The sequence below is a fragment of the Tursiops truncatus genome, chromosome 1 (genome assembly GCF_011762595.2).
Source record: "Tursiops truncatus isolate mTurTru1 chromosome 1, mTurTru1.mat.Y, whole genome shotgun sequence".
In the NCBI taxonomy this organism is placed as follows: Eukaryota; Metazoa; Chordata; class Mammalia; order Artiodactyla; family Delphinidae; genus Tursiops; species Tursiops truncatus.
The window spans coordinates 138,753,264-138,880,520 of NC_047034.1; the positions used below are offsets into that span (position 1 = coordinate 138,753,264).

Here is a 127,257-nt window from a genome sequence, read left to right on the forward strand (position 1 = left end):
GTCAGTAACCTCGAAGGTCTGTGACAGGTCATAATTTGTCATTTTACTGAGGCCCAAATTTGAATTCTTTGCTGCAAGACCAGTAAGTGGGGCAAAAGCCTGTCAGTGGGCCCGTCCAGCTGACTGCCCAGTGGACGCTTCTCAGCTCAACTTTCCGGTTTTCTCCTTCTTGTGGGAGGCAGGGTGACCTGGGGTTGAACGCACACAGGGTTAGAGACAGTCCCAGCTCTGCCACTTGAAGCTGTGTGACTTTGAGTAAGTAGCTTCCTGTCTCTGAACTTGTTTCCTGATTATGTAATACAAGGATAATAATACCTACCTCCAAGGGCTGTTGAGAGGACTAAATGAGATAGTAGTAATTGACGGGACTCTCAGGATAATCAAGGAACTGGGTGGTGCAATGTGGCCTCTGGGAGGAGAAGTGGGAGACGGGTGCAGAGGAGGGAGGGAGGCTTTCTTCTCCCCATATACTCTTTTGTAATCTCTTGTTTTGTTTTGTTTTAATCATGTGTAGGGGGTTCCTTTTCAAATACATTAATAGAATTTCAAAAAGTGAGATAATACATATAAAGTACTTAGCACAGTCTTGACATTTAATCCTCCATAAATGTTAGCTTTTATAGTTATTATACATGTTAGTACAAAGCAGTTTTTATGAACTCTGTTTCTTTGTGGAAAATGACTCCCTCCCCACCAAAGGTGAAAACCTTGATGGAGCTGAAGAGGAAGAGGCTAAAACTAGGGATGCTTCTTAGCCAGAAAACAGGAGTTTCACGGGGCAAATGCCTACCTTTGATTGGGCTTCTTGCTGAAGCAGGCGAGGCTGACACCTGGGCACCTGGAGGATCACGGCAGCTTCGCTGGAGGGGGAGGCTGGCCTTGAATGTGTGTCAAGCCATCCGTCCACAGGCCTGGGCTTGGCACCTGTCTCTGCGCCTGGTGGGCAGAGTGACCTTGGGCAAATCAAGGAACCTCTCTGAGCCATCAGATTTTCATTTGACAAATGAGGGCAATGAGACTGGTCTGCCTTGCAGGGCCGTTGGGAGGGTTTTGAGAGAATTATGTGGTACCTACCATCATCACCTCTTCATCTTTATCATTGTGAGGCATTTGGCCTTCCCCCCGGGCACAGTGGGGGCCAGTAAAAGGCTTTCCCCCTGGTGCGGTAAGGTTGGATTTTAAGCATTCTTAGAGAGGTTGCTCTGGAGGTCAGTGTGGAGAGGGGACTGGAGGGGGAGAGCGAGGAGGGGACTGAAAAGGATTCTGCTTGTGACCCTCACACCCACCCCATTTGACCCCTCTGAGCAGCACCCCCAGCCATGAACTGGACTCGCCCCGCAGAAGGAGAGTTCTGGAGCATAACTAAGAGAGCTTTTCCTTATCCGCTTGCCCGGACGGTATTTATGCTAATCCTATTCCCAGCAAAAGCATCTCACTAATAAAAGCGGCGCCTTGGCTCTGGGCTCCACTCCATCTGTCAGTCTCGCTCAAGAGGAGCTCTTCCTGGGTAACAAGGGCCCTACCGCTGGGCTGCGCGAGCCCTCGTGGGCCAGCCTGGAGGTGCCGTTCATTGAGCACATATGTACGGAGCCCTGATGGAGGCCAAGCCCTGGGCCAGGCGCAGGGGACCCGGTGGAGAGAAAACAGACAAGGTCGCTGCTCCCATGAAGCATGCGCTCTGATGGGAGAGGCGAAAACACAAATGAATAAATAAGTGACTAAGGTAAGTTCAGATGGGGTTAAATCCCATGAAGAAAAAAATGTGTCAGAGAGTGACCTAACAAGAGGGTGGCCAGGGGAGACCTCACTGAGGAGGTGAGTCACCCGGGCCTGTCAGAGTGCGCCAGGCAGAGGGAACAGCGGATGCAAACGCCCCAAGGAAGGGCCACGGTCAGCGAGTTTGAGGGACAGAGACCAGAGCACTGGAGCCAGGGTCGGAGACAAGATGGAGACCCCTGGTGTCACGTGGGACCCTTGTAGGCTGCAGTAGGGACTTTGTGTGACGGGAGCCACTGGAGGGCTTTGAGTGGCATGACCTACAGTTTGTTTTAGACGTTCATGCTGGCTGCTGGGTGGAGAATCCATTACAGGAGGGACAAGAGTGCCCCCAGGAGACCAGGTAAGAGGCTCTGGCACTGGAGATGGGGGAAGAGTTAGGATCGGGGTTACCTTTTGGAGGCAACAATGTGAAAAAGATACAGAGTGTGGCGTACATAGCAGTGTCTAGCATGCAGCAGGAGCTCACTCCATGACGACTGGGGTTTTGATTATTTTGATTTTCCTCTGCCACACAGCCTCTCCAAAATAATACGCTTTAAAAATCCTGATGTTTGGTTAGCTCAAGTACTGGCCCCAAGGCCCCCATGACAATGCTCTGGGCATTTTCCCTGGTGGGCTGGCCTCAAATCATGTCCCTGAAAGCCACATGGGCTGCTTTCCTCTGAAGTGAACCTCCCAGGGGCCATACGATCATTTTCTGGCTCTGAAGCAATCCAACCTTTAGTGCTTCCTCAGGGAGACTTGCTTTCTGCATCAGGCAGGAGGGGATGCGACTCTGGAACGTAGAGAGATTTATTGACCCAGCACAAACGTCAGAAGCAAGAGAAATCCACAGCTGAGGGAGGGTTTGGCCCCAGGCCTGCAAGGGGAGATCCCAAGCAGGACCCAGGCCAGGATCTCCCCTGGTCTTCCAATCACACTCATCCAGTGCATGTGGACTGAGTTCCTGCTCTGTAGCAGACTATGCTGAGGGCCCAGAAAGGAACCAGACACAGTCCCTGCCCTGGAGCTCACATTAAGGTGGAGGGGGAAACAAATAGTGCCTGATGGTGGTCAATATTAGTAGGTGCTCAGTATTTGTTAATTAACAGTTACCCACGCAGTAAGCCCCTGATACTGTACCTATAATTTTTTTTTAATTTTGTTTATTTATTTTTGCCTGCGTTGGGTCTTCGTTGCTGTGCGCGGGCTTTCTCTAGTTGAAGCGAGCAGGGGCTACTCTTCATTGAGGTGCATGGGCTTCTCATTGCGGTGGCTTCTCTTGTTGTGGAGCATGGGCTCTAGGCACACGGGCTTCAGTAGTTGCAGCACATGGGCTCAGTAGTTGTGGCTCGCGGGCTCTAGAGCGCAGGCTCAGTAGTTGTGGCACACGGGCTTAGTTGCTCCATGGCATGTGGGATCTTCCCCGATCAGGGCTCAAACCCGTGTCCCCTGCATTGGCAGGCGGATTCTTAACCACTGTACCACCAGGGAAGTCCCCTGTACCTATTATTTTACTTCGGTATTTCCTCATCTCAAAATCTTTAAAGTTCTCCAAGTAGAAACTCCCAGCCCAGAATCCAGGCCCTTCATAGATTGGCCCCCACCTCATTCGCCAGTCTCACTCCATGCCATTCTTCCTCTTCATGCACTTTGCCTCCTGCCACATGACACTTATTATTGTTCCCTGTTCTCTGATCTTTCTCTGGCTTAAGCTACCTTTCCTCGTACCTGGAATACCACTTCTCCCATTCACTACCTGGTAAACTCCTATACACCCATCAAAGCCCAGCTCCAAAATTAGCATCTTGGCAAAGCCTTTTTGATTGGCTCCAGACCAGGCCCCTCCACAGGCACAGTTAGCTCCCTCCCCACGATGCTCCCACAGTCCTCCACTCATCTCTCTAGTACATCAGATTGCTACAGGTCAATGACTCAGTCCCCGCATTGGACTGTGAGCTGTGATAAAGAGCCCTTATCCGGTTCACCTCTGTGGCCTGGGGCCCATCACAGGGCCTGGCGTAGAGGAGGGAGATAGTCCGTAAGCATTTTTGTTGGGTGATAAGCCCATCAGTGTGGCCATGGTTATAGGTGGATGAGAGGAACAAGCATGAGGCCAAAGAGGCCAGCAGACGCCTGCTAGGGCAGGGCCTTGAATGCCAGGCCTTGGGGTGGATTTCAGCCACCGGAGAAAAAGCTGAGGAAAAACAGGAAAACCAAATCCCACTTAGAGAGATGAAAGAGCAAGGAAGGAGAACTACTTGGGATTATGATAGGGGATATAAATATTAATTATGTTTACACAATGTTGTCAAAGGCTGTTAGCTCTGGGTCCATTTTCCAACATAAATAAGAGACGATAACCCTTGCCATTAAGAACTTAAGGTCTATTAATAGACAACAAAACACCTGTACACCTATAAACATAAAAAATCATCCCTTTCTTGGCCTCTGACTCCATCTCATGAAACATTCCCTCATTCAGAAGCAGAAATCAAGTCATGGAGAGTTGAAATAGCTTTGCCTAAAGTTGTTAGTTGAACAGCAACAAGCCAATGACTATTTTACTCAAAGGCAGTCATGAAGTGCTTTGGAGGAAAAAAGTCTCACCAGTCATAGAATTTATTTTTCACACAGCATCATTGTTTATATGTTTTCTGCATTAAAAAGAAATACAATACAGGAGTTGATATTCACTGTGAAAAAAGTCAGATTGGATTACAAGCCAAAGTATAAAGTCCATACTCATATCAAATAAATAATAAATAGGGGAGAATTCCAAATAATATAAGTAGATACTCCACCCTCCCCCAGGAGGTGGAGTTTAATTCCCACCACCTTTGAGTAGAGTCTGGACTCAGTGACTTGCCTCTAAAGAATAGAGTATGGAAAGGGAAAAATAGAAAACTTCACAGGGGAGAGACCTGGCAAACTCCACCTCAACCAAGCAGTCGAGGTTAACATCACCAGTGATAAAGTCTGAGGATATCATGTACCCCCGGAAGTGACGTGACGAGAAGGGCACCTCACCTCTGTGGTATTCTTCCCCCAAACGCATAACCCCAGTTTAGTCATGAGGAAATCATCAGACAAAACCAAATTTAGGAACATTCTACAAAATACCTGGCCGGCCCTGCTCAAAACTGTCAAGGTCATGGGAAACAAGGAGAGACTGAGACACTGTCATGGAGTAGGGGAGACTGGAGCAGCATCATGACTAAACGCAACTCAAGCTTGGACTGACTCCTGGAACAGAGACAGGACATGAGGGGAAAAACTGGCGACATCCGAATGAAGTCTGGAGTTTAGTTAACAGTAATGTATCAATAGTGGATTTTTAATGTTGACGAATGCACTACATTAATGTATGATGTTAACAAGAGGGGAAACTGGGTGAGAGCAGATAGGAGCTCCCTGTGCTATCTTTGCAACCTTTTGTAAGTCTAAAATTATCCCCGAATAAAAATTTTTTTAAAAAAATCTGTAAGGAGAGAGCAAGTCCACCCCCCGCCCCCGCACCCAGACCAGCCCCACTCCATTCAAAGCCTCTCCCTAATTAGGGTATATAGCTGTATACATCTTTTTCTTTTTTCTCTTTTTTTTCAATATATTCCTATAGAAATAGTTTTTTTCCCTTTACATAGACGCATCATACTGTACATATTATTCTGTAACTTCCCTTTGTCACGTAACAATATGTCTCAGTGGTGTCTCCATGTCGGTACTTACAGACTTGTGCTGTCATAATACAGTAGCCACTGGCCACAAGTGGATACTGAGTGCTTGAACATGTACAGATCTTCCTTGACTAACGATGGGGTTGCTTCCTGATAAAAATACACCTAACCTACCGAACATCAGAGCTTAGCCTGGCCTACCTTAAACGTGCTTAGAACACTGACATGAGCCTACAGCTGGGCAAAAACACCTCACACAGAGCCTATTTTATAATGAAGTATTGAAGAGCTCATGTAATTTATTGAATACTATACTGAAAGTGAAAAACAGAACGGTTGTCTGGGTACTGAATGATTGTAAGTGTATTGGTTGTTCACCCTCGTGGTCGTGTGGCTGACTGGGAGCTGCGGCTGCTGCCCAGCATCGCAAGAGAGGACCCACCGCACATAACCAGCCTGGGAAAAGATCAAAATTCAAGCTTCGGAGTATGTATCGCTTTCATACCATCTTAAAGTCGTGAAATCTTAAGTCAGCCAGTTGTAAGTAGGAGACCATCTGCAGGTAGCCCAAACTGAGATGTGCTCTAAGTGTAAAATGCACATCAGATCTCAAAGACTTGGTACCAAAAAAAGAATGTAAACTATCTCATTAATAATTTTTATTTTGATTACATGTTGAAGTGATGATATTTTGGGTGTATAGGGCTCAAAATCTATTATTGATTTCATCTGTTCCTTTTTACATTTTTAAAGTGGCTCCTGGAAAATTTTAAATTACCTATGTGGCTCACATTATATTTCTATTGTACAATGTTGTTACATAGATCTAAACTCATTCTTTTTATGTGCTGTATAGTATTCCAAAATCTGCATGTACCACAATTTATTTAACCATTCTTCTTTTTTTTTGTTGAATTTTTGAATTTTATTCTATTTATTTTTTTATACAGCAGGTTCTTATTAGTCACCTATTTTATACACATCAGTGTATACATGTCAATCCCAATCTCCCAGTTCATCACATCACCACCACCACCCCCGCCGCTTTCCCCCCTTGGTGTCCATACATTTTTTCTCTACTTCTGTGTCTCAATTTCTGCTCTGCAAACCAGTTCATCTGTACCATTTTCTAGGTTCCACGTATATGCGTTAATATATGATATTTGTTTTTCTCTTTCTGACCTACTTCACTCTGTATGACAGTCTCTAGATCCATCCACGTCTCTACAAATGACCCAATTTCATTCCTTTTTATGGCTGAGTAATATTCCATTGTATATATGTACCACATCTTCTTTATCCATTTGTCTGTCGATGGGCATTTAGGTTGCTTCCATGACCTGGCTATTGTAAATAGTGCTGCAGTGAACATTGAGGTGCATGTGTCTTTTGAATTATGGTTTTCTCTGGATATATGCCCAGTAGTGGGATTGCTGGGTCATATGGTAATTCTATTTTTTGTTTTTTTTTTAAATTTTTTTGGCTGTGTTGGGTCTTCGTTTCTGCGCAAGGGCTTTCTCTAGTTGTGGCGAGCGGGGGCCACCCTTCATCGCGGTGCGCAGGCCTCTCACTGTCATGGCCTCTCATCGTGGAGCACAGGCTCCAGACGCGCAAGCTCAGTAGCTATGGCTCACGGGCCTAGTTGCTCCGCGGCATGTGGAATCCTCCCAGACCAGAGCTCGAACCCATGTCCCCTGCATTGGCAGGCAGATTCTCAACCACTGCGCCACCAGGGAAGCCCCTATTTTTAGTTTTTTAAGGAACCTCCATACTGTTCTCCATAGTGGCTGTATCGATTTACATTCCCACCAACAGTGTGTGAGGGTTCCCTTTCCTCCACACCCTCTCCAGCATTTGTTGTTTGTAGATTTTCTGATGATGCCCATTCTAACTGGTGTGAGGTGATACCTCATTGTAGTTTTGATTTGCATTTCTCTAATAATTAGTGGTGTTGAGCAGTTTTTCACGTGCCTCTTGGCAATCTGTATGTCTTCTTTGGAGAAATGTCTATTTAGGTCTTCTGCCCATTTTTTGATTGGGTTGTTTGTGTTTTTAATATTGAGGTGCATGAGCTGTTTATATATTTTAGAGATTAATCCTTTGTCCTTTGATTCATTTGCAAATATTTTCTCCCATTCTGAGGGTTGTCTTTTTGTCTTGTTTATGGTTTCCTTTGCTGTGCAAAAGCTTTTAAGTTTCATTAGGTCCCATTTGTTTATTTTTGTTTTTATTTCCATTACTCTAGGAGGTGGATCAAAAAAGATCTTGCTGTGATTTATATCAAAGAGTGTTCCTCCTTAGTTTTCCTTTAAGAGTTTTATAGTGTCTGATCTTACATTTAGGTCTCTAATCCATTTTGAGGTTATTTTTGTGTATGGTATTAGGGAGTGTTCTAATTTCATTCTTTTACATGTAGGTGTCCAGTTTTCCCAGCACCACTTATTGAAGAGACTGTATTTTCCCCATTGTATATCCTTGCCTCCTTTGTCATAGATTAGTTGACCAAAGGTGTGTAGGTTTATCTCTGGGCTTTCTATCTTGCTCCCTTGATCTATATTTCTGTTTTTGTGCCAGTACCATATTGTCTTGATTACTGTAGCTTTGTAGTATAGTCTGAAGTCAGGGAGTCTGATTCTTCCAGCTCCATTTTTTCCCTCAAGACTGCTTTGGCTACTCGGGGTCTTTTGTGTCTCCACACAAATTTTAAGATTTTTTGTGCTAGTTCTGTAAAACATGCCATTGGTAATTTGATAGGGATTGCATTGAATGTGTAGATTGCTTTGGGTAGTATAGTCATTTTCACAATATTGATTCTTCCAATCCAAGAACATGGTATATCTCTCCATCTGTTGGTATCATCTTTAATTTCTTTCATCAGTGTCTTACAGTTTTCTGCATACAAGTCTTTTGTCTCTCTCGGTAGGTTTATTCCTAGGTATTTTAGTCTTTTTGTTCCAATGGTAAATGGGAGTGTTTCCTTAATTTTGCTTTCAGATTTTTCATCATTAGTATATAAGAATGCAGGAGATTTCTGTGCATTAGTTTTGTATTGTACAACTTTACCAAATTCATTGATTAGCTCTAGTAGTTTTCTGGTGGCATCTTTAGGATTCTCTATGTATCGTATCGTGTCATCTGCAAACAGTGAGTTTTACTTCTTGTTTTCCAGTTTGATTCCTTTTATTTCTTTTTCTTCTCTGATTGTCATGGCTAGGACTTCCAAAAATATGTTGAATAATAGTGGAGAGACTGGACATCCTTGTCATTTTCCTGATCTTAGAGGAAATGCTTTCAGTTTTTCACCAATGAGAATGATGTTTGCTGTGGGTTTGTCATATATGGCCTTTATTATATTGTGGTAGGTTCCCTCTATGCCTACTTTCTGGAGAGTTTTTATCATAAATGGGTGTTGAATTTTGTCAAAAGTTTTTCTGCATCTATTGAGATGATCATATGGTTTTTATTCTTCAATTTGTTAATATGGTGTATCACATTGATTGATTTGCATATATTGAAGAATCCTTGCATCCCTGCGATAAATCCCACTTGATCATGGTGTATGATCCTTTTAATGTGTTGTTGGATTCTGTTTGCTAGTATTTTGTTGAGGATTTTTGCATCTATATTCATCAGTGATATTGGTCTGTAATTTTCTTTTTTTGTAGTATCTTTGTCTGGTTTTGGTATCAGGGTGATGGTGCCCTCGTAGAATGAGTTTGGGAGTGTTCCTTCCTCTGCAATTTTTTGGAAGAGTTTGAGAAGGATGGGTGTTAGCTCTTCTCTAAATGTTTGATAGAATTCACCTGTGAAGCCATCTGGTCCTGGACTTTTGTTTGTTGGAAGATTTTTAATCACAGTCTCAATTTCAGTGCTTGTGATTGGTCTGTTCATATTTTCTGTTTCTTCCTGGTTCAACCTTGGAAGGTTATACTTTTCTAAGAATTTGTCCATTTCTTCCAGGTTGTCCATTTTATTGGCATAGAGTTGCTTGTAGTAGTCTCTTAGGATGCTTTGTATTTCTGCGGTGTCCATTGTAACTTCTTTTTCATTTCTAATTTTATTGAGTTGAGTCCTCTCCCTCTTTTTCTTGATGAGTCTGGCTAATGGTTTGTCAATTTTGTTTATCTTCTCAAAGAACCAGCTTTTAGTTTTATTGATTCTTGCTATTGTTTTCTTTGTTTCTATTTCATTTATTTCTGCTCTGATCTTTATGATTTCTTTCCTTCTGCTAACTTTGGGTTTTCTTTGTTCTTCTTTCTCTAGTTCCTTTAGGTGTAAGGTTAGATTGTTTATTTGAGAATTTTCTTGTTTCTTGAGGTAGGCTTGTATAGCTATAAACTTCCCTCTTAGAACTGCTTTTGCCACATCCCATAGGTTTGGATCGCCATGTTTTCATTGTCATTTTTCTCTAGGTATTTTTTGATTTCCTCTTTGATTTCTTCAGTGATCTCTTGGTTATTTAGTAACATGTTGTTTTGCCTCCACGTGTTTGTGTTTTTTAAGTTTTTTTCCCTGTAATTGATTTCTAATCTCATACCATTGTGGTCAGAAATGATGCTTGATATGATTTCAATTTTCTTAAATTTATCAAGGCTTGATTTGTGACCCAAGATGTGATCTATCCTGGAGAATGTTCCATGCACACTTGAGAAGAAAGTGTAATCTGCTGTTTTTGGATGGCATGTCCTATAGATATCTATTAAATCTATCTGGTCTATTGTGTCATTTAAAGCTTCTGTTTCCTTATTAATTTTCTGTTTGGATGATCTGTCCATTGGTGTAATTGAGGTGTTAAAGTCCCCCACTATTATTGTGCTGCTGTCGATTTCCTCTTTTAGAGCTGTTAGCAGTTGTCTTATGTATTGAGGTGCTCCTATGTTGGGTGCATATATATTTATAATTGTTATATCTTCTTCTTGGATTGATCCCTTGATCATTATGTAGTGTCCTTCCTTGTCTCTTGTAACATTCTTTATTTTAAAGTCTATTTTGTCTGATATGAGTATTGCTACTCCAGCTTTCTTTTGATTTCCATTTGCATGGAATATCTTTTTCCATCCCCTCACTTTCAATCTGTATGTGTCCCTAGGTCTGAAGTGGGTCTCTTGTGGACAGCATATATATAAGTCTTGTTTTTGTATCCATTCAGCAAGCCTATGTCTTTTGGTTGGAGCATTTAATCCATTCACATTTAAGGTAATTATCGATATGTATGTCCCTATTACCATTTTCTTAATTGTTTGTTAATTGTTTCTTAATTTTTCTTAATTGTTTCTTAATTGTTTTTGTAGCTCCTTTTCTTGTCTTGTGTTTCCCACTTAGAGAAGTTCCTTTAGCATTTGTTGTAGAGCTGGTTTGATGGTGCTGAATTCTCTTAGCTTTTTCTTGTCTGTAAAACTTTTGATTCCTCCATCGAATCTGAATGAGATCCTTGCTGGGTAGAGTAATCTTGGTTGTAGGTTCTTCCCTTTCATCACACTAAGTATATCATGCCACTCCCTTCTGGCTTGTAGAGTTTCTTCTGAGAAATCAGCTCTTAACCTTATGGGAGTTCCCTTGTATGTTATTTGTCGTTTTTCCCTTGTTGCTTTCAATAATTTTTCTTTGTCTTTAATTTTTGTCAATTTGATTACTATGTGTCTCAGCATGTTTCTCCTTGGGTTTATCCTGTATGGGACTCTCTGAGCTTCCTGAACTTGGGTGGCTATTTCCTTTTCCATGTTAGTGATGTTTTCGACTATAATCTCTTCAAATATTTTCTTGGGTCCTTTCTCTCTCTCTTCTCCTTCTCGGACCCCTATAATGTGAATGTTGTTGCATTTAATGTTGTCCCAGAGGTCTCTTAGGCTGTCTTCATTTCTTTTCATTCTTTTTTCTTCATTCTGTTCTGCAGCAGTGAATTCCACCATTCTGTCTTCCAGGTCACTTATCCGTTCTTCTGCCTCAGTTATTCTGTTATTGATTCCTTCTAGTGTATTTTTCATTTCAGTTATTGTATTGTTCGTCTCTGTTTGTTTGTTCTTTAATTCTTCTAGGTGTCTGTTTTTTAATTCTTCTAGATCTTTGTTAAACATTTTTTGCATCTTCTCGCTCTTTGCCTCCATTCTTTTTCCGAGGTCCTGGATCGTCTTCACTAACGTTATTCTAAATTCTTTTTCTGGAAGGTTGCCTATCTCCACTTCATTTAGTTGTTTTTCTGGGGTTTTGTCTTGTTCCTTCATCTGGTACATAGCCCTCTGCCTTTTCATCTTGTCTATCTTTCTGTGAATGTGGTTTTTGTTCCACAGGCTGCAGGATTGTAGTTCTTCTTGCTTCTGCTGTCTGCCCTCTGGTGGATGAGGCTATCTAAGAGGCTTGTGCAAGTTTCCTGATGGGAGGGACTGGTGGTGGGTAGAGCTGGCTGTTGCTCTGGTGGGCAGAGCTCAGTAAAACTTTAATCCGCTTGTCTGCTGATGGGGCGGGCTCGGTCTCCTCCCTGTTTGTTGTTTGGCCTGAGGTGACCCAACACTGGAGCCTACCCAGGCTCTTTGGTGGGGCTAATGATGGAGGGCTGGGAGGGCTCACGCCAAGGATTACTTCCCAGAACTTCTGCTGTCAGTGTCCTTGTCGTCACTGTGAGACAGAGCCACCCCCAACTCTGCAGGAGACCCTCCAACACTAGCAGGTAGGTCTGGTTCAGTCTCTATGGGGTCACTGCTCCTTCCCCTGGGTCCTGATGCACACCTACTCTGTGTGTGCCCTCCAAGAGTGGAATCTCTGTTTCCCCTAGTCCTGTTGAAGTCCTGCAATCAAATCCTGCTAGCCTTCAAAGTCTGATTCTCTCGGAATTCCTCTTCCCATTGCCGGACCCCCAGGTTGGGAAGCCTGATGTGGGGCTCAGAACCTTCACTCCAGTGGGTAGACTTCTGTGGTATCAGTGTTCTCCAGTTTGTGTCACCCACCCAGCAGTTATGGGATTTGATTTTATTGTGATTGCACCCCTCCTACCATCTCATTGTGGCTTCTCCTTTGTCTTTGGATGTGGGGTATCTTTTCTGGTAAGTTCCAGTGTCTTCCTGTTGATGATTGTTCAACAGTTAGTTCTAACCTTTCTTTTTCTAATGTATATTTAGCTTGCTCCAAAAATTTTGTTATCACAAACCATGTTGCAATTAAAATCTTTGTACTTGCCTACTCTGTGCACATGTAAAACTATTTCTCTAGAGCAGGGGCTGGCAAGCTAAGGCCCATGGACCAAATGCAGTCCACTGCCTGCTTTTGCAAATAAAGTTTTATTGGAATACAGCCATTCCCATTCATTTACATACTGTCTATGGCTGCTTTAGCACAACAAGTGCAGAGTTGAGTAGTTGTGACAAGGACCATATGGCCCACAGAGTCTAAAATCTTTATTATCTGTCCTTTTTTAAAAAAGTCTGCTGACGCCTGCTCTAAGAGTTGTTACCAACAACTAGAAGAGACGTGTTGCAGGCCCAGTTCCCTAGGGAGGAGTCTCTGAGATGGAGATTAGCATACAGGGAGTTATTAGGGGTTGCTCTTGGGTGGTGGAAGGGAAAGGAGCAAGATTAGGCAGAGACCAATAGTAAGACCAGTAGTAGTAAGACCTGGTGCAGTAGTTTTGCCACCGCAGTAGTAAGACCTCAGCTGGTGCCACAGAGCTGTGAAGCCCTGGTCCTTCAGAGCTGTGCTGAGTTGGGGCAGCGGAAATAGGCCTTTATAACCCTTAATCAACCTGCCCTGGGGGAGGGGTCTGACCTGGGGTGAGGTAACTCTCTTCAGCTGAGGGAATCCCCCGCTAGCTGCTAGCTGAAGGGGAATGGGTGCATCGGTCATAGGGTTGGGGGTCTGGGCAGCATAGAACGGCATCTTCTAGAGCCCACACCTGTGCATCCAGCCCCACTTCTTCATTTAAGTTCTGGGAGCATCTCTTCCAGGATTCTGGTGGGCCTTTTTTCCTGGGGGAAACTTACAGAGGAAAGTTAGTGGAACAAACTGCAACCCTCACCACTGTGACTGGTCTTGAGACCACAACTGACATCATCTTCCACTTCTGTTATCCATTCTAGATTCCCCTTACCCTTGGTTAGCACCTCTTCTGGTCTCAGTGACCTACATGGTGGCATGATATAGACCCTCCACCCTGAGACGTCTGAGCCTGTGGTCACCTTATCCGTCTCAGGCCATGGACCCTGCACTTGTCTATTTCCTGTAAGTATTGGGCAAGGGAGTACCAAAAAGATTCCAAATGGATCGACTGAGTACCAAAGATATACCTCCCTGCTCTCCAGTGCTTAACAACAGCCTTACCTCCTCTGGATTTTCAGGGTTAATTATGCCTGAAAGAATGGTGACTCTACTTTTTGCCTGCTGGTCCCTTGACACCAGGAGCTCAAAATGCCCAGGTGTCAGACACGGCGAAAAGTTCAAGAGTCATCTTGATGTTTCCCCTGGCTGAAGAGTTGCCTCTTTGGGAACCAGGGCCTCTAAACCTGCAGAACCCAGAGCTGTGGGGACAGGAAGCATAGATGTTTCCTGGGAGTGATGGTAAGCAAGAGACCACTCCTGCTTTCATCCCTTAGTTTCTGGACCCATGTATTCTATAATACCTATTGGAGACAAAGCACTGTGTAATGGTCCTTGATTTAGAATATATGCTGCTTCTAGGAGGACGACATCCTGTCCTCACAGGGTATTGTTTCTGAGCTGGTACCTCAGCTGTGCCTTCTACAGATAGTTCCAAGCTGGCAGCTTAAGGATAGTGCAGAATGTGAAGGGATGAGCTGCCTCCATGGCCGTGGGCCCACTGCTGCAGAGTCATGCGGGATCCTATGCCAGTAGATTAAACACTCTGTAACCCTTGGAGAGTTACACAGGATGAAGCCCTACAAGCAAAGCAATACCGAGGATATATGTCTATTTCAGTGAAGATGAATCACAGCTCTTTCCAGGGTAGAAGGGGTTTAATATAATCAACTTGTCAAGTGGCTTCTTGTTTTCCTCAAGGGAAGGAAACATATCTGAGATTCAGAGTTGGGTTTTGTAACTGGCAGGTTGAACACTTAGCATCGGCAATAGCTACATGAGTCTTGGTGAGAGGGAACCCATGCTAATGGGCCCATACTTGCCCTTTCTCCATGCCATCATGGTTACTCTGTTTATAGGCACCTCTTTTGCCAGCACTGGGGTGGTCTTAGAGGCTGGCTGATATCGACTGCACATACGTGGTTTTTTAATGCTTCTTCCATGGTATACACTGTCTGGTGGGTGTTAACATGGAATAGAATGACCTTCACGCTTGGTGCCCGTTTCCATAGGTCCATCCACATGCTCTACCCCAGGTCTCCTTGTCCCCGGTTTTCCAGTCTTATCCTTCCAGATCCCTAACCAAACAGCCAAGCCATTCACTGCTGCCCATGAGATCCAGTAATAGTCTAACCTTGGGTCCCTTTTCTTTCTCCAAAAAGTGGACGACTACACGTTCTATTCAAAGCTCTGCCCACTGAAACTATTTTCTCCTCCCCTGTCTTTCAAGGACACCCCTGTGTGGGGCCTGCAGTGCAGCAATGGTCTATTTTTGGCTTGCTCACATGTACTGAGCCGACTCACTCATGAACAAATTTTGGCTTTTTTTCTCCTGCAGCTGGATATAAGGAGCTCCCCAGACAATCACAGGTGAGCTGAGGAAGACACACTGGTGCAAATGTGGTGGGTGACATAGGTGTCTGGGCCACATTTTCATGCAGCTACCTTCTGCCCTGTGGCCCTGCTGTGCCCAATCCCACTTGTGCCAGGTCTATCTCATGACGAATTGCTGCCGGCCTTGTCTGACCTTATGACTTGGTGGATCTGAAGGAATCCAGCTCACGATGAGCAGCTTCGGCTGCGTGGTCAACTTGATGATGCGTGGTCAGACGATCTGTCTCTACCAAAACCCTGCAGCGAACCAGGCCCCGTGGCATGTGGGACCTTAGTTCCCCAACCAGGGATTGAACCTGCGTCCTCTGCATTGGAAGGCGGACTCTTAACCACTGGACCACCAGGGAAGTCCCTGGGAGCTGTGTTTTGAAAAGTGTGTCATTCCTGGCTACAGATGACATGGCCCTGCTCCAGAACCCCAGGGGTCTAGACTGTGACCCTCCTACTAGGCCTTGTCATAAACTCCATAGGCATCTTTTCCCACTACAGATACCTCAGATACCATGGGTTCTGCCAGATCATATGGTCCACACAGCAGGGCTACTTGTCTTACAGCCTAGACCTGCTGCTGAGAGCTTTCCCACTCTGGGTCCCCATCAAAATGGGCAACCTCTGTGTTATCCAGTATATGGGATGAAGCAGTATTCCCAGGTATAGAAGGAATATGCTGCCTCCAAAACCCAAAGAGGCCTACCAGGCATTGTGCTTCCTTCATAATGGGGGAGTAGATGCAATACTGTCTTTTACTTTGGAAGGAATGTGCCTGGCCTATCCCAAATGACAGGTCCCTAAAGATTTCACTGATATGTCAGGCCCCTGAAACTTCATAGGGTTTTTTCCCACTGTCTGAAATGCATGTGTCTCACTAAGGCTTCTGATATACTCGCTGTTTTTTTCTCGTCTGGTCCAATTAGCTGATGTCTTTACACAGTAGACATGTGTGATGTTCTGCAAGATACCTAGGCAGTGCAGGTCTTTCCAGACTAGGTTGTGAGACAGCGGGAGAGTTAACAGTCTTGGAGCAAGACTAAATGTATACTTTTGTCTGTTCCAAGTGAATACGAACTCTGATCTTCCTTTCTGATAGGGAAGGAAAAGAAAAACATTCACTACATCATTGGCTACATACTATGTACCTGAGAACATGTTAATGTACTCTAGGAAAGATGCCACAACCGCAATTAGAACTACCACTTGGTTGATCTTGCTGTGGTCCACTGTTGTCTTTCAGGATCCATCTGATTTTTGTAGGGGCCAGACCAGTGAATTAAATAGAGAGTTAAAGGGAACACTATCCCTGCATCCTTTAGGTCTTTAAAGATGGCATTAATCTTTGCCATTCCCTGATTACCAGTGAGGTTGAGCATCTTCTAATATGTTAATTGGCCTATTTCCACTTTTTGAATTCATAATTCATAATTGTCTGCCTTTTAAAAAATGGTTTATCTGTCTCCTTCACTAGACTGTGAGCTTCCTGGGGCCAGAGACTGTTTTATTTATCCCTTTGACCCTTGGGCTTGGCACATGAGAACTCAGTAAATATGCCCTGAATCCAAGAATTTTTCTTATTTTTTTTTTTGGCCATGCTGTGTGGCTTGTGGAATCTTAGTTTCCCGACCAGGGATTGAACCCATGCCCTCGGCAATGAAAGCACCGAGTCCTAACCACTGGACCACCAGGGAATTCCCTAAATCAAAGATTTTAACAAGATGAAAAAGTAGCATTTGATTGGACATCCTGGTCTTCTTGGATCTTGAGACCAACCTCCTTAGCTTATGGGTAAGCCTATTCCTGGCAGCAATTGTATCATTTTGGTTGATTTAAAAGAAAATACAAAGTCATCCAATCAAATCATCTCTCTTCTGAAACCAAGGCAGTGTCACTAAACTAATCGAAGCTCCAAAGTCTTGTTTTCTGGATGGACTCCCTTCGATAGCAATAATGGGCAGTAACAAGCTAAGCCCTTGGCCCATCTGGCTGTGATAAACGCATCCAAAACACATTACAAATCTCAGAGTGAGGCTCTGAGGCCTAAGGCTGTAGCAAAAGAAAACCAAGGTTGACAAGCACAAGTTTAAAAACCTGATATTCTATAAATGAACGAAGGCCAGCTGCCTGTTCCTTCACCACTGAACACAGTAAATGCATTATCTCAGCTTTTTCATTTTTCTGCCATTTTTCAAACTTGGGACTCTCTAATGATATCTGTTTGGTCAACTCTAAACTTCATTTGTCAAAAAAAAAAATCTCTCATTTACTGAATCTCAAGTGTTTCTTTCCTTTGCCTTAAATGGTTGTGTTTTTTTTTCATTAAATATTTTCCTTAAATATCTGTTTATACAGGAACATTTTTATCATTTTAAAACACACATCTTATTAGGTCCCTCACCTCCTCAGAAACTTCTCATGGCTTCCCATGATCTGAAGGCCAAAGTCCAAACTCTTTCACAAGCCCTCCAGGCTTTTTTTCATCCCATTTCTCTCCATTCCTAAGACCCTTATGCTTCGACCATCCATTTTATTTGCCTTTACTGAAACAAGCCATGCACTTCACCCCTCTGTGCTTTTGCACACATACTGACCCCTGTGCTGACCTCATAACTGCCCTTCGAGATGTGGTTCAAACGTTAACTGTGTGAAGACTTTCCTTCCCTTAGAATGGTGTTAATCACTGCTTTCTCCACTTCCTCAACATTTTAAATATCTACAGTAAACACTTAATAGGCTATACTGTAATTATTTTCCTACCTGTCTGTCTCCCCACCAAACTAAGAGTTCCTGAAGGGTAGAAATTGTATCTCATTTACTGCAGTTTCCCCAGGGCCAGTCTAGTCCCTGGAACACAGGAGCTGGGCAACATTTTTTTGTTGAGTGAATGAAAATAGACAAGCTCCCTACTCCAAAGACCAGGACCTCCAATTTAACGACCACAAGAAAAGGATCAATAAGCTGCTGGAGCAGATTCTAATGGTATTTAGTCTCCCAAATTTCCCCTAGCAACTGAACACATTTAGAAACCGTATTCATGCCTAGGCTTACAGGCAACTCAGAGGTCCCAGGAACTTCTCTCACCTCATTTCACGAGCTGACCCTTTCATTTTTAAGAGGCTGGAACTCAGAGGTGCTTCTTAGTGGGTGGGCAAGCTTGCATGGATGTCTGCAAGCCTCCTTCCCTTCAGCAAGCACTCAGAATAGCTCCATTAGTGTTCATGGAAATTCTGCACATGCATCAAGGAGAAAACAGCCACAAATAACATAGTCTGCTTTCCAAATCTCCAAAGCACATCTCTGTAATCATTGTAGTTTCCAACTATCACCACTGAAGGCTTTCAGCCAGAGAGCAATTTATCTTCAACTTACTCCAGGTTCCTAAGTTAACAGAACCTTTTGGTTGTTTAAAAATGAAGCTTCCCACTTCCGGTCTCTCTCCCTGCTCCAGCTTCTCTTCTACACAGCCCCTTAACCAGAAAACTAACTGCATAGTTCCTGCATGGAATCAGTCCAAACGCCTTCGCCTAGTGCTCAAAAGGCCCTTCAAATTTGATCCTGGTCATCCAGGGTCTGAAACTTGGGGGACAGGGATGGGCTGAAGATACAAACTGGAGTTGTCATCAGCATGTAAAAGATGCCTGAAACCATGAGAGTGGATGAAATCAACCTGGGAGGCTATATACAGGCAAATAGACCTGTTTTTTTTTTTTTTCTAACATCTTTATTGGAGTATAATTGCTTTACAATGTTGTGTTAGTTTCTGCTGTATAACAAAGTATAACAAAGTATAACAAATTGTTTGTATAACAAACAATTAATTAATTTTTGGCTGCTATATGTATATGTAAATCCCCACATCCCCTCCCTCTTGCGTCTCCCTCCCACCCTCCCTATCCCACCCCTCTAGGTGGTCACAAAGCACTGAGCTGATCTCCCTGTGCTATGCAGCTGCTTCCCACTAGCTATCTATTTTACATTTGGTAGTTTATATATGTCCATGCCACTTTCTCACTTCGTCCCAGCTTACTCTTCCCCCTCCCCATGTCCTCTTTATTCCTGTTCTGCCCCTAGGTTCTTCAGAACCTTTTTTTTTAGATTCCATATATATGTGTTAGCATACGGTATTTGTTTTTCTCTTTCTGACTTACTTCACTCCGTATGACAGACTCTAGGTCCATCCACCTCACTACAAATAACTCAATTTCATTTCTTTTTATGGCTGAGTAATATTCCATTGTATATATGAGCCACATCTTCTTTATCCATTCATCTGTCGATGGACACTTAGGTTGCTTCCATGTCCTGGCTATTGTAAATAGAGCTGCAATGAACATTGTGGTACATGACTCTTCTTGAATTATGGTTTTCTCAGGGTATATGCCCAGTAGTGGGATTGCTGGGTCATATGGTAGTTCTATCTTTAATTTTTTAAGGAACCTCCATACTGTTTTCCACAGTGGTTGTATCAACGTACATTCCCACCAACAGTGTAGGAGGGTTCCCTTTTCACCACACCCTTTCCAGCATTTATTGTTTCTAGCTTTTTTTTTTTTTTTTGAGGTACCCTGCATACCTCTGCGTACCTCTGCGTACCCTGCGTACCCTGCGTACCTCTCACTGTCGTGGCCTCTCCCGTTGTGGAGCACAGGCTCCGGACGCGCAGGCTCAGCAGCCATGGCTCACGGGCCCAGCCGCTCCGCGGCATGTGGGATCTTCCCGGACCGGGGCACGAACCCACGTCCCCTGCATTGGCAGGCGGACGCTCAACCACTGCACCACCAGGGAAGCCCCTCTAGCTTTTTTGATAATGGTTATCCTGACTGGCGTGAGGTGATACCTCAATGCAGTTTTTTTTTTTTTAAACATCTTTATTGGAGTATAACTGCTTTACAATGGTATGTTAGTTTCTGCTTTATAACAAAGTGAATCAGCTATATATATATATATATATATATATATATATATATACATATATCTCCTCCCTCTCGCGTCTTCCTCCCTCCCACCCTCCCTATCCCACCCCTCTAGGTGGTCACAAAGCACAGAGCTGATCTCCCTGTGCTATACAGCTGCTTCCCGCTAGCTTTTCTATTTTACGTTTGGTAGTGTATATATGTCCATGCCACTCTCACTTTGTCCCAGCTTACCCTTCCCCCTCCCCGTATCCTCAAGTCCATTCTCTAGTAGGTCTGCATCTTTATTCCTGTCTTGCCCCTAGGTTCTTCTGACCATTTTTTTTTTTTTTTTTTTTAGATTCCATATACATGTGTTAGCATACGGTATTTGTTTTTCTCTTTCTGACTTACTTCACTCTGTATGACAGTCTCTAGGTCCATCCACCTCACTACAAAAAGAAATGGATTAAAGACCTAAATGTAAGGCCAGACACCATAAAACTCTCAGAGGAAAACATAGGCAGAACATTCTATGACATAAATCACAGCAAGATCCTTTTTGACCCACCTCCTAGAGAAATGGAAATAAAAACAAAAATAAACAAATGGGACCTAGTGAAACCTCATTGCAGTTTTGATTTGCATTTCTCTAATGATTAGCGATGTTGAGCATAGACCTGGGTTTTGAATCTTAGATCTTCTATTCACTATCCGTGTGACCTTGAGTAAGTTACTAAACCACTGTTGAGCCTCAATTTTCTCACCTTTAATTGGGTATTTTTACAAATGTCTAGCACAGTGCTGAGCAATCATTATTCCAGCTCCCGTAGTCACTAGCAGTGGGAAACTGAACAAGATACTTCTGCTTGGTGAGCCTCAGGGTCTCATCTGTAGCTCCTGCCAGGTATCCACAAGGCCTCATGGAATGGGTACTCAGCAAATGGTTGCTGAATAAAAGAAATCTAAAAAACTGAAACAATACCTACTAATACAACAAGATGATTCAACAGGATTTTTGAAAAACTATATAAAGATCAATGTAAATGCTAACAAATTATCTTAGAAAAAGTATCTAGCACCTAGAAAGTAGACAATGTTAGTTCCTTTCTTTCTGTCCTTGCTTCTTTTTTTAAATTTCTCTAAAATAAATCTCTGATAAGCTTAATCCATTAAAAGAACAAAAATAGGGCTTCCCTGGTGGCGCAGTGGTTGGGAGTCTGCCTGCTGATGCAGGGGACACGGGTTCGTGCCCTGGTCCAGGAAGATCCCATGTGCCGCGGAGCGGCTGGGCCCGTGAGCCATGGCCGCTGAGCCTGCGCGTCCAGAGCCTGCGCGTCCAGAGCCTGTGCTCCGCAACGGTAGAGGCCACAGCAGTGAGAGGCCCGCGTACTGCAAAAAAAAAAAAAAAAATAAAAAAAAAAAATAAAAAAAAAAAAAAGAACAAAAATATAAACATAAATACACACAAAATCATACAAGTATATTCAACATCATTACATTGGCAGATTTCATCTTGATACACTTTGTTCTTCCCCAACTCCTATCTCCTCTCATGCCATCTTCTGACTCCCCTCTCCTCCCTAAGGCAGCCAATGGAAATGACCTGATATATATCGTTTCATACATTTCTCTGTGTTCATATAATCCTGTACAAAGACATACATTCATATATAGGATTTTTTTGTTTCCTTTTTATAAAACTGGGTTCTTATTAAAGACATTTCTCTATAAATCTCTTATTTTTTCACTTAACAATACATCTTAGTCAACCCTTCAGGTCAATGGATACAGCAGTCATTCATTCTTTTTTTAAAATTAATTAATTAATTAATTTTTGGCTGCGTTGGGTCTTCGTTGCTGCGCGCAGTCTTTCTCTAGTTGTGGCGAGCAGGGGCTACTCTTTGTTGCAGTGCGCGGGCTTATTGCAGTGGCTTCTCTTGTTGCAGAGCATGGGCTCTAGGCACGCGGGCTTCAGTAGTTGTGGCACGTAGGCCCAGTTGCTCCGCGGCGTGTGGGATTTTCCTCGGACCAGGGATCGAATCCGTGTCCCCTGCATTGGCAGGTGGATTCTTATCCACTGCGCCACCAGGGAAGTCCCATTCTTTTTAATGACTAGTCATTGTCAGTCTTCCCCACACACAAATAATGCTGCACAAAACATCCTTGTATGTATTACTTTAGGAAAACTTTCTGCTGGGTCAATGTACATATATGTTTAAATATTTGTAAATATCGGCAGATTATTTTCCAAGAAGGGTGTGGTGATTCATATTCCCAACATCAGTGTATAAAAGTGACCATTTCCCCACATCTTCACCAGAAGTTGGCATTTTATTTTTTTAACATCTTTATTAGAGTATAATTGCTTTACAATGTTGTGTTAGTTTTTGCTGCATAACCAAGTGAATCAGCTATGTGTATACATATATCCCCATATCTCCTCCCTCTTGTGTCTCCCTCCCACCCTCCCTATCCCACCCCTGTAGGTGGCCACAAAGCACCGAGCTGATCTCCCTGTGCTATGCAGCTGCTTCCCACTAGCTATCTATTTTACATTTGGTAGTACATATACTATGACATATATACTATGTCAGTGCTACTGTCTTTGTCCCAGCTTACCCTTCCCCCTCCCTGTGTCCTAATTTAAAATGTTTTCCAGTTTTATCGGTGAAAAATGGCATTGTATTATTGCTTTATTTTGCATTTTCTTGAATATTTTTGAGGTTAAGCATCATTTCTTTTTCTTTTTTTTAATATTTATTTGGTTGCACCGGGTCTTAGTTGCGGCAGGCAGGCTCCTTAGTTGCGGCTCACTGGCTCCTTAGTTGTGGCATGTGAACTCTTAGTTGCAGCATGCATGTGGGACGTAGTTCCCTGACCAGGGCTTAAACCCAGGCCCCCTGCATTGGGAGAGCGGAGTCTTATCCACTGCACCACCAGAGAAGTCCCTAAGCATCATTTCTTGTTTATTGGTCATTTGGGGTAAAGATCTGTGATGTATGCAACTTACTGTCAAAAGAGTGTCAGAAAAAAGCTGAGTGTGTGTGTGAGTGTGAGAGAGAGGGTGTCCTTCCTTTTTAATCCATCTCTTCTTTTTCTGGATTTTAAATCTCTCCCCTTTTTTTTTTTTTTGGCCACGCTGCGAGGCTTGCAGGATCTTAGTTCCCCGACCAGGGATCGAACCCGGGCCGCCAGCAGTGGAAGCACAGAGTCCTAACCACTGGACTGCCAGGGAATTCCCTAAATCTCTCCCTTTCTACTGGCGCCTTCTTTTCAGATTACAAACATGCTCCAGTCTCCCCTAACCTAAAAAACCTTTGGGTCTTGCTATCTCCCTCAGATTCCTGTCCAATCATTCTTTATTTTCACCAACTATACTCTTTCTCAACCCAAAACACTTTTCAGTGAACAAGCCATACCTTTGGTTTTAGGGACAAAAAAGCCCCAGTTTATTATTACTTTTTTAAAAAAGCAAATATCACTTACAAAATTGTTCAAGCAAGTCTATATACGGGTATTTCATTTGAAAATACATATGTATATAATTTTTCTCCTACAGTAATTCATTTCAAGAGCAATTTCATTATGTATCTTCTACAGAGCCCTAAACCGAGAGAGCCAACATATTCAAATAAACCCCAAGGTGTGGGGATGCTTCAGGACAGTTCCTCATTAGAAGCCTCAGCATGGGGGCTCTGGAGACCAACGCAGGTCTTCCAGGGAGAGCTGCAACGTTCAGATAAGTGAGTTCTGGAAAGAAGGGGTAGTTGGCGGGCTCCGGCAGGCTCACCCCTGGGGTAGAGCAAAGAGTACAGACAGGGGAGTTCTGAGAGGCACTGGAGCTATCTAAACTCAGGGGGACGGAACTGAGTGAGCAGCTGTGGTAATTGAGTTTCAGTTACCTGCAGGGTGGCAAAATAAAGTAGTAACTTCATCTGCCTGACACGGAGGAAGTTTAGAGGTGTCCCTGGCATATTCACAGTGGAATCCGTCACCCTTTCACTGTGTTGGGTGATGGCAACCGTACTGCGCTTCCTAGCGACAGCAAGCGCGCATCCTGTTAGGCAGCACCCGCGCACTCCAGCTAATGAAGCATTTCCTGCAGGTCTGTCTCCCAGGGCTCTCTGTATCCTCTGTCTGAAGGAATGGCACCATGGGAAAATTCAGCACCGCCAGCATCAGCCATCGCCCAAACTCAAAAGAGTCTTTGAATGGCAGAGAAAGGCCCATTTTCCTTTCTGCCCAGCCCAGGGTTGGAACCATGCTCAGGTCATTTTTTGTGGGTCTGTACAAACGTGCCGACTGGCAGCGTGCCGTTCTTCACCTGAGCCCGGATTTCAGCTCGATGCTTTAATGTGAAGACCAGGGCTCTCACTGTCCGCCGGTATGGCCCATTAATGAGGCGGGAGCAGAGATGAAACGTTTCCCGTTCAATATTTTCAACCAGTAGGTGATCCATCTGAAAAAACAGCAAAATTATCAAATTAGGGCCTTGCATTGCATAAGGATTAAAAGCAAGGGAGGCTGGAGCACTTTGCTCAGAGGCCTCCATTAATCAACTGAAATTCAAAGACATCTACTTCCTGTCACAAAAGAAACAGGAAGAGCAAATTAATTCCACCCTGGCAATTAAGGAACAAGGCCATGTGCTTTGTGACAGGGACCTCATTCACAACCCCTGCCGGGTGGTAATATTTGCCATTATAACAGGAAACTGGCTTGAACCAAGCAATGGGTTCTGGGCCCTGGGCCCTGTACTTTACCAACCAGGAAACGAAGACCAAGGATAATAAATCAGTATAACAGTTTACACTTTTTTGTTTGTTTTTTAAGTGACTTTTAACCCCTTATAGCATTTTAAAAACAATGGGTCTGGATCCTAATATGTGTGTAAAGCAGTTTATAAATCACTTTTCACATTTACTGCTCACAACTCCTACTATCTCATTTTATAGATGAGGAAACAGATTCAAAGGTAAAGGAATGCTCCAGATCTTACAACTATTAAGAGGCAGAGTTGGGACTCTAACTCGGAGCCCCCGACTCCAAAACCCATGTTTCTTCCCTTTCACCATACTCACTGCCCCCTTAACCTTCAGAGAGACCAGCTGAGTCTGGAGAGACCTCTGCAGGGTCAGCTAAGCAGAAAGGGGCCTAGAGGATAGGACCTGTGGCAATTCTGGGGTGGTCTGGCTCAGGCCCAAGCCCTCCTGAAGTCACAGGCCTAATGAAAGCAGGACAGGTCTGAGACTTTTGCCCACACGATCTGGATCCAGGCCAGACCGGGTTGCTGGTCAGAGACCCCCTCACTTCGTTCCTTTCCAGGTGCGTCGCTCACTATTCGCCTCCCTGGTCCTGACCCTGGCCCAGCCTGAACAACCTCAGCTGCTTTTACACACCTCTACGCCTCTGCGCAGGTACACGTTTCCTCAGCAAGGTGCAATTTCCCTAGGAAACTCATTCCTATTTGTGTGTCAAAGCTTAGCTAAAAAACAAAAAGCAAAAAAGCAAATCCTAGTTTAAAGGACTGAAAGTTCCCCTTGGGGCTGCCACAGTGTCCCGAGCTTCCCTTAGTCATTTTCATAACATATTATAATGATCTATTTTTTTGAGTTTGTCTTCCCTGAGAGTGAGTTCCTTGAAAACAGGAAACAAATTTCTCTCATTTGCTTTTTTCCCTTCAACTCTTTCCCTCCCCACCCTACCACACATTCAAATACTTACTCAGCACTATGTGCCTGGGCTGAGGAAAGAGCAGTGAACAAGGTCAACACAGCTCTTGACTCCACAGAGAGCACGGGTTGGCTGGAGACAGATAGAAGCAGGGACTGCAAGTGTACCGAGGGCTGGGAAAGAGGATATGAGCGAGTTCTGGGGCACAGAGCTACAGCAAAGGGACCCGACCCTGGAGGGCAGCTCCTGGCCTCAGGAGGGAACGGCATTTGACGTGAGAGCTGGAGAATGAGAAGGATCAGGCCAGGTGAGGTGGGCACTTGCTTGGTGATGAATTCAGTGAGCTGTACATATATCTTTTGTGTGCTTTTCCATATATGTACTATACTTATATTTTATTTTATTATTTTATTTTTATTTTTTTTTTTGCGGTACGCGGGCCTCTCACTGTTGTGGCCTCTCCCGTTGCGGAGCACAGGCTCCGGACGCGCAGGCTCAGCGGCCATGGCTCACGGGCCCAGCCGCTCCGCGACAGGTGGGATCCTCCTGGACCGGGGCACGAACCCGTGTCCCCTGCATCGGCAGGCAGACTCTCAACCACTGCGCCACCGGGGAAGCCCTATACATATATTTTAAAAAGGAAAAGTTTAAGGAAAAAATGCACCAAAATAAAAAAAGGATCACCGGACATTTGATAAGTGTCCTAACGAAAGAGAGAGACCAGCAGACCAAAATGAATATAATAAAGAAACCTGGAAGAAATGAGGACCACGCAGGGAACAGAACAGGACTGAGAGAGAGAGAGAAAGAGAAAGGGAGAGAGAGAATGAATATCCAGGTCCAGACATCTGCCTAGGTGTAACAGACAAAAGGTGTTCAGGGAAGTTTGGGGTCCTGATGACTGACTGATTATCTCCAAGGCTGGTGCTGGAGTGAGTGGACGTGGTGCCATGGCTCTCCAGAACCCAGACTCCTTGAGCTTTTCATGGCCTCCTGGGTGGGCACTGAACTAGCCCCCAGCCTGAGGCAGCCCAGGTACCAGACTACTTTACAAGGCTATAAGGGTGGCTGGCCATCTGCCCAGCATTTGTCCAGCAACATTTGCAAAAGAGGCTCCTCACCCCAATGAGGGTTCCTCGTCCCAGTGTGAGGATGGTTAGTCACTGACTGTTTAGAGATTCACTTAATACGACAGGCAAGAAAAAAGGTTTTTTTAAAAATTTTTTTTCTTTTTTTGAGGGGAGTGGTTGTTAGGGGAAGAAGGGTATGTGTACATTTGCAAAAATAAGTCATGGCCATTCCATCAAACTGTAGTATATATAAAAAAGAACCTTGAGAGTGCCTTGAAATTCACAGAACTGGATACTTATTCATACTTCATTCAGCAAATAGTTATTGAGTCGCTACTCTGAGTATGGTCTGATCTAGGTATTAGAGATACCCAAGCAGAAAACACCTGACCCCCTACCCTCTAAGAAGTCACAGCCTAGAAAGGAGAGGCATGTACACAGAAAACCAAGGGGCAGCAGGATAGGTGCTATACCAGCAATGTGATGGGAATAAGAAGCAAGTAGCTAGCAATTCTCATGCATGCTTCTTGTTAAATGAAGGTCAATCGGAATGAAGAAATGAAGAAAAACATTTGTAATATTAAAATGTAAATCATAAGGGAAAATGATTCATCATGCATCCTTGTGTATAACATGTTCATTGAACGAAGTGAAGAATGCCTACCTTATAACTGCCTTTGGATAATCCAAACCTACCCAAGTTGAGAGTCCTTCCCAATGGATTCTAATCTAGGTAATGGGTAATTTAGGTAAGCCCTTTTGGGTGAAAGGACCAGAGTCTTACTGAGACTTTGAGAAAAAGGGGTTTTACTATGAGATACATGTGTATGAATGGAAACAAGAATGCTGTAAGAAACCTAGGGATTTATTTACGGACCATATCCTTTCCCTGTGTCTCTCATGATTTGCCTGGTCTCTTTTTCAAATGTTTTTCCTCCTCTCCATTTGCCTTACTTATCAATTCTAACTGCCTTATTCTCTCCCCCTATTCTACACATCTCTACCCATAGCTTCTGCTTCCTCATAACTCCTCCAATATCTCTTCTGTTTCAAAACTCCCACTGTTGCTTCTTGGTATTTCCCAGTTCAGTTTCCCAGAGACAGAGAATCTGATTTGCCTTCCTTATCTATTTGTACCTGTGCGTTGAGTATGTGTTATTCAGTTGTCCAATCCTGGACAAACTGGCAATTGCTGGGTGAAGATATAAAACACATCCACCCAGAGCTGTCTTTTGTCAAGGATTCTGGACTCAGAAGAAATGCTGCCATAATCAATTAGTGATGTCTGCCACATCTGTTAAGCTCTTTAAAAACAAGGGAAGAAGCTCTTCTTCATGTGTATACCTTAAGTGCAGAACTTCCCACACTGTATTTTGACTATTCATTTGCCTACTTCCCTCAGAGACTGTGAGCCCCTCCAGGGCTGGTACCATTTTGGATCCACTTCTAAATTCCCCATGCCTAGTAGCATAGGTACTGGCACATATTAAGTGCTCAGTAAATATCTGTGAAATGAATTTCCTCTTTCCCCATGTATACCTCCCTCCTTTTCTGCTCTTTTAGTAACATCCTATACATAGCATATGAAATATGTTTCTATTTTATATGTATTTTCTAGTTAGCAAAATCCAACCACTCTTACAAAGGCTAGTTCAAGTGCTTTTTCATGAAAGCTTCCCAGATTTCCCCATCAGATTTCATTGTTCTGTCCTTTGTGTGTTTATACCACTTGCTAGTAACACTATTTCAGACATATTTCATCCTGCCTCGTATTTAGTCAGTCATTTACAGGCTCTTAGTCAGGAGACAGTAAGCTTTCTTAGGATAAGGACTGCAACTCATTCATGTTTTCATTCTCCTCTGGCACTAGTAGTAGTAGAACTAAACATTTGGTGAACTGAATACCCACTAGAAGCAAACTTTGTATGAGTTTTCCAATAGCATGATTGGATTTGTACATATATACCCACACTCCTTTTTGACCACTTGAATACATTTATTAAAGAGCTGGTCAAAGCCAGAGGTACAGTCTGAGGCCATTAAACAAAGAAAAAACTAACAGTCCCATATGGGGATGTACCCCTGACCTGGATCTCATTAGCACCATCTGACAACCAACTGGGCCAACCAGCCAGTGTTTCATAACTCTTAACGATAACAGGCTCACTTTGAGAATCAGATTCATTTTTTTTAAATGACATAATAGGAAAATGATCACAGGCCGTGAGGTAGGAAGGAGAGTGGATAATGAGGAAGGGGAAGTAAGAGAATGACACCACAGGGGACGTTCATATGAGGAAAGATCTAAAAGACAGGGAAGAACAAAGAAGATCTGGAAGGGAGAAAGTAAAGGGGAATGGAGTGTGGGTCTCAACAATGGAGATTTTATTCATCTATTCCTTTATTCCAAGAACAAGGAAACAATCCATGAATCTGGAAAGCAAGATGTGTAGAGTAATAAAGAGATGTACTTTTGGGCTGTGTGTGTATATTCTTTATCTGTGGCTTTCACTACTAAAGGATAAGACCAAACAAATAACATAGAAACATTATTTTCTATAAAAATGTAATGAGTGGATTTGAAAAAACACATGCTAAGATCAAATTGCAAAAGCTTTTTAGTTATTGGGCCAATAACTTATCCAATGGTTTACTACTGCCTGATATAGTACATTTATGGAGATCTGATGTCTGATTTGAATGCACTCAACATTGGTTACTGTCAAAGACCAGATACTGGATTAGATGGTTCCCTAATATGAAAATATTTCGGATGATGATGGGTGCTAAGAGTTAACTTTATGTAAAAAGTGTTTGTATTTGTATTTTCTGACATACCAAACTGATAAAAAAATACTATAAAATGTTGTTTATGCAGGGAAAACAGATTGATTTTCTTCGGCCAAGGAAGATGGCTAAGATGCACACTTTTAATTTTTAAAATTTACTCTTTGGGAACAAAACCATTCAACTATGCTTAATCTGATATTTTTTCCAATTACACTGGAAAGCACTAACGAATGTATCACTTTTTAAACTTTGCTTTGTAACACTTGAGTGCTTACCACTTGATGTGCCAGTTAAAGGATAATTAATGGATAAACTAAAAGGATAATTATTATTGAGTTTAATATAGCAGGCAAACTGCTCATTAATCCTTACAAGCATAGCTTCATTATTATCATTTACTTAAAAAGATACCACAGGGAACTGGTATTTACCACCACATTAACTACATATTATATACCCACACTCTATGTTTCTGCAATAATTTTGGTTTATTTTAAAAATAAACTTCTTTTAAAACATCAAATAGCGAGTCTTGTTGGCTAATCGATACTCCAGAAAATTAGACTTACAACCTTCATATTTTTTTTCTCTCTTCCAAGGGCTTAATATTCATATTAATATTTCCTTGGGAAAAGTTAAGCAAACACAGTATATTAATTCACTGAACCATCAAATAGACATTAAAAATTATAAATATAAGAACAGAAATATATAGAAAAGTATATACAAAATGACACTAGCTGATATTGATCAAGATTAAAAATACAACATAAATGTGGATAATTGTCAATTTTCTGCAACGTTATTTAAATAATCAATAAAAATATCTTATGGAACAGTTGGTACATAATTGGCTCTTAATAAGTCTGGGATAATCATAACTTGCCCAGTATTCATTGAAAGAGCTACAGGGACTTCCCTGGTGGCACAGTGGTTAAGAATCCGCCTGCCGATGCAGGGGACACGGGTTCGAGCCCTGGTCCGGGAAGATCCCACATGCCACGGAGCAACTAAGCCCGTGTGCCACAACTACTGAGCCGGCGCTCTAAAGCCTGCGAGCCACAACTACTGAGCCCACGTGCCACAACTACTGAAGCCTGCGTGCCTAGAGCCCATGCTCCGCAACAAGAGAAGCCACCACAATGAGAAGCCCACGCACCGAAACGAAGAGTAGCTCCTGCTCACTGCAACTAGAGAAAGCCCGTGCACAGCCAAAAATATAAATAAATAAATAAATTTATTTAAAAAAAAAAAAACAAAGAGCTACAATAATTTACCAAACAGGAAATGCACCAAAATTAACAAGTTAACAAGACTATGTCTGGATGGTAGGTTCAATGGTGATCTTATTTTTCCTTTCCATATTTTTTCATTTTCTATCATAAGTTTGTATTAAAAAACCCCAAACTTTATTTTTTAAAAGTAAATAATATACCACAAGCCGATTTGCCTTTCTTTTGTGGATACATAACAGATAGAAAGGTTAAAATATTTTTTCAGAGAATGCAGTGACAGATCAGGTATTTAAATCAGACTTCTGAATTGCTTCTTTTGTTAATAATATTAAGTTATTCTTTAAGGATACATTATTAGGGATACCCTAAGAGGAAAAAATATGGATGTTATATGTCTGATTTTTACAGAATATTAATTGACCTATAAGATTTATTTGATGATGATTAATACTATTGCTAATGAGCAAAAATTCTTCCAGCATGTGTACCTCAAACCACTAACACCATTCTAACTGTTGGTCATGAAGATGATAGGGATTGTGCAATTGACTATATACATTAGAACTAAAGGTATGAGTGCTGACCGAAAATGGAGTACAGTCTTTTCAAAAGACAGCTATGTATTTTGCCATTGATATTCCGTAACAGAGTCCATCTCAGAATTTTTGCTTCAGTGGAAAGGGAAAGAATTTTATTTATTTATTTTTATTGAAGTAGAGTTGATTTACAATGCTGTGTTAGCTTCTGGTGTACAGAAAACGGATTCAATTTTATATATGCTTTTTCATATTCTTTTCCATTATGGTTTATTACAGGATATTGAATATAGTTCCCTGTGCTATACGGTAGGACCTTGTTGTTTATTTATTTTGTATATAGTAGTTTTTATCTGCTAATCCCAAACTTCTAATTATCCCTCCCCTAACCCCTTTCCCCTTTGGTAACCATAAGTTTGTTTTCTGTGTCTGTGGGTCTGTTTCTGTTTTGTAAATAAGTTCATTTGTGTCATATTTTGATTCCATATATAAGTGATATCATATGGTATTTGTTAGGGTAAGAATTTTAAATGGGAAGGAACCAACATTCATTAAGTGACTTCTAACCACCAGGCACTGTCCTATTCTTTTGTATATATGGTTCATTTAATCTTTCCAATAATCTTAGGTAGTAGGAATTATAATCTTCATTTCACAGATAAAAAATCAAGTCTCTGAAATGTTAAGAGATTTGCCTAAGGTGTCACAACCAGCACATACTAGAGCCAGGGTTTTAATTCATGTCTTGCTAATTCCAAAGCCTGTACTCTTTATACAATACTGTCCCCCAGAACGTTTACAAATCCAGAATCTTTAAAAAAAAAAAAAGTTAGAATAAAGCCATAGCACTTAAGACTATGAAAGTTCATTATGAAAATATGAAGGTCATTTAACCCAGAGTACCTAGTCATCACATTCCAACCAGGACATTACCTCCAATTCCAAGGCTTCTGAGAGTAATTTCTGGGCGTTTTTCCTAAATGTCTCGGTTTTGGAATCACTTCGGACTTCTATAGAAGGTCTATCCTTGTGTTTTTCAATGAAAGTTCTCCATTCAGTGTAAACTTCTCTGGCAAGACAAGCCACTTCTGAATCTGAGTGTTGACGCATCTTGTTCACAGTGTGACCTGGAACAAGAGAACAGAAACCAAAGAAAAGGTTGTTCTGTATTCTTCTGAAAGGTACAGAACTGGAAGGACTAATGTGTGGCACTTAGCAAGTCATTCACACACCTAAGGATGTAAAGGCTCTTGTGCAAATGAAGACCTGTTTCTAAAAGGCTGAGATAACAAGATAATCACTGGCGGAGAATCACTGGGCTAGCCAATGAAATAAGTCATAAAACAGAAGCACGATCGATAGATACTTAAAATGGAACACCTAAGGTACCAACTCCTTAATCCAAAAATTGCAATAAAAGAAAACGAATTAAGCATTTATCTTGTCTTTTCAGTACATATTATATTTCAGGACAACCAAACAGTCCTAAGTTATTGACAGAATATTCTTTATTCAGCTAATAAATGTGATAAAATTGACAGAATTTAAAAAAATTTTGTGGCCCATGATGAAATAATTCATTCAGGTGACAATCAACAGTGGATGAAATCAGTCAATGAAAAGTTGATGGGGAAATGTACAATGGAAAGATGAGGTGTCATCATCTCCACTGATCAATCTTAGCATCCCTAAGAGTGGCACTATCAGATAGAGGTAGCACTTCACAGCCCTACCTATGAAGTAGTCTTACACCCTCCTCCCAAGGAAAAGATGAACCATAACCCTAGTAACTAGTCATTCAAAGCTAACCTCCAGTTTATAGAAAATATGAGAGACAGAGGAATAAGTTAAATTACAGCGTAAGAAACAAATCCAGAATGTGGGACATTCTACAGGACAACATTCAATCATCAATGGCACTTTTAAAAAAATGGGAGTAAGGTTATGGATTGCTAAAGATTAAAAGAGTCTTTTGAGTCCAAACTATCAAATGTGATGTGTGATCCAAATCCTGACTGGAATAAACCAATTAAAATATATTTTGATATAAACAAGAAATACAAATATACACTGGTTATTCAATTATATCAAAGAATTATTGTTGATTTTGTTGAGCACGATGATGGCATTGTAGCCATGTAAGAAAAGATCCATATGTTTTAGAGATGCATACTGAAGTATGTAGAGCTGAAATGACAAAAGGTCTGAGATTCTGCTTTAAAATACTTCAGTAACAGCACAAAAACACAAAAAAGGGAAAGATAAAGTGAATGCGACCAAACCTTAATAGTTACTGAATGTAGGTGAAAGGCCTATGGGGGTTTGTACTATTCTCTTTATTTTTGTGAATGTTTGAGATTTTCATAATAAAAATGGAAAAAGAGGAAAGGGTCAAAAAATATCATATGCAAAAGTACTTAGATAAAAATAAACACATAGAAAAGCCAAAGAAATCAAGTAAACATTTAGAATTAAAGTTCAAAAAGTATTAGAATATAAGGTAGGTATACTTTTAAAAACAGTCAATAGCTTTTTTATGTCAGCAATAAACAGTCAGTATAATAGGGGGAAAATCATGCTTAAACTAGTAAAAACCATAAACCACTTAGCAACTCATTAACAAGAGGGGGTTGCATGCCCATGTGCTGTTTGTGTATGTGCCTATCTCCTTAATAGCTCTGGAACCACTCTTAAACTCCATCCCGTCACCATTGACCTTGCCTTAGGGCATGTCGCCTCCAGATGACTCCAGCAGCCTGACTGGCCTCTTAATGCCACCTTCCACACTGCAGCCAGAGTGGTCTTTATTTAACTTTATTCGTTTCTCTTTCAGGGATATTTTTTAAAACATTAATCTGACCATTACACTCCACCACTTAAACCTTTCAATCCTATATCCAAATTCTTATCTAGTCACACAAGTACCTTCACTATCTGCCACCTTCCCATCTACCTTCTAGCTTCATTTCCAGCTATTACCCCACTGTCATCGATACTCTAGCTACTTGCAGCTCCTAAGACACTTCAATATTTTTCTCACCTCTTTACTTTTGAACATATACTCCAATGAGCATTTTGTCTGCCTGGAATATTCCTTCTTCTCTCTTCATCTGGTTAACTTACATTCTGCCTTTAAGACTCAGTTCAGGAGTCCCCTTCTCCAGGAAGTCTTCCTTAATATAATAACCCCCGGTCTTGGCTGGTACCTCTCCTCTGTGCTTCCTTAGCACCTCATGCTCCTGTTCATCACAATAACTATTATAATTAGTTGTAATTATCTGATCAGTTATCTTTCTTGCCCACCAAAGAGAGCTCCTTGAGGGCAAGAGCTGTGACACGTTTATCTTTGGATCTCCAGCAGAAAACAGGGGCAGGAGAGGGGATCGGGATAGTGGGTGTTTGGTAAATGTTGGGGAATGAGAAACCCAGATGAGGAAATACATATGTTTTGACTAAAATATATAACAGAAAATTTGAATGAAAGGGGAAAATATACCATATTATATGATGGAAAGACCAGTACAGAGATGTCAATATAGAAATTAATTTGTAGATTTAATGTAATTACAATAAAAAATCTTAGAAGGCTGCTTTTATTAGAATACATCCAAATAGCTTTAGACTTATTTTAGAAAAACAAATGAGTAATAGCATAAAATACTCTTATGTATTATGAGGTATAACTAGCCTTATATGCTATTGGAACATATTATAAAGCAACTAAAATTATATGGACTGGCACCAAAACAACAGATGGATAGATCTGTGGAATAAAAAGTGAAGCTCAGGGGACTTCCCTGGTGGTGCAGTGATTAAGAATCCACCTGCCAATGCAGGGGACACAGGTTCAAGCCCTGGTCCAGGAAGATCCCACATGCTGCAGAGCAACCAAGCCCATGCACCACAATTACTGAGCCGATGTGCCACAACTACTGAAGCCTGCACGCCTAGAGCCTGTGCTCTACCAACAAGAGAAGCCACCGCAATGAGAAGCCTGCGCACTGCAACAAAGAGCAGTCCCTGATTGCCACAACTAGAGAAAGCCCGTGCGCAGCAACGAAGACCCAACGCAGCCATAATTAATTAATTAAGCTCAGGAACAAACCCTATTGTATATAAAAATTAATATATAATAAAAGAGGCATCAATGAACAAAAGGAAATGGAAAAGAATTCAATTTTGGGAAAATGGTCAAAATATTTAGAAAATTTCTCAGATCACACCAACTGCATAGCTCAACACTTGCTTGATTTATTTACTCCTCACATGTCGACTGAAGGCCTACTCTTTGTACTAGGTACGCTAGGTACTAGTCATGCAGGGCTGAACAAGAAACTGTCCCTGCTTTAAAGGTTCTGTGAAGAGCATCCTGGAAGTAACTTTGAAGGGAAGACAAGATTCTTTAACTTCTCTCTCTATCCCATTATCTCCCAGGAATTTTTATCTAGTCTTTCTGCTGACCAGGGAAAGAAGTACATCAATACTCATCACAAGGAAGAAGGTGAAGGGGAGGAATGCAGAGCCCTCATTAGAAATATCTCAAGGTGCTTCCTAGTTAGCGATGCTTAGTGAGGTGCTTCTGAAACACATGCCACTTAAAGCTGAAGTCACTACTCAACACTTTCCTTTTCTGGCTGGAGTTCTCCATATCCTTGAGATTATTCACTCAGAAAACAATATTTTGTGCTGTTGGTCACTGTTGTGGATGGTAAAAACACAAAGGTAAATGAGACACTGCAGGACCTCAAAGACCTAAATTCAGGGCATTTTAATACTTTTACAGAGCACCTACTTAATGCCTGGTGCTGAGGATACAGACATGAATGAGACATCGTCCCTGGAATTTAACCTACACTCGCCCTGCCAAAGTGTGCAAAGAAGATTTATGTATAAAAATATTCATTACAGTACTGTGTACAGCAGCAAAAAGTTAAAAACAACCTACAAGCTCACCATTAAGGGTCCAATCTGTTAAATGAATTATAGTCCATTCAAACAATGAATACTTGGCAGCCATTAAAGACTGCAATAGCGGGCTTCCCTGGTGGCGCAGTGGTTGAGAGTCCGCCTGCCGCTGCAGGGTACACGGGTTCGTGCCCTGGTCCGGGAAGATCCCACATGCCACAGAGTGGCTGGGCCCGTGAACCATGGCTGCTGAGCCTGCGCGTCCGGAGCCTCTGCTCCGCAACGGGAGAGGCCACGGCGGTGAGAGGCCCGCATACCACAAAAAAAAAAAAAAAAAAATACAGGAAAAAAAGACTGCAATAGCTCTACGTGTAGTAACATGGAAAGATGATTACTTTACTCAGATTCTCAGAAGAGCATGCACAGTATAAGCCAATATTTATTTTTAAAATTACATTTGTGTGTATATATATATATAAACAAACACATATATTTGTTTATACACAGAGAAAAAGAGTCTAAAAGAATTTATAATGAAATTATTAACAAGGGTCTCCTCTGAGCAGTGGGACTGTATGTATCTATGCAGTTCAGCTCATAATCTCATGGGCTGGCTCAACCTGTAAGCAATCCTAACAGCACGGGATATGCTATACTAGAAGTGCATTCAGGTTTCTTTGGAATAGAGATCCTTCCCTTCATGTGTTCCCCACCTTATCCTTTTCTCTCCCCAAGACAGGCACTGTTGATCCACCTTTATATACAAGAAATGAAGATGCACAAGTCCCACAGAGAGTCCTTCTTCTTGTCAAATCCAATGGACCTTTTCCATCGTGACATTACTTGATACCTCTGTGGCATCTGTCACTGCTGCCTTTTTCCTTCTGAAATATTCTCTTCCATTGCTTTTTGAGATATCACCTGTTACTGATTCTCCTCTTCCTTCTCCATCTCTTCTGCTGGCTGTACATGCCTTGCCCAACCTTTAATTACCTGTGAACCCCAGCTGGGACATTGTCCTTGGCCTCTTCTCTTCTTTCTTCACCTGTTTTCCCTGAGTAATCTTACCCACTCCTGTGGTCCAACTACCATCTGCAAGCAGATGACTCCCAAATACATATCTCTAGCCTAAAGGCTCTCACTGAGCACAATACCCAAATATCCAGTCCCCTACTGGACATCTCTACCTGCTTATTTTGCAAGCACCTCTAGCTCAACATTTCTAAAATGGAAAATGGAACTCATTATTATCCCCCTCAGTCCCTCCTCCTGTATTTCTTGTCACACATGGCACTAGCATTCACCCGTTATTTTAGGCTCCTTAACATTTTTTTTTAAGATTTTTTTTTGATGTGGACCATTTTTAAAGTCTTTATTGACTTTGTTACAATATTGCTTCTGTTTCATGTTTTGGTTTTTTGGCCCCAAGTCATGTGGGATCTTAGCTCCCCCACCAGGGATCAAAGAGGTGGGGGAGCTAATGCACCCCCTGCATTGGAAGACGAAGCCTTAACCACTGGACCACCAGGGAAGTCCCTAGGCTCCTTAACATTTCTTGCACCTTTTCCTTTTCCTCACGTCCCTCTTTATTCTCCCTGCTGCCCTGATTCAGGTCCTCATCACCTCTCCACACGTCTACTGCAATGACTTACTAATCAATCTTTGTCCCCAGAGTGGCCTTCTCCAATTCATCCTCTATATTAAAGTCAAATTAACCTTTTAAAAACACAATTTAATCACATCATTCCCTTACCAGAAGCCCTTCAATGGTTCTCTCCTCTGTCCTCAAGTTAATTTCTAAGTATAGATTCAAGCCCTCGATGACCTGGAACCTCTTTGGCCATACCTCTCACCATATCTCTCTCTTTCCTTCCTCTCCTCAGTCCCAGCCCTCCTACCCCTTTGGCCTCCAGTTGCTAAGTTCTAGCCATAGAAAGCAGTTTGCGTGTCCTTGATAGGGTCAGGCTGTCTGGCCTTCTTACATTTCTGTACTTAGCTCACACTGCTCCCTCTGCCTAGAAGGTTTAAATGCCACTTTTTCCTCTAAACTTGATGTAAACATCTTGGGTGCAGAGCCCCATACCTTACTCCTTACTCCAAGATAGATTCCCAGCTCCCAGCATAGTGCCTTACCACAAAACAATCAAGAAATGTTTGCGGAACTGAATCAAACAGTTATATTACAAAGAAAAAAAAGTTTACATTTGGCTTTCAAATTGGCTTTGTACTAACATTTCAATATGGATGCAGTAGATTGGGAAAATCACACAATTGCAAACAAAATAATGGAACTATACTGTAAAGAACTGAATGAAAAGTTTCTAATTCTTACCCATTACTAAGAACCCTTCCTGCTTACTACTTGCCCAGGGCTTCATGGCTAGTGAGCATGGAAGCCAGGACCTGAGCACAGCAGCCTGACCCCAGAGCCTGCATACTTAATGCCCCAACACCCTGTCCTTCTCTGTTATTAGGGACTGGCACACAGAGAGTGTCCAATAAAGTTCTGTTAAGATAATGTTGTTCACCTTCTTGATATTCCTAAATCAGAAGAGCCAAAGGGCAGAAGTCTTCGACTCTCAGGCCAGGGCAAAGGAATCACTGCTCTTGGCCTGCAGGGGGCAGTACACCTCACAGATACTCCCACAGGAGCCCCACCTGGACTGGTCAGGAGGCTCTCCCAGCACCAGGGAAACCACCCCAAGAAGGGCAGGGGGCTATGAGGAGACCTGGGGGATGCAAGCTTTGCAAGCAAGAGGGTGACAGAAGGAAGAGTAACAGCAGGGAAGGCACTGAGTCTGGGGCAGGAAAAGAGGAGAGAGGAGGCCTAGGGAACCCTCTTCTATAAAAAACAAGACAGAATGACAAACTTTAAATGAAGAAGGGAGTTTCATGATAACAATAATGACAGTTAGCCACTGCACTGAATGCTTTACATTTAAGTCAATGAATTCTCAGAACAACCCTACGAGGTGCTATAATGATTCCCCGTCTAACAGGTAAAGAACTAAGGAACTAAGAGGTTAAGAAACTTGTGCAGGACATGGCAAGTAAGAAGCAGGGACAAGTTTCAAATGCAGGCAGTTTGGCTGCAGAGCTCAAGTATTAACCCTATACTGTTGCCTCCAGTGATCATACAGTCCTACCTCCTCCTGATCCAGATGGAAAAAATGAGGCTCCATGACCTTTCCCCAAGGTCACAAGTTGGTCAGTAGCTACATCGAGGAAGTTAATGATCTGCAAAAAGTCATTATTTGCTCCATGAAGTTTATGTTAAAGCAAGCAGTGCCTCTGGCTGGTCTTATGATCTAGGTCAAGTCCCTTGGGTTTAAGAGTTCGGGGCTTCTGCATCCCAGCACATTAAGACAAATTCCCTGCAGGAAGCGGTCTTTTGCTCATTTAACAAACATTATCAAATACTTAGTAAGTACCAGGCCCCTGCTAGACTTTGGGATAGAATGTTGAACAAGACACAGCCCTTTACTCAAGGAGCTCCAGGTAGGTCTAAGCACAGGAGAAGACACCTAAACAAAAACAGTGCACCAAAGTGTTACAGGTCCTAAGATAGTATCGAAGGGGGAAACCAAGGGCCAAAAGGACAGAGGAGTCAATTTGGCTGGCAAACGGGCCAGGGAATATCATGAAAGAGGCAATTTTCGTCCAGAGTCTTGACAAGCAGTAGAATGAATAAGAGCATAGAACCTGAAAGAGCACAGAGTAGTTGGAGGGCTGTGGTAGGCAAAATAACAGTCCCCAAAGACATCCATGCCCTAATCCTCAGAACCTCTGAATATGTTACCTTACATGGAAAAAGGGACTTTGCAGATGTGATTCAGGTTAAGGACCCCGAGATGGAGAGATGAGCCTGGATTACCTAGGAGAGCCCAATCTAATCACATGAGTCCTTAAAGGCAGAAGAGACAGAAGAGTGGGTCAGAGAGATGAGGTGTGAAAAGAATTCGACCCACCATTGCCAGCTCTGGAGATGGAGGAAGAGAATCACAAGCCACAGAATGCAGGTGGCTTCTAGAAACTGGAAAAGGCAAGGAAACAGATTCTCCCCTAGAGTCTCCAGAAAGGAATGTAGCCCTGCCAACACCTTAATTTTGGCTCACTGAGACCTGTACTGAACTTCTAACCTATAGAAATGTAAGATAATAAATCTGTGCTTTTTAAACCACTAATTTTCTGGCGATTTGTTATGGCACTATTCATAGATAATGAACACAGGAGCTTATCAGCAGTTCAGGATTGCTGAATCTATGGGACAACTTAAGAACAGAAGGCCATTTGAAAGTTCCTTGCCACTAACTTATCCCATGAACTTGGGCAAGTCAAATCACATACCCATTCATTCACTCACTCACTAACTCATTTATTCATTCAACAAACATTTTTTGCTTCACCAAGACGATTATGTTTCATCTGGGTCTTAAAGGACAAGTAAGAGCTTGCCGTGGACAAAGGTGCATCTTTGGGTTTCAGGAGGTGGCATGACATGGCATAAGTCCACCTTAGCTTTGTCGCTTATTATTTGGTTTCCCGACCTGGGGCAAGTTACTTTAAACTCTCTAAGCCTCAGTGTTCTCAATTGTAAAGTGAGGAAATCAGTGTTCTCATTTGTAAAATGAAGAAATAATAATATTTACCTTATAGAATTGTTATATGGATCAAATGAAGTCGTAGATGTGAAAGCACTTTGTAAGTACAAGGTTTTTTGTTGTTAATCAATTATAAATGAAAATCAGATCAATATGATGGACTTAAAACTTCTCCCAGAATATTTATACCTACAGTATTGCAGAAGTGGGGCATGCCTGCCTACCAGGTTGAGTGCAAGGTCTAACTCCACCGCCTCATCAGCCATTTACTTAATATCCCCGCCCACTGGTTTCCTTTATAATAAAGGTATTCAGACACAGAGGCCCCATTAGGTGCTAGATCCAAAGGCTTTTGCCCAGCTGGCCCTCAACTTCCCAGACCACTTGAGAACAGTGAGGTTACTCACTTCCCCTGCCTCTCAAAACACTCTCCTTGGGCTTCCCTGGTGGTGCAGTGGTTGAGAGCCAGCCTGCCGATGCAGGGGACACGGGTTCGTGCCCCGGTCCGGGAAGATCCCACATGCCATGGAGCGGCTGGGCCCGTGAGCCATGGCCGCTGAGCTTGCGCGTCCAGAGCCTGTGCTCCGCAACGGGAGAGGCCACGGCAGTGAGAGGCCCGCGTACCGCAAAAAAACAAAAAAAAAACCAAACCACTCTCCTCCTTAGCCCGCGTGTCACTGCACAGCCCTGGTTCTCTTCCTCTCTCTAATTACACTCTTGCCTCTTCACCGGCTCCTCTCCCTCTTCCCATTTCCCTGCCACGGATATTCTCCCCAGCTCAATCCTTCAGCCCTTTAATCTTTTCTTTTACTCAGAGAATTCATCCACTTAAGTGATTTTAAGCAAATGCTTCCAGGCGAACGTCTTCCAAATACATATTTTTAGTCTAGTCTCTCATCTGAGTTTCAGTCCTACATCTCCAACTGCCTGCTGGACATTTGCACCTAAAGAGTTTATGTCAGAGCAAACACTGACTAAACTGAAAATACTAGGAGAAAACTCCCATTTCAAGTACACAAGAAAAGGCACTAAATTCTTATTTAAAAGAGGTGAGCTTGAGCAGATGGCAGAACCCATAGAGATGGTCCAGTAAAATTAAGGCACATATGGCTGGGATTCAGGGCACAATGGCAGTCTGCTAACCAAGAAAGAACACTGCCCCAAGAGACCTGGATTCTCATTACATCTCTGGTGCTAACTCACTATATGGCCCTGGATAAGTCACTTCATCTCTCTGAGTCTGAATTTCCTTGTTTATAAACTGAGGTAGCTAAATGGATTTAAACGTTTATGACATTGACATTTATAAAGTTCAGAAACCGAAAACAAAAACTATAAGATCTCAACGGTAAATGGACAAAAAACACAAACAATTCACAAAAAAAGGACAAAGTGCCAATAAACAAACAGAAAACAATCCATTCTATACAGCAAATGAAAACAAGATGCTATTTTTACCCAGTAAATTAGTAAGATTTTAAGAAAACTGTAGCAATGTAAATTGGAACAGTATTTCTAAAAATCTAAGATTCAGAAATGGATCAGGACAGGAGATGCACACCCAGGAGTTTTCTGAATTAAGGCCTCAGTTAAGCTGGAGAAGTGGACGGCCTCTGGCTAAGTGCTCTAAAGCAGCAGCCAAAGACTGAGGTCTGAGCTTTCTGGAAAAGTACCTCCTGTGAGAGGACGGGGGACAAAGACGGAAGAAACAGAGAAAGGCGAGAAACAGGAATAAAGAAAGCTAGAAAGTGCCATGGAGAAAATCTTGTTTGACCCTGTCATTTTCATTAATTTGATGAACATATCCTGAGTATCTGTTATATGACACACTAATGCTTGAAATGCATTGGTGAATAAAATATACTGCATGGTCTTGCTGGCATAGAGTTACTGTACAGTAAACAAAAAATAACTCAGTAAATAATTAAATAAGTAATTACAAACTCAGATAAGGGCTTGAAGGAAATAAACATTTAAAAAATAGATAAAGAACTGGCAACAAGTTCAGTATCATTCATATTGACAGAAAAGAGAGTAATCAATGGTCTCAAGTTCACAGTTCTGGGAAGATGAGAACTGAGATAAGACTACTGGATTTGGATAGAATGAAATCTCTTGTGTCCTTAGAGAGAAGAATAGTGTTTGTGGCAGAAGCCAGCATGGAAATAATTTAATGAAGGAGGGGAAGGGGCAGAAATGGGAGTTGTGATTATTAATCATATTTAAAGGAATTTGGCTATAAAAGGAAGAAGTGAAACGAGGTATCTGGAAAAGATGGCAGACAATTAAAGGAGAAGATTTAAGTGTATCCGAAGGTAGAAAGAGAGAGCCAGTAAAGGGGGTATGGGTGACAACAAAATGAGAGGCATCATGGCAACCTCATCTCCACAGTCAATCCTTACCAAGTCTGGTCCATTCTCCCTGATAAGGTCTCCCTACGAACCTGTCACTCAACAGGTTAGGTTCTTTCCTATTTTAAAAATTAGAACTTTCTTCAATTCCACATTCCTTTCTGATATTGCCACCTCTCTCTTTCCTTTCAATACCAAACTTCCTGAAAGAGTTGTCTGTTTTCACAGTTCATTTCCTTACCTCCTTCTCACTCCTCAAGCTTCTGCCCTTAACCTTGCCTTTGAAACTGTCCTTACCAAAAATCATTAATGACCTTACTTTGTAAAATCCAACGTGCAATTTTTAGAATTCGCTTCTTTGGCCCTTTGACAACGATGGACACTGCTGACGAATCCCCTCTCAGAAGCCCTCCTTCCCATTCCATGACAGCGTTCTCTCCCATTTCCCTGCTCACACCTTCTCCATTTCCTGTGAGCCTCATATATTGATGTGCTTCAGGATTTGGGACTTGGCTCTTTGCTTTTCCTACATACTCTCCCTGGGCAACTGCCTCAGCTTCTAACTATATGCTGATGATGACTCTCAAGTATATATTTGCTGTCCCTCCTTAGCTTTAGCCTTGTACATCCAACATTCTGTTGGACATTTCCTCTTGGATGTCCCACAATAGTGGGACACTAAAGAAACTGCCCAGAATTTTTTGAGAGACAAGGAGACATATGAGCTAAGGGGCATGGAAAATAAAAGATCTAACAAATTTCTAATTGTAGAATGCCAGAACAAATAAATAGAGAGAATAAAGGAGACGTGCTTTTGAAGAGATAATGGTTGTAAAACTTCTACAAATGAACATAAATCTGCAGGTCCAGGAAGTAAAATATATCTAGGTTAAATTAAAAGAAATACATGCTGTGATAGCCTGTCTACAAGATAGCCCCCAATGATCCTCACCTCTTTGTATTCATAACCCCTGTGTAGTTGTCTCCCAATTGTACCCAGGTTGGTCTGTGTGATCAACAGAATATAATAGAAGTGATGGTATGTTACTTCCAAGATTAGATGATAAAAGACACTATGGTTTCCATCTTGATTATTCTCTCTCGGATCACTTATTCTGGGGAAAGTCAGCCACCATGTCATGAGCAGCCCTATGGGGAGGCCCAGGTGATGAGAAACTGAGGCCTCCTACCAGCAATCCCATAAGTGAGGAGTTAGGAGCAGATCTTCAAGCCCTGGTCAAGCTTTCAGATGACTACAGTCCCAGCCAACAGTTTGACTATAACCTCTTAAGAGACCATGAGCCAGAAGCACCCAGATAAGCAGCTCCTTGATTCCTGACCCTCAGAAAACCTGTGTGAGATAACAGACACTTAAGCTGCTAAATTTGGGCATAATTTTTACACAGGGACAGGTAACTAATACGCATGCTAAGACCAAACAGTTTTGAATGGCTTACAAAGAGTCTTCTCCATCTGGTCCAGACTCTGTCTCCAGCTTCTTACATTTCAAGTACACAAAACTTCTTTTAGTTTTTGCAGTGTACCGTGTTCTCTCCCACCTCCAGCCCTCTGTACAGCTCACGTGATATACCCAGGCCTGACACATTCTTTAACATCTTTTCTACTCCCAACACATATACTCCTTGGGCTAACTTCTCCTCATCATCAGAGCACTCATTTCATTGTATGATAAAGTCTTGTTAAATTGCCTGTCCTTCCATTAGACTGCAGGCTCCAAAAAGGTGGGACAGTATCTGTCTCCTTCATCATTATGCCAGCATAGTTCCTAGCACAAAGAAGGTACTCAGTAAATATTTGTCCCTTACAGCCCACAGGATAGGGACAGGCAGGAGGCTAAAGGTGGAAGAATATAAACATTCTCAGGCAATGATCCAAATGAATCTTCAGGCTAGCAACTGACCAAGGAACCCGTATATTCCACACAACCTCAGGTTATGGAAAGGCCTGGGATAGGGTCAAGACTCAAAAGTTGGATGGTTTCCAGCTCCTCTTAAGTTATACCCCCTTGTTGTGGTTTCATTATGATTCTTGAATTGGAATCTCTGAACATCAGACACACCCTTTCTTGAAAGCATATTCACAATGGCACTCAAAGGACAAACAGAAATGATTTTTTAAAAATTGTCATCTGTTCTGTATTTGTAGGACAATTCCAGACTATTATGTTGATATTTAAGATCTGATTGTAAGTGGTATTTGTGGTGTGCCTAAATATGAACATATACATACACATATGTACATGTATGCATGTCATAAAATATTAACCACTAGTACCCTCTACTGGTGGAAATACCTTATCTGCTCATATAAATGGTCTTATTGCCCTCTAGTGACCACAACCTATAAAGAGAAAATCTAGCAGCAGATGGGAGACTCTCCTTGGCTATAATGATAGGGTTTTATGTTCTTTAAGCATCTAATTTTCTCAGATTCTGGTTTATATTACAGGGGTGCAACTCTCAAGACTCTTGGGGGAACCTCTGGGGAATTTCACACAGCTCTTGCCAGCTGTTAGCGCCAGTCTGAAGCTGCTTTCTCTCCTGCTTCTCATGAACAAGAGGTCAAGGGGAGGCAGAGAAGGCAATGGCTGCACTGGTGAGGGCAAGACCAGCAGCTGTGAACGACTACCCTGGACTCCCTGGGGACTTGGGAGCAGCTTGAGGAACACATGTTGGCCCTCCCTCGCGTATTATTCACAGTTGTGTACTGTACTAAAATGGTAATTCAACGTAGTTCCTGACTTACCTCTTAAAATATCTCCAATGCTGTAATAAATGATGTAGCAGCAAATGTTGCTATTATTTTGTTTTTACAAACCATGCTTTGGAAGTTATTTCTACTCAAGACGGAAAAGCCAAGATTTAAGTGAAATGTCGCCTCTTCTATGGAGCCTTTTCTGAATTCCCCAGATGTAAGACTACTCTGTCCTCTGTGCCAGCATATACCTTGTACAGATCAGAATGGTACCATGGACAGTATTTATATGCTTTTATTTTTAACCTATATTATTTTACTACTCCCATTTGTCAACCTGCTTGTTTCTCCACCAAACCCTAAGTTCCTTGAGGTCACAAATCATGTCTTCTTCATTTTTGCACACCCAAGCATCAAGCACACTCAAAACGTTATCCACAGATCACGCTAGTTACAAGTTCATGCAGTAAGTACAGAAACTGAAGCAAGCATTTAAAACTTTGACAAAGTACTTCTACTTTGTTCTACAAAGTACTTCTACTTCTACTTCTATAAAAATTGTTATAATTTTTTTAAAAAGTAGGGCTTACATTTTGTATATTTTAATTTCATTTTTCTGGTAATTTTTATTATATTTTAAAAGTATTAGTCTGTAACCAATGGAGAATTTTTTAAACAATGATCTCTTACCACAGATAGTTTGAGAAGCACTGATATGATAGATAATGTCTGAGGGAGGGAGGAAAGGAGAAAGAAGGAGATAAAATATAAGCACTTATAAAATTAGGAAGGAACATACCTATCCTTGTTGATTTTAACACTTCCTTGGAGGGTATTTTCTTCTTTAATTCTCGTAAGGCTTCAACTAGATTCTCTTTGGTTTGATCAGGAAGCTCCAACATAGTTTTCCATCTTTTTATGTCTTCTATAACCACAACTCTCTGAGAAAAAGAAAAGTCATTTGGAAAATGGAACATTTTCATTAGAAAGACATCTGCCTTCACCTGAGCTAATGGGGCTCCTATTGACATATGAATTATTGATTATGACCTGAACCAAAGCACAATATATGTGATGGCCCCAAATGATGGGTAATTGCTTAAAAGCAGCTCCTGCTTACTGCAAACCAGGAAGAGGGTTACATCTATTAGGAAAAGTGCAAGTTTTAATCTTACCATGTCAGACACCACTGGGCACTTAGCACTGAGAGGCAGTAAGGAGGGGAAGAAAAGAAAAACGATGCTGAGGTGAATCAACCTTATAGCTCACTTAAGTATCTTAATTCATAGGCAAGGACAGAGAGCAGAGAAGTCATAAAGACATATTTATTTCAACAATAAAAAGCACACTTCAACAGCTCCCTACCTCCTAGATGGTAAAACTCAAACCTTCTCGTTTGAAGAATTTTTGAAAACTTTAAACACATAAAAAGGTAGAGAATAACTCACTATTTATAATGAAAAAAAGTTAACATTTTGTCATTACACATAAAATAATAAAACACTGTAAAGTTCAAGTCTCCTTACACCCTTCGCCCTTCATTCCCTTCCTTCCGTTTCTAGAAGAAACCACTATCTTAAAGTTGACACGAATCTTACCATTAAGTGTAAAATATTAACAATTAAGGAATCTGGGTGAAAGGGATGAGGAAGGTCTTTGTACTGTGTTGCAACTTTTCTGTAGTTTTGAAATTATTTCAACTAAGAATTTTTTTTTTAAGTAAACAGGGAGACAAAAAAATAAAGTCGCTTTTATAATTGCACACAAAAAAATTTTTTCTTGCTTTTATCAATATTACCCTGGGGAGGTGGGCCCGGGTAGGGACTGGGAAGGGGCACAGGGGCCTCTGATAAATGTCCTGTTTCTCGATCTGGATACTGGCGACACAGGTGTGTTCTCTCTGTGAAAATCTGTTAAGACGTACATATTTGTCTACTTTTCTACATGCATGTAATAGTTCAATAAAAAGCAACCCAAAAAGTCTCAACTCCCTCCCTGGCTGGGGTCTAGCCTAGCTGCCCGTGGTGGGAGAAGGGGATGTCTGGGGACTTCTCTATTTCCCCACCTCTGCTTCTCCTCCTCCCCCATCTGCTTGTTTGCTTTGGTCTTTGGCCCTTCCAGGTTCGAAACTGGGAAAAAAAGCAGCAGTAAGGGAAAGCAGAAGCCTTATTTTTGGTTGTGATGCTACGCTCATCAGGTTTCAGTGCTCTCTAGACTTGGCAGATATTCATGAGACGTTTTTGTGGTTCCGTGGAGAGCTCCCATGGTTGAGATCTCACCTGCAGTTCCCACAACACTAGCAAGGCCTCTTCCAGCCAGCGGCTTACAGGTCCACCCTAAGTCTCCAGTTTCTGGCAACTGCTTCACCCACTCTCTCTGTAGGGGTCCCACTGCCCTTCCAAGGATCCTTGTGAACTGAGCTCCTTTAATTCAACTCCAGGCCAGTTAGCATTTTCTCCACTATGCCCACATCTTTGCCCTGAAAAACTCTGTGCATAACAGCTTTCCCACAGCAGCCACTTCTCCTTCTTGTGGCATCAGTTGCCACCCTGTTTTTAGACTTTCCCAGGCACAGGTCTGGTCTCTGTGTCCACCAACTCCAGGAACTGAGGTCACGTTCTCCAAGTGAAAATACCATAGCCCTCCCACTTTATCCAAAGGAATTCTATCTCCTCTCTTTCTTTACCTTCAACCTTCTTTTTTTTTTACCTTCAACTTTCTTTATTGCCTACGGTAGGTGATAGGTTCAGGATTCCAAAACTGGTCTGCCTTCACAAGTTTATCTGCCTTCACAAGTTCTGTATAGATGGTCTAGAATAACATTTGGGAACACCATTTTATAGCTATTCCTTTGTTCTCAGCCTTTAGGAGCCCTAGCCAAAATTGAGACAGAGCCCTTTTTTATGATCTGTTACAATATAAAATAGTATTAGTGTTAAATGGTATGACAAATAAATCGATGAAGCCAGGTAAGGGATATTTTCAGTAGGAAGAAGGTGTAAATATAATATTCTGCGGCTTGCTTTTTTCACTCAGTATAATTTCTTGATTTATCCATACTGATACGTATAAACCCAGTTGATCTATTTTAATAGTATTGACTATTATTCCATTATTTTTATATACAATGTCTTAGAATTTTAAAATCTAGTCCCTTAATGGATATTTAGGGACTTTTCCCCCCTCACATTTTCCCTATTATAAACATTGCTTCAATGAACTCCTGCCTATTATACACTCATATGTCTTCCATCCTTTACTTTCAACTTTTTTCTGGGTCATTATGCTTTAATAGCCTATGGCTGCTTTACTTTGCTCCTCCTCCCCTATCCAATCTGAGAGTTTCTATCTTTTAATAGGCATGTTTAATCCATTTGCATTTATTATGATTACTGATACACTGGACATACTTTCTCTTTGCTTTTTTCTTCTTTTCTTATCTTTTATTTAACAGCCTGAGTTTTCTTTAATCTTGTTTTTTCTTTTATGGCTTGGAAGTTATACATTCTATTTCTATCATTTTAGTGTTTGCCCTGACAAGTTTTAAGATACTCAATGAAATCTATACCAGTATCCTCCTCACAAGTCTCTACCTTCTGAAACGCTTATTAGAAATATACATGGTCTCTGCCTGTCCTTCAAGTCTCTTAACTTGTCATATTTCTATTTCTGTGGGATGCATTCTAAGTGATTTACTCAGATCTAGCTTTCAATTCAGCATTTCTCTCCACAGCTATGACTTACCTACTTTTAACCTGTTCAATGTGTTTCTTTGTCAACAAATATGCTTTTTCATTGGACAAATTGTTTTTTTCTCTAAATCTGCCTGTTTTCTTTTCATACTATCCTATTCTTATCATTTCTATTACTTTCATTATCCTGTGAACATTTTAAACATATTTAAGGTCTCTTTCAGACTGTTATCTCCGCTTCTTGGAGTAGAAATTCTACTATTTACATCTGCCTGCTCATCCTCCCTCCTGGTAATTTATTTTATTGTAGAGTTTTGTAATTTTTGACCATGAATTCATCTTTAATGGAGACTGTTTTCCACAGGAGTCCTGCGTACTCTAGGTTGTGAAGTGTCTTAACAGGGAAATCTCACCTTTGCCTTTGCCAAGGCCTTTGGATTTCCCTGGTTCTGGGCCAGTTTTCATGTTAATTTTTCAGCTTTGCAGATAGCACGAAGTTAAAAATATATATACACACATAGTAATAAGTGTGAGGTTCTAATTTATTATGGTCAACTCTTTTTGAACTCAAACCCTGAGATGATACGATCTTCATGCTGATTCCTTGGACTGGTGGATGGAATTTTTCTAGTTCATTTTTCAAAAGCATAGTAGCCCTGTGTTGACTCCCAGCTTCATGTGGCCTGAAGCCTTATCTGCTGTCCCCATACTGGCCCTAAAACCCCAGCCCCTAAACTCTGTACCTGGTTTGCATGGAACTATATACAAGCATACCCTGTTTTATTGCACTTCACTTTATTGTACTTTGCAGATACTGCATTTTTTTTTTTTTAACAAATTGAAGGTTTGTGGCAACCCTGCAACAAGCAAGTCTACAGATGCTGTTTTTCCAACAGCATTTGCTCACTTTGTGTCTCTGTGTCACATTTTGGTAATTCCTGCAACATTTCAAACTTTTTCCATTATTATTATATTTGTTATGATCTGTGATCAGTGACCTTTGATGTTACTATTGTAATTGTTTTGGGGTGCCACAAACCATGCCCATACAAGACAGCAAACTTAACTGATAAATATTCTGACTGTTACACCAACCAGCCATTTCCCCATCTCTCTCCCTCTCCTTGGGCCTCCTTGTTCCCTGAGACACAACAATATTGAAATTAAGTCAATTAATAGCCCTACAATGGCCTCTAAATGTTTAAGTGAAAGGAAGAGAAACATGTCTCTCACTTTAAATCAAAAGCTAGAAATGATTAAGCTTAGTGAGGAAGGCATGTTGAAAGCTGAGACAGGCCAAAAGCTAGGCATCTTGCATCAAATAGTTAGCCAAGTCATAAATGCAAAGGAAAAGTTCCTGAAGGAAATTAAAAGTGCTACTCCAGTGAACACACAAATGATAAGAAAGTAAAACAGCCTTATTGCTTATATGAGAATGTTTTAGTGGTCTGCACAGATCAAACTAACTACATTCCCGGGGAGGGGGGGTGATGGTGTGATGAATTGGGAGATTGGGATTGACATATATACACTAATATGTATAAAATGGATAACTAATAAGAACCTGCTGTATAAAAGATAAATAAAATAAAATTCAAAAAAAATAAAGAAGTATAATTGATAAGTTAAGAAAGGAGAGAAATCAGAATCATAAAAAAACAAAAAAACTAACTACAACATTCCCTTAAGCCAAAGCCTAATCTAGAGCAAGGCCCTAACTCTCTTCAATTCTATGAAGGCTGAGAGAGGTGAGGAAACTGCAGAAGAAAAGTTTAAAGCTAGCAGAGGTTGGTTCATAAGGTTTAGGGGAAGAAGCCGTCTCTATAACATACAAGTACAAGGAAGCAGCAAGTGCCTAAGTAAAAGCTGTAGCAAGTAATCCAGAAGATCCATCTAAAATAATCAATGAAGGTGGCTACACTAAACAACAGATTTTCAATGTAGACAAAACAGCCTCATATTGGAAGAAGATGACATCTCGGACTTGCATAGCTAGAGAGAAATCAATGCCTGGCTTCAAAGCTTCAAAGGACTGGCTGACGATCTTGTTAGGAGCTAATGCAGCTGGTGACTTGAAGTACAAGCCAATGCTCATTTGCCATTTTGAAAATCCTAGGGCCCTTAACAGTTATGTGAAATCTACTCTGACTGGGCTCTATAAATGTAACAACAAAGCCTAGATGACAGCAAATTTGTTTACAACATGATTTACTGAATATTTTAAGCCCCCTGTCGAGACCTATTACTTCGAAAAAAGATTCCTTTCGAAATATCACTGCTCATTGACAATACACCTGGTCACTCAAGAGCTCTGATGGAGATGTACAACGAGATTAATGTTGTTTTCATGCCTGTTAACACAACATCCATTCTGCTGCAAGGAGTAATTTTGACTCTCAAGTCCTAGAAACACATTTCTAGGATACACGTATCTAGAAATAGATTAGAAATACATTTCGTAAGGCTATAGCTGCCATAGATAGTTGAGTCCTCTGATGGAAAAGTAAATTGAAAATCTTCTGGAAAGAATTCACCGTTCTAGATGCAATTAAGAACATTCATGATTCACTAGAAGTCAAAATATCAACATTAACTGAAGTTTGTAAGAAGCTAATTCCAAACCTCATGGATGACTTTGAGGGGTTCTAGACTTCAGTGGAGGAATTAACAGTAGATGTGGTGGAACGTGCAAGAGAACTAGAATTAGCAGTGGAGCCTAAGGATATGACTGAATTGCTGCAATCTCATGATTAAACTTTAATAGATAATGAGTTACTTCTTATGGATGAGCAGAGAAAGAGGTTTCTTGAGATGGAATCTACTGCTGGTGAAGATGCCGTGAAGATTGTTGAAATGACAATGAAGGATTACATAAACTTAGTTGATAAAGCAGCAGCAGGGTTTGGTAGGATTGACTTCAATTTTGAAAGAAGTTCTACTGTGAGTAAAATGCTATCAAACAGCACTGCATGCTACAGAGAAATCATTCATGAAAGGAGGGTCAATTGATGGCAAACTTCATTGTCGTATTTTAAGAAAATGTCACAGCCACCCCTACCTTCAGCAACCACCACCCTCATCAGTCAGCAGCCATCAACATCGAGGCAAGGCCTCCACCAGCAAAAAGATTCCAACTCGCTGAAGGCTCAGATGATAGTTAGCATTATTTAGCAATAATTATTTAGCAATTTTTAAATTAAGGTATGTACATTTTTTTAGACATAATGCTATTGTACACTTAACAGATTACAGTATAGCAGAAACGTAGCTTTTATATACATTGGGAACCAAAAAAAAAATCGCATAATTGCAGTGGTCTAGAACGTAACCCACAATATCTCCAAGGTATGCCTGTTATCTCCAGCTCTGGGTTTGGATTTCCTCTTTCTTCCTGGCACCTGAGTGTTTCTCTTTCTTCTTTTCAAGCTCAGTTCTGTATTGGAGACTTTTTTTTTCGTTTTTGGCTGCACCATGCGGCATGCAGGATCTTAGTTCCCCGACCAAGGATGGAACCCACGCCCTCTGTAGTAGAAGAGCAGACTCTTAACTGCTGGACTGCCAGGGAAGTCCCTGTACAGGAGACTTTTTATTGAGCATTTCTACATGGCTGGAATGAGGTTGGGGTTTTCATATCCGATCATTCCAGCATATGGAACTACAGAAGCCTAAGCTCTTTAGTATGGCATAAAAGGTCTTAACAAACATGACTTGGCTCCTGAAATCCTTTTCAGCCTCACCGTTGGCTCAACATACATCAAATTATTTGAAGCTGCCTAAACAACCACAGTATTTCACATCCTCTGCCTGGGATGCTCTTCCTCTGCCTGAACCACATGATAACACCTACTTATTTTGAAAGACTCTTCAAGAATCACCTCCTGTATGAAGCCTTGCTTGCCTCTCTCCAACCGCATCTGACCAAACTCCCTTTTGAGTTTGTAATCTGCACAGGCTTCAATTGCCCCATCTGTACTTTCTGAAAATAGTTATCTACAAGGCTGTCTTCTCCATTAGACTATGAACAACTTGAGGGCCAGAACAATTTCTTACTTGTCTCTCTATCCCCAGTGTGCAGTAGATGTAATTGAACAAAGTTATATCTACCCTCAAGGACTAAGTACAGTATTCAGATCTGAAATATTAGGGCAAAAATAGAAAAATATAGCAGCCCGTTCCAGAGAATTCCATATACATACAAAGAATGTTTCCCTATTTTTGTCCACATATGGGCCCCAAAATGGATACTGCAAGTTCTTATCTGAATTATTTAGAGGAAAAAGGGAAGTGGAAATAAAATATGAATGGGGAAGCTATAATGAGTAGTGGAATGGTTACTGCCAGAAAGAAAAGGTGCTCTCCAAAATACCATCTGGTCTTAACAGTTGTGGATAGCTGGAATATCAGGTTTGGTAAAACCAATTAAGGAAAATGCTTCGCTCATAAGCAATAAAATGGGCACCATTCCACTGGTGGGGGCAGGGGACAACATATTGGCTAGTCAATCCTACAAAGGGAGTATAGAGATTTATAAAGCATTCTTAAGTGCAGAACCTAAAATAATTAGCATCTTTTCAGAATCTTTGCATTTAAAAAAATCTCCTAGTGCAACCAACAGAAGAAATCACTTTCCCTTAGGAAGAAAGAAGAGATTAACCAAATTAACCTTTACTATTCAAATGTACACCACATGAGCTTACTGAGTGTCACTTTTATTGAATGTGATAAGGCTATGGCAAAATTACTTGTAATATGCTGATAACAGAAGTACAATGCTCCTAATATTCCAAGATTTTTATACCTCCTCTGCTGGCATTCAGAAACCTCCACTTTTTTTTAGTTCACAGACTGTGGAACCAGATTTTCTAGTTCAAATCCCAGTTCTGCCACTGAAAGCTTCATAACTTTGGACAAGCTACTTAATCTCTCTGTGCCTTAGATTTTTCATCTGTAAAATATAAATGATAAAACCATCCATTTCACAGAGCTATTATTAGAAGTTAAAGAGTTAATATATGTAAAGCACTTAGCACAATGCCTGGCCCACAGAAATGGGCTCAATAAATGTAAGCAGGAATCATTATTACTATCATCATCATCATCATTCTCAGCTCTAGTTTTACTACACAGCCTCTTTTTTTCCATACAAGAAAAGAGGGAACTATTTATTAGCTTTTATTGTGTGCCAGGCACAACGCTTAGCCCTTTCAATATGCATTTATTTATTTAGCCCTCATAACAACCCTGCAGGTTAAATATTATTTCTGATGTTACTGATGAGGAAATTGAGGCTTGAATATTCAGCAGATTCTTGTCATTAAAACATGATAGTGGTGTGTGAGAATAGTCACTTGGCAGAACGTGGACCTAGTTAACTCTCTAGAATTCATATTTAACTCAACTTGTTTTTAATTTGCCATTGTATACACAGGAAAGTAAGCATGTGTGCATGCATAAACGAAAGAGAACAGCAAGTACCACTTACTGAATGGTTATATGTCGCTACTTCCCTCTACCTAGCCAAATCTTTCCATCTCTTTAAGGTGCTCTGACCACTAAAACAGATGCTGAGCTCTTTCCTCTCTTAACTCTTTTTTTGGTCTGCGTTGGGTGTTTGTTGCTGCATGTGGGCTTTCTCTAGTTGCAGCAAGTGGGGGCTACTCTTTATCGCGGTACGCAGGCTTCTCATTGCAGTGGCTTCTCTTGTTGCGGAGCACTGGCTCTAGGCACGCAGGCTTCAGCAGTTGCAGCACACAGGCTCGGGAGTTGTGGCTCGCGGGCCCTAGAGCGTGCAGGCTTCAGTAGTTGTGGTGCATGGGCTTAGTTGCTCCGCGGCATGTGGGATCTTCCCGGACCAGGGCTCGAACCCATGTCCCCTGTATTGGCAGGTGGGTTCTTTTTATTTTAAGGCTCATACTTTTATCTTAAATTTTTCTTATGTTCCCTAAAGTACCTAGCACAGTACTGAGCATAAAGTTGTTTCACAGTAACATTGGTGGAGTAGCTTACTATCCAGACCCAGCAAGGGCATCCCCAAATAATGATTATTGTTTATTCAAAAAATTTTTACATACAATGTAGCAGGCACTGTGTTAGGTCTTCAAGCAGAATCAGAACATAAGAGACTGCAGTCCCAGTCCTAACAGTTCATAATAGATTGGGGAAACTACAGGTAATCAGATAATTACAATACAGTAAGGTAAGTGCTACAACAGATATTTGAACCAAGTGCCAAGAGAGTATCGAAGAGGGAAAGATTAATTCCCCACAAAGGACCCAGGAAGCATTTCATCATTCACTTATTTAACAAATATTTATTGACCACTTAGTATGTGCCAAGCACTGTGACAGGTCCAAGGATGGAGAGGTAAATGAAATGCCCAAGGTCCCTGTACTCATGAAACAATCTAAGATTCACTTGAGCGGGATGACAAATGGGTAGGAATTCACTCTGTAAAAGATGCAGGAAAGGGGACCAACATCAAGTCAAAGCCCTGGAGACATGAAAGAGAATAGCTTAGATAGAGAAGAGCAGGAAATGGGGTGTGGCTGGAATGCATTCCCATGAAGGGGGAGCTATAAGAGATGAGGTGAGATGGCACCTCAGACAGAACAATAGAAAGGGTCTCACATGCCATGCCAAGGCTTTTAGAGTTTAATTCATTTGGTCATTCAGCATGCCGCAGGGTGCAGCCAAAAACCAAAAACCAAAAACTAACCATTTCGTCATTCAGAAAACTAACCATGGTCTTCTATATGCCAAGCCCCATGCCAGCTACTGGGGCCACAAAACCAATAAGACATAGTCTTTCAAGAAGCTGAGAGTGTAGCGGGACACAGGCATGTAAAGAAACACTTATTATATAGCACAAGTAAGTGCGATGGTAGAGGCATGTTAAGATATAGGGATGGCTTAGAGAAGGGAGAGATTAGATTGGCTCTGTATCTGGGGGACAGAGGGTGGTTAGGAAAGACCTTATAGCAGAGGAAACTCTTGACTAGGTCATGCGAACAAAGGATTTCATAAAGTACCTGATAACAGCAAACACTTACATAGTATTTAGTATGTGCCAGGCTCTGTTCCAAGCACTTTACATACATCGACTCACTCAAACTTCATAACTACCTTATAAAATAGATCTTATTATTAATCCCATTTTATAGATGAGGAAAGACACAGAGAGGTTAACTTGTCCAAGGTCACACAGGTAGTTTAAGTGGCAGAGCCAGGATTTTAACACAGGTAGTTTGGCTCGAGTCTGTGTTCTTAATTACTATACTATATTGCCTCCAAGACAAGAGAAAAAAAGCCGTTCAAGGCAGACAGGACAGCATAAGCAAAGGTACAGAGGTATGACAGAACACAACATCTTTGGGAAATTGTGAGTGGTTGACACTGCATGGAATATAAATAAGAAGAGCAGCAGGGCAAGCAGGTACCAGGTCACAAGAGGGCCTTGGGTACCACGTAAAGAAATGTCTTTATCAAAAGGTAATTTGAAACCACTAAGGGAAGTGGTTTCCTCAGGCAGGGAGGTGACCTGAGTAGATTTTCTTTTTTTTTTAAAGACTTATTTCTCTGGCGTAAGTGTGGAGGCTGGAATGACAGGGGATGCCAAGGGCACAGAGACAAGTTAACAGACCATGGCACTGGTCTAAATTCAACAAGATTTTTTTTTTAAATAAATTTACTTATTTATTTATTTTTGGCTGAGTTGGGTCTTTGTTGCTGCACAAGGGCTTCCTCTAGTTGAGGCAAGCGGGGGCTACTCTTGGTTGCGGTGCGTGGGCTGCTCATTGCTGTGGCTTCTCTTGTTGCAGAGCACAGGCTCTAAGTGTGCGGGCTTCAGTAGTTGTGGCCCGCAGGCTCTAGAGCGCAGGCTGAGTAGTTGTGGCGCACAGGCTTAGTTGCTCCGCGACATGCAGGACCTTCCCGGACCAGGGCTCGGACCCATGTCCCCTGCATTGGCAGGCGCATTCTTAACCACTGCGCCACCAGGGAAGCCCTCAACAAGATTTTGAATTTAAAGTGGGAGATGTTAAGGGCAAAAAGGATTTTTAGGAGACAGAATTGAAAACTAGATATAAGAGAGAAGAATTAAGGATCGTTTCTAAGTTTCTAGTTCCAGTTTCTTGGTATATGGATATAAAATAAATACAGGAGAATAAAAAACAGGTTTGGAAGAAAAACTATTGCATTTAAAGAGAATGTTATTCCATATGCCTATTGTTTATTCTAATTCCATAACCTTCACTTGGCTCAGTCTCATCATCACACACAGTGATTCTCAACTGGGGCCCACGTGGGGACACAAAGGGCAGAAGGGTCAGGTGAAGGTATATTAGAATCTGGGTATTTGTATGTGAGTGTACATGTAGTTCAATTACTACCATCCTCTTTTTCTTCCAGACAGTCTGATATCACAATCCTGCCCACCACCATCCCTCACTGAGAATCACTACTGTGTACAGTTATCCATGGATACCCTGACAAACAGTTGAAAACCTTGAATGTGTTCCAGGAAGTCACAAAACTGCAAAACTAGGAGAGATTTTAAAGACCATCTAGAGCTCAGTAGGTCTCAACCAAGGGGTACTTGTAAATATGTAGGGCATTTTTGGTCATCACAATGGGACATTGCTACTGACATTTACTGTCTGAGTGCCAGGGATGTTAAATTTTGTGCAACTCACAGGACAGTTCCAAATGATGAACAATTATCTTGCCTCAAAGGACAACAGTGTTCCTTTGAAGAAACACTGCTGTAGGTCAAACACTACATTTTCCAGATGAGGACAAAGTGAGATCCCAGAGAAGGAAATGACTTACTGAAGATCACACAGCTGCACAGTAGGGCCTAGAACCCAGGGCTTTTGTTTATACTCTCCTTTACTGCTTTCTAATCTGGGTCTGGTAAGCCTGTGGCACATCTAGAAGAGAAATCCAACTGAGTATATCAGTCAAGTACTCAGGAGGCCACCTTGTTATCACAGTCCTTTGTACATTTTCTCTAGCCCCAGATCTCACTCTCACCTTCAGAGATCTAGTCTAGAGGTGCAAGTTTGGCAGTCAGCAGCATGGGAAGCCTTAAGATGAATAAGATCACCCTGGCCAAACACATAAAATGTGACAAAGCTCTGGGGAGCACAAACATTAGTAGTCTAGTTGAGAAAATAGGAAGCAATAAAGGGAACCGAAAAGAAAAAGTCAGTAATGTAGGAGGGGAGGTTCAAGAAGACAAAGGGAACTAATTACAAACGGTTTTTTGTTTGTTTTTAGTGAAGTAATAATTACCATTAATTGGGTACTTATATCCATTGATTCAGTGTTGGTTGTCTATCCTGTATCTATTCCTTGCTTCTTCCTTGCTAACAGAAATCAGACAGTTTGAGGTTGCAAAGAGTCTATTTTAACAGTCTCTCTTCCAATCTCAGCTGTCGCTGTAAAGGCCACGTGATACGGTTCTGGTCAATAGGATATGAGGGTATGGTATCATCACCCAATCTTACTGAGTTTGTACAGGGAACACAAAATCATATTTGGTACTTTAACATTCCATTTAATAGACAAGAAAATTTTGCAAAAGAAGAATAACTTAGGGGGCTTATCCTACCAGCTAGCAAAACATACCACAAAGCCAAAGTAATTAGAAGAGTGTAACATAGCGCAGGAATTGATAAACAGGGTATGACGGAAACAAACCTGGAGTGGTCAGGAACACTCTGGGGAGGACGCACAGAAATAGGTAATTCATAGGTCTTCCATAGTAGAATTCCTCCAGACCTCCTGCTATCACAGTCCTTTGCACATTTTCTCCACTCCCAGATCCCCTCTCACCTTCAGAGATTCAATCGTGGCCTGCTTGTAAATCTTTCCTCCAGGAGCTTTCTTCTGAGGACTATTCTGGATTCTGGGTGTTCGAAGGACGAATTTATCCATTGCTAGGGGACTCCAACTACCTTCACGTGTTTGCACCGTGTTCTGCTCAAGAAAGAGGGCAGGTTCTAAAACGTCATCAAAGCTTCTGTGATGTGTGTTCCCTAAAGTGACACAATTGGGTTCTACACACTCTGGAAGCATTCCTGAATTATTAGGACTCTTGGGTGAAATTCACAGGAAGATTTCCTCCTGAAAAAGAAACATCTTCCTAAAAACTGAAAACTGTATACAATGATGGGTCTACTTCCTGAATTAGGAGGTGTCTAGCTTTCAGAAGTGCACACTGTAGAGGGGCTTCCAATACTGGGCCAGGCGTTGAACCTGGTGACTTCTAAAGCCTCTTCCAACTTAGGTTGGGTTGTGGCAGGGTTAGAGTTCCCCCGGGTTCAATGAAGCTGTAATTACCGCACCATAGCCACAACCCCAAGGGTTCCCCTAGTAACCAATAACCAACAACCTCCTCCAGATCTCAGCATGGTCCTCTCAGCAACCAGTCATCTCCAGGAACTACTCCGTGGTCAAAGGACCCTAACCACGACTGTCCTGCTCTGATCCCAGAGCAAAGGGAACCACCACCTTCCTCTGCCCTCAGCACTCAGGAGCCCAGGAAGGGGAAGCCTAACAACGATGTCATGTGAGATGAGACCCACCAGGAAAAGCAGCCCTGTCAGCAGCTGGGCCTCTCCAGAACGCACCCTCTGAGGGCCCAAGCCTAGACCTCGGGGGTCAGAACTAAACGACGCTTCCTTCCACTGCTGCAGTTTCTCGTTAGAGGCTCAGCCAGCCGGAAGAACACCGACGCCAGTGGGTGGAGGAGGTGGGTGTGAACCAAACCACATTCCCCAGAATACACAGCGAAGGGGCGGGCTCGGGCGCACCTAGGGCGGCTGTAGTTCTCCGAGACCAACTTTCCCAACCCACCGTGCGCCTCCCGCCTATGGAGAACCACATGCCCCAGCGTGCCTCGCGAAGCTAAGGAGTCGCTTCGCTCTAGTACTCGCGATGTTTGGACCCACTTCCTCTCGCCAATCTAGAAGTTCGTAGTCCTAGAGGTGGGGCGAGAGGCGGCAGTTTCGGGCGGGTCAGGGCGGAGCTGAGAGGACAGCAAAGGCGGAAGCAGTGGCCCGCGGGACTGGGAAGGGGCTGGTCCCGGAAGGAGGAGGAAACCTGAAAAGAAAACAGCAACAAGCTTGAGGTGCTGTGACAGAGGCAAACAAGATGGCGACGGCGAAGGGGAGCCTCTGGGTCAGGGCCCAACTGGGGCTCTCGCCGCTGCTGCTGCTGCTGACTATGGCCCTGACCGGAGGCTCGGGGACCGCTTCGGCTGAAGCTTTTGACTCGGTCTTGGGTGATACGGCGTCTTGTCACCGGGCCTGTCAGTTGACCTACCCCTTGCACACCTACCCCAAGGTAGGGCCCGTCCAAACCGGGCTACAACCCTTCCGTGGCCTCCCATCTCTCCGCTCTCCCGTACCTCTGTCGGCACTGGAAGCCTGACTGTTGAATCCACCCTTCAACCGCTGTCTCCCATCTGCGTAACTCCTGTTTTCTTCCCCTAATCTTACCCGCACCGCGCTTCTGCTGTAATTACCGGAAGTTTGTGCCGCACCTACCCTGTAATAGGCTGGGGACACAAAAATAAGCAAGACACGACCCCTTTCCTCTGGGGCCTTGCGGGGCAGCAGGGGAGATGAACACTCGGAGGGGGAGGAGTATCCAGATGATTAATGCGGGGTCCTCACCTTCCAGGGACAGCGGGAGGAGGGGGGCAGTTGCAGATACGCCAGCCCACAAAATGTTAACTCTTAACACCTGTTCCCTGAGCGCCTCTCTGGGCTGGGACCCTGCAGTCTGTTCCTGGAGTCAAACAAGTAGACAATTCCACCATAGTATGAAATACATCAAGGAGTTGGGAGACGCTTAGGGAGGGCTTTCCGCCTGTGTTGAGTAACTGTACAAGGCGCTCACACTGGGACTGGAATGGCTTAGAGAAAAAGCAGTTAGGTTGCTGCATTCAGAGAACTTACCATTCAGTGCAGCAGAAGACAGAGGGAATAAGTGGAGTGGGAAAGAAATGAGACTGCCCTTAGTAGGGGGATCACAACTTATGGACAGAGTGACCCTTCCTCCCCTCCTTGTCCACCCTCAAGTGCTGCCTTTCCTTTAATTCCATTCCACTAATCGAGTTGTTTTGCAGCTTCTAAAGAACTGTTGACTCAACATCCTAAATTGCGTGGTGACTCCCCCACCCTTCCAAATATATAATTTGGGTATATCATCCTCCCTCCCCCGCCTTTCTTTATGAGAGCTTTTGCTAGTCTTTTTGCCCTTGTTTTTCCTTCATCTTCCCTATGCTGTATGCTTAACTGTGTGGCTAGCCCTCTTTGCTCTCTCAAACTACAAAGTGACAGGTTTAGGATGTTCCTTATTGGCAAGTGCTTTCAGGCTTTTGAAATTCTGAAGTTCTAAATGCTGTCACTGCCTGTATGTTTGTTTACTGCTGGATTTTACATTGCTTGAGGATTATCAGTTTTCAAGAAAAAGTGTGGGAGAGGGGATTATCAAATTTTCAGTCAGAGACAAATATAGCAGTCAAGAGAGAGAAATGAGGAATTCTGACTTCCAGACTTTCAAATCCATGTGTACTGCTCCTGGATACATTATTTTTTTCTCTTTTTATAAACCTCTCATAAGTAAGAGGATTGTATGAGGAAACTAATATTGATTTGTCCTGGAATTGGGCAGAGACTTATTTTGTATCTTTCTAGTGTTTGGATGTGTTGGTTGTTTTGTTTTGTTTTTTCTGAGATTTTCCTAGCAAATTTGTAGTTATTTGAATACATATTTGAATAAACAATTCAAAAGGATAAACATTTCTGGAACCTCTAGGTATTTTTATAATATCCACTACTTTCTAACAATTGATGTGATATCTAAGTGTTTTTTATTTATTCAGTAAAGCTCTTCTCCCCAGGAACTCTAAATCATCTGGCTCCCTGTGTGTCCTGGCCTTAAAATTGATTAACTGTCTACTCTCTGTTAGCCAGTGTGATGGGAGATTTACCTCCATTATCTCCAATTCTCACCCTGCAAAGTTGGGTTTTACAATTGAGGGAATCGAGACTCTGAAAGGTTCAGTGACTTGCCCAAGGTCACATAGCCAGGAAGTAGTGGAGTAATAGGAATTCAGTCCTAAAACTGGCTGTATTATGCTGCCTTCTATTAATGAAGTTATATTATTACAAATATTTAATTTACTTATTTCACTAATGTCTGTCAGTCCTCCTTCAAATTATTGTGCTTTACGGTTCAGGAAAAAGCAGTGTGTGTTATAAGAAATTAGATGAATTTACAAGGTCCTGTACCCTCTCTTGGTCTGGTATTTGTGACTGGCAGATAGAACTCTCATTTTAATGACTCTTTTTCAGAATTAATTATTTGTTGCAAGAAAGTAGGATACTTTACTTGTTTGTAAGTAGATACTTAAAATTATTATATTTTACCCTTTAACTTTCTTCAAAAGTATAATTGCTTAACTTGTCTGGGTCCAAATGCAGGAGACATAAGTCATGTTAATAACAAAGATAATTATAGAGCTAGCCTGGTCATTTTTTAACAGTGTGTGGGCTCTGGAACCATACAAACCTGGGTTCCATTCCCAGCTTCACTTTTTTTAAAATAAATTGATTGATTGATTTTTGACTGAGTTGGGTCTTTGTTGCTGCACGTGGGCCTTCTCCAGTTGCGGCTAGCAGGGGCCACACTTCCCTGTGGTGCGTGGGCTTCTCATTGCGGTGGCTTCTCTTGTTGCGGAGCACGGGGTCTAGGCATGCAGGCTTCCGTAGTTGTGGCACATGGGCTTAGTTGCTCCGTGGCATGTGGGATCTTCCCGGACCAGGGCTTGAACCCGTGTCCCCTGCATTAGCAGGTGGACTCCCAACCACTGCGCCACTAGGGAAGACCCCCAGCTTCACTTCTACTATCTGTGTGTCCTTGCTGATTACTTAACTTACCATGACTTCATTTTGTCAACTATAAAAAAAAAACAAACAAAAAAAACACCTCACACCTTGCAGAGCAAGTGTAAGGATTAAAGATAGTATACATGGCACTCTTAGCACAGTGCCTAACACATGGCAATAGATAGTTATTTCCTTTGCCCAATGTCATAAAACCAATTTGGTACATACAGTATATTAGTAATGCTGAATAAGAGGGAGAATAGTTAGCCTGACTTAGCTCAGGATAAGAATATGCATGTAAAATCTATAGATAGTAGGATTCCTTCTTTAAGGAGGATTCATTAAGTTTCCTTCTAATTATTTAGCTGGTATTCAGTTTGGTGGGGAGCACCATTTCCTTGTGCTCTAAATTAGGGAAGGTCTATTTTATATAAGCTTGCCAGTCACTTTGGATACATAGGGCATGAAATATTATCTAGAACATGAAACACTTACTTGGAATAAGGTTATGATTTTTAATAGCTACCAATTGAGTGCCTGCTCTGTGCCAGGTATCCTATGATACATTAAGTGTTAGCACCATGCCTGGCACATTATGGGTGCTCATGAAATATATTATTAATGTTATGTCTACTTATTAGTTAGTATAGCATAATATTAATGATGTTGTAGATATAAGATATATAAATAAAATAATAAAGTATAAAATAAAATCCTCATCATATTTCAAGATTGGCATATGAGTATTGGTCACTGTTTTACAACTAAGGAGTTGAGGCTGAGAGAGATTAAGTCCCTTGCCCAAGGTTGTACAGAATAAGTGGTGAGGCTGAGCTTCTAACCAGGCCTAATTCCTGAACCTAGGCTCTTTCACCATGCTACAGTCTCTTCTGAAAATGGTACTGGAGGGCTTATTGGATTGGTTTAACACATGAAAACATATCTGAAAATGAAATGGTATGCAGTATAGCTCATACTAATGAGCTCATGCTTCCCCTATGCAATATAAGGAAATATGTGGTGCTCCAAAGACGTAAGAGAATTCTTCCACTGTTTTACAAAGCCTGCAAAAGCTACTCAGGTATGAAATTTATTTTAATTGCTAACTCTTTCAATTTCACTGTAACAATAAGTGCAGCTAGAACTGAAGTCCAAAAATGCACTACCTTCAAAGTTGTGTAATAAAACTTGTTTAATATTAGACTGCAGCCATCTCCTCTTAATGGGTTGTTGCTGCTACATAAATTTTACTAATCCTGCTGGAAAGAAATGCATACCTTTGTATTCCGTTGGTTGCTAACTGGTATATGCACATGCTGTTTCCTTCCTTATTAGGTGCCTGCCAGTTTGTACACAGTGAACTACACAGTAAGTTGAGGGGGCTCCCCCACACTTACTGGTTTGTTTCAAATACTATACATTTAACCAAAGAAAAGCCTGTTGAAGACGTTGTCATTAGTCTTATTAAGCAGTTCACATTTTCCAGCGACGAGTCTTTCCTATCTTGAGCTCTCACACATATACAATGATGCTTATAACTGTTGTTTTCTATTTTTAAAACCAGTTATTATGATTGACACTACTACCATTTATTGAGCACCTTCAATGTCCCAGGCACTGCACTAGGAATAGCTGTCTTCTGGCATTATTGAGGGGTTTGGAGATAATTTATAGTTTTTATTTCCTTTTTGAGATTTAGATAGGTAAAATAACTTGTACACACTGACCTAAAAGGTTTTATTCCAAGTCTGGCTGATTCCAGTGGCCTTTCCCATATGTCACATGTTGGCCTTGTTTGTGTTCTCAGTTCAGGTAAACCAAGTTTAAAAAAATCCTTTCACTTAAGCATTTTTTTAGATGTATACCTCACTTTATGGGGGCCTTTATGGCACTATTTGCCATGTGAAGCTAGTCGTGATACTTTTCCTGATAAGCCTGATGATTCATATAAATATTTATGTGGCAGAAGTACACCATTGGTCCCTAAAGTACTTGTTTACTCATTTATACCTCTATTATAGTTCTGATTATGTCACTGTTATTTTCAACTTTTCCCCCCAAAATATGACTATGGAATATGGGAAAAGGGTGATGTTTTTAACCCACTAGGTTTGTTTCTTGGATATCACTTTTGTTATTTATTTGTTAGTTTATTTATTTATTTTGGATTTCACTGTTAAAATAAGGAACTAAGGGCTTCCCTGGTGGTTCAGTGGTTGAGAGTCTGCCTGCCAGTGCAGGGGACGCGGGTTCGTGCCCTGGTCCGGGAAGATCCCACATGCCGCAGAGCAGCTGGGCCTGTGAGCCATGGACGCTGAGCCTGTGCATCCGGAGCCTGTGCTCTGCAACGGGAGAGGCCACAACAGTGAGAGGCCTGCGTACCGCAAAAAATAAAAAAATAAAAAAAATAAGGAACTAAAACTTCTTTGTATGGCAAAGGTCTTGGTATTACCTGGCTCCTATCATTTTTCTTTCAGTCATAAATCTTTTGTTGGACAATTATAATAAACCCTATTAACTTTGCTTTCTTTTTGACCTATTTTCCCCCCGAAGGAAAGATGCTAGTTTTTGGTAATCCTCCCTGTTCTTGAACTCCCTAGGAAGAGGAGTTGTACGCATGTCAGAGAGGTTGCAGGCTGTTTTCAATTTGTCAATTTGTGGATGATGGAATTGATTTAAATCGGACCAAATTGGAATGTGAATCTGGTAAGATGCTATGCTAATGACATCAGCAGTATATAACATTGGTGTTTTCTTTGAGTTGTGTTATGCTTTTTATGTGTTTTCCTCAGAAAATGACAGGCATACTGTTTATTCATCCAGCATACTTTAATTACTATGAAGTTAAACTTCTAGTAGATACTGCTAGAAATTTCATGGGCTTTAAATTTCATCTGTTTATTGAGACAATGTTTATTTTATGCTGTGGATAGGACACCTTTGTTTAAGTAAGCATTTGGTTTAGACAATTGCAATAGTAATTACCCTTCTTATAATTCATCACTACCTTTTCAATGGATGGTATAATTTTCCTAAGCCTTTCATTCATAGGCTAGCTGACTTAGCTCCAAGTTTTTTACTGAATCAGGCCTTTGACTCAGTATTTAATAGTGTATTCTTTGTGGGTCATGCCAATAAAAGAAGTAACCAGAGTTTTGTCGTCTCTTAAACCACTATTCTTACCTTTTGCCAAAAGTGATGTGTTTAATAAAATAAACCTGTAATCAGGACAAAAATGACATTTAGCTTTTTAAAGAACTGTAATGGAATTTTCTCCATTCATTACCTTACACTGTTTATTCAGTGTAGCAGGAGGTGCCTTTCTCCCTATCACTATGCCAGTACTCACATTTAGCCTCTGTGATATCATAAACTTTTTTTATGGCTCAGTCTCCTAAATGGCCATCTTTATATGTGCATAATGCGGTTCAGTTTATTATCTAGCACCTTTGGGAAGTATATTACAAATGCATGACTGGGTGGAAAGAAAAATAAAATTGTTATAGTGGTAAAGTGTTATATCACAAGAAAGAAATGGCTCTAGTGAACTAAATGAAGAGTATATATGGTAGAGACTCATTCCAACTTTAGAATCCTGCTGTAGAACATTTTCTAAGTTCAGTTTTCTCAGAATTTAGGATGTTAGACTGATTGCTTTGTTTTATTTTTCCTTGCCATGTGAATACCCTTGCTTCTCAACTAAGTGATTCAGTTCCTAACAGTAATATCATATATTTGTGTAAATTACTAAAGTATATTATTTTGTTCAACCCCATGAAATAGGTGGTCGTAGTTCAGTTTTAGACCTATAGAAATCAATAGAGAGGTTAAATAGCTCCACCTAAGTCACATACACTGCCAACAAGTGGTGAAGCCAGAATTTCAGGATGCCAGTTCAGTGTTTTTTCCACTATGCAAACCTTAGCTGTGAGGATCACCTCATATGAATGTCATCATGTAGCCGGAGCCTGAGTATGTAATTAATAGATTTATACCTGGAAGATCTGACTTGTGGGAGGCAGAAGATATGGGGTTTTATTAAAAGAATACATTTGCTACCGTTACCAAATGTGGAAATTCATATTGATGAAATACTTTTTAAGTATAATAAATTTCTTTATAAAATTTCTTTATAAGATGCCAATGTTCTCTCCCTTTTTTTCTCTCCTTCTCTTTTTTTTCTTGTAATTTGACTGTTTTTCTCTTCCAGCATGTACAGAAGCATATTCCCAATCTGATGAGCAATATGCTTGTCACCTTGGTTGCCAGAATCAGCTGCCATTTGCTGAATTGAGACAAGAACAAGTACGAAACAATTCTGCCTTTCAGAAATGCCTGCTTAGATCGCACTTTGTATTGAAATGTATATTGCCCACATGATCCTATTTTAGTGTTATATTTTATAATTAGTCTTCAGCAAACAAATTATATGTTTGCAAATAGAAAAGTCAATTGATTAATTACTTTTGTATAATGCTTTACTGTTAAGATGTATGTTCACACCTATAATCTCATTTTGGTTTTTTTCTAGGTCCAGTGACGGTATTATCCCCATTTTGCATATGAAAAAACTGAGGCTCAGAAAAATTGAGAGTTCCTTTTTTTCATCCCATCTGCTATTGCCTTAACTCAAATCATCATTATTTCTCATCTGTATTACTAAATTAACTTCCGATCTATTTTCCCACTTCAGCCCCCTCTAGTCCATCCTTTAGTCTGTGTCCAGATATTTATTTTCTGTGTCCAGATATTTATTTTCTAAATGGGAATCTCGTCATGTCATTCTCCTATCTTATATACTTCAGTAGCTCCCCGTGACATACAGGTTTAAGTCCAAACCACTTATCACAGCCTGGCTCCTGATTACCTCTTCTATATCATCTCTTATAATTCCCCACCCCTCATACTCTATCCAAACATACTGGGAAAAGTTTTTTAATTTTATTAACTCTGGCATAAGAAGTACAGCCACATGGCACAAAACTCAAAAGGTTAAAAAAAAAAAAGTTGACCCATATTACTACTGCACTACATGATCTGCAGTTGGTTGAATTCTCAGATGCAGAATCGCGGATATGGGGAGCCAACAATAATTTGTGTGTATACACAGATTTCGGCACCCCAACCCCTGCATTGTTCCAGGATCAGCTGTATAGTGAAAAGTCTCCTACTCCTGTATCTCTTAGCCACTCCATTTTGCTCCATTAATGTAGCCAGGGTTACCAATGCAGAGGTAATTTATATATATACAAGAATACATGTATTCTTTCTTTTCTAAAATATAAGTAATAAAGAATGTCTACTCACTGTTTTTCACTGCATACATGTTTCATTGTATGGATGTATCATTTAAGCAGTCCCTTATTTGTGGACATGTAGGTTGTTTCTAATTTTTTAAATTTATAAATGATGTTGCATATTTTTCACATTTATATCTATAATAAAATCACAGGAGTAGAATTGCTGAGTTAAGAGGTATATGCATTTTTAATTTTGAGAAATAGAGCAAAATTGCCCTCCATGGAATTTGTATCAGATTTAAAAATTGACATATAATTCATTCTATAAAATTCACCCTTCTAAAGTATTCGGTGCAGTAGTTTTTAGTATATTCACAAACTGTGCAACCATCATTACTACCTAATTCCAGAACATTTTCATCATCAAAAAAAGAAATCTCATACCCATTAGCAGTCACTCTCCTTTCCTCCTCCTCCCAGTCCTTGGCAATGTACAACTTTTATTACAGTTTTAATTTGTGTTTTTCTTATGAGTAACTTTAAAAATAATTTCTAATTTTTAAGACCCATATTTATTTCCTTTTCTCTTAATTATGTACATACTGAACAGTCCTTAATGTTTGTAATATGACATTATTTCTTGCCTCTGTCCCTTCTACTCCCCATCTGCTCAGTGAATCCTCTTGATTCAGGGCAGGTGTCGTGTCCTTTTCGAAGCCTTCTTAACCACCTCTGACCCCAGTTTGGGTTATGTGCCTTTCCCCATACACATGTTTCACCCTGTGTTTCACCTCTGTCCTATACAGATTAAACACAGATATACAGTGATAAATAAACACACATGGTTTAAACATCTTAAAATTTATAATCTTAACGAATGCTTGTTTAGTGAACTAATCAATGAATGATTTCACAGCTATTAAGTGGGAAAATTGGATCATGAATACAGATCTTCTGATTCTAAAAACTCTTCTCTCTTAATACCCCATACTGCCTCTCTTTTGGAATATAGCAGAACCAAAGCTATCCCTAGAGTTCAGCAAGTTGTATCCCACACTTGTGCTCTAGAGGGGCCCACTGCTGCTAAATAAGTCAAGAAGTCAGAATTGGAGGGGAGGTGATACCAATTAATGTAAAAATCTCATCAGTAGCTTACTGTATATAGTCAGCCCATAAATACTTCCCTCACTCTGCCCTGTTATCAGGTACCTTACATTTTATGCATATATTCTTTTTTTTTCCATTGGTGTTCATTATAGCATGGATTATTTTACATGAAAGCATTAAAGATGAGAATAGTATGATTTCTCCCTTCCCCTTCTACCTCTTGAGGACTTGCTAATCCTTATTTAATCAAATCTTAAGATTCTCCACATTTTTGGACCTAATTCAAAAGCCTGTTATTTTGATAGAGGTGACAGGTAGCTTAAAGTGTGTTTGGTCGCAAATTAAAAGATCCTGTGATTTTAAGCTTCTCATAGTTAATTTGCATAGGTAATGAAGAGTTTACTCTAATGTTGATGACTGTGGTAGAATCACTTAATGGTTTATATTCTGTCCCAATAAGGATTTGATTATGTTGCTCTCTTGAATATACATATATAAAAAAATAATATATTTCTCATGGTTTAATTTTTTTTTTAAGCTCATGTCCCTGATGCCAAAAATGCATCTACTCTTCCCTCTAACTCTGGTAAGGTCATTCTGGAGTGATATGATGGACTCTGCACAGAGCTTCATAACCTCTTCGTGGACTTTTTATCTTCAAGCTGATGATGGAAAAATAGTTATATTCCAGGTGATGACTGTGCTTCATAGATTCATTTAAATAACAACAGTAGTAATGTATATGTCTTAAATGAATGTCTTAGTATAGGGCCATGTACTTAGTCCCTTACAAATATTTATCATCAAATAATAATTACTTACTAACCTACATTAAAACATTGGGCATCAGGACCCAATTTGACTTACCCCTCCCTCTGCCCATTGGAAACCTATTTAAAGCCTGTTGTTCCTTATCTTATAAGAACTCTGAATCTGCTAAATTTTAGAGTGGTTAAATTGATAAAAATGAAACCTCTAGATATGAAACATAAGAAAAATTAATGTAGTTTGAATATAAATAATGGTGTGTATTTATATCATATATGGATATTAGGGAAAAGCAATAGAACATAATTTTTAGTTGTTAATAGTGCTTTTTCTCATAACTCTTATAAGAGAGCTTGTTGAAGAAGCATATTGCCTTCTAGAGAGGTAACTTTTCTCCTACCTCATTATTTACCATGTGATATGATAATAATAGCTGCTGTCTTTGAAGGTTCATGTGTACTAGGCATTTACATATATTATCTCCAATCTTCAAACAACTTCATGAGGTTGTATTATCACTATTTTATTGATGAAGAAACTGTGAGTCTAACTTATTTAAGGTCACGCTGCCAATATAACAGAATTAGGCTTCAAACCTGGGTTACTTTCGCTCCAAGGCTCATATACCACCCTACCATGCTGTCTTCCTTTTAATTTGGTTGTTAAATTCCTCAAACTTACCAGCCAACAAATTATGTTGTGATGCTTTCTCTCAGGTAATAATTAAAGTAAACCCTTTAATTATTATTGCCAATTGAGTGGCTTATTATAAGGCTAGTCTGTGATTTTTAGCATTGTCCTGAGTCTTGGGTACCCTGTACTTAATTTGGTAATATGTAAAACACAGAAGGAGTTTTCTCTCTTTAAGTTCATGAAGAAGTTCTGTGTCTGAAAGCTACTTAAGTTAAAGCTTAAGTTGACTCTCAGAGTGGAGTCCTCCTTCATTCCTGACTAGATGTGAGATTAGCTCTGTTCCTCTCTTTATGTCAACTTAAGTGTGACTATGATGGAGAAAACGCCACTCCAGAGAATCAGTGCTACATAGGAGATGTAAAGTATGGAGCACTGAGCTATAATTTATGAATTACTCATACTTAGGGAAGAATGGAATGTTTCAGATGAGAAAGAATAGAGATAATATGTGTTTAACCAGAAATTTTGGCAGTCTGCTAAATTATTCCTGATCAACCAGAATTAGAACTCAGTTTTGCGTGGTATGATACTTAATGTACTATGTTGTAATTTGTCCCTCTTTTTTTATTTATTTATTTATTTTATGTTGTCAGGCAATTAAACTGACTAAATTCTTGATGATGCTATAAGTCTGCTTCTTTGCAAGGCACTGGATCTAATGTTTAGCAAGTGCAATTAAAATATATTGTGGTTAACATGTTTTATTTTTTATACCATACTTCTGTTACTTTTTCTCAATTTGAATCTTTGTAGAGATGATATGTTATCGAACTTCCTACTGAGAAAAGCTTAAGAAGAAGTACAAATGACTTAATTGCTTTCACTATCATTTTAGTCTAAGCCAGAGATCCAGTATGCACCACAGTTGGAGCAGGAGCCTACAAATTTGAAAGAACCGTCACTAAGCAAAATGTCCTGTAAGTTTTATTTTAAGTAGCTTGGGATTAAAAACATTAACAGTCAAATCTGGTGGTGTTAGAATTGGTTGTATGATTGTTTTTACACTAATGGAAGGTGAATAAATAATTTTTAAAACTGTGGTTCTCAAACTTTAATATGCATTAAGATCTGTAGAGTTTGTTAAAGCAATTTCTGAGCCCCACCTCCAAAGTTTCCAATTTACTAAATCTGGGATAGGACATGAGAATTTGTGTTTCTCACAAATTCCTGGATTCTGTTGCAGCTGGTCTGGGGACCACACTTTAGAATCACTATTCTAAAAACATTTAGTTTGCTTTGAAGGATGTTTTGAGTATGAACTAATGAGAGATTCTGGTATCTCCCAACAAACTAACCAAATAGTGAAACTACCTTGAAAATATGTTTTTATTCTATTTTTATTTCTATGCTAGAAGTGAATTTAAACTTATAGGAATAGAAAACATCAGGCTAAAACTGCTTACCTTTTAAAATGTGCTAGCTCATACCTTATTTTAGATACTGATTTTATTAACTTTTTAATTATTTTGGTGGGTGGATAATGACAGAACATAACACAAGGCCATATTTAGATTTGAACAAACCAAATTCTATTATTACATTCAGAAATGTAATTAAATAGAAAGCATCAATGTCAATAAAAATTTGAAAGTAAAATAGGAAATTCATAATGTTGTATAATATCCAGTTGATTTTTAATGTGCCAGAGGAACTTGCATTCATTATAAAATATGTCAGATTACATTTACAAAAGCAGCTGGATATCTGTACAGTGTATATATCTAGAAGCAGTCATTTGAGACTAGCTTTTGGAATATAGGATATCATAAACTTGTACCTTATTATTTCAGCAGATCTTCATATGAGAAGTTCACATGCACATAGGAACTATCTTGAAGATGGAGAACGCGACGGTTTTTTAAGATGTCTCTCTCTGTATGTATTCATCTTCACTTATGCATATAGGAGATAAAATCTGGCTTGTATTAGAGAGATGCAGTCCTTTTTATTATTTTAAAGTTATATTAGCTGCTCAAGAGTAGAAAACTTTTTTTTACCTTTTACCTTTTCCCTACCAAATCCAAAGTTGTACTTTTGGATATTTTATTAGTTTGTTTAAAAGGTAATTCTCATACTACTTTAATCAAACCCAAGCGGGTAGTTTTTTTCACAGCACAAAAGCATCTTTGTTCTTATTGGGAGTCTTTGATTTATGTTACGATATGTGCTTCTTCAGGCATCTCAGTTAAGCTTTAATTTAATATTTATTGAAAAAAATTCACATATGAGTAGACCCACACAGTTCAAATCCGTGTTGTTCAAGGGTCAACGGTATTTACATAGCATTTACATTTTATTAGGTATTATAAGCAATCTAGAGATGATTTAAAGTATACAGGAAGATATGCATAGGTTATACGCAAGTACTACACCACTTTATATAAGGGAATTGAGCACCCTCAGATTTTGGTATGGGAGGGGGCAGCAGTCCTGGGACCAGTGCCCTGGGGATACCAAGGGATGACTGTGTGTCTAAATGGTTTGGGGGTTGGATTTTTGTTTTATCTATATGGCCACACAGGAGGCTAGGGGAGGTAGATAAGGGCTACAGATAAAGGAGGGCTTTGTGTTCTATACTGAGTGTCATCTCCATGCCAAGGATTCTTTTTTTTTTTTTAATTTAATTATTTATTTGACTGTGTCGGGTCTTAGTTGCGGCATGGGCTTCTCTCTAGTTGTGGCGCACGGGCTCTAGAGCACGCAGGCTTAGTTGCCCCTCAGCATGTGGGATCTTAGTTCCCTGAGCAGGGATTGACCCCGCGTCCCCTGCATTGGAACGCGGATTCTTAACCACTTGACCACCAGGGAAGTACCCATGCCAAGGATTCTTAAGGGTGGCAAGGGAAAGTGGGCAGGCGAGGGTAATTGTTACCTTGTGCCCTCCTGGGAAGGAATATCAGGCCTTCTGAGGATGAGGAGGGTTTTATCAAAGTATGCATGCTTCTACTCCTCCAAGGAGTTGTGATAAGAGCCTTCTCCCTGCAACCACCCCCCACCCCTAGCCAAAAAAAAAAAGAGAGAGAAAGAGACGGTAGGCCATAGCACTTGGTGATAACTATCTACTCTGTGTCAGATACCAGACCAAGCACTTGAGTAGAGAGGTGAACAAGTGTGTATATACTCCAGTGGACTATTCTGTCTCAAGTGTAACACTTCAGTAGCCCACGCTACATGCTTCCTGTAATTTCTTAGAGTAGAAATAGTTTCTTGAGAGGTTTTATCAGATATCAGTAGGGTTCTATTAGAACCTAAAAATTAATACTTTTTACTGAATAAACTCTTTAAAGACTGGGTAAGAAAATGAGAATTAAAATTTTCCCTTCCTTTCATTGCTAAACTTGCTTTTGACCTTGTACAGAAAAAAAGGCAATTTTTCTCTCTCTCAGTATTTTGGATTTTTGTTGCAGTTTGGTAAGTTTTATGGAACCTAAATAATTATCTAATCTTAAGCTACAGTTTATTCTTTTTTTTTTTGGCCATGACACGCGGCTTGCCAGATCTTAGTTCCCCAACCAGGGATTGAACCTGGGGACCCGGCAGTGAGAGCACTGAGTCCTAAACACTGGACTGCCAGGGAATTCCCTACAGTTTATCCTTAATACTGCATTACCTGGCATCTTATTGATGCCTTATTGCCTTTTAACATTTTGTCATGTTTTATGTTATTCTTTTAAATCTAACGTTTTAAAAATAGCTTCACTTGTTCTTTAAATCTTAATCTATAGTTTAGTAAACAATAGGGCACTTATGGAAAAAACTCCAGTTGCTGATTCTTGTAACCGGCCTTCTACCCTAAGATATTTTAATCATAAGAAAAATGTAACTATCTCTTTTTAAGATATGTGCTAATGGATACAGAATGCTTCATAACAGATATGCTCTTGTAAGTTGAAATTCAAGTAAATTGTGCTAAGTTAAATATTTGAAATGTAGTAGAGAAGCTAACTTCTGGAAGCCTGTTGTGAATCCATTTATAAGACAAATGATCATTTCATAATTTACCTATTCTGTACCTTAATTCTTTGGAATATTGGGTTTTCTTAAAGCAAGTATTATCTTAATACCTTGCAAAATAATATATGACATTTGTGTAGCACTGTACAGTTTATAGGACACTTTGATTTGCCTTATCTCATTTAGTAATTTAAAAATACCCTTAACAGTAATTTGCTTTAATTTCATATATTTAGCAGAAAGCCAGTATGTCTGATTTTTTAATTTATAAAAGTAACATAGCCATGTTATAGAAACTTGAGTAATGGAGGAAAGGACATCATATCACCCTAATATAATAGCTATTATAATATTTTCTTCTCTAAGTATGTTTTTTAAAATAGTTTTAAAGGTAGTACATATAAAGTTTTAATTATATTATTAAATAAGTACACAAGATTGATTGCCTGTAATTGTTAAGAGCCTCCTATTTTTTATATTATGCAATTTTAACATAACTAATTGTTGATTTTTTTTCCCCCCCCAGTAACTCCGGGTGGATTTTAACCATGACTCTTGTCCTCTCCGTGATGGTATTGCTCTGGATTTGTTGTGCAACCGTTGCTACAGCTGTGGAGCAGTATGTTCCCTCTGAGGTAAATTTAATTCTAACTCTTAGGCCTTTTGAAGACTGAGCCATATGATTTACTTTTTTTAATGCCTTATTGGTTTAGCTAGAAACGCAAAGCCTTTCTATTAATAGAATGAGAGAAGATTTGGTGGTTTTAATCACTCACCGAGATTGGCACACATAAGAATTACAGGTTCTCAGCACAAGAATCACTTTCCAATTTTCTGTGGTGCTAACTACCATAATGACCAGTGTATGCCGCCTGGTTTGAGTACAGTGTCTCTCTTCTCCCTAGACCTTTGAGACTGAAAAAAACCCAGTGACATCAGTTTCTAAGGTGATATATAAGAAAGAAAACTTGTAGAACTACTTAAAGTTTTAAATTTAACATTGCCACAAATGTTAAGGAATAATTGCTGCTTTAGAAGCAGCAAGACTAGAGCTTTTGATTTTGAGTAATGTGTTCTGGTATACCCTGAGAGAGATGGAAAACTGTCTTGACTTTCTTGGTAATTAAAATTTAACTGGCTCAAGAAACATACTGTTAAGGTAAAGGATTTTTGTTTCAGAAAAAAGGTCTAATTTCAGTATGGTACTGGCACAAAAACAGAAATATAGATCAGTGGAACAGGATAGAAAGCCCAGAGATAAACCCACGCACATATGATCACCTTATTTTTGATAAAGGAGGCAAGAATATACAATGGAGAAAAGACAGCCTCTTCAATAAGTGGTACTGGGAAAACTGGATAGCTACATGTAAAAGAATGAAATTAGAACACTCCCTAACACATACACAAAAATAAATTCAAAATGGATTAAAGAAAATGGATTAGAGGAAAACATAGAACACTCTATGACATAAATCACAGCAAGATCCTTTTTGACCCACCTCCTAGAGAAATGGAAATAAAAACAAAAATAAACAAATGGAACTTAATGAAACTTAAAAGCTTTTGCACAGCAAAGGAAACCATAAACAAGACGAAAAGACAACCCTCAGAATGGGAGAAAATATTTGCAAATGAAGCGACTGACAAAGGATTAATCTCCAAAATTTACAAGCAGCTCATGCAGCTCAATATCAAAACAACAAACAACCCAATCCAAAAATGGGCAGAAGACCTAAATAGACATTTCTCCAAAGAAGATATCCAGATTGCCAACAAACACATGAAAGCATGCTCAACATCACTAATCATTAGAGAAATGCAGATCAAAACTACAATGAGGTCACCTCACACCAGTCAGAATGGCCAGCATCAAAAAATCTACAAACAATAAGTTCTGGAGAGGGTGTGGAGAAAAGGGAACCCTCTTGCACTGTTGGTGGGAATGTAAATTGATACAGCCACTATGGAGAACACTATGGAGGTTCCTTAAAAAACTAAAAATAGAACTACCATATGACCCAGCAATCCCACTACTGAGAAAACCATAATTCAAAAAGAGTCATGTACCACAATGTTCATTGCAGCTCTATTTACAATAGCCAGGAAATGGAAGCAACCTAAGTGTCCACCAACAGATGAATGGATAAAGAAGATGTGGCACATATGTGAGGTGGACGTACCTAGAGTCTGTCATACAGAGTGAAGTAAGTCAGAAAGAGAAAAACAAATACCGTATGTTAACACATGTATGTGGAATCTAAGAAAAAAAAATGGTTATGAAGAACCTGGGGACAGGACAGGAATAAAGACGCAGATGTAGAGAATGGACTTGAGGATGTGAGCAGGGGGAAGGGTAAGCTGGGACAAAGTGAGAGAGTGGCATGGACATATATAAACTACCAAATGTAAAATAGATAGCTAGTGGGAAGCAGCTGCATGGCACAGGGGAGATCAGCTCAGTGGTTTGTGACCACCTAGAGAGGTGGGATAGGGAGGGTGGGAGGGAGACACAAGAGGGAGGCGTTATGGGGATATATGTATGTGTATAGCTGATTCACTTTGTTATAAAGCAGAAACTAACAGACCATTGTAAAGCAGTTATACTCCAATAAAGATGTTTAAATAAATAAGTAGAAATAAATAAAAACAATGACTTTTGAGCTCTTAAAAAAAAAGTCTAATTTGATGATTCAACTTAGCTTTCAAGGAAGGAAAATTAATTATATAACTAAACATAAGATAATAAATTCTATTGACATCAGATCCAACTGAAATAAACTTTAGTTCTCATATGCCTCCAGAATGCAATAGAAAAAGAGAGAAAAGAAGAAAAGAGGGAAATTTGAAGAATGGTATGGATTGGCAGAGACAGGAGGGTGGACAATATTCCCAGGTACAGACAAGAATAAGCTACTATCAGGGAAGGACTGTAAGCAGCTGACTTGATTAAAAGAACTTAAATTAGGAAATTAAAACAAATGAATAAAGTTAGACAGGATTGGGAAGAACGTTGAATTGTGGAAGTGTTAGACAATGGGTAAATTTCTGTAGAACTCATCTGTTTATGATATGATCTGAACATCCTTTTGCTAATTACCTATTTGTGTTCTTGTTTAGTTCTGATATCCATATTTTAATCATTTTATTGTTCCTGATAAAGTTGAAATTACACATCTTACATAGGATTGCCTTTGCCTATTACTTGCTTTTGAACTGCCCCATGCACTCTAAATCCTCATGACAACAAAGCTACAAACGCAGAGTAGTAAATCTTTATTGACACTGTGGTACTTTATTCCTTCCATTAGCACAATTCCTTCTCTTTACTTCTAGGATGCCCCTTGTAAAAGAAAGATACGTGTAGAGATTGGTGTGGTTATTTCCTGGAAAGATTGAATTACTGGCCTCAGGTGGAATTTACCTTGATAAAATCACCACTACCTGGCTTCTGGTTCCCAGGACTACTGACTAATGTTGAGCATTTTCTGCTGGACACCGTTCTAAGCATTTTATATGAATTAGCTCATTTAGTCCTTTCAGTAACTCTGTGAGATGGCTACTATTATTATCCTCTTTTCCAGATATGAAAACTGAAAGAGAGAATGTATTATTGCCCCAGTGTCACATAACTAGTAAGTGGTAGAACCAGAATTTAAACCCAGGTCATCTGACTCCAAAGCCAGTACCCTTAAGTTTTTTAGTTAACCTGGAGTCATCACTAGGGAAGTTGATTATGTTACTTGTATCAGGAGCTCATCTTCTGTGTAACCTCTTTTGACACTAGGAAGTTGAACACCACTGGGACCACATGTTTCATGTTTTTGAGTCAGGATGCTCAAACTCTCTTACTGAAACAGTTCTTAGATGGACATTTCATGGTTTTTCCTCTCTTATCTCCTTACTTGACTTATGGAATTGATCTCCTCTTCTGGTGTTGTTTAGACATAACAGTGCTTCACATTGTGGTTTTGGTTACATCTTACAGACCTGGGGACCTGTCCCTCCCTTTCAGAATACTCTTGGTCTTTTTCTTCCTTTTAGATGTTGTCTCTGCTGTGATAAATTTTGTCTTGATTGTATAGCTTTAATTCTGTGAGAAGTTCTTTCCCCTTATTTCCAAGTTGTTTGTAGAACACCTCGTTGTTCCCACATATGCCCAGGCCCCTGGATCATAAAGCCTAAAGCGTCAGAACCACACATGGAGTCCTGTTGGCAGCTATTACATTCCCTCCTGATGTCTGCATATGGGTGTCACTTTCTTTCCCCTCTCTAGAACTCTTCTTCCTGTCCTTAACAATCAAAAGTATGGTGACACCCTCAAAGAGCCTATGCTTTCCTAAGATACATCTTCTAGAAAAATATATCGAAAACACTTATTTGAATTCACTGCTTTTAGGCTTTACTTTGTATCTGAAACCACACTTTAGCTAAGTAATAATGTTTTTTCAACTTTTTTTTTTTTTTTTTTTTTTTTTTTGCCGTATGTGGGCCTCTCACTGTTATGGCCTCTCCCGCTGTGGAGCACAGGCTCCGGACACGCAGGCTCAGCGGCCATGGCTCACGGGCCCAGCTGCTCCGCGGCATGTGGGATCTTCCCGGACCGGGACACGAACCAGTGTCCCCTTCATCGGCAGGCAGACTCTCAACCACTGCACCACCAGGGAAGCACTCAACTGTATTTTTAATTATAAAAATTCTACATACTTGGTATAGAATTTATAAAGTTATATATAAAGAAGCAGGAAAAAAATCACTCATCCAGAACTATTTCATATTGCCATTTTAGTGGATTTCTTTTCACAATTGAAAACTGTATAGGACTTGCCTGGCGGCGCAGTGGTTAAGAATCCGCCTGCCAATGCGGGGAACATGGGTTCAAGCCCTGGTCCGGGAAGATCCCACAGGCTGTGGATCAACTAAGCCCATGTGCCACAACTGCTGAGTCTGCGCTCTAGAGCCCACGAGCCACAACTGCTGAGCCCATGAGCCACAACTACTGAGCCTGCGTGCCTAGAGCCCACGCTCCGCAACAAGAGAAGCCACCACAGTGAGAAGCCCGTGCACCACAATGAAGAGTAGCCCCCGCTCGCCGCAACCAGAGAAAGCCTGTGCACAGCAAGAAAGACCCAACACAGCCAAAAATAAATAAATTAATTAATTAAATATATTAAAAAAAAAAAGTTGTATTAACTGGGACTTCCCTGGCCATCCAGTGGTTAAGAGTCCATGCTTCCATTGCAGGGGTGTGGGGTCAGTCCCTCGTAGAGGAACTAAGATCCTGCATGCCTCACAGCGCAGCCAAAACAAAAAGGAGAAAAAACAAGCTGTATAAACTATTTCAATATTAATGTTTTGTTTCTTATTGTAAAATATAGCAGTGTAAATACTCCTTCCCTGGTATTTTCTCCTTTATTTATTGTAAAAGTAACTGAGAATTTAGCATTAGGAAATTATTCACATTTTCTTAATCAAAAGCCACCTATTTTAAACTTTACTTTCATAAAACCTCTTCATTGATTTTATTATTGGAACATAAGTTACTTCTGACCCCTCTCCATAGTAACATGAGACTCCATGTTAAGTAATACAAGCAATGAGCAATGTTATTTATATTTTGTTATATTATTTATATATATAATCCTATGTGTTTATAGGAAATCATAGACCTGCTGAGAGAATGTTTCTCTTCAGTATGGACCTGGTATCTTGAGCTCAAACATGAAATATAAAAAGCTTCCTTTTCATTCACTACAAATAAAGCTTAAAATGGTGCTAATAAGGGCCAGGAATGTGGTCTTGGAAACTTATGAGCAGCTTTTTTTTTTTTATTTAGGAAAGTTCTGAAATAATTTATCCTTAGCCTGTTTTGTATATAGTAGGTACTCATCATATACCATTTGATAGTAATGCCAGAAAGAGTTGGCATTTGTTGATCTTAAAGCAGTATCATTTTGAGTGACTTACAAAGATTTTGATCCTTTTTTCTCCACTGTTTTTCCCTGTTCTTTCACATTTATGATGTTTTTTTGAAACTTCATGAAATAATGCTTTTCTCTTGTTGAGCTGTCTATTTAAGATAATAAAGAGTTGTCATTCATAGTGGTCCTTGTCAGGCAGGTCAAACCTGACTTATAAAAACAGGGTTCAGCAATATTGGATATTCCTTTCTAGAGACCAGGCAGCCTCAGAAAATTGCCAAAGCCACAAATAATAATACAAATGCTGCCTCAGTGTTATCTCATTATCTGTTTGCATCCTTTTTTCTTATTTGTCAAGACCATGATCATCTGATTTCAAATGGTTAGTTAAGAAAGGTTTTAGAAGACTTCAAATAACATTCATGTTAGTAAATCACAGACACTTATGGATAACATATGATGTGCTAGGCCCTGTTCAAGAGATTAGAGGTACAATGAAGAATAACATGAAGGTGGAACAAAGTTGAATGTTAAAGGCTGCAATGACTCAAGAAGTAGGGTGGGGGCTTCCCTCATGGCGCAGCAGTTAGAATCTGCCTGCCAATGCAGGGGACACAGGTTCGATCCCTGGTCAGGGAAGATCCCACATGCTGTGGAGCAGCTAAGCCCAAGCGCCACAACTACTGAGCCTGCGCTCTAAAGCCCATGAGCCACAGCTACTGAAGCCCACGTACCTAGAGTCCGTGCTGCACAAGAGAAGCCATGACAATGAGAAGCCTGTGCACTGAAACGAAGAGTAGCCCCCGCTCACTGCAACTAGTTAAAGCCCACGTGCAGCAACGAAGACCCAATGCAGCCAAAAATAAATTAGGTTAATTTTTTTAAATAGTAGGTGAAACATGTCTTAAACTATAATAAACATTATTTGTCTAAAAAAAAAAAGAGCAAGAATCTTGTTGTTTAGAAGCTTTAAGTCTCAAGAGAGACAATCAGAAAACTATGTAAATGCCATAGCTTTTTAATCTAAATTCTGTTAAGAAAATGAGTTTTAGAAAAGATTTATGTACATCTAAGATTGCATAACTGGTTAGTGGCAAAGGCAGGCCTAAAGCCCAAATACATACTAATTGAGTTTATTTTTAACTTTTAGAAGTAATACATGTGACATAAAATTGACTTCCTCTTCCTCACTTCTCAGATAAACCAGTCAATAGTTTTTAAAAATTTTTCCAAGCAGTTGCCATTTAAAAATTTTATCTTTTATTTCTTGTTTTATCAATTTTAGACATTATCTGATGTCCTCCTACTAAAGGATGAGTTTAGTTCCCTTATACTGTCTCACTTCCATCTCTTCAGTTGCTGGGTTTTGGTTTTTTTTTAATATATATATATAAATTTATTTCTTTTATTTATTTATTTTTTGGCTGCATTGGGTCTTCATTGCTATGCGCGGACTTTCTCTCATTGAGGTGAGCAGGGGCTACTCTTCGTTGCGGTGGGCGGGCTTCTCATTGGGGTGGCTTCTCGTTGCAGAGCACAGGCTCTAGGCGCACGGGCTTCAGTAGTTGTGGCACATGGGCTCAGTAGTTGTGGCTCACGGGCTCTAGAGCACAGGCTCAGTAGTTGTGGCGCATGGGCTTAGTTGCTCTGCAGCATGTGGGATCTTCCTGGACCAGGGCTTGAACCTGTGTCCTCTGCATTGGCAGGCAGATTCTTAACCACTGAGCCACGAGGGAAGCCCCCAGTTGCTGGTTTTTATAATGTATATTATTATTTTGTATACATTTAGTGAGTGCTTTACAAATTTCTGTTGATTCCTCATTACTGCCTTTCCTTCTCCCTTTTTATACTGTCTCAATTTTCATTAATTATTATGATTGTTGACAATAAAATATACTCATTCTTCTGTATATATACTTTCATAGGTTGATCTGAAAAATTAAAATCCACTAGGCAGCATTTACAGTATTATGATTATATAAATATTCAAAGTAGAACACTGGTTCTATTAAAACACTGGCAAATATAAAACTGAATTACTTAAAAGTGTTCCCAGGAGGATCTTCCATATATCTCTGCTTAATGGAACCCATTTTTATTTTGTTCTGGCTTTCTTCCCATTTTCTAAGTCATCTCAGTTGCTACTGTTTCTTGTATGTTATTTTCTTTCTTGATTTTCTCTTTACTTTTGCTGGACCTCATTAAGTAATTTTTTTCATAAAGGATACTTGAGCAATAAACTTCCCAAGGTAACACTTTTGAAAATACCTCTGTTGTACCCTTGTATTTGGTTAGTAATTTGAGAATACAGAGTAGCCACAGAATCACTAAACATACTGGTTAGAGGTTATCCATATGCTCCCATCCATTTCCCTGCACGAATTTTGCTCTTTCTCCCTGATCTTCTAGATAGCTTCTTCCATATAGATGTTTGAAATAATTTAAACAGTTCCTGGTCACTGTTTCAAGGTTTTTAAATGTTAAATAGAGTTGTGAAAGTTTTTCTTTCATTGTGCCCCAGAGCAAATTATCACATGTTAATTTGGGTTTTAAGGAGGACTTAGTGTATCAGATCCATGTCCAATCCATCAACCACTGAATTTGTCTTGAAAATATTCTCTTACTGGAAAAGTGTCAGGTACTGGGCCACCTCCTTGGTGCAGGATAGTTACTGCCTTGAAACAGTAGACAGCAGACCACATCTGAAATGTGTTCAAGTAAGCAGCCATCATGACAATCACTTTTAGAACTTTTTTATCACCCCAAAAAGGAAACTCATACTAGTGGTTACTCCCCATTTCCTCCCAAGCATCTTCACCAGCCATAGACGACCAATATGTGTGGTCTCTTGTGACTGGCCTCTTTCACTTAGCATAATGTTTTCAAGGTTCATCCATGTTGTAGCATGTATTGGTATTGTAGATACTTAAACTTTTGAAGGTGCTCTTTATTCAGCTCTTCTAAAAGCACCTTTCCAACATCAGGTACTTCTGTGTCGGTCTATCTTTTTAATATAGTCAGTTTCCCTGTCAATAATGTCAGCACTTCACAGAATCAGAGATTTATTGCCATATGCATTAACAACAAAATCTATCCCATTTGTTAGTAAAAACTTTTCCTTTTCTATTTTTTCCTTTAGGAGATAGGCCTATATCTAAATAGACCTACTCTCAAAAGATATTAGACATTTCCATTATACTTCAGTGAATTTTATGACATTTGCACTGATTCTGTGTTATGCTTTCATTCTTTCGTTTTAGTATCTATCTTCTTGGATATGTCAGTAATAATTTGAGCTTTTATATGTTGATGAAGACCTTTCTATCAGTGTTAAAGTATTTCATGTACATTCTTTGTTCTACTCACAGCCTTTTAAAATAGTACATACCATTTTCCATATATGTTAATTTAGAACATTTAGTAGCAGAGAAACTTAACCCCAAATCATTTGACCACTTGGTTGGAGAGCTAAGATCTTAAAGGAATTGATCACTTAAGGCATCAAACATCCAGAATCCATGCTCTTGTATGACCACACTTACTCCATTTAAACCTGAGCAATTTTTCTTGATGCTCAGTTGTTAACTTCTAAGTATTTTAAGTCAGTACATGTGGAAAAGTTTTCTTTGGCCATCCACTGGGAACTGAATCACATATCTGTAACACTTTGAGTAAAAGCATTCTTGAGGACGTTTATAGAACATTTTTTTTTACCAGATACCCACAGATTAAATTGCTATTTTTGAAGACTTACTTGGAGAGGTTCCTAATTATCCAAATTGCTAATGTTCATTGATTGTTTTTTGCAGAAGCTGAGTATCTATGGTGACTTGGAATTCGTGAATGAACAAAAGCTAAACAGATATCCAGCTTCTTCTCTTGTGGTTGTTAGATCTAAAGGTGAAGATCACGAAGAAGCAGGGCCTCTACCTGCAAAAGTGAATCTTGCTCATTCAGAAATATAAGCTTTTTTTTTTTAAGAAAAGTGTATAGACATCTAAATTTCCATTCCTCATAGTGCTTTTTAAAATGGTTTCATTGGCTATAGGACTTAAAAATCACTATTAAATGCAAATAAAGTTACCGAAATCTGTGACGACTGTATTTGCTGTAATATTACCTGTAATTTTTTTCTAGTAATTTAAGAGATGGATATTTGGGGTTGTATTTTTATTTTACTAATATCTGTGCTGTTTTAATTATTATTTGCATTGTTTTTGTTTGTTTCCTTTCTTAGCCAAATTCTGTGAGCTGATCATTGTTTTTCCCCACCTCCTACCATGTCAGTCACCTTAGTTAATAAGTTAAATACTCAGTAGGATATGACACTCCTGCTCAACAATGGCCCACAATCTGTAATTTGAAATTTAGTAGAAAATGCCCTTTAATACACTACATTTTCAGTTGTATTGAACTGAAATCATTAAAATTTTATTTGAATAATTATGTGCTGAAATTTGAGTTAATATACTAATTTTCCAGATCTTCCCTTTCACCCCTACCCAACCCAGAAAATAATGAGGAAATGTTCTATGTCTGTTTATTGCTATATGATGATCAGGGAGCAAATTAAAGCAAAAATGATTCACAAATGCATTTTATGTTACTTTGCACAGGCTATAGATTTTTTTGTTGGATGGATCTTTCCAAAGAACTATTTTTCTCTGTTAGAAAGCATATCAAGTATAAGTTAAAGATATTATCAGAGAAAGCTTTTCTTTTTTTTTTTTTTGCGGTACACGGGCCTCTCACTGTTGTGGCCTCTCCTGCTGCGGAGCACAGGCTCCAGACGCGCAGGCTCAGCGGCCATGGCTCAGGGGCCCAGCCGCTCCGCGGCATGTGGGATCTTCCCGGACCGGGGCACGAACCCGTGTCCCCTGCATCGGCAGGCGGACTCTCAACCACTGCGCCACCAGGGAAGCCCCAAGCTTTTCATTTTGATAGTAAGAATTAGACTCTCATGTTGTACAATTAAGTATAGAATTTACTTTGCAAAAACTGTTATTATCATTCCTTTATTATTATTGTCAATAATACAGATACAAAAATAAGAGTGACATCAAGTAACATAGTACACCACAGTCTTAATGTGATTCAGTGTCATTAGACGTGAAATGTTAAATGACTTTGCTAACCAATACTTTCCTCACATGGGCATTACTGGCAACTGCAGTAGTGCTGTTTGAATAAAGAGTGAGTCACACATTTGCCTTCAGCCTAGTCATTAGCTTTCTCTGAGTCAAAAGAAAATACAATTAACTAATCAAGTAAGGCTTTGGTCACAAAATATAGGTTTTGCTTTTTTAAATAGTAGGTTGTCTAGATTTGGAAGATAGAGGGTTAGAAAGTATGTCAGGCAGTCTCTTTCTGATTTTTTCTGAGAAAACAGTTATAAAACATGAGAAATGGATTGGATTTACCTTAAAAAAAATAAGCCCAGTTGTCTTATTTACCACCCATGGTATACACTTATGTTCATTAATCAGACACACATTTAATTGCAATGCACCCAGTGAGGCCAACTGAGGGGAATATATTCAAAATGCTGCAGATTTATAGGAGTCAGAGAGCCCACTATTAGGAAAGGCCTCCCTTATAAAAACAAAACAATATGAAAGAATATCTCGATAAGAAAGAGCAACTGTATAATTGTCCTATGCTCTTCCACCTTCCCTTGGTTTTGTTTCTCTTTGCTTCCCGAATGAGATACCCCTGAGATACCCTCAATCCTCTTGAAGGCATTGATCCAAGTTTAGACAAACTTTCCCCTCTTGTTTGTAAGAGACAATTCCTTGTGTGAGGAAATACCCAATCTTTCCTGTTATTTATCAGGCACTCAAATATTTGTGTCCTGCCTTTTTATTTTCACATGATTAAACCAGACTGACGTTTTACTTTTATTTTTATTTATTTATTTATTTATTTTTTGCGGTACGCGGGCCTCTCACTGTTGTGGCCTCTCCCACTGCAGAGCACAGGCTCCGGACACGCAGGCTCAGTGGCCTTGGCTCACGGGCCCAGCCACTCCGCGGCATGTGGGATCTTCCCGGACCGGGACACGAACCCATGCCCCCTGCATTGGCAGGCGGACTCTCAACCACTCTGCCACCAGGGAAGCCCCAGTTTTACTTTTAAAAAAAAGAAAAGAAAAATCACCACCACCACCACCCCCCAAAGGTATACAGCATAAAAATATGTGACTTGAAAATTGCAACAAAAGCAAAGAAACTGGCCCCTTCTAAAGTAACAGTTTAGCCCTTTGGGTGGACCCAACTTTACTTGTTTCCATTAGACACGTATCACCTTCTTTCCTACCACACAGCATCTTCTTGGGAAGCTTGCCTTGGTTCTAGGCAAATTATCAAGACCCTTGAGTCTCTGGTTCAAACCTCCCAGACTCCTAAGGTCCTTGCTTGGTTCAGGTCCCTGGTGTAAGAGATACACTGATTCAGGCAATTACAAACACAGTAGAAATCACCATAATGAATGATTTAGGCCCAAGATTCCCAATCTTTTCACAAAACTTCATGAATACCTTTTATATGTGATATATTTTTTGTAAATCAGAAATTACCAGATTATCTGGTCTCAATCTTATCTCAGAAATTCATATGATGTATTATCAGCGAATTTGAGCTGCTCATTAGCGTGTGAAACCTGGTACTTTCACTCTGAGCCAAAAGCAAAAACTTTATCCCTTATTATTAGTCTGTGTGGCTTTATCTTAGGTAAATGTGCCATTTCCATTATGATTTTTAAAATATATAATATATTAAATATATTTGAATATATATTTAAATATATTTAAATATATTATAATTTTTGTGGGCTCTGAAGTATCTTAGGACTACATGTGGAGAATCAGAGGGTTCTAGACCTTTTTCGATAAAGCTAATCAGGCCCCCCAACCTTTGGTGCAGTCTATATAACATTCTCAGCTGAGTCCCCACACCACGGTAGTGATTTTTGCCGAGATACCACATTAGAGATCCACAGTTTAACCATTCAACAACCACTTGAGAGCCCGAGTGCCAAGCCCCATGCTGGGAGATGGGACTGCAACAACAAACAAGACCCAGTGCCCAACTCTGGTCGCTCAGATTTTAAAGAGGGAGACAGACTATTATTAATGTGGTAAGTGCTGTGACCAGATAAGCATGGAGTACTGTGAGGGGACCCTGAACTTCTGGGAGGAAGTGATAACCAAGCTTAAACCTAGAGGGAAAAGGGAAGCCAAACAAAATATAAGGAGCAGTGTTCCAGGCAGTGGGGACAGTATGCTCAAAGACCTAGAGGCAGGAGGGTGGGGAACAATAATTGTTTAGCAGGCAGACACAGAGCATACAAAGGTATAGCTATAGATAGGGCTTGGCGGATCACATAATAAAGGACCTCATTAAACCTGACTTGGTCCTGAGCAAGGTGGAAAGCATAGAAAGGTTTTAAGCAAGAGTTGCAGTGCTTTAGAACGATGCACGTGGCAGCAGCGTGCACGATAGACCAGAGGGGCGAGTCCAGAGGCCAGCAATGTCTTAGCTCTACGGTAACCACCAGGGTCTATTAAATTTTGTGCTTATCCAGCCACAGAGAAATGGGAAATTCCATTCCCTTCCCAGGGTTTTCTTTTTGTTTTTGAACGCCCAGTAATCCTATTTCATTGTGTTTCACGTGTATTTTTGAGCTTTTATGTATAAGGCTGTCTGTTCCTCCACCTTATTGTTTGGATGGTAAGCCTAGTCTTTGGGTCACAGTCACAATCTGAGTATTTCCAAGCAAACTGGGAAGGCTGTCCCATGCATTCCTAAGCTTCTTACCAGATTTCACATTGGGCTAAATTTTTAAACCACAATACTTGGTCAACTTATCACCGTCCTCAAATTCTAGGTTTGCCGGCCCAGCCTCAACTAACCCAGGTGCTCCTGAACCCCTCCCACCACATTTCCAGTTGCTGAGCAGGTTATGTTTGCATATGAGTATCATCAGTATGAGCTACCTTTTTTATCTTTCTTTCTTTGACTACTTGTTCTAGACTAGAGTCTGGGGGTGGAGGTATGTACAGTGACAGAGATAAAAGATTGAGATAGTGGGAAATGCAGCCTTCTGTGGAAAGCTAGATGGTACAATTAGTGTGGATTTTCTGACTCCTTGCAATACTGTAAGTTCTGAAGTACAGTTTATATACCTTTTCTGAAATGTGTAATTGTCGAAGCCAGCTTTACATATTTCACTATTAAGTATTCTCTTCCTGTGATGTTAATGACTTATCTGTTTAGAGCAGGTGTTCTTAACCCTTTTTCATGCCATGAACCCGTTTGATAATCTGGTGAAGCCTATGGACTGTTTCTCAGAATAATGTTTTCACATGCATAAAACTAAGTATGCAGGATTGCAAAGTAAACTATATTAAAATATAGTTATTAAGGTATTTTCAAAATTTTGCAATTATGTATATATGTACTTCTTTATTAGCACATAAAATAAGGCCTACTGGTGGTTCTAAATCTATTGGAATTTCAAAGTAATTTCAAACTACTGTTGTGAAATCTCTGCAACATCTGTGATATCTAAATCTGATTTCTATTAATGATAAAGTCACAGTACTGCTAACAGTCCTGTCATTTATTGCCTATGTTCATAATTGAAGGAAATGCTATATTTCAGTTAGACGTTAGTGAAAATATTTAATTTTTTTCTCATCCAAGTTCACTAAACCCCTGGTTTAGAGGTTGTCTAATTTTACTTCGTCGTTTTAAGAGTAAAATATTTTTGTTTGCCTCTTCAATTCTAAATTATTTGGGTTCATTTTACTGTTTCTTGTATGTTTTTCATACCTGAATTATTTTGCAACGTTGCAGCAATAATTGAAGGCTTGGATGGAAAGAAATCAACAACTGATTAGAAATGAGAGGTTTCAACCAAAGCTCTTGATAATGTTACCTCAGGATATACCACCATGCAGTCATTATTGGAGCCCCACATCTGAATATTTCATAACACTTAAGTCTGTAAGCATCAATAAAATTTGAATCATCTGCACTAAGCAATATTATAAGCTGTCTTGTAAAAGTGTCTACTTAGATATTTCATGATGAAGTTTATCTATTGATTCCCCATAACTTTTGCAAAGCCCTTTATAGCACTCTATCATTTTAAATGGGTCCTTACAGCATCCCTCTAGGAAAGCAGGATGGGGTTTAACATCTCCAGTTTAGAATTGAGGTAACAGTCCCAGAGAGGAGAGGTGGCCAGCCAGGGCTCTCAGAGTTATGGAAGGCACAGGGGAGGAGTGGTAAATATTGAGGCAGGGACTTGGCCTCACCTCTAGGCAGTTACGGAAGCTGATCTCTCAGGTCCCTGGCTCAATCTAGTTGTGGTGCCCACTTAGCATTGTCCAACCCAGAGCTGGGCACTGGACTATGAAGCAGTCCCAGCCCCCAAGCAGATCTCTTTGTAATTATAAACAAACCAAGTCATCCAGAAACAATAGTGCACCCTCCCAGGGTGCAGAACCCTTTCACATATGTGCACTCACTTCGTTCTAACCACAACTCTTTGAGGTAAGTATTCTTATCCCCATTCTTCAGATGAGGAAACAGAGAGGCTGTGACTTGCCATCTTAAATCAGGTAGGTATTAATTTGGCAGAACTGGGATAAAAAGTTTGCCTGACTCAAGGTGAGGTTTACTGATCTCATGTGCAGAGGGTCTCCGCTAGCCACAGCCAGGGTAAGATGGGGCCCTTGACCATAAGGAATATAGGGAAAGGTAAATCCAGGGTAAGGGGGAGAGTCGAAGAAGGCTTCATGAAGTGAGATTATTGCCTGGTTCTGGGCAAGAAAGATGGATTTAGAAAAGTGGAGGGAGCCAGCAAAAATCACTCTAAGCAAGTGACAAGCTGCAGACTGGGAGAGAGATGTATGATCCATGCAACAAATGATTCAAATCCAACATAAAGAAATCCATAAATCAATAAGAAAAAGATAAACCACCCATAGAAAAATGGGCAACAGATAGGAAAAAGCCATTCACCAGGGAAGAAATCCATATGACCAATATACTGGGTTGGCCAAAAAGTTCGTTTGGCTTTTTCCATAACATGGAAAAACATTGTTAAAATGCAGGTTCTGGCTTGGTAGTTCTGGGGTGAGACCCCATCTCTCACAGATGATGAGGATGCTGCTGGTCCAAAGACCACACTTTTGAGAAGTGAGGGGATAGGTAGGAGTAGAGTGTGAACTTTTCAGCCACCCAAGTCTGCATCCCAGCTATGCTTCCTTTCAACTGTGAACCTTGGGCGAGTAACTTATTGTTTCTGTGCCTCAATTTCCTCATCTGTAAAATGGAGATAATAATAGTTCCCATCATCTGTGGTTGGGAGGACTGAATGAGTTAATATACGTAACACATGTAGTACAGCATGTGGCAAAATAGGTGTTCAATAAATGTTAGCAATTGGTGGTGGCCATAGGAATTACTAGAGAAACGCAAATTAAACCACACCGAGGGCTTCCCTGGTGGCACAGTGGTTGGGAGTCTGCCTGCCAATGCAGGGGACATGGGTTCGAGCCCTGGCCCAGGAGGATCTCACATGCCACGGAGCATCTAAGCCCGTGCGCCACAACTACTAAGCCTAAGCTCTAGAGCCCACAAATCACAACTACTGAGCCCACATGCCACAACTACTGAAGCCTGCGCGCCTAGAGCCTGTGCTCCGCAACAAGAGAAGCCACGACAATGAGAAGCCCGTGCACTGCAGTGAAGAGTAGCCCCTGCTAGCTGCAACTAGAGAGAGCCCGCGCACAGCAACGAAGACCCAACACAGCGAAAAAAAAAAAAAACACACTGAGATGGATGTTGGAAAGTCTGACACTTTCAAGACAGACTGGGGAGACAGAAACTCTCACATGCTGCTAATGGGAGCGCAAACTGGTACAGCCACCTGGAAGAGCAGTTTGGCCATATCTGGTAAAGTTGAGGGGCCCCTGCACTGTGATTCTAGATGTATGTGTATGTGTGTGTCTAGAGAGTGTGTAAAAACCAGCCATTGGAACCATGCAAGGCATATTCAGGAAACTGGTTGACTCTGGGGAGGGAGGGAAGGAATAATAAAACTGGGGAAATAAGAGACCTTCAATTTTTGCTATACTTGATGGAAAAAGAAGTCTGAAGCAAAAATGACAAAAATTTTAACGATTTTTATCTCTGGATGGTGGATACATTATTCTTCCAAGTTTTCTGTATTAAGTTTTTGAAACTTTTTTCCCAGGGAAAGGGAGGGGGGAAGAAGGGAGAGTTTGGAGCAGGTGGGCCAAGGGAGCCTGGTGCAGTGTTGGGTATTGAGTGGGGAGGACGAAGAGGTCCATCTACTAGGGCACCACCTTTCTTCAGGAATGAGTGGAAAAGAAGTTTAGAGAGGTAGATGGGAAAGCTGAAGCTCAGAGAGGTTAAGTGACGTATCAGAGGTCACACAACTAGTGATGGGACCATTTGGACCATCAGCTCCAAAGTTCCCACTCTTGCTAGAAGTTTACCCAGGTGTGCCATGGCCCAAGCAGGGAAGGGAGCCCAGCAGGGTGGAGGTGGATGTTGTACAATGCAGCCCAAGTCCTTTTTCTCCTCAATATAACCTGGCTGTGACACCAGGAAGTTCAGGGATTGAGGCACCAGGTCCTCTCCTCCATCTTTCCAGGACCCCCTGTTGCCCTTCACTCAAGGGTTCTTGGTGACAGCCTGAGCCCTGGAGAGATACAATGCTGCCAGCACAGCCAGGTGTGGCTGTACCTGGACTGGAGCAGGAGTCCAGAGGAAGGGAAATTTCATATCCCTGAAGAGTCTTTTCATAAAAGAACACTAAAGAATCACAGTCAAGAAAGGCCAGGGCTTCCCTGGTGGCGCAGTAGTTAAGAATCTGCCTGCCAATGCAGGGGACACGGGTTTGAGACTTGGTCCGGGAAGATCCCACGTGCTGAGGAGCAGCTAAGCCCGTGCGCCGCAACTACTGAGCCTGCGCTGTATATCCTGCAAGCCACAACTACTGAGCCCGTGTGCCACAACTACTGAAGCCCGCGTGCCCTAGAGCCCGTGCTCCGCTACAAGAGAAGCCACTGCAATAAGAAGCCTGTGCACCGCAACGAAGGGTAGCCCCCGCTCGTTACAACTAGAGAAAGCCCGCAAGCAGCAAAAAAGACCCAATGCAGCCAGAAATAAATAAAAATAAAATAAATTTATCAAAAAAAAAAAAAAAAAAAAAAGGAAAGCCAGAGTTGAAGGACATGTGTTGGTCCCAGAATGGCAAAATGGTCATCATGCATGATACCACTCTCCATTCTTATACCCATGGCAGACATCACTATTCAATCACAAAATCCTGAGTCCTGACCTCATAATCCTTCTGAACCTCATGTTCCAGACACTCTCAACAATCAGTTGGAGCTGGCATGCAAGGTAAAATGTCGATGCATCTTCAGCACATGCCATGAGGGTCCTGCCCGTACCCCTCAGCCCTTTCCATTTCAGGGCACATCAGCCTAGCTTGCAGCTGCCAACACTGGCATCTCTTTGCCTAAGGCGGGCCAAGGGGTGCCAGGAATAAATACCCTCCAGCAGTTCTCAGCCAGTGACTGGCAAGAACTGGCAAATGCACACCTCAGTTCCCTTACCCTCGGGTGGGGTGACTCTGATGTGCATCTTCTCCCGAAATCCTTAGCAAGAGAAAGTTCCTCTTGCCCACAGTGGGATGAGTGTGATAACACTCCTGTTACTGGAGCCTCACTTCCCTCACTCCCCCGGTGCTTCCTGGGATTGCTCCCTCTTAAATCTGCTTGCCTTCAAAACTGGTCTTAGGTTTGATTATGGGGATCCCCAAACTAAGACATCCTCTTCATCCAGTTCAATTCCTTCTTTTTCTGGACAAGAGAACTGAGACTCGGAGAAAGGAAATGACTTGCCCACGGCAGAGCCAGTGGCAGGGCCCGCGTGAGAATCGTGTTCCCCTGACCTATAGCTTAGCCCTTCCCAGCGCTGCCGCCTTCTGAGCGCTGCCGCTGAGTCTGTCCATTCCACCCCCATCCCCTTGGACTTGGTAGTTTATATCCCAACAAAAAAGAAAAGGCTGGTTACAGGTTAGGCAACCCATGGGCATCAGAGGCAGCCTACGTACAGAGGGACCCTCCCTGGAGCCCCCAAGCTCACTTCTGGAAGTGGACACCACTCCTCCCTTGGTCCAGGGCTTCCAACCAGACCCTTAAGCTCCCAGGTTGTTGGTCTCCTCAGCAGAGGGATGAGCTGAATTGATAGAAGGCATTATTCAGGGAAGCAACCTGCCCCCACCCCTCCCCCATCACAGGCATCATCTCCGGAAAAATTTAAAGTACATGGCCACTTTTTTAAAGAAAATAATTTAAAATTATATTTGCTTTATAATTTTAGTGGGAAATGCATATTCTTTCCACCTAGGTTACATATTTAATTGAACAAACATCAATGAAAAAAAATGACCCCTGCTTTTTAGCCACTAGAACGTTAATCCTGCGTATTTCTGCCTGGATCTTCATGCAGTTGCGGGGCCTGATATCCTCCAGTCTCATAATTGATGTGGAGGAAAAATCACACCCTGAAAAATTCCTGGGTTAATGCCCCCACCAAACCCACACTGTGTGACTTGAGGGCAGTTTCTCCCTCTATGAACCTCAGACTCTCCGCCTATAACATGGGGATGAGAACTCCAACCTTGGAGTGTCGCTGTCAGACTGCAGAGTGGGGAAGGGCCAGGCAGGAGCAGGGCCCTGCTGCCCTTTCCGCAGCCTGGGAGGCAGCCTGGGAGGGGCCTGCCCACAGGGAGGGTGCGGCCAGGCGAGGCCTGCTGTCATCCCTCCTCCAGGCTGCCCCTGGTGACAGGCAGGGAACCTGCGCTGAGTTCTCTGCACCCACCCAGGGCCCGGAGACTGGAGCCGGGAGCCGGAGACATGAACAAGATCTTCCCCCAGGTAAGAGCTGCCCTGAGACAGCTCCTGACCAGGGGGAGCCAACCTCAGGCTAAGGGTGGGCAGTAAAGAGGGGAGACACTGAGGTGACTCCGGTCCTCCACCACCCTGGAGGCTCTCTACGGGGACCCAACAGGTGAACCAGGAACACGGTTCAGGTGATAAGTGCTGGGAGGGGAGAAGAGGCCAAGGGAGAGAACGATCGACATTATGGGAGGGGATATCAGAGGGATCCTCTCCAAGGGGAGCCGCCTGAGCTGGTTTGAAGGATGAATGTTTGCCAAGTGGACAGTGGAGGAAAAGGCCTTCCAGGGCACAGTACAGGCATGGATGTGGGAACGTGAAGTGGACGTGATGAGCTTGGGGCATTCAGCATGCTGGAGTGGGAGGGCCCGTGGTTTCCCCCGAGGCTCTTGGTGACACATCTGAAAGACTTTTCAGTCTGGCTCCCTGAGGCTGGACCTCGCCTCACCTCAGCCCACCCCTCACTCTGTTCTCTTGGGCAGGGGGATGGCAATGCTGCTGCCGCTGGAAGCAAAGCCCTCCCCAGAAGGCAAGGTAAAGGACGGAGGGCCTGGGGCCAGTCCCTCCCCAACGTGGGGCTCCCTTGAAGCTGGGCCGTTGCTACAGAGACACAAAGGGGGCTCCCTAAGGCTCCCGCTCTCTCAGACCTCTGTCCCCTTGCTGATGTCCCCTTGCTCCCAGCATCCTGGCCAACCATGATGACAGCCGTTTGTTTAACAGGGTGGTTCATTCTCTCCTTGCACAAGCATGTGTGGAGCACCTACTGTGTGCTGCCCACCTCACAGGCACAGAGCCACATACAGCGCCCCCGGTAACCTATAGAGGAAAGAGCTCTGGAGTCGAGTCCCTGGCTCAGAGGGTGGCCTGGTGATTCTCTTTACCTCTGAGGGATAAAGTAGGCAGGATTACGCACTTACTTAGCACCTGCTCTTGGCCACTGGCTCACCTTGCGACCAGGACAGCTTGCTTTACCTCTGTGGAATAAAGGAAGGAAAGAACACATTTATTAAGAACTGCTATGTGTTTCCAATCTTGGCCTTCATTTGATCGCTTAAGGAAACAGCCCCAGAGAGGTAGCTACTACTAATAACTATCAAGGATCGAGGATCAAGGCCCTGTTATGTGCGCGGCATCGCAGGGCCTGTTTCAACCCTCAGGACAGCTCTGAGAGGGGCTCCTCTTAGGGGGCAATAACAGATGAGGCAGCTGAGGTGAAGGGAGGTGAAGGTAGCTCAGCCAAGCTGGGGTCCCACACGGATGGGAGGAGGGAGGCAGGGTTCAAATTCGAATCAGGGTCCCTCTGGTTGCAGAGCCCCGGTGCCTTTGCTGCTCCACACTGGCGCTTGTCTATTTCAAGCCTGGCTCACGGTGGGCATGATGTGGGAAAATGGCCTCCTTTCCCCATCTGTCCCCTGGGGCATCGGCACCTAAGGGCTTTCAGGCTTTGAAGTGCAGCCTTCATCTGGCCGTGGGCCCCGAGGCTCTCCCGTGACCCCACCCACCCGGCCTGTGCTGCACAAATGTTTGAGGAGTTGGCTGCTTGGCCAACCAGGATGCTGCTCCTTGCCAGCCTTCCCGTTGTCTCCCTGGTTACCTGAGTTTACAAGGGAGCCACGGACTAAGGCTGCAGGGAATATGGGTTTTAGATTTATGCTGCGTCTCCTACAGCATAGATCGGCTATCGTCTCCCTTCCCAGTGCATGCCCACTCCAGGCTCCGGACACACAGGGCCACTTGCTGTCCCCCATATCCCATCCAGGCGCTCTCTGCCTGGAGTGCTCTCTCCTCGCACCTTCCCCTCGCCTGCCTGTGGAAATCCCACCCGCCTTCAAGCACCATGACACCTTGTTCACGCTTTCTTAACCACACTTGCCGCCTGGCTCTGTGAGCAGCTGGTGTACAAGTATAGTCTGAGTACAGAGTAGGCAGCTCTGGAAATGTGAATGGATTATATGGAAATGACCTGAACTAACCTGAATTGGGCCCTTCCCTTGTTTCCTGGATCTCTAGATCAGAGTATTCAGAAAGCACCTACTGTGTGCCTGCCTACTATGTCCCCAGGCTGGATCCTGGGGACGTAGATGCATCAGACCCCTTCCTGCCCCCTCTCTGAGATAATTGTGCCCTAGAGGACAGCAGGAGTGCCCACACTCTTCTTTTTACCTGTCTACATCTTGTCTTCTAAGTGCAACTACAAGCTTTTGGAGGGCAAGGGGATCAGAGCTGTGACTGCTTTTGTGTCCTCTACAGAGCAGGGCATCTAGTAGGATCCGAAGAAGACTTTGTTTCATTATTTCACAAGCAAGCAAATATTAAAGGATCGAAATCAGTTAAAGCAGGAGGACAGCACCTATTTCCACAGTACTTCAGATACAGAATGGCACATAGTAGATGCTCAATAAATATGAATAGTAGCTAAAACCTTTACAGCACTTACTATGTCCCAAGCACTGTTCTGATACAATACCTAGCTTAATCCACTCAACAACTCTAAGGTAGGCATTATGACCCCCATTTTCCACTTGAGGAAACAGACACAGAGAAGTAAAGTGGCTTTTCAGTGTGGCCCATCTGGAAAGTGGTATAGCTGGGATTCCAATCAGCATCCTGACGGGCTCCAGAATGAGCAATCAGTTGGCATGTGGAAAGGGCACCCGTTTGGGCAGCAAATAAGTGTGGATTCACATCCCAGCTCCACACAAGGTGACCTGAACCTTTTCTTCTCTGAGCCTCAGTCTCCTCATTTATAAAATAAATGTTGTCTTGAAAACTACAAATAATGGCTATGAAGGGCCTGCTTTGGTCTTTGCCCCACGGTAGGGGCTTGATACGCAGGTGTACGTCTCTCTCTTCCTCCTGAGGAGACAGCCTCATGGAAGGACAGGAGGGTGAGGGGGGTGGAGCAGAGACCTGGGACCCTCATCCTGACTGCCACTCACCAGCAACTGGACCTGGGCCAGAGACAGGTGTTTGGTGGGGGTGGCCCACAGGCAGAGCCGAGAACATAATGGTGGACTTGGGAGCCCTCTCCTCCAGGGAAGCCTGTCCTGCCTCCAGGACCCCAGTGGGTAGGGACCACTAGTAGCAGTCAGGGCAGGGAATCTCTGGGCCCCAGCACTGGCTGCTCCATCACTGGTTTCCCACCCCACACAGCAGACCGGAGCCCTTTCTGCTGCTCGTGCCGAGGGGCCTGCCTCTCAGCCTTCCTGATGCTCCTGCTGGCAACTCTTGCAGCCCTGATTGCCCTGGTCGCCATCCTTGGACCCCCACCTCGCACGCCAGGTCAGGGTGGGCAAGAAAGGGTGGGTCAGACTTGTTGGGAGGAGAGGGGGACACAGAGAGATGGGGGAAAACTGACCCTGCCTGGCTTCTCCATGAAATGACTTTTGGACAGTTCCTTAGGGTGCATGTGCAGACACACACAGACACTGACATATACACATCTCTGAGCTTCCATTTGCACATCTATAAGCATGAGCTATTGAGAGGACCCAGCTCTGATGCCACCTCCTCCAGGAAGACCTCCCTGCCTGCCTGGTTTAGGAGCCTTGTCTCAGCTCCCATAACTCTCACACTTCCTCTTCCCCGAGTCTGCTCACCCTGGGTGGTGCCATCCATCTGCATGTCTGCCTTCGCCACAGAGGACAGGGGCCTGTCCAACATATCCCTGAGGCCCGACTTCAGTGGTGAGCCCCAACACCGACCCTGCCATCACGCAGCTAACAGTTTGGAGAGTGAGGCGGATGTTAATCCAATAAGTACAGTAAGGCAGGGTTAGTGGGGGCTCTGAGAGTCTGGAGCAGGGCTCTGACCCAGTCCAGGAGTCAGGAAGGGCTCCTTGAGCAGTGAAAGGGGGCTGAGGCATGAAGGGAAAGTGGGATTGATTAGTGGAAGGGGTGGCAGGAAAACCACAGGGAACACCCTGTGCAGAGTCCCTGGGATGGGAGGAAATGTGAGGAGAAGGTCAGTGGACACGAAGGACAGAGCAGTGGGTGGGGCCGAGGTCCAGGGCCTCAAAGGCTGCACTGGGGAGCGAGGTCACCATCCGGAGAGCCATGGGCGGGGATTAAGCTGGGGGCAGGGTGTCAGCAGGCCTACCTTTCTGAGAGATGGCTCTGTCACCTAGCAGGAGGTGCTAAGGGGACAGGTGGAGTGGGGGTAAAATCCACAGTACCCCACATGGCTGAGCATGGGCGCTGGGGATAGATATGAGCACGCAAGGAGCTGCCTGCATGTATGTACCTGTGCGTCTGTGTGTTTATGTGTGCGTGTACGTGTGTGTGCAGGTATCTATGCACACGTCTGTGTATGCAGGTACATATCTGTGTGTGTGTGCCCGTGTGTGTACATGTCTGTATATGTGCGAGTGTACTGATGTATGTCTGTGTGAGCAGCTGTGTGTGTGTGACAATGTAACTGTCTCTGAGGGTCGGCCCCCTCACACTAGCTGAGGCAGTTCCAGGAGATGAGCCGTGGTTCACATGTGCACAAACACACAGGCACAAACCCGCTCCCACGTCCAACCTGCACTCATGCGTGTACACATGCACAGCCTGCGGAGCCGGACCTCCCAGTCCGTCTGTCGGTTTCTCTCCCCTAATTCTTTGGGGGAGGCCCCAGGGTTGGGTGTTCCCCGCAGTGGGATGGAAGGGCAGACTCTCAGAAGGATAGACACTCAGATGGTCCCCACCATTCCTGGACGCTGGGGAGGCGACCCGGCCTCAGGAAAGAGCAGAGGCAGCAGCCTGGGTTATTAGCCGTGTGGCCAGGCATGTCACACCTCTCTGAGTCTTACTTTCCTCATCTAGGAAATGGGGCTAATGATGACACCTCACAGAAGTTTTTGGGGAAACAATAGAATAAAAATGTGAAGGCGCTTTGCAGCCCGTAAAGTTGTCCCAGATGTAAGGGATTGTGGCATAACGGTCCCCAGCCAGCCCCAGGACGTTGCCTCTGACACCTTCACCTGCACCAGGAGCCCCACTGTGAAAGCCACTTCACTGACTTGAGCACTGCCCTCAGGAACTCCCTGTGAGACAGTCATTCAATAAACCATGACTTTCTCTGCATTCTCTCTAGGGTTATTCAAACAGAGAGGCTTTTTTTTTTTTTTTTTTTTCGGTACACGGGCCTCTCACTGTTGTGAACTCTCCCGTTGCGGAGCAACAGGCTCCGGACACGCAGGCTCAGCGGCCGTGGCTCACGGGCCCAGCCGTTCCGCGGCATGTGGGATCCTCCCAGACTGGGGCACGAACCCGTGTCCCCTGCATCGGCGGGCGGACTCTCAACCACAGTGCCACCAGGGAAGCCCACACACAGAGGCTTTTATGTAATCTCCCCAACTGTCCTGTGGGGTGTGTGCTATGATCCCTATCTTGCAGAAAGGAACCTGAGGCACAGAGAGGTTGGGTCATTTGCCCATGGTCACACAGCTGGCAAGTGGTTGAGCTGGGGCTTGGACCCCATCTCTGACGCTGAGCCCAGTGTCCTCCCCACTGCCCCAGCCTCTCACCCCAGCTCAGGTGGTGCTCAGTGGGGAGAACTTGGTGATGCCCTTGTAAACACCACCCTTGACCCTTCCGGGGCTCGCCCTGCCCACTCAGGGGCCCAGCCCTGTGTGACACAGATGAACAGGACGGGCTTCCTATGCCACGACCGGAGGAGCTGCATCCCAGCCAGCAGGGTCTGTGATGGCGTCCACACCTGTGCCCACGGCGAGGACGAGGAGGAGGCCTTGTGCCGTGAGTAGTTACTCCAGGGCCCCTTGGGAGTTGCCTCCCCCAACTCCAGCTCTCCCTGCAGTCATACTGAAGCTCGACCACCCCTGAACATACCAGGTACCCTGATGTCCTCAGGCCTTTGCTTATATGCTGCCCTCAGCCAGGAACATCTTCCCCCGCCCTGTCCCACTCACACGCACACACATGTACCCACACTAGGAGATGCCTCCACTCTGTGCATCTCCGTGTCCAGAGAACCTGTGTACAACCCTCAAGGCAGATTTCAAGTGCTACCTCCTCCAGGAAGCCTTCCCTGACACCCAAACTAAATTACGTTCCCTCGTTTGGGCTCTCACAACTCCTGTGCTTCCCTGCACCCCAGCCCTAGTCACACTGGTTGTCACTCTCAATTGGCATGTTTGCCACCCCCATCAGACTGTGAACTCCTATGGGGCAAACCTAATCTGCTTGATATTGGGGCCCAGTGCCTGGTGCAGGGCACTGCACAGAGAGGTATCAAGAATGATTTGCTGAATAAATGATGAAATGAGTGAATGAATGGGAAGGTCTAGTCCCAGACCTTAGAGACCTGGCAGTTCTCAAGAGAGAGGAGTGTGGCACTTGCCACAGAGGAGGGAGAGAGCCTGGTGAGTCGGAGTGGTGGGATGGGGTAGCTTACGGGGGAAGGGTCATTGCATCATGGACCCTCAAGACCAGAAGAGATCTTAAAGGTCATCTAGTCCATGTCCCAGCTCATGCCCAAATCCCCTCTGCCTCTGCTTACACTCCCAGGATGGGAAGCTCACTACAGTTTGAAGCAGCTGCTCCCGTCATTGCCTGGTTTTTCCATGGGAACGTCTCCCTTGTACTGAGTTTAGGGCTGCCTCCCAGTAGCATCCTTGGTTGGTTCCAACTCTGCCCTCTCGTTAACCCCTGCCCCCCAAGAACCACATTTCAATCTGTCTCCCATGATGATGTCACTGCATGGATTTGGAGATTGTTTTCTTGTCCCCCATGAGTGTCCTCTTACCCGGGCCACCCTCTGAACTCCCAGTCACCCCCTTATGATTGGTCTTCCCCACTCCACCAGCACTCTACAGAACACATACCAAATGCCCATGTCCCTCTCCCTGGACTGGCCCCAGAAGCATCCATGACACTCCTGGCTGGCTCTGGTGAGTCCAAGGAACAAAGGCTTTTCCCCGCCCAAGTCTGGGTTATACCTCTAATGATGTGGCCTGAGTTTGTGTTAATTTTTGGTATACCTGTCACACTGCTGTCTAACACAGAACCCACTTTCAAGAAAGATACTCTGACTCTCTTTCACAAAGCATGTGATCCCACATTCCCTGAGTTCTGGGACCCAAGTGCAAGGCTTCATATTTATTCTTGCTATGTTCCAGTCGGAGGAGGCTTCCTGGAGGTGAAGGAACTTGAACCTGGACTTGCAGGTGGAATGGTTTTGGACAAGTGTCAAGGAGGACTTTTCTGGAGGGAGGAATAAAGCAAGCAATGGTGTGGAGTGGGAAGGCGCAAGAGCTGAGAAGGGAGAAGTGGCTCTGGGCATTCTATTGGGCGAACAGGGAAAGAACCCTCCTCTCTCCTTGACGACCTCCTCCCCAAGAAACCTCCTTTTGCCCTTCCTGGATAGATGGCAGTGACCCCAAGTTTGACAGCTGCCAGCGTGGTCAGGACAATCCACCTCCAGATAGTCCTGAGGCAGCTGCAGCCAGATGTGGACTTCCTCCTGCCTCATCTCTCCCTCTGTAGGAGACACGCCCCAGAGCTTCCCGGGCTTCCTCGTGGCTCACTGCGGAGACCCTGCTTCCTGGATCTACTCAGACCAAAAGTGTGATGGGATCAACAACTGTGGGGACTGCTCAGATGAACTGAGCCCAGGTAGGGGTCTGGGCACAAGCTTGGCTGGGGCAGGTGGCCAGGCAGTGGCCAGAGGGCAGAAGTTAAACAGAGAGAATCTCCGAAGTTCCCCCTGCATCCCCTTCTTGCATCCTAGGAAGAAGTTTTCCACTCCTCCTTGAATGCCTCAAGTGGTAGGGTGCTCACTACCACTCCAAGGGGCTCCTTCTGGAGAGTTATTCTTCTGTGGTGGGAAACTTGCTTTCAGGGTCGCAGATGAGGAAACTGGGACCCAGAGGGCAGTCATGTAAGGAGTATGTACATGGCCCAGCCGGGATTTGAACCTGGGCTTCCTTCATCTTCTCTGCACCACCCAACAACCCTGTGAGGAAAGGAAGGCAGGAATCGCTGGCCCCAGTTTATATGTAGGTAAACTGAGACCAGAGAGGAGAAGTGACTTAATATGATGAGTGATAGGAAGGGGGCTTGGGTGTAAACCCAGGTTTCCTGACTCTAAGACGAGTTCTTTCACTGCTCCAGAGTTTCCTTTCAATTTCTTCCCCAGTGTTCAACCCAGAGCTAAAGAGTGCCCTGGTGCATGGGGCATTCCAGGACAGAGCAGCTGCTCTTCTGTCTTCCCAGTGACTGTGTGCCCGCCCTGCGGCCCTGGCTGGTGGCGCTGTCCCTCGACCGTCTTCAAATATTGCAGCTGTATCCCCAGGAGCCTCTGCCGTGATCACGTGCAGCACTGCTCTGACTGGTCTGATGAGTACTCCTGTCCTGGACCCTGAATGGGTCACCCAGGCCAGAGTGGGAGGCTGGTTTGGAATGGCACTGATAACCTGTCACATGTGCTATGAATCCAAGTACACAAGGGCAGGAAGGAGCCTTCGAGATCATGTAGTGGGATCTACACACAGTTGTCTCTGAATAGGAATTGCCTCTCCTGCTTTCAAGTTTTTCAGCCTCTGCTTGAATTCTTCCAGTGACGGGGAGCTCACTACCATGTTAGGCAACTCCTAACAAAGACGAAGGGAATACGCTTCCATGATCGGAGGCCTGCCTCTGGTGCCGCACAGAGGAAATCTGCTCCTCCACTCCAAGACAGGCTTGCAGATACTGACCTTGTCACCCCTTGGAGAAAAGATAAGTCTTGGGCTTAAACACCAAGCTGAGAATTTAGCCCTTATGAATGGCACATATATGAAGTATATGTCACTTCCTGCCCTTTTGATACCTAAGGCAGATATTCCTGGGCTTGGATGCAGCCTCAGTGTTTTCTCAGCTCAGTAATCCTAGCAGGTCCCACTGATGGATCACATGAGATGCACATGAGACGGGGTACTTGTCATCCTGCCCCTAGGAAGCCACCCCAGGAAGCTCTGAGCTGTAGGAAGAACAGCTTGAGGAGCGCCCCCCCGCTCCGTCCATCCCTTCTCTTCCCAACCACTCCCACCCTCACCCCGTGACCAGCTGCCCAACAAAACAGCCCAGGTTCCTTCAAGTAGGGATTGTATTTTGGTTTTGGAGCCTGAGTGAAGGAGTTGTTTCTCGGCATACATTTCCAGTTTCACAGCACCCAGGCAGGCAAGGATGGATATCCCCATTAAACAGATGAGGAAACTGTGACCCAGAGGGAGAAATAACCAGGATCATACAGCAGAGTAAGGGCTGGAACTGGGACTCAAATACCATCCATGGTGTCCCAACCCCAAAGTCTTTCCATCTACCAGTGTGACTCTATCTTGGCCAGGGTGGAGGCAGAGTCTCTGTCGTGTATTTAAAAAGGTAGCTTGGGGCTTCCCTGGTGGCGCAGTAGTAGAGAGTCCGCCTGCCGATGCAGGGGACATGGGTTCGTGCCCCGGTCCGGGAAGATCCCACATGCCGCGGAGCGGCTGAGCCCATGAGCCATGGCCGCTGAGCCTGCGCGTCCGGAGCCTGTGCTCCGCAACGGGAGAGGCCACAACAGTGAGAGGCCCGCGTACCGCAAAATAAAACAAAAAACAAATAAAAAGGTAGCTTGAGGGTCAGAAAGCGTCCCACCCTTATTCTGAAAGATGGACTTGGAATCTGGCCAGTAAGGGACTCCTGTTGAGGGAGACGGACATATCCCCACCAGAAATTAATAAAATCAGCTCTGTGTATCAGTCTCACGTGAGTTTTGAAATAAATACGGGCACCAAGAGAGACGGGTGAGCTCTAGTTCATTCACTGCCACGTTAATTCATTCACTCACACACTAAACAGTCTCTGTACGCCTGCTCTGTGCCAAGCCGGGCGCCAGGCACCCAGGAGTGAGCAGGCCTGGGTCCAACACTGGAGGAGCACAGGGTCCCACGGAGGAGGCACCTCACACTGGGAGGCGGGGTGGGACAGCAGAAAAGGCTGGGCTGAAGGCGCCAAGGAGGGGCCTTCGGGAGCCAGGACACAATCGTGTTTGGGGCTCTGATGACCTGAAGATCAGTTCCCGGAACGGGATGCCTCAGCGATCCTGCCTGGGGGAGGCTCAGCAATGGGCTCTGGCATCTTTGGCTGAGTTTCTCTCCAAGTGCAGCACAAGTGAGGTACTACGGGCACACTCAGGGCATCCCTGGTTCTGAAGACTGATCCAGAGCAGCCGCTCCTTCCCAGAGGAGGGGCATTTGGGCTGGCTCTGGAGGGCAGGAGAATTTCCAGTGGTACAGGTGGAGGAGAAGGCATTTCCGGCTGAGGGGCCTCAGGAAGAAAGGCGTGGGAAGCCCAGCAGGCCACATGGCCAAAGCAATAGAACAGGAGGAGGTGAGGAGGTGGGCAAGGACATGGTCCTGGAGGGCATAGTGCGTTACACTTCGTCCTAAGGGCAGTGGGTGTCATCAAAACATGGTAAGCAAGGAAGTCACCTGGAGCTAGTGACCTTTAATTACAAAAGTCCAAGAAGAACATGCCAGGGCATGACCAAGTGGGCAGAGAAGAGAGGAGGATCAAGGGCTATTTACTGGTGGAACCTGTGTGGGGGTGGGGGTGGGGAGGGAAGTAGGGAGAATGAGGACAGCAGGGGCCCCGAAGCCTGAGAGAGGACAAGAGAGTTGAGCTGACTGACCCCTGAGGAACAAGAAAAGTTTCAGAAACGCATTTCAGCATTCAAATACCAACATGTTCCTGACACCCTGAGCATCAGTTGTTGAAAACAAGGTCACTGGGGAGAGGCCAAGGAAGAGGGAGCCTATGTTTGCTCATGCTGAAACTGTACAACTCTCATGGGGATTTGAACCCGCTGTCTTTCCATTGGGATCGCATACCTGGTCTCAGGACTTAACGAAACTCAGGTTCTTTATGTCTCTTGGCAGAAAGAATTCAGTAAGAGACAAAGTGATAGGTAACAAGTGGATTTATTTAGAGAGATACATATTCCATAGACAGAATGTGGTCCATCTCAAAAGTTGAGAATGGCCCTGGGAGAAGCACACTCCACAGACGAGTGTGGGCCATCTCAGAAGGCGAGAGGCCCCGAAATATGGGGTGGTTAGTTTTTATGGGCTGGATAAATTCATAGGCTAACGAATGAGAGGATTGTTCCAACTATTTTGGGAAACGGGCAGAGATTGGTATTGGGCCACCGCCCACTTTTTGACATTTTATGGTTAGCCTTGGAACTGTCATGGCGCCTGTGGGTGTGTCATTTAGCATTTGCTAATATATTACGATGAGTGTATAATGAGGCTTAAGGTCCACTGGAAGTTGAATCTTCCACCATCTTGGACCTAACGGTTCTAACCAGTGTTTGTTGTATCCTCAAGGGCTATGTCATTCTATTATAGGTTGTGCCCTGCCCACTTCCCTGCTGTTTCAAGATCAGTCAGCCTCGGTGGTTCAGGTGTAGGAGAGGCCCAGTTCCTGCCAGGGGCTAGTGGTGCTGCAGTTGGTCCCCGCGAGAGAGACAGGGAGACCTCAGTGGTCATCCATTCCTGGGCTTCTTCACTGGGCTGTGGCTTTCTCAGAAAAATGCCCAGAGGCACTGGCACCACGGGTTGCACATAATTCTGCCCTCCCCTCCCTACCAAGCCCATCTATGGGCCTGTTGCTGGAAGGGGACCCCTTCCAGGGCCTGAGGGTGGGCCTCTTGTCTAACACTTGGAAATGAATTGTCTGAGGAGACATGTGTACTTGGAATAGGAGGGAAGGGGTTAGGGCACAACCTTTCAAAGAACGACATAGCCCAAGGACATGACATAAACTGATTAGAACCAAATGGGTCCAAGATGGAGGACCAGTCAACTTCCACTAGACCTTGAGCCTTAGTGTACGCTCACTGTAACGCATCAGCAAGCTAAATGACACACCCACAGGCACCATGACAGTTCCAAGGCCGACCATAAGGATCAAAAAGTGGGCGGTGGCCCAATTCCTGGAAATCCCCGCCCCTTCCCAAAATAGCTGGAATACTCTTCCCACTCATTAGCCTATGAAATTGCCCAGCCCTATAAAAGCTGACAACCCCATACCCTGGTGCCTTTCTCACCTTCTGAGATGGCCCACACTCTGTCTGTGGAGTGTGCTTCTCTCTAAATAAATCCACTTCTTACCTATTCCTTTGTCTCTCACTGAATTCTTTCTGCGATGAGACATCAAGAAGCTGAGCTTCATTAAGTCCTGAAACCAGGTGTGTGATCTCAGTTGGAATACTATGGGTTTTGGCTGGGTTTGAGTCCCGGCAGTGTGGGTTCAAGTCCCAATCTGGGTTTTGGCAGGGTTCGAGTCCCGGCACATGGGTTCACGTCCCAGTCTGAGGTGCACGGTTTCATACTGACAAAGCAAAACACTTTATTGGGAAGGGGCGCCTGGGCGGAGAGCAGGAAAGTAAGGGAACCCAGGAGAACAGCTCTGCCACGTGGCTCATGGTCTCAGGTTTTATGGTAATAGGGCTAATTTCAGGGTTGTCTCTGGCCAGTCATCTTTTTTGGCCCATATTTGGTCTGACTCAGGGTCCTTCCTGGTGGGACCTCTTGTTGTGAGACAACCCATGAGTAGTTATCACCGTGTCTGGCCAAGGCAGGCGGTTTCAGTCAACGGTTCCCTAACAGGCCCATGGGGTTAAGATTCTTCGTTTTACAGGATGGAGAAACCAAAGCTGAGACCAACTTTCCCCAAGTCCATTCAGCGTGTCAATAGCAGGGGGAAGACCAGAAGCCAGCTTTCTAGGTGCACACGGTTGGCACTTGCTGAGCTCTTACTGTGAGCCGGGCACTATGCTACGTAGGAGCTTTACCTCTCATCCTCCAACAAGGCTCTGAGGGTCGTACTGTGTTTCTATGAGGCTTAGAGAGGCCCGGCAGCTTGTGGAAGTGTGTATGGCTGGTAAGGGGAGAGCCAGGGAAACTGAGAAGAACCCTGCAGGGCCTCCCAGGAAGGGGAGGGGGGACACTTTCCATGCCCCGCTCCCTCATTTCTTGCTTAGTCTCCTAGGCCTTCCCTGAGTTCCAAAGAGCAGACTCCAGCAGTTACTAACTAGGGATGTGTGGGAATATAGAAACAAAGGAAAAGCAGTTAAACAGGAAAAGTAATGATAATAGTTTAGTGAAAACAGAGTCCTAGTTCCTCCTCAAGGAATATACGTAACAATCTGCTGCGTATCTTTAAGTTGTTCTGCAGGAACGGAGAGCCCGCGTGAGCACTCAGCTGGAGGATGGCGACTACCTGCTGAGCACAAGCACTAGACCCCAGACTGTTCGGAGCCAGAAAGTTGATGATTAGGATTCCTAAAACACCACACTGCTACTTCACAACATATCAATGAGAAGAAAGTCATGAATCCTGCAGCCTTCACCCCCAAATGTTGCCTTTAAAAATGCTCCCCTGGGGCTTCCCTGGTGGCGCAGTGGTTGGGAGTCTGCCTGCCGATGCAGGGGACATGGGTTTGTGCCCCGGTCCGGGAAGATCCCACATGCCGCGGAGCAGCTGGGCCCGTGAGCCATGGCTGCTGAGCCTGCGCGTCCAGAGCCTGTGCTCCGCAACAGGAGAGGCCACAACAGTGAGAGGCCCACATACCGCAAAAAAAAAAAAAAAAAAAAAATGCTCCCCTGAAAGCCATTGGGGAATTTGGGTCTGGAGCGTGAGCTGCCTGTTCTCCTTGCTTGGCCCTGAAATAAACCTTTCTCTGCTCCAAACTCTGTTTCCGTTTGTCTGGCCTCACTGTGCCTCAGGCACATGGACTTGGGTTTGACAACACCAGGAGTCTGGGCACTTAGCCACGGCAGTTGGCTGTTTCATGCTATGTCTCAGGAGGTCTGGGAAGCTTCCAGTGGCGGTGATGTCTGAGCAGGGTGATGAAGGAGCCAGGGACAGGGCAGACCAGGCTGAAGAACCACAGAGGCCAGTGGAAGAGGGGCACCTAAGGGCATGTGAAGTTGTCCCCCATGGCTGGAGTGTGAGGAAGAGTCTTGGATTCCGGGTTCTGGCCAAGGTATTCAGCAGGAGAAACACATATGATTCCTCCGTCTGAGGAGAGGCTGCAAAGAAGGCTCTCCTCTGTACAGCAGGAATAAGGATGTCATGATCAAACTACTTTGCAGGCATTAGGGGGAAAAGTGATGTCCAAAAGGTGAATGCCGCTGGGAAACAGTAAAGCTTCAAGCAGAAGAAAGGAGAGGGCCTTTAATGAATATGGCAACAGAAGAAAAATGCACAACTAAAAGTTGCAAGTTAAGTTTTATCCAGGGAACTTACTGAGGACTATAGCCCAGGAGACAGCCTCTCAGACAGTTCTAGGAACTGCTCTGAAGAGGGAAGGGAGGAACCAGGATATATAGGAGGTTTTTGCTGAAAAAACAAAAACATGTAGTCTAACACCAAAAGATTACTGCTAATCACAAAGAGCAGACATCAAAAATGAAAGATTTTGGCACTTTTCTATGTATGGAAAAATGAAAGGATCTGCGTTCATTGAAATTATTCTTTACATATGTATCTTAATTCAAAGCACAGAATGCTTCCTGGTTTTCTCCATCCTGAATTCCCCTCAGGGTACACCATTGGTGGGAGGTTGCCGTACCTAATGGCTTGATCTTTATAGGATTGGGATGGTGGGCAACATTCTTTTTTTACTGCACTGGCAGGCAACAGTCCCTGTTCACAAATATCATCAGGCAATATTTAGTGAGCATTTGGTACATGTCTTAGCTCTTGTATCCCATTTTCACTTATCCTCACAACCATTCCAGGAACCTGGTTTGGTTATTTGTACCTCACAGGGGCTAAGAGAGATGAAGTTGCTTGACGAAGATTACACGGTTTTTAAAGGGTGGAGTCAGGATCAAAGCTTGATAGGCTCAAACCCAGAGCCCACCATCCCCACTCCTTGATGGCTCGCTCTTTCTTAGCCAGGACTCCCTAGAAGAGGAAGCTGGAGTCCAGGCCGGGGGGAGGCAGCCTGTAAACAGGAGGTGGCTTATGCTGGCAGAAGAACGGTGTTTGTTCTTTTCTGCTTTATTGGTTCTTCCTTTCACAAAGAAGCAGGTGCTCTAGCAACCTCCCAAACAGCATTCCATAAGCTAGGTCCAGGAAGACACAGAGCCCAGGGCAGCCAGCCAGGCCCCTCCCTTGGTTCACATCAGCAGAGCAGGGGATTTAATGCCACAGCCTGCAGACAGAACTTAGGTATAGAGCGTCAATATTTGCCATCTCCCAGCCTCCCTGGTCTTTGCTCCAAGATCAGTACCTTAAGTACAACAGGTTCTTTGCTGTGCAAACATGCAGGTACAGATGAATGGAATTTAAAGTGACTCAGGCTTCACCACAGGATTTGGACTGGAAATCTGGTCTGGTTTAACCTTCTGCCATCACCGTTTCCCGGGACTCTCCATTCATCCTTAGACTAACGAAACCACAGACATCAGAGAACTGGCGAGGAGCTCAGAGCCCAGCCAGACTTTTGATAGGAGGACATTGCTTCTCAGAGAGGCAGAGAGGGAAGGGACCAGCCCAAACTGGCACTGCCTGGTAGCTGTCACTGGGATTCTGAGGGTCACCCAGCAACTCCCGGTCAGGTAGAAGCAATTTCTTTGATTCCATTTTTTCAAAAAAACATTTATTGAGTTGTAATTTACATTAGTGAAATACACAGATCTTAAGTGTATATAGTTCAGTGAGTTTTTTTAAAACAGCTTCATTGAAGTATAATTGACAAACAATAAGCTACACATATTTAAAATGTACACTTTCGTAAGTTTTGACACATGTATTGATAAATACCCATGAAACTATCACATAGTTTCATGTCCATAGTGAACATGTGCGTCACCCTCAAGAGTCCTTGTGTCCCTTGGGAATCCTTCACTCTCACCCCGCCCTGATCCTCACTCCCATACTTAGACAACCACTGATTTTCTGTCAGTATAGATTAGTTTTCACTTTTCTAGAATGTTATATAAGTGAAATCATACAGCATATACTCTTATTTTTTGGCCTCTCTGACTTCTTTCATTCAGAATAACTATTATGAGATTTATCCAAGGACTTCCCTGGCAGTCCAGTGGTTAGGACTCTGAGCTTCCACTGCAGGGGGCATGGGTTCGATCCCTGGTTGGGGAACTAAGATCCCACATGCTGAGAAGTGCAGCCAAAAAAAAAACATATAAAGATTTATCCATGTCGTAGCATGCCCATAGTCATTCCTTTTCATCGCTGAGTAGTATCCCATTGTGTGCATGTACCATGATTTTTGAATTCCAGGCTGAAGAAATGCATTCTTCACTTATCCATTCATTTGTTAATAGATTTTAGGTTATTCCAAGTTTGGGCTATTACAAGTGAAGCTTCTCTGAACATTTATACACAAGTCTTTACATGGTCATGTTAGGGGAACCACTGACTGAATTCGCCCACCCTGACCAGGCACCACAGCAACCGTTTGAGTTATCTTGCGACAGGAGGTCCTGGTAAGGAATGCGGAACTAACAAGCCACTACCAATCGGAAGAATCCGGAAAAGGTCAAAAGGAGAAAGGAGAAGCCAGTCCATATGTCCTACCAACCTCTCAGATCCTCCTCACTGGAATCCATCTTGGCTGAGCGATGCGTGTGCCACCAGGAAGGCCCCTGAGTCAGAATGATTGGCCAGAGGCAACCCGTAAACTAATCCCATCACTATAAAACCCGAGACTGTGAGCCACGTGGCAAAGCAGTCCTCCTGGGTTCCCTAACCCTCCTGCTCTCCACCTGGGGGCCCCTTCCCAATAAAGTCTCTTGCTTTGTCAGCATGTGTGTCTCCTTGGACAATTCATTTCTGAGTATTCGAGCCCACTCTCGGGCCCTGAAAGGGGTCTCCCTTCCTGCAACAGACATATGCTTTCATTTATCTTGGAAAGTAAATGGCTGGATGTGGTAGGTATAGGTTTAACTTTTCATGAAACGACTTGTTTTCTAACGTGGTTGTCACTTTACATTCCCATCATTGGAGTAGGAGAGCTGAGTTGCCCTATATCCTTGTCAACACTTGGTATAATCAGTATTTTTAATTTTAGCTATTCTAATAGGTGTGTGGTAGCATCTCATTGTGATTTTACTTTGCATTTCCCCAATGACTAATGATGTTGGGCATCTTTTCATGTGCTTATCTTCCTTGGTGAAAGGTTTGTGTAAATATTTTAAGATTTTATTAGATTGCTTGTTTTTTGATTGTTGGGTTTTGAGAGCTCTTTATATACTCTGAATACACACACCCTTTATCATATAATGATTTGCAAATACTTCTTCCAGTCTATGGCTTGTCTTTTCATTCTTTTGACAGTGTCTTTCAAAAAGCAAAAGTTTTTTATTTTGACGAAGTCCCATTTATCAAATTTTTTCTTTTATGGATCATGCTTTTGGTGTTGTATTTAAGAAATAATTGCCTAACCCAAGGTCACAAAGATTTTATTTTATATGTTCGTCTAGAAGGTTTATAGTTTTAGGGCTTTTTTTTTCCCTTTCCAATAAAAATTCCATTTTATCATGGAATGTGAACAATGCTCCATTCTTTTGTTTAGATAAATTCCAATAGTGTTTATGCTGATTTCTCCACAGGGAGAAAAAAGAGACCATTTATCTGAAAAGCAACTGGCAAAAAAATATTCAAGTTCAATTTGGTTTCATCCTGAAGGTTTGAAGTCAAACAATTCTTTGTAAGGATTTATAAATAAGACATTCATTAATTAAACTTCAAAATATTACTTTGAAGTGAATGCTACTGAATTCATTTAACCAGTGGTGAAATTCTGGCAAAGAAATAGAGTAATTAGACTTGTTCAGTAAAGCATTTTTAAAGCCTAGAAAAAGAATCCAGAAGTTTCCAATGCCTCATCCTCCATGTTGAATTACTCTGTTTTGGAATCAGATACTCGGTGTGTAGTTGCAGTAAGGGTATTCTGCTGTGACCTAGATAGAACTGTAAGTATAGCCTAAACAAACTGCTTAAAGTATCAGTATTTCCTATTTGGAATGGCTATCTAATACATATCACATCTGGAAGAAGAGGCTTCTGGGAAGTCCATGAGTGCTTTCAGAGTCTTTTCACAGAGCTGAACATCTGTCCTGACCTCTCTGCAGTTATGAGACAACCTTGGTGTTTTAGGTTTTTAAATTAGGTCTGTGATCAACTTTGAGTTCATTTTTTATATGGTGCAAATAATGAATCAAAATTCTTTTTGTTTTTCTTTTCGCACATGGAATCCAATTGTTCCAGCACTATTTGTTGAAAAGACGATCCTTTTTTTTTTGTGGTACGCGGGCCTCTCACTGTTGTGGCCTCTCCCCTTGCGGAGCACAGGCTCCGGACGCACAGACTCAGCGACCATGGCTCACGGGCCCAGCCGCTCCACGGCATGTGGGATCTTCCCGGACCGGGGCACGAACCCGTGTCCGCTGCATCGGCAGGCGGACTCTCAACCACTGTGCCACCAGGGAAGCCCAGACGATCCTTTATTGAATTTTTCTTGCATCTACGTTAAGAAAAAAACGGTAATTCATATATTTGTGGTCTATTTGTTCCATTGACTTATTTGTCAGTCTTGTTGCCGATATCACATTGTCATGATTCCCGTTGCTTTACAATAAGCCTTGAAATCAGGTAGTGTTAGTCCTCCTACCATTTCCCTACCCCCACAAAGCTGTTTTGACTATTCTAGCTCCTTTGCATTTCCATATGAATTTAGAATCAGTTTGCCAATTCCTATAGAAAAGTTCTGCTCGAATGTTGATTGAGATTGCATTGAAATTACAGATCAAGTTTGGGGAGAACTGACATCTTAACATTGTTGAGTCTTCTCACCTGTGATTACATATCTCCCTTTATTAGTTCGCCTTTAATTTTTCTCATAACTATAAGTTTTCTCAGAACTATAATGTTTATAGTTTTATAGTGTACAGTTTTGTATGTCCTTTGTCTGATTTATTCCTATTTCATATTTTTTGACAGCAAGTCATATTTTTAAATTTTAACTTCCCATATTTCATTGCTAGTATATAAAAATACAGCTAAATTTTGTACATTCTAGTAGATTTACATTCTAGTAGATTTTCTTTTTTGTAGATTTCATCAGATTTTCTATATATATAATCATATCGTCTATGAGTGAAGACGGTTTTCTTTCTTCTTTCCAATCTGGATGACTTGCATTCAGTCTTTCACCATTAAGGATAAGTTAGCTGTAGGTTTTCATAAATGACCTTTATCAAGGTAAGAAACTTTCCTTCTTTTCCTACTTTGCTGAAAGTTTCTACCAGGATTGATGTCATATTTTGTCAAATGCTCTTTCTGTGCCAGTTGAGATGACCTATGTTTTATTTGTTTGTTAATGTGGTGAATTACATAAATTGATTTTTAAATGTTAAATTAATCCTGCTTTTGTGGGACAAACTCCACTTGGTTGCAATGTATTAAGCTTTTTATATATATTGTTGGATTCAATTTGCTAAAATTTTATTAAGAATTTTTGCAGGGCGGGAAGGGATAAATTAGAAGTTTGAGATTAACATATACATACTACTTATACATAAAGTAGATAATCAACAAGGATCTACTGTACAGCAGAGGGAACTATACTCAATATTTCATAATAACCTCTAAGGGAAAAGAATCTGAAAAAGATTCAGTTATATACACATATAACTATATATATATATATATATATATATACATATATATATATATAACTGAATCATTGTGCTATATACCTGAAACTAACACAACATTGTAAATCAACTATACTTCAATAAAAAATAATAAAATTTTTTTAAAAAAGAATTTTTGCATCTGTGTTCATGAGGGATATTGGCCTGCATTTTTCTTTTTTTGTAATGTCTTTGTCAGAGTAACGCTAGCCTCATAGAATAGGTAGGGAGTGTTCCCTCCTCTCCAGTGTTCTGGAATAGTTTGTGTAGCATTGGTATTATTTCTTTCTTAAATGTTTGGTAAAATCCATTAGTGGAGCCATATGGGCTTGGAATTTTCTTTGTGGGGAGGTTTTGAACTACAAATTCAACTTCTTTAATAGATACAGGAATATTCAGATTAGCTATTTCTTTTTGAGTGAACTTTGGTAATGTCTTTCAAGCAATTTTATCTATTTCTTCAAAGTTGTTGAATTTATTGGCATAAAGTTGGTTGTAATACTCCCTTATTATCCTTTTAATAGCTGTACAATCTGTAGTAATACTGCCTCTCTCATTCTCGATATTGTAATTTGTGTCTCCACTCTTTTTTTCCTGATCGGTTTGGCTAGAGGTTTATCACTTTTACTGATGTCTTCTCTCTCTCTTTTTTTGTAGATCTTGGTAGAAATATACCATTCTGTGTGCACTTGAGAAGAATGTGTATTCTGCTGCTGTGGGATTCTGTAAATCAGGTTGGTGGTATCACTTACAAATTGGCACTTGCCGTCTTCCTCTACAAGGATCAAATTATGAGCCGCTGAAGCTGCTGACCTTCAACACCCCCTGAAAGGATCTTAGTATGGAGATCAGGAATGAGGCACTCTGTGCTCTGGGAAAAACTGGCAGAACAGGTCTTCAGATAGTTATTTTTAGGAGAGTATTTTATGAGCCCAATTCTTGCATCTCCTCATATCTAGAAAAGCACTAAAATCCTTCATGGTGACGTCTGCTCCTTGTGACTAGCAGTAACCTGTACGAGACTAGCAGAAACCTTCTGCAAAAAAATATGTGCTTGATTGCATCCCCTTCTCCAAAATCACATATACTGACGTTCCCCCCCACCTCTTTGGAGCAGTTTCTCAGAGCTATCAGTAACGCTGTCTCCTAGGCTGCTGTCCTTATTTTGCCCCAAATGTCAATAAAACTTAACTCACAACTCTCAAGTTCTGCTTCTTTTTTTCAGTCGACAGTGGATAGCGTTGTTCAAGTCTACTATAAACTTGCTGATTTTCTGTCTACTTGTTCTATCATTTATTGAGAGAGGGGTAATGAAATAGCCAACCAGAATTGTGGGTTTGTCTATTTTCCTTGCAGGTTTATTAGCTTTTGCCTCATGCATGTTGAAGTTCTGTTATTAGGTGCATAAATATTTAGGATTGTTATATCCTCTTGATGAACTGACCTATTTATCACTATGAACTGATCTTCTTTATCTCTGGTATATTCTTTGCTCTGAAATCTATTTGTCTAATATTAATTTAGCCGCACCAGTTTTGTTTTGTTTTGGTTTTTTCTTTTTTTTTTTTTTTACATCTTTATTGGGGTATAATTGCTTTACAATGGTGTGTTAGTTTCTGTTTTATAACAAAGTGAATCAGTTATACATATACATATGTTCCCATATCTCTTCCCTCTTGACCAGTTTTGTTTTTAATTAATGTCAGTAAGGTACATTTTCCCATTCTTTTACTTTTAGCCTATTTGTGTATTTATATTTAAATTAAATATTAAATATAAATGTGTTTCCTTTAGTCAACATATAGTTGAGTCTTGCTTTTTTATTCAATCTCACAGTCTCCTCTGCCTTTTAATTGGGATATTTAGACCATTTACATTACATTTATTGTGACTATTGATATGGTTGAAATTATATTGCTATTTGCTTTCTGTTTGCCCCATTTGTTCTTTCTCCCCTTTTTCCTTTTTTTCTGATTTCTTTTGGATTAAATACTTTTTATGATTCCATTTTTATCTACTTTGTTGGTTTATAAACAAAATTGTTTTGTTATGTTAGTGGTTCCTTTAGAGTATGTAGTATACATCTTTAATTTAGCACAGTCTACCTTTAAGTGATTTTAAACCAATTCACTTTTTCTTTTTTATAGTTTTTTTTTTTTTTTTTTGGCTGTGTTGGGTCTTTGTTTCTGTGCGAGGGCTATCTCTAGTTGCTGTGAGCAGGGGCCACTCTTCATCGCAGCGCGTGGGCCTTTCACTGTCGAGGCCTCTCTTGTCGCAGGGTACAGGCTCCAGACGCGCAGGCTCAGTAGTTGTGGCTCACGGGCCTAGTTGCTCTGCGGCATGTGGGGTCTTCCCAGACCAGGGCTCGAACCCGTGTCCTCTGCATTGGCAGGCAGATTCTCATCCACTGTGCCACCAGGGAAGCCTACCAGTTCACTTTTAAGAACCTAATAGTACCAACAGTATAATTCCATTTCTCCCCACCTGACCTCTGTGTGCAATTATTGTCATACATTTTATAATACATTGCTGTTATTCTCATTTAAATAGCCAATTGCCTTTAAAGAGATTTAAATAGTAAGAAAGAGCCATTATGTATTTAGCATGTAGTTATTTCCATGTGCTCCTTATTTGTGTGTGTGTGTAGATTCATATTTCCACCTCATATTATTTTCCTTCTGCTTGAAGGACTTCCTTCAACATTTCATGTACTTTAGGTCTGCTGGTGATAAATTCTTTCAGTACTTTAAAAAGGTCATTCCACTGTTTGCATTGTTTCCCATGAGAAACCTACTGTCATCTTTATTTTTGCTCTTCTGTATATGAGGCACTTTTTTTCCTCTGACTGCTTCAAGATTTTACCATTACTTTTGAACAATTTGATTATGATATGGTGCTTGGTGTGGGTGCTTACGGGACATTGGGCTTCTTGGCTCTCCTTTCATCAAATCTGCAAAAATTTTTACCATTATTTCCTTAAACATTTTTTCTGTCCCCTTTTCTCTTTTTCTTCTGGATTTCCAATTACACACATATTGGCTGCTTGAAGCTGCTTTGCTCATCTTTTTGAAGTTATTTTTCCCTATGTATATTTTGTTTTGGATAGTTTCTATTTTTATGTCATCAAATTCACTGATATTTTCTTCTGCAATTTTAAACTGCCATTAATGCCGACAATGCGTTTTTCATCTTATACAATGTTATTTTCATCCCTGGGAGCTGGACTTGGGTTTTTTCTGTATTCTCCATGTCTCTACTTAACTCTTTCAATACATGGAACACAGTTATGACTTTTAATGTCCCTCTCTGATGATTCTAATATCTGTGTCAGTTCTGGGTAAATTTAGATAGATTTTTCTCCTCATTATGGATTATATTTTCTTTCTTCTTTTCATGCCTGGTAATTTTATTTTCATATACTGTAACAGCTATACTGTAGTATAATTTATATACCATTCAATTCGCTCCTTCAAAGTGTACAATAGTCTTTAGTATATTTATAGAGTCGTGCAACCACCACTATAATCACCTTAAAAACATTTTCATCAACTGAAAAAGAAACCCCACACACATTAGCAGTCAGTCCCCATTTCTCCCCGACCCCCCATCCCTAGGCAACCACTAATCCACTTTGTCTCTATAGATTTGCCTGTTTGGGGCATTCCGTATAAATGAAATCATACAATATGTGTTTTTTTGTGGCTGATTTCTTTCACTTAATTATTTTTGAGGTCCATTTATGTTGTAGTATGTATCAGTACTTTATTCCTTTTTATTGTTGAGTAATATTCTATTGTATGGATATATCACATTTTGTTTATCAGCTCCTCAGTTGGACATTTGGGTTGTTGCTACTTTTGGGCTACTGTGAGTAATGCTGCTATGAACATTCATGTATGATTTTGTATGGATGGACATTTTAATTTCTCTAGGAGTGGGACTGCTGGGTCATATGGTAACTATGTTTAACCTTCTGAGGAAGTGCCAGATGGTTTTCTACAGTGGCTGCATCATATTCCATTCCCACCAGTAGAGTATATACAAGGGTTCCAATTTCTCCACATCCTCACCGACACTTGCTATTGTTTCTTTCTGATTATAACCATCCTAGTGGATGTGAAGTGGTATCTCATTGTGGATTGTGATTTTGATTTGCATTTCCCTGATAATGATGTTGAGCATCTTTTTATGTGCTTATTGGCCATCTGTATATCTTGCTTGGAGAAATGTCTACTCAGATATTTTGTCCATTTGTTTTAGTAATTTAACTTTTTATTGCTGAGTTGTAAGAATTCTTTATATATTCTGGATACTAGATCCTTATCAAATACATGCTTTGCAAATATTTTCTCCCATTCTGTAGGTTGTCTTTTCACTGCTGCCCATTGAAGCATAAAAGATTTTAGCTTTGATGTAGTCTAACCTGTCTTCTTTATCTTTTACTTTTGGTCGACTGTGCTTTTGGTGTCATACCTAAGAAGACTTTGCCTAACCCAAGGTCATGAAGATTTATGCCTATATTCTCATCCAAGAGTTTTACAGTTTTAGCCCTTACATGAAGGTCTATGATCCATTTTTCGTTAAATTTTGTATATGGTATGAGGAAAGATCTAACTTTCTTCTTTTGCTTGTGGCTATCCAGGTGCCTGACATCATTTGTAGAAAAGACTGTTCTTTCCCCATTGGATTATTTTGGCACCCTTGTCAGAAATCAATTAACTGTAAATTGAGGATTTATTTCTAGACTATATATGGTAACTTTTTATTAGATACTAGACATTGTGAATTTTAATTTGTTGGGTGTTTGTTAGATATTTTTGATTTCCTATAAATATTCTTGATACTGCTCTTGGATGCAGTTAAGTTACTTGTAACACTTGATCCTTTAAGGTCTTGCTTTTAAGACTTACTGGGCAGGACTAGAGCTGTTTAGTCTAGGCTAATTACTATTTATGACTAATTATTCTCCACTACTGAGGTAAGACTTCTCTGAATTCAATACCCATGGATAATGAGGCTCTCCAGTATTCCCAGCCCTGTGTGGCCATCAAGCACTGTTTTCTCTAATCCCTCTGGGTGGTTCTTCCCCTGGCCTGAGGTAGTTTCCTTACATGCATGTGCTGATCAGTACTCTACTGAATACTGGAGGGGCGCTCTCTGCATATCTCCAGAGTTCTCTGTGTCTGCAGCTTTCTCCTCTCTACTACTCTGTCCTGTGAACTCTAGCTGCCTTGCGTTCCCTGAACTCTAAGTTCCAACTCCTCAATGCATGGATTCTGTTAGGCTCTGCCTGGACTCCCTGTCTTTGTGCTGCAGCCTGGGAACTCTCTCTAGGCAGTAAGCTGAAGCAGTCGTAGGGCTCACTTTGTTTCCTGTCTCTTGGGGATGACTGTCCTTTATTGCCTGATGTCCAGTGTTTTTAAACTGATGCTTCATATATTCTGCCTGGTTTTTCGGTTGTTCCAGGCAGAAAGGCAAAGCTGGTCCCATTACTGCATTGTGGCTGCTTTCTGAATCTTTTGAGCAAGGCAGAGGGAGACACTTTCCCAGAGTGTCCAGATTTGTTCTACGTCCTTCACTGAGAAGACAGAGTCCAACCATCATTATTTCATTTTAAAGGTTGGGAGACTTAGGCAATGACTCAAGTGGTGTTAAGTGGTATCTCATTGCAGATTCTATTCTCTTCAGATGGGAATGTGGGAGTGAATGAGATTAAGGCCTGCAAAACTCCATGTAGCCTGCTCAACGCCGTGGGGAAATACTGAACCTGAGAGTCAGTCTGAGATTACACCTTGACTTTCCCAGCAAGCCCCAATACCTCTGAGACTAGTTTCCCATCTGCAAAGCACACTGAAATTACAGAGCACTTCACCTGGAGGATCCTTGTTACCCTCATTCCACGCCTTCATTCAGTTTCTCAAAGACAGTCCTGGGATCTGCCACGTCAGATTCTTGGGAGGGGTGGGGATGTGTTGCTTAATTAAAATGCATTATCTCAGTGGTTCATAATTGGCGGGAGGGTGAGGGGGAAGCACACGTCTTCTCCCCTTTGAGACTGTCATGACGGCTATGGATCTACTGCACAGGGAGGGGGGAAGCCCACATGATCCAAACACACAGCATTTCTGCATACAATTCCAGGTTCTTAACCTGACGTCTGCTCTTCCTGTGTGACTTCATTCCCACCCCCAGCTTCTTCCCAATCTTTCTCCCAGGCCCAAAGCTCTCTTGCCCTGCAGAATAACAGATCAGTAGTCTCCTGGACAGTTTCATCTGGCTGTACCACCTCAAACTCTACAAGCTCCAAAACTGAACTCATCTGACCCACGAACTTCTTCCTGCTCCAATGCTCCCATCTCAGTGGTTACTTACTTCAGGCTAGAAACCTTGAAGTCCTCTTTGACCCCTCCTCTCCTGTAAGTCAGTACCAAACCCTTTCAGTTCCACAGCAGCAGAGTCTGTGTCCATTATGGATCCCCATCGCCAAACAAAGTACCTGGCTCGGAACAGATGCTCAACAAGTATGTATTGAGTGAATGATCACATCTCACGGCTGCATCCCTACGCCTTGCCTTAGGTCTCTCTCGGCTTCTCACTGGACTTCCCCACCTGGTCAGCTTCCACCTAGTAGCCAGAGGCATCTTTCTAAAACACAGACCTCTGTCAACCTACTTTTTTTTTTTTTTTTTTTTTTTGCGGTACGCGGGCCTCTCACTGTTGTGGCCTCTCCCGTTGCAGAGCACAGGCTCCGGACACGCAGGCTCAGCGGCCATGGCTCACGGGCCCAGCTGCTCCGCGGCATGTGGGATCTTCCCGGACCGGGGCACGAACCCATGTCCCCTGCATCGGCAGGCGGACCCTCAACCACTGCGCCACCAGAGAAGCCCTGTCACCCTACTTTAATCCCTGCATGTCTCCCTATGATTTTCAGGATCAAGGCTTTCCCCTAAATGGTTCCTGCTCACTGCTCTGGGTTCATCACTCAACTCTCTCCAACTCCCATTGCTCCAGCCGCCCAGAACTCCTAAGGGACTCACACGTGGAAATGTTGTCACTCTTTTCCACACTCTATAGAGCCCGAAATGCCTGGTCCCTCTCTTTGCTAACTCATATTCATCCTTCAAAACTCACTCAAGCATCATTCAGGAAGCATCTCCTGCCTCACAGGTCTTGGTTACCCATTTGAGCATTCTTTCACTGTGGTCCCAAAGCTCCCAAAGCACGCCCAAATCACAGTAATGATCACACTAAACTGTACTTGGGAAGTCACTAGTCTGCTCCCTACTTGAGGGCAGCAACCCTGTCTTATTTGCTCTAACAAAACCCACAGTAGATACCCAATAACTGTTTGTCATATGAATGAAAGAATGAATATATTAGTAAGAGTCCTCCAGACAGACAGAACCAGTAGGGTGTGTATGTGTATATGTGTATTCCCAAACAGATGGAGAGAGAGAGAAAATTTTATTCTAGGGAGCTCAGTCTTTTCTCTTAGGCCTACAACTCATTGAATGAGGCTCATCCCCATTACGGAGAGTGATCTCTTTTATTAAAAATCTACTGGTTTAAATGTTAATCATATCTATAAAGCACTTTCACAGTGACACCTGGACTGGTTTTGACCACACAACTGGGCATCACAGCCTAACCAACTTGACACATAAAATTAACCGCCATAATGAATAAGTTTCTTCTCTCTGAGCCCTAGCTTCCCTATCTGTAACATGAAGAGCTGTGGTAATGTTTTAGGATTCTACAAAGAAATAAATAATTAGATAACATCTGAATTAGACTCTATAGTTTAAAGCACTTTCACTCACATTATATCATTTAATTCCTATAACAATCCTATCAAACAAGTAAGTTTATTACATTCTTTCACAGATGAGGAAATCAAGGCCCAGAGAAGGGAAGAGATTTGCTAGTAAGCGACAGAACATGGACTAGAGCCTGGGTTTTCTGACTCCTAGTCTAGAGCTGATCCTTCACAGCCCAAAGAACCATCTTTGAGAGTTGATAGAGAGAGGAAGTTGCCAGGAACAAGAGGCTGAAGCAGAAGCAGAGGGGAAATTTTTGCTATAGATACTGAGAGCGAGACCGTAACAGCAGGATGTCAAAATCATCCAGGTCAGGCCAATCTAGGAATTCCAGGATATAATTTCTCTTCTCCAATTGAGAGGATACAGGTATGGCCAGGGCTCAACACTGATATATCAAGAACTAACTCGGGTTTTAGGATAAATTTCAAAAAATAAGGATGGCCAAAGACACATGGTTAAAGGTGGCCAGAAAAGCTGTGTCACTGCTCTTTACTACCCAGAAGTCATACTGCATTTAATGTTGCCAGAATATTCTCGTATAAATCTATTGCAAAGTTAGGCCTTCATGTTATCCCCAAAGGTATGGAGAAACCTTCAGTGGAAGGACTAGAAACAGAGCAAGGCCTTCTGGTAAGATGTTCTATTTATTTTGACATGGTATTACTTACAGGACTCTAGAAGATCAAAGCTAAGTTTAACACTAAAAGGCAGTGGGGAGAATCTCAAGACCAGAAAGAAAGCTGCAAGCTAACTCTGCAAGACTTGCCAAGAAGCTAAGTGTCCCAAGCACTTCCATTATTAGGAGAGCTAATTCCTTGCTCTTGAGCACTTCTCATGGTTTCTCATTCTCATGTATTTTCCCTCTGTCTGGAGGCTTCAGGGGAGAATCCATTTCTCTGCCTTCTTCAGCATCTAGAGGCCGCCTGTCTTCCTTGGTTTGTGACCCCTTCACTGTGTCACTCCAACCTCCTGGATCCGTCGTCACAACTCCTGCTTTTTACCCTGATCTTCCTGCCTCCCTCTTAGAAGGACCCCTGTGATTACACTGCCTATCTGGATGATCCAGGATAATCTCCCCATCTCCAGATCTTTAATTTGATCACATCTGCAAAGTCCCCATTACCATGTAAAGTAACATATTTCCAGGGGTTATGACCTGGACATTTTTTGGGGGCTATTATACGCCTATCACAATGAGTAACAAGCATGCTTTATTCTCTCTACTTTTAAATGTTTGAATAAAAATCTACAAAAGAAAATACTTCTTTGACCCCAAGACCCCAGTTACTACAAGAATTTGGAATTTATACTCCTTTACATAGTACAGATAGAAAAGAGACATGGCCTGAGGAATTTTTTCTGTGGTTCTTATTTCCGCTTCCTCATCTCCCATTCTCTTTAATCCACTCCGGTTGGGTTTTTAACATTCACCTCTCCCCCAAACCTAATCAAAGCCACAAACAACCTCCAAATTGCCAAATCACTGTCCTCATCCCATGTGAAGTACTTGACACAACTCACCACTCCCTTCTTACCGTAACATTTTCACTTCTAGGCTTATACTCTCCTGGTTTTACCTCTGTCTTCAACACCCATTCCTCCTTCGCATGATCTTAAGTGTGGGAAGGCCCCAGGCCCCGTATCTCTTTTCTATCTACACTCTCCCTAGGTGATCGTATACAGTCATGGGCTCCAAATATCAACTCTATACTGCGGAACCCCAACTTTATATCTTAGTCCTGATCACTCCCCTGAGCTCGAGTCATGTGTCCAACTGCCTGTTTGTGCATCTCATTAGGCCTCTCAAACTTGTCTAAGACAGCAGTCTTGATTTCCCCACCCACCCCAAACCTACTCCTCTCCTGCATTTTACCATCCATTCAGTTGCTCAGGCAAAACCTTAGGAAGGAGTCACCTTTGATTTTACTCCCTCTGTTCCTTTACTCCCTGACACCAAATGCATCAACGTGACCTGTCAGCTCGACCTTCAAATTAGCCCCTGTATCCAACCTCTCATCATCACTACCATCGCTACTATCTAGTCCTAGCTGCCATCGTCTCTCACTTGGACTTCTTTAATGGTCCTGATTGGACCTCCCTGCTCTACTCTTGCCCCCACTGTGATCCATGCCCTACACGTTGGGTCCATAGAGCAGCAAAGGTTCACTCTTCAAAAGAGAAGTTAGATGACATGTGATGTATGCTTAATCAGTGGCTTTCTGTTACACTAAGGTGAAATTCAAATTCCATGACCCACAAGGCCTAGATGATCTGCCACTTGTCTCTCTCCTAAACTCATATTTTACGACTTCTTCACTATGCACAAGCCACCTGGCTTTCACTCTTTTTCTTCTTTCTGTCCCTAGAATGTGTCAAGCATTTCCCATCTCAGGCTTTGCACTTTTTCTTTCCTTTCCTCAGACCCAGATGTTTGCATGACTAGCTCCTTCTTGTCATACGTCTCAGCTCAACGTCTCTTCCTCAGAGAGGCCTTCTGCAACCCCCTAAATTAATTAAAAACCTAACTCTCCCCATCCCCGTCCCCCAGTATCTCATTACCAGCTCCACTTTTTCACTATGTGAACTTAGCTTGCTGACGTACTGTCCTGTTTACTTACATGTCTGTCTCACCTCCCTTGAATGGGAGCTCCTTGAATGCATACACCATCTTTTGTCTTGTTCAGTGCTGAATCCCCAACTCTTGGCACAAGTTAAATGTTCAATGGATACTTTTTCAAATGAATGGCTCAGCATTTTTTGGAATAAATGTATGAAAAGAAAATCTGGCTTAATGTCAGATTATTACGTAGTTCTAACAAACTAAAAGATTCTGATTCAGTAAATATGGGTGGCGTACAGGAATTTTCATTTTAACAAATACCCCAGGAGACTCTGGGGCAGGGGTCCACAGACCATACTTTTGAGTAACACTGATTTATTCATTCTTGCAAGCATTATGTAGGTAGGTGGCCTAGTTTTAAAGAGGTAAATTGAGTGTTAGCAGAACTGAGTCACTTGCCCAAAGTTCATAATGAGTCAGAAAGTGAATTCTAAGAAGAAACAAGAAATTCTAATTAAAAAAATAAAAAAAGTTAATCTTACATGTAAGTTAAACACACACACACACAGATTACCTCATCTATTTTATACTAGTCATAATTTCTTGACCTTCATCATTTGTTTCAATCATTAAAACAAAGACTAGACTTTCATAACTCCATCTGAATGACTACAATGAATTGTTCAGATCAAACAAGAAATATTTGCTTAAAGGGCTCACCAACAGAGGAAAATGAGAACATTGAAAGAAAAAAAGGATTAAAGAAAATGAAATCTTAGCTTCAAAAGTATACTGTGTTTATAAAAGAGAAGTAATCATAAGTTGCTTTGAAGGAAGATTTGCCCTCCAAAATGATCAGAACAGATGGGATGTTTGAAGAGTAATCAGATGCCACTTTCTGACATAGCATTGCACCACAGCAACAAGGGGGTGGTGATAGTGGGGGGTGATCAAATTAGACTCAGGTTTGACTAACAATATATGCTAAGTTTGACAAGTAAGGCTGCCCGTACTAGGAATTTGGCAAGCTGTGCTCCTGTTCACCCAAATGACATTTTAAAGCTCAACCCTACTTCCACAACAAAAAACAATCCTCACTGAATCTGCTTTTTCATTGGATAAATTTCAAAAATCAGAACTTTTGAGATGATCCTGGGCAACAGGCCACACTTACAGAGTAGCACCTTGACTAGCTCTGAATAGCAAATAGAACACATATCAGATCCAAGATCTACTTTTATTAAAATCCTGGTTAAACTCCAGAGCATTTCCAGATGTCAGATCTACCACAACGATGCTCTCAATTCCTCGAGGCATTCTCTCCCTTCCTTTTACTTGCCAGTAAGTCTTGCTTTAAGCTCACCTTTTATGGATGGAATATGGTCTAGCGCAGCACTGTTCAACAGAAATATAATGCAAATCACGAATGCAAGCCACGTAAATATTGTAGTAGCCACATCAGAAAAATAAAAACAGATGAAGTTAATATTTTAACCCCCAAATTACCATTTTAACATGTAATCAATACTTAAAAATGGAGATTTTTTGGGCTTCCCTGGTGGCGCAGTGGTTGAGAGTCCGCCTGCCGATGCAGGGGACATGGGTTCGTGCCCCGGTCCGGGAAGATCCCACATGCCGCGGAGCGGCTGTGCCCGTGAGCCATGGCCGCTGAGCCTGCGCGTCCGGAGCCTGTTGGTCCGCAACGGGAGAGGCCACAACGGTGAGAGGCCCGCGTACCGCAAAAAAAAAAAAAAAATGGAGATTTTTTCATTCATACTTTTGGACTCTGATATCTGATATCCAGTATGCATTTTACAGCACAGCTCAATTTGGACTAGCCACATTTCATGTGTTCAGGGGCCACATGTGAGTAGGGGCCACGGTACTGGACAATGAAGGTCTAGAGCCTTGCTACTCCAAGTGTAGCCCACAAATTAGAAGCGCCAGCATCATCTGGAAACCTGTTAGAAATGTTCAATGTCAAGCCCAACTCCAGATTTACTGAA

The 127,257-nt window shown here is 42.2% G+C and overlaps 3 protein-coding genes across 13 annotated transcripts; 2 read left to right on the forward strand and 1 right to left on the reverse strand.

Annotated features, from left to right (window-relative positions):
• Positions 1-23,437: 23,437 nt before the first annotated feature.
• Positions 23,438-60,674, reverse strand: TCEANC2 (transcription elongation factor A N-terminal and central domain containing 2). Of its 4 annotated transcripts, none has more exons than XM_019937743.3 (5): positions 60,539-60,674; positions 59,421-59,564; positions 46,693-46,834; positions 32,255-32,448; positions 23,438-24,476 (listed from the first exon to the last, which is right to left on the reverse strand). In XM_019937743.3, exons 2-5 carry the CDS (start codon positions 59,520-59,522, stop codon positions 24,288-24,290), a joined length of 627 nt encoding a protein of 208 aa, XP_019793302.1. In that variant the 5' UTR covers positions 59,523-59,564; positions 60,539-60,674; the 3' UTR covers positions 23,438-24,287. The 4 variants fall into 4 exon arrangements, with proteins under 4 accessions (XP_019793302.1, XP_004319934.1, XP_019793304.1 ...); XM_004319886.4 differs by lacking the exon at positions 60,539-60,674 and adding an exon at positions 60,173-60,435; XM_019937745.3 differs by lacking the exon at positions 60,539-60,674 and adding an exon at positions 54,384-54,530 and having other exon boundaries at positions 59,421-59,546.
• A 66-nt stretch (positions 60,675-60,740) lies between these two features.
• Positions 60,741-85,610, forward strand: TMEM59 (transmembrane protein 59). 8 transcript variants are annotated; one of them, XR_012324765.1, is made up of 10 exons: positions 60,741-60,932; positions 66,085-66,190; positions 67,695-67,789; positions 70,370-70,522; positions 72,128-72,209; positions 73,083-73,167; positions 75,131-75,175; positions 75,773-75,881; positions 77,349-77,453; positions 84,977-85,144. XR_012324765.1 is itself a non-coding variant. In XM_073789455.1 (9 exons), exons 1-9 carry the CDS (start codon positions 60,741-60,743, stop codon positions 85,130-85,132), a joined length of 1,023 nt encoding a protein of 340 aa, XP_073645556.1. In that variant the 3' UTR covers positions 85,133-85,610. The 8 variants fall into 8 exon arrangements, 7 of the variants coding, with proteins under 7 accessions (XP_073645556.1, XP_073645558.1, XP_073645565.1 ...); XM_073789455.1 differs by lacking the exon at positions 77,349-77,453 and having other exon boundaries at positions 84,977-85,610; XM_073789457.1 differs by lacking the exon at positions 77,349-77,453 and having other exon boundaries at positions 73,086-73,167; positions 84,977-85,610.
• Positions 85,611-95,130: 9,520 nt separating this feature from the next.
• On the forward strand, positions 95,131-103,540 carry LDLRAD1 (low density lipoprotein receptor class A domain containing 1). The gene is made up of 6 exons (XM_033852697.1): positions 95,131-95,151; positions 95,655-95,706; positions 98,326-98,454; positions 100,776-100,913; positions 102,663-102,791; positions 103,392-103,540. Exons 1-6 carry the CDS (start codon positions 95,131-95,133, stop codon positions 103,538-103,540), a joined length of 618 nt encoding a protein of 205 aa, XP_033708588.1.
• Positions 103,541-127,257: the final 23,717 nt, after the last annotated feature.

What these genes read in the sequence shown, in the direction of transcription:
- TCEANC2 (XM_019937743.3), bottom strand. Translation starts at nt 59,522, where the DNA reads ATGGATAAATTCGTCCTTCGAACACCCAGAATCCAGAATAGTCCTCAG. An exon ending in GTTAAAATCAACAAGGATAG is followed by an intron (nt 32,449 to 46,692) that starts GTATGTTCCTTC and finishes CTCTTGTTCCAG; the next exon opens with GTCACACTGTGAACAAGATG. An exon ending in CAGAAGCCTTGGAATTGGAG is followed by an intron (nt 24,477 to 32,254) that starts GTAATGTCCTGG and finishes CTGTTTTTTCAG; the next exon opens with ATGGATCACCTACTGGTTGA.
- LDLRAD1 (XM_033852697.1), top strand. Translation starts at nt 95,131, where the DNA reads ATGAACAAGATCTTCCCCCAG. An exon ending in AGCCCTCCCCAGAAGGCAAG is followed by an intron (nt 95,707 to 98,325) that starts GTAAAGGACGGA and finishes CACCCCACACAG; the next exon opens with CAGACCGGAGCCCTTTCTGC. An exon ending in CTCAGATGAACTGAGCCCAG is followed by an intron (nt 102,792 to 103,391) that starts GTAGGGGTCTGG and finishes CTGTCTTCCCAG; the next exon opens with TGACTGTGTGCCCGCCCTGC.
- TMEM59 (XM_073789455.1), top strand. Translation starts at nt 60,741, where the DNA reads ATGGCGACGGCGAAGGGGAGCCTCTGGGTCAGGGCCCAACTGGGGCTC. An exon ending in GAAAAATAGTTATATTCCAG is followed by an intron (nt 70,523 to 72,127) that starts GTGATGACTGTG and finishes CTATCATTTTAG; the next exon opens with TCTAAGCCAGAGATCCAGTA. An exon ending in AGCAGTATGTTCCCTCTGAG is followed by an intron (nt 75,882 to 84,976) that starts GTAAATTTAATT and finishes TGTTTTTTGCAG; the next exon opens with AAGCTGAGTATCTATGGTGA.